We start from the raw sequence: 144,179 nt of genomic DNA, 5'->3' as shown, positions 1-144,179 counted from the left end.
CTTAATGTTCTCCCTCACCAGAGGCCCAGAACCAATGGAGCCCTGTGACTGTGGATGAAAACCTCTGAAGTCAATAGCCCAAATCTTTCCTTGTCTGTTTTTCTCAGGTATTTTATCACAGTAACAGAAAGCTGAATAATTCAGAAAAGAAAGTATTTGACATTTTGGATTATTGGATGAGCTCTGAGTGCAGAAATGTGAATTTCTGGATACATCATAAAATTGATTTAAGCAACCACTATGTAATTTTTATGTGCCATACCTCGTTTAGGGAAAAAGGTAGAGACTACAATGATTTTAATTCTTGAAATACTTTTAAAAGACATTATTTCCCTGAATTTTTAATGACTTTGTTTTTCCTATTTTTCCTGATGCTCATAAAAACAAATGAAATTGCTCATTAAATCTTAGGATAGATGTTGCCAGATAAAGATATAGGAACTGAAGCTTATATGAAAATGGGACAGTATAAAAGAGACCAAAAACAAAAAAGCAAACTAGTTTGGCACAAAGTTCACATATCCAGACTAGATCTACTAATTTTACATCCTTTAAGACCCCCAAACATTGCTAAGCAGAGGGTAAACACAGCAACAGCATTATCCCAAAGTAGTGTGCTGTCATAATACACTATGAGGTAGTGTTGTACTTTGGGTATATTAGAGTTGGGATCTGCAATGTCTTACAAAGGCCCATGAGGTAAAGGCTTGGTTCCCAGGGTGGTGCTCTTGGAACCTGCTGTAACACCTGTTAGATATTAGAGCTAGTGGGAAGTCTTCAGGTTATCAGGGGATTTTAAGACCCAATTCTCTGCCTCTCTCTCTTTTCTTCCTGGCTTTGAGACTAGTAGTTTTGCTTGGCCATGCCCTCCTTCTGCAATATGTTGTCCAATACCAGAGACAAAAAAAAAAAAAAAATTGGTCTGATCAATCATGAATTCCAAAACTGTGAGCCAGAATACACCTTTTTCTCTTTATTGGTTAGTTATGTCAGGTATTTATTATAGTGGTGGGAATTTGACTAATACTCTCCGGCACCAATGTTCTATTCTGCTTAAAAAAGCTTTGTAGTCTAGATATAATACCAGGTACATAATTCAGCAGGAGGGGCTCTCAAAGTGTGGGAGCTGGGACTGCACTTCCAATTCTGAATGTGTCAAGAGTGATACCCATGCCCATGACCCTCTATTTTCCCCATTCTCCGTCATCTTCTCTAATAACTCTCCCTGCTACTTACATATCTTTTTTCATCCCTAGACTTCACATATGAGGGAAATTGTGGAATACTTGTCTTTCTGTGTCTGGATTATTTTACTTAATATTATGATCTCCATTCCATTTATTTTTCTACGAGAGACATGATTTTATTGTTCTTTATGGCTGGATAATACTCCACTCTGTGTGTGTGTGTGTGTGTGTGTGTGTGTGTGTATGTGTGTGTGTCTGTGTATGTGTGTGTATCACATTTTCTTTATTCATTTGTCCATTGACAGACACACCTGGTCTGATTCCAAAACTTGTCTATTGTGCTGCACTTTACAAGAAACAATAAACTATAGGGTAGTATGCTGACTTTAATCCTTTCAAAAAATGCCACAGCTGTATCATAAGTAGTATTATATTTAGTATCCTGAGAACCTTTATCCGGATTTCCAGAGGGCTGTACTAATTTCAGTTCTCACTAGTAGTGTGTGAGTGTTCCATTTCCCCCCATATCTTCACCAGCATTCATTTCTTCTTTTGCATTCTTGATGATTGCCATCTGATTGGGTGAGATGGAATCTCAATGTAGTGTTGAATTGCATTCCCCCGATGGTTAAATATGCTGAACTTTTTTTTTCATATAATTGTTGTCCATTTGTGCTTCTTTTGAGAAGTGTCTGTTTAGTTAATTTGCCCATTTATTGATTGGGCTGTTTGATTTTCTTGTGTTAAATTTTTTGCATTCTATATATTTTCTGGATATCCATTCCCCAACCCCAGCAGTGGGCAGAGCCTGAGGATCAGTGCTGGGAGTCCTACACACTGCTTTCTTGGATCCTGATACTGAACATCTGGAGGTACCAGGGGCAGGTAACCTAGATGATTGCCCTGAACCATGAGGCCAAAAGGAAAGGGAGGGCCCCCCGCAGGTCTTCTTCTAGCAGGACCCGTGGTTGCAGCTCTAGGAGCTGGCAGATGGAGAAGTCTCCAGCGTGGTTCAGTCAGCCCAGGAGAAGGTGGTGGCCTATCATGTGGTGGGAAAGACACTTTCAGTTCAGGGCACAGTGCCCTGAGTGGTGGGCTCAGTACATCAGCTGTATGACATACAGCTCTCCCTGGTTCATCTACAGCTGGAGCTACACATGAAAGAAGAAAAAGAAGACATCCAGATTAGGTAGTCCTGCATCCATGTGCCAGAAGTGACAATTAAGATCCAGCCCAAAGCACCAGGGGAGGGCCAGGTGGGTGAGACAAATGCAGTATCTGAAACCCTCAAGGATATTTTGAACTTTGTGGGTTCCGCCTTTCTGTCGTGGTTCTGAGCACCAAGCCCACAGACATAAAGTAAGCTCAGATTTACAGCACACTTCATCTACTGCTCAAGAATCCTGTCCTCCTAAACCTCATGAACTAAAACCACAGATGAAGAACATCTGCACCTCGCTGCTAAATGATCCTGATATTTGGGCAGTGTTAACCTTGTGTGCATTGCCCAGCTGAATGATCCTGTTGAGAGGTTTACCAGCACCCTAGCCAAGAATACTACTCACCTCATTTGGGAGGAAGAGTTCACGTTTGAGCAGAACATAAAGTCCAAGGATTTACACCTGCAGATTAGAGAGGACTGGCAGTACTCAGAAGGTCTGTTGACCCTGATCACTGTGCTCTCAACCTGTTCTAGAAGCAGCCATCCAGGCTGTAGATCTTCTTTCTGATCAGTGGGCCCATGCTCAGCAGATCAACACTGGGCTCTGTCACTGCAGAGTTTTCTTACATTGAACCCAATAAACTGAAATCCTGGCAAATCCCTTCCCCTGTTGCTGCTGCCAAGATAGGGAAGGATTGCATAGTGATGCTGCATGGGATTGTGGTCACTACTGTCACTACAGTGAAGATGAAGCCTTACTATGATGTGGGGAGGGTGTCCCGGCTGAGCTCTGAGTCTCCCCTGAAGACACCCATCAAGGTGAAAGTCATTAAGAAGGACATCTTCATCCAGACCATCTTATGCCATGGTGCACTTGTCAGGAAGATGTTCTCTTCTTCAGATATGGAACTGCTGGTGTTGAATGGCTTTGGTCAGGTCACTGAAGTTGCCATTCCGCAACTCATTGACTCTTCAAAGCTGAAACTCAAGTCATCATGGAAGAATAACACTATCATCATTTCAACGATCTCCAAGACCTCATTCTCTCAGGTCCACAACACTGCCCCGATATAGGACTATGCATCCTCTGTGGACAGAACCCACCAGGATGCACATCTGGCCCCCCAGATGCAGCTGTGGCCTCTGTTCACTGGTGGAAGACAAGCCAATCCATTCCCAGCTGCTCTCGAGCCCCAGGAGAAGGTACTGAACCCCTAGGACTTGGAGAAGAATCCCCTGGCAGCAACATGTGGTGGCCCACTACCACTTGATTGATGGGACGAGCTGTCTGAGAGCTCCCTGAGCATCTCAGAGCTATGCACTACCAAGAATCCTAAAGGAGGAATTTTAAGGTGGGATGCCAGGCTGTTTTTCCTCCAGTGGCACCAGCAGAAATATCCTGGCATGAGCCAGTCACACAGTGACCTCATGTTCCTATAGCAACATGAGGGCACCTGGAAGAAGGGGGCAACCCTCACTTAGCTGCTGAACAAGAAGCTACTTACTGTCCAGGCACTAGGACGAGAGCACCATGAATGCAATGAATAGGGCCCCTGTGGAGCCTTGCCTGCCTCCTTCCCTGCAGCTGGAGTACAGGCACCTAAGACAGCACCCTCACCAGGACAGAGCAGGCATTCTGGCCGCTACCATATGCCCACTCCTCCAGCATGGTTTTCCCCAACAATCTAGTTTTTGAAAGGGAAAGAACAATCTAAGTCTCCAGCTGGAGGCTTCCTCCAAAGAGAACTGACAAAGCCCAATTTGCCACCAGAATCTCAGTGGAACCTGCAGCCCCCACCTAAGCATTGAGGTAACAGTTAGGAGAAGAGTTCCTTGCAAGAGAAATACCATGCTCAGCAGTGCCTGGGAGGGAAGCTGGGGATTCGATTTTACCCACACAGCTCTGTAGCAGCACATGTTTGGGGCCCATGCCTGGACCGTGTCATGGGGAAGTGTGCCCCTCTGGGCTGTCACTATGAACAGAGTGGATGCTCACCTCTCCTAATTTATTTCTTAGGAGTAAAATGTACACCTGGCCCTGAGGACAGACCAGATTTTTTTTTTTTTTTAATTTAACTTTATTTATTTTTTGTTTGTTTGTATGTGGTGCTGAGGATCAAACCCAGGGCCTCACCTGCCTTAGGCAAGTGATCTACTACTGAGCCATAACCCCAGCCCCAACAGGCAGGAATTTTGATGAAGAAATTACGATAGCAGTTGAAATGCTTTGACAAATATAGGAAGGCATTTACCTTTGCCCTTAGCCATAGAACTTGAATAGTTATGCAAACACTAAGTATGTCCTGTGCATATTATACTGAACATTTTCCCATGGTTACTTTGAGCCTACTTTCCAGTGGATATAGCATAAATGCTGATATGGTTCTTAAGTCTTCCTCTGCCATGTCTGCAGCTCAGAATGCCAGTGGAACAGCTTATGTGCAGATTTCCTTTCTGTCTGCTGCACTTACTAGACTAGAATGGGAACCTGACCCAGAAAGTTGTGAGCAATAAGCGATAGGGCATAGAACATGGTAACACCCCCCCACCCCCACTACACACACACACTATTTTGCCAAATATTCCCTACAGCCCAAACCAAGTACTTGTAGAACACTAGAAGAAATTATTTTGCATCTCAGGTGCCCATTTTAGGAATGGGAATTTAATAACAAATGGTTCAAACATGGGAAAATCTTTTTATGGGCTCTTCAGATTTCTGCTGTGAATAGTGCTCCTGGCCACATTTTGGAGTATCCTTGTTTTTGGTTTCCAGTAGGAAAAATGATAAGCGTGACACACACTTTTAAAACCCTGTGTACCTAGCAAACTGCTTCCCTCATCAGTATGCCTATACCTTGGGTCATTCAGTTTTCATGTTGCTCTGCTCCTCTTGAATGTATAATGCCAGCAGACATGCTTGTTGAAGAATGATTGTCACTGGAGTGACATATTTTGACCCTTTAATGAGACTGGTGTTCTTTTAGTAAGATTGGAAAGTCTGGTGTGACCCTGACCTCTGGCAGATGGGCAAGTGGGTGTGCGCCTTCCATTAACCCTTCAACATGTATTTCAGGGGAATAGAGCCATCAAGGAGCAAGGCCCTTTGTGAGAGCCAAAACTGAAGCACTTTTTTTTTTCCTGGTTTTGAGGAAGACATTCAAAAACTACATTGGGAATTCCACTTTCAAATGCACATTTTAAAATTCCTAGGTGTTTCAGAAATTATCAAGTGACTTTTTTTTTTTTTTTTTTAAATTTACCTTTATTTATTTGTTTGTTGCTTGTTTGCATGTGGTGCTGGGGACTTTTTAACCTCACTTTGTTTTTAAAGATTGCATTTGAATGTTAACCTATTATAAATTTCCAAATGTATCAATAGCAAATTAGTTCTCCCACCAAAAAAAAAAAAAAAGAGAGAGAGAGAGAGAGAGAGAGAGAGAGAGAGAAGAACAAAGAACATATAGCAAAAATACTGTACTGATACAGAATTCCTTGTGCTGATTTTCACTGAATTTTAGGGAAAGTTATTACCAAAAGCCAGTTGATAACAACTCTATAATTAATATTAATAGTAGCAGTAATCAGAATGTATGACCTTCATGGAATGGAAATTTACAAAGAATTCATTTGACTTTGACTCAATCATTCAAGTGGTGGTTTACTATGTTAGAAATGTTTCCAGTCAATGTCAGAGTGCTCTGGAGTGACTGATTCCACCTGTACTCATAGGCTTGTGTTCCATGGCTCAAACCAGTGTGGCTGTGTGGATTATTACAATATTGAAATACTTACATACTAGTTGGTGAAGAGTCCTGAATGGGCCCCCGCTGCCAGCCTGTCCCTGCATCTCATCTGATACTAACTGCACTCCCTGTTCTCCTGTCAGCTGAAGCTCTCTGGGTCAACTCCAGCCCTATGCACAGGGAGTACATTCTTATTAGCTGTAGTCTGTGATATTTTTGTGGTTAAGTTTTTAAATATCATCTAGTGTACCCTGCTCTTATTTAAATTTTTGACATTTCGGAGTTCATCATAGAGCTTTGTGTTAATTTGGATTTTGGAAAATTGTTCATTCGTTATCTTGACTACTACTTTTTGTCATCCCTTAGAGGTTTTCCACCCCATCTTCATTTTCTTCAATCTGAAATTGACCCATCTGTATCCATTCTGGCATTCAGCTTTCAATTTGTTAGAGCTTTTATGTCATCAAAAGCATTAAAATAATGAGAAGGTTCCAGGTGCTGTTGGACACAGTAACAGACTCACATGAGGGCCCTGTCTTCCAGGGACATGGGGCCGAGGTTGCCATTGAGGAAGGCAGAGTCCACCTTCTCTTCCTCTCTGCAAAAAGGGGTGTGTAGTACTCAGCTTGGGCTGCCATAAGAAAGTGCAGTGACAGAGTCGCTTGAACAATAGAAGTTTATTTTCTCACAGTTCTGGAGGTTGTAAGGCTGAGATCCAGATGTCATTAGGATATTTTCTTTTGAGAATTCTCTCCCTGGATTGTGCATGCCATCTTCTTCCTATGTCCTCACATGGTCCCCCTTCTTGTGTTTCTTTGTCCTAATCTCCCCTTTCCCTGTGTGTGTGTGTGTGTGTGTGTGTGTGTGTGTGTGTGTGTACATATATGTACATAAACATATACATATATATGCATATATAATCACATATTAATTACATAAATTAATGGGCTTCACTGTGTCATTTCCATACATGCATGTATCATGAATTGATCTTCTTTTACCCTTGCTCACCCTCCCTTCTCCCTGATACCTATGGTCCTTGTTTCTGGATATCTTTTCTTGGTTTTTTTAGTTTCCACATATGAGAGAAAACATGCAATATTTTCCTTACTGTGGCTAAATTATTTCATTTAGCAAGAAGTGTTTTCTTGCAAATGGCAGGATCCATTTTTTTCTTTGAATAATATTCCATCATTATTTTTACTCTATTTGCTTTATTCATGCATCTGTTGACAGGCACCTCAACTGAGTCCACATCTTACCTATTGTCAATAGTGTCACAATAGACATGGTCATTCAGGTGTCTTTTTTATTTGCTGATTTCATTTCCTTTGAATAAATACCAAGCAGTGGCATACCTGGGTTATATGGTAGCTCTATTTTAATTTTCTGAGATCCATCCCTACTGTTTGACATCCATAGATGTCATACTTATTTACATTCTTACCAACATTCTTACTAACATTCTGTTTACTTCACATCCTCACCGGTGATATTAATATAAAATAACCATTCCAACTGGAATAACCATCTTACTCACCTTGGTAAGACATAATCTCCTTATAGGTTTGATTTGCATCTATGATGGCTAAAGATGTTGAGCATTTTCACATATATTTATTGGCAATTTGCATTTCTTCTTTTGAGAAGTGTATTCAGGTCATTGGTCCATTTTTATTATATGACTTGCTTTTTGGTTGTTGTATTTTTCCTGTATTCATCCTATATCAGACAGATAGCTGGCAAAGACTGTCTCCAATTCTCTTTTGTTTCCTCTTCACTCTGCTGATTGTATTCTTATCTATGCAGAAGTTTTTTTTTTTTTTTTTTAATTTGATACAGTCAAATTCATTCTCATTCTGATTTCCTGAGCCGTTGGAGTCTTCACTTGGAAATCATTGCTTTTGCCATGATCTTGAAGTGTTTCCTCTATGTTCTCTTTAGTAGTTTCAAAGGATCCTGACATACATTCAGGTCTTTAATCCTGAGATGAGTTTTGTACAAAGTGAGAGGTAGGGATCTAATTTCAGTCTTCTACATGGGAACATCCAGTTTTCCCAGCACCATTTGTTGAAGAAGGCTGTTCTTTCTCCAATATTTTGGCATATTTTTTTGATAATTGGTTGCAGTTTATATTTATTTCTGGGTTCACTGTTCTGTTCCAGTGGTGTACATGCCTCTTTATATGCCACTAGTATACTGTTTTTGTTACTATGGCTCTCCAATACAATTTGAAATAAGGTATTGTGGTGCTTCTAGCGTTGCTCTTTTTTGCTCAAAATTGCTTCATTCTGGATATTTTTTACTTACATATGAATTTTAGAATTATTTTTTTCTAGTTCATTGGAAAATGTCATTGGTATTTTTAGGGGGATTGCAGTGGATTGTAGATGTCTTTGGGTAGTATGGCCATTTTAACAATATGAATTCTCTGGATTCATGAACATAGTAGGTGTTTCCAACTTCTAATATGTTCTTCAATATCTCTCTTCAGTATTTTGTAATTTGCATGGTAGAAGCCTTTCACATTCTTAGTTAGATTTATTTTTAGGTGTTTCTTCTTCTTTTTCTTCTTCTCCTCCTTCCCCCTTTTCCCTTCCTCCTTCCCCTCCTCCTCCTTCATTGCTGTAATAAGATTAATAAGATTACTTTCCTGATTATTTTCTCAGAGAACTCATTATTGGTATGTACAAAAGCTACTGATTTTTGCATACTGATATTGAATCCTAATTAAATGAATTTGTTTATCAGTTCTAAAAGTCTTTTTTGGCTTTTTTTTCAATTATCTTGTTACACAAACAGATCATTAGTAAATGAGGATAATTTGACTTCCTGCTTTAATGTTTACTTTCTCTTGCCTAATTTCTTTGGCTAAAATGTCTGGTACTATGTTGAATAAGGTTAGTGAGAGTGAGCATCTTCATCTTGTTCCTGATCTTATAGGGAGTGTTTTCAGCTTTTCTCAGTTTAGTATGATGTGTAGCCTTCACTGTGTTGAGACATGATCCTGCTATATGTAGTTTCTTCAGGGTTTTCATCATAAGGAGAATGCTGAATTTTATCAAAGGATTTTTGGCATCAATTGAGATAATCATGTGATTTTTATCCTTGATTTTATTTATTTGCTTTATTACATTTATTGATTTGTGTTTGCTGGACCATTCTTTCATCCTTGGAATGAAAGAAACTTGATCATGTCATGTTATCTTTTTAATCTGTTATTTAATTAAATCTAAAAGTGTTTATTAAAGATTTTCATATCTGTGTTTCTCATAGATATTGGCATATCTTTCAGTTTATCTCTAACCACATTTGGTTTTAAAGATTGGGTGCTCCAAGATTTATTGCTTATGCATTTATAATAATTACATCTTTATGATGAATTATGCCTTGATCAATATATAGTACCTACTTTCCTGATTTTGTTTTAAAGTTTGTTTAAGATCTCTTTTTCTGTTGTGTCCTTTATAGGTTTTCTTAGCAGGGTAATACTGGCTTCGTAGAATGAGTTTGGAAGCTTCCTTTCCCTGTTTTATGAATTAGTTTGAGCAGCATTCGGGTTAGTACTTTTAAAAATTAGGTAAAATTCAGCAATGATTCCATCTGGTCCTAGGATCGTTATTTCTTTTTTCCTTTTTTTAATATTTATTTTTTAGTTGTCATTTGAACTCAAGACCTTCATTTTATTTATTTATTCTTATATAGTGCTGAGAATTGATTCCAGCGCCTCACATATGCTAGGCAAGCGCTCTACCATTGAGCCACAACCCCAGATCTCTTTTTTCCTTTTAATCAGAAAAATTTTATTACCGCTTCATTCTCATTACTTGTCATCAATCTAGTTAGGTATTTTATATCCTCTTTGTTGAATTTGGTAATTTATATGTGTACAGAAATGTATATTTTTCCATTTCTTCTGGATTTTCTAGTTTATTTGGCATAGAGTTTTTCAAAATTTTCCTTAATGATCCTTTGAATTTCACTATTGTTAAGAATCCTTTTTATGTCTAATTTTACTTCTTTGAGCCTTCTCTTTCTCTTTAACAGTTTAAGGGATTGTCAATATGATTTTTTCAAAGAACCAACTCTTTGTTTTATTGAGGCTTTGTATTATTCTTTTAGCCTTTAATTCATTCATTTCTTCTGTGATCTTTGCTATTTCTTTCCTTCCATGGAGTTTGGATTTGGATTTTGTTTTTATAAGAAAATGTTATTGATTTTAGTTCTATTTTTATGACTTAGGCACCCATTGCTATAAATTTGCACTGCATTTCCTGTTCTGGTATGTTGTGGTTCCATTTCATTTGATTCAAGGAGTTTAAAAAATTTTCCATCTGATTTTTTCTATAATCTGCTATTCATTTAATAGTGTTGTTCAATCTACATGTGATTGTGTAATTTCTGCAGTTATTTCTAGTTTCTTTTCATTGTGATCAGATAAAATACAAGAAATTATTTTATTGAAAAAACTTCGGTAGGAGTTGCTCCATGGTATAATATATAGTCTACTTTGGAAAACATTTTTTGTGCTGAAGAAAATAATGTGTATTTTGTAACTGTTGGATGGAATATTTTGAAGATTTTGTTAAGTCCGTTAGATCTAAAGTATATTGTAAATCTGAGGTTTCTTTTTTATTTTTTTAAATAGTTGTACACAATACTTTTATTTTGTTTATTTTTATGTGGTGCTGAGGATTGAACCCAGGGCCTCAAACATGCTAGGCAAGTGCTTTACCACTGAGCCACAACCTCCAGCCCCTTATGTTTCTTTTTTTGATTTTTTTTTGGGGGGTGTCTGGAAGATGTATTTACTGTGACCTATCTTTCCATTTATCTCTAATCATGTTTGTTTTTTAAAAATTGGTTGCTCCAAGACTTATTGCTTATACATCTATAATAATTATATCTTTGGATTAATTATTCCCTTGGTCAATATATAGTGACCTCCTTTTCTGTTCTGTTTTTATTTTAAAGTCAGTTTTATCAGTTATAAAAGTAGCTACTCCTTTTTGCTTTTGGATTCCCTTTACTTGTAATCATTTTTCATTCTTTCATTAGCACTGTGCACATGAGGTAAATTTCTTGTAGGCAGCATATTGTTAGGTCTTATTTTTTAATCCATTTAGCCAATCTGCATCTTTTATATGGGAAATTTAAAACATTTACATTCGGGGTGATTATCAAAAGGTATGTACTTATTCCTGTAATTTTGCTCCTTTTTTCTTCTGGTAGTTTTGAATGTACCATTTTTTTTCTTCCGGTCTTATTCATTTTAGAAGTTTACCATATTGATGATATATGATTCTTTACTATTTCTCATTTGCATGTCTACTCCTCTAATGAGATTCACTTTTTCACATTTGCTGATAATTTTATCTTCCTTCCTCTTCTGAGTATAGTACTCCCTTTTGTATTAGTTTAGCTTTTTATCACTGTGACACAATATCTGAAAAAAACTCTTAAAGGAAGAAAGATTTATTTTACCTCATGGTTACAGAGGTTTCATTCTGGGGTTGGCCAGCTCCATTCCTTTGTGCCTAAGGTGAGGCTGAACATCATGGCAGATGGGTTTGACAGAGGAAAGTTGCTCATCACCTGGCAGTTGGGAAGCAGAGAGAGGGATAGGAAGGGGCTAGTGACAAGATATGTTCCCCAAGGGCCTGCCCCCAAGGACCCACTCCCTTCAACTAGACCCTACTTCTCACAGTTTCCACCGGCTCACCCCAGTAATCCATTCATATTATGAAGCCATCAGTGGATTAATCCACTCAGGACGTCAGAGTCCTCATGATTCAATCATTTCCTAAAAAGCCCCACCTCTGAATACTACTGCATTGGGATCAAGCAATCAGAGTATGAGCCTTTTGGAAACATTCTGGATCCAAACCATAACAGGTATCTTCAGTGGTGCTGGGTGGTCATTCATTCCCTTAATTTATTCTTATCTAAAGTCTTTCTTTATCTCTCTTGTTTTCTTGAAGACTAACACTGCTGGGTATAGCTGTCATTTTTGACACTCTACTTTTTTATCCAGAGTACTTTCTTTTTTAAAAAAATCACCAGTCAGAATGGTTTATAGTCAATCATGAAGATCTCATTTTACCTTAATTACTTCTTTAAAGGCCCAATTGCCAAATAAAGTCACATTCTGAAGTATTGGTGGTTGAGACCACGTATGAGTTTGGGGGCACATAACTCAACCATAATAGGTAGGTGTGGAGAGTTTGGTTGTTTCTAGTGAGCATCAGGGACCTCAGGCCACCACAGTGTTTATAGCAGCAGGACTCACAGGGCCTGTGGATGAGGGTGGGTGGCATGGCTGGAGAAGCTCTGCCTTTGTTTCCCTAGCAAGTTACAATAAGTGACTTTATACATCAGTTAGTAAACAGCCCAAGAAAAACCAGTGTCTCTGAGACTTGTCAAGTGGTTGATTGCTTAATAAAAATGAACGATATCGTATGCATGGTTAGTAGTCATATATAGACTATAAATCCAAAATCCAAAGTGATTGTGCAGAATAATTATGAATTATGAATCCATGTGACATAACCTAGAAAACAAAACTAGTGTGATGTCACTCCTTGAAGGTAAAATACTGACTTAATTCATCCATAAGGCCTATCTGATGTTTATAGTGATGTTGTGAGAGAAATCAACACTTTAAATATATGATCAGCTTCGAGACACGGCTAGAAGCTTAAACACACATTGATTCCCATCTCGCTATATTAGGCCACTCCCACCAGCATCAGTCATCCCAAAAGGATGTGATGAAGGCTCAGTGTGTCTTGTCAACACTGTTGAATAAAATGGGGTCATTTTGCATTTTCCCACCTGTTGGCCAAGACAGAATCCAAGGTCATTGAGAGTCCAGGTCTCTGGGGAATGAGAACAGCAAGAATGATGTGATAGGTTTGATGTAAGTAAAATGTGTCCAATTAAAAGTGCTGTCCTCAATTCTGAAATTAATCCACTTAGGATGTCAGAGACCTCATGATTCAATTTTGCATTAAAATTTACTTTTAAGAAATCAAAGTCATAAAATTAGTTTGCAGTTTTTAACTTTCTGTTTTATTTTAAATATTTTTACTTCTTTACTTGGCCAAGGCAAAACAAAAAATTACATCACACCTTGATTTGGGAATTTCAAGTGTTTCTTTTTTTAATTTAGAGGCTCCATAAATGTATAAAGTTGAAGATTGTTCCTGTAAAGCAGCAACTCCTGGGCCCCAGGGCAGCTCCAGGAGCCATGCAGTACAGATACCTTGGGTGGGGAAGAAACTGTTGGAACCTGTGTGTGCATATCAAGTAGAAGGGGCATCCTTGTCTTCTTCATTGTTAGTGAGCAGGTGGTAGGGTGCCTCCCTGATCCTTGACAGTCCAGGTCCCTGTGGATCCTGGGTTCTGCAGTGAAGAGGAGTAACCTCTATGCAGAAGGTCTGAAGAGGGATGTCTAATTATTCCCTCTAAGCAGAGGGTGATGACCCCAGCTGTAGGTGCCCCTCTACAGGACTTGCTGATGACATTGTCTAGTTATATTTGAACAACCCAGAATGGCCTTGTGGCTTAAGAACTTTCCTGCCAAGAACCTAAAGACTATGAAGGGAACAAGCAAGATCCTGATAAAGTCATGTTCCTTGAAGGAGAACTTTGTCTGCCAGTTGACTAGTAAAGCCAATGGTAAACTAACTACAGCTGCAAGAAATGAGGAACCTGCCCTGAAGGTCATAGCAAAGCCATTAAGAACAGAGGCTTTTATTTGAATTAAATATCAGCAGTCCCTTTTGTATAATGTGCTGTGGTTTATATAATATATACTGTTAACTTTTTGTATCTGCAGTCCTTGTCCATGGATTCAACTAACCTCAAATTAAAAATATTGACAAAGAATAATTTATCTGTATTGAATACATATAGACTTTCCCTCTTGCTATTATTCCTAAACAATACTGTATAATAACCCTTTCCTGGGGCCCAGAGTCCATGGGAGATGTGAGGTAGCAGGGCACAAGGCCTGCTAGGGCATCTGAAGTTCCACACACTGGAAACACTCCTTCTGTGTACTGTGATGGTGGCACTGGGGCTGGGGAGCATCCTGATTTGGGTTTTCCTGAGGCAGTGACTGAGACTAAATTCTGACTTGTTTGGAGCTACCTTCTCTCTCAGGTGGGATGCTCAAGGTGCACTGGAATATATCTGGAGAGGGGGCCTAACTTCCACATCTAAACTGATTCACCGATAGTGAGCCTGGGGCTGAGGTGATAATGATGGCTCGCAGGTATCACTAACCAGACACAGTGACCACCATTTTGCATGATTTAAATAAACTGCCATGTCCTTAGCATTCAGGTGTGAATATAAGAGGCTTGCCCTGAATCACATAGTGGTGTGTGGGTGGGGGGTGTTGGGGGAAGGTGCTCAAACCTGCTAGCATGGCTGCTTCTCCAGACTCATTATGGGTTTATGGACCCTCTGGGAATGTGGCCAGAACTCCTGATCCTACAATTGTGCTCATGAGGCCCTTGGCAGGGACTAGTGTTTCCCTACTGATTCTAAATGCAGAAAACAGTTAATCCCCTTTGTTCATCCAGGGAGTAGCTCCTGGGGCAGGTGGTTGTTAGTTGTCCTCTACCTTCCATGGGATAATCCACAGTTCCCTGTGGTAAGGACAAACCTTCTATTTGTGGGGAGCACATATACTCTAAAGCTGAGAGATGCCTGATTTTCTACTTAGCAAAGCATGGGAAGTCTCCTCGTGAACAATATTAATTTACAGAAAGAAGTAGACATTTCAGGAGCACCCTTTCATCAGCTTGTTGTTAATACCTTAGCTTGAAAAGCCCCTCATGCAAAGGTAAACTGCAGGGACTCACTCCTGCCCTTGGGAAATGTGGAGTGTGTCATACACACCCAGGGAAGTGCCAGCATTGTGCAGATGTCCTTGGGTGCATCTGATGACAGCAGATGGAAGGGAGAAACTGCTGTTTCACTGGGCTGTGGGGTTGAACTATCCTTTCTTGTAAAGGAAAAAAACATTTTTCAGTAAACTTGAAATCTATGGCACCAATAAAAGAGGAGGAAGTGTGCCTGGCAGATGATCTTTTTAACTAAGAAACATGCCTTACATCTGCATAATTATGTTTATGAGAATTGTTTTTAGAGAACTTGAGCAAACAGTGCATTATGGGTAGGAAATTCTAAGAAAATCATCTTCATTGCACATATAAGGTTAGTAGTGGGTTACTAATATTATTTCAGGAAATATTTTGGAAAAATAGTAAATTGGAATCAAGGGTTGAATCCCATTGGTATTATTAAGTAAAAATAAAGTGCAATAAAATATATTTAGATTATTTACATTTTCCCATTATCATTTTATTCATGAATATTAGTTAGGTTAACAAGATAAAGATATCAGAATATTCACTTTGCTCACATGCATGGTCACCACAGCAACTCAGCAAGTTATAGAAATTTAATATTATTTTGATTAATGATCATAACAGATTCATTTAGGTTCCTTATTAGCAGTTGCCAGATAGAAAACCGTGTATTTGTAAAATTTTTAAGTTTCCTAATTAAACGTTCTATTTGTTCAGCTTTTTATTTTCCATTCATGTTATTTCTTTTCTCATTTTCCAAGTCTCATAACCATTGTTTTAATCCCATGGAAATTACTTTCCTTCATAGTGGAGATGACACTGAGAAGTGCTGGTGGGTGGTGGGTCCATCAGCAAAGCCGGGCTCTGCCATTACCCTAACATCAGATGGCTTTCATTGACAAATCAGGTGCCCAATCCCTTAAGCTCCCCAGACCTCTCCACCCACTCTCTGTCGTTACTCACTAGAGTAAAGCAGGATCCCACAAGTTCAGCCACCTCTGCACAGTGGCCCCTCCAAATCTATTGAGGACATCACCCTCCTGCCTCCCAAGTCCAGCACCAGGCCAGGCCGACAGGAGTTTTCTGGGCTGCTGTCAGTTTTCTGGGAAGTGACCACTTAGAGTGTCTCTAACTGCTTTCTAAGACAAATCCAGATCATCTCTGGCCCTAAGTTCCCACTTCCTATGGATTCCATTCATGCCTTCATCAGTCATTTGTGGACATATTCCAAGTGCCTGATTCTGGCAGCCAGCTTCCCATTTCTTTGTACTTTAGGGAAGGGGGTGACAATGAATAAATACAAAAATACTGGGTCAGGCAGGGGGTATGGACTAGAAAGAGCAGACCTGGCCCTCCTAGGAACCATGGAAGATCTTGAGGATGGGCATTGAGAAAGAAGCCCATTGAGAAGGGAAGGAGCCCTGCAGCATTGAGGAGTGATCATTCCAAGCACAGGGAAATCAAGCAGGGTTTCTGTGAAGGAACAGCATCCAGAATGGTTCAGGGAAAACCTCAGCATGGGTGGCGTGCCATGGGGGAGGGTCATGGTGAGAGTGAGGCCACAGAGCCCCAGGGGCCACACCCTGCAGGACTTTGAGGCATTGGGTGAGAACCTGAGGTTGTTCTAACCAGGTGAGTTGCACAGGATTATTTTGAGGCAGATGTAGATCACTTGACTTTCGACAGTTCCCCTACTGAAGCCAGTGGTTATGGTCCCTCATTGTAGTTGCAGCTGGATGGCTGAGGGGTTTGGGGTAATTTTGTATTTTCTGCTCTGCACTATATAATTCATAGTAGCAGAATATTATCTTTTAATTCACAATATATCCCATTTTAACTACAGTGCCTAGTGTGAATTGGTTTCTCAACTTGGGTTATATTTGTGTGGGGGCGGGGAGGAGAGGTGGGGTTGAGGAGAGACTGTACACTTTCTGTTAGTGGAAACTTCTCTTTTTTCTTCTCTATCACTTTACATTTGTAACTCCATAAATTCTTCTCTGTTTGTGTGGATGCCTAGGATATTGTGTGGGTGCTCAGCCCCTGGGAGGTAGATGTGAGTCCAGATGCTTGTTTGCTGGTTCATATCATTCCTAGAGTTCATCTGTTGTAGGTGTTTATTGTGTTTCCAGACTAGTCAACAATCCAGAATTCAGTTCCTGTCTCCAAAGAAATAAAAGGGGGGCCATTTATACATTTGACAAGATAATAACTAATACTGGACAAATAAGATGATGATTTCTCTCACTGAATGTTGGCTGCATTTTATTCGTGTTTAAAATTTGTGATTCTCTAAACTGTGGGTCAAAGTTGAGGATAGTGAACACCTGTAGAGGAAGGAATTTTTCAGGTCTACACTTAGAATCTGCAGTTCTTCTGTTCAGAGGCAATGACATTACAGAGGAACAGAAGTTCCTGAGGATTTTCCTAAGCAGAGAACGTCATCTGGGAGGCCACATTGACAGTGTCTCAGTGTCTCAGGGGTCTGGCCAGTGTCCTTGTGCTTCCAGTTGGCTAAGGAGTTTCACATGAAAGAAAAATGATGTGGGGTTTTCTGTAGAAAATTTCTGTGAAAGGTCTCTGTGTTCAGTCCCTGTGGGGATTCTGAGGTGCCTGTGTGATATCTCTGTGTGGGTCTTTTAAAATCTGTGTAAAGTCTGTATGAGGTCTCTGTGTGAGGAGGACACTCCATGTGGTCAATGTGTTTGTGTGAGATGTCTGTGTACTATCTGTGGTTGGTCTCTATGAGACCATTGAGGAAATCTGTGGGACATCTCTGTGGAGATGTTTCCCCTTGGTCTGGAACTCTGTGGGAGTTCTATGTGAGAGATCACTGCATGAGGACCATGTGGCAGTGAAAGGTTGTTGTCGGAGACTCTGTGTCTCTGAGGTCTCTCTGAGGTCTGTGTTAGTACAAATCTTTCAGAGGTTCTTTTAGGAAGTCTGTCAAGGGTTCTGTGAGATCTGTGAGGACCCTGAAGTTGGTGCTATATCTGAGGGAAGTCCTTGTGTTACTGTGACTGCTGTGTTAGAGGTTCTGTAGTGGATTCTGTGGCCATCTTTAGGTTGGGTCTGTGAATGGCTATGTGCCAGGGGGTCTTACTTGTGTCTGACAGAGGATTCTGTTACATCTCTGTGTGGGGGTCTCACTGTGGGTCTCTGGGATGTCTCCTGGTTGTTGGAATCACTGCCCTTTCTAGATGACAAAGCTGACAGAAGCAGAGGGAAACAGGACTTCCTTTCTCATGACTCTGGCTGTCCATCAATTTCGCTATCTGTGGCATTATCCCTTCGCAATACCTGGGGTCCACATCCAGGTCCTCTTCCCAGAGAACCTGCCTCTCTGTGCTTTGAGAGGGCCCAGCAGGGCCAGATTCAAGGATCTGACTCTGTTCTATCCCATTTGGTGCCTGGGTCTTTTCTTGATCCTAGGCCTATTCTGAGGTCTGCTGTTTTCAAATAAGGGACAGGATCTGGCTCAGGGTTGGCCTGTAGGGCCTGTTCTCGCACTGGAAAGGACTACCTGGCTTTACCTATGGAGTACTTTCAGACATTAGAGCAGGACCATGCCTGTGTCATCTGCCTTGGTGGCACTTCATGGTACAGGACTCTCCATCACTAAACAGGGCAGAGGGCCCATGAGTGGTGCTGCTGCCTTCCCCAGGTGGGCCATAGCATCAAGCATTCTGCAGACATGGTTTCTCTTCTTTGTCCTTTGGGACCTGCCTGCTTTCCCATGTGGAGAGGCTGCAGGAAGAAGAAGCCTGTGTTGGAAGCAGAGTGAGGTCAGGGAAGTCTGCTGGTTGCCCCCACCCAGCTTACTCCTACATTTTGGACAAGTCACTGCCATGATATGACAAGTTCTAACTGAATCACTTTTTCTTCTCTAGTCTCTGGAAAAGCAATTTCTGGAAGCCTAGAGAATCTTGCTTTGTGATTCCAGGCTACTCCTTTTGGACTTTTTAGGTCCCTGCTTTTCCACTGCAGAAGAAGTGCTAGGGCCATGTCTAAAGGTCATCTAACTGGGAGTCACAGCTGGAGTTCCTTAGTTCTGGCTACTCCAATTGATTAACTCATCCGTTCTTTCTCTCCAGCCTGTGTCTTTGCTAAAGGGGCTTCTCCAGGTCTGTGGTCTGGGAGCTAGAGAGGGTGCACAGGGTTGAGGCCAGAGTGAGTCCACAATTTTCGGTCCCTCAGGTTGGTGGCTGGTAATAGGAGTGCAGAGGCTTCCCATAAACCACACCATTTGTGATATCCCCATGTTATTCTCTTTCTTTGGCTCCATTTTAATCCTCCACATCCCATTCTCTGCCCACTCTGCCCCAATGTCAGATGGTTAGTGCATACATATTTGTGCCAACTGGGGGTTGGGGGGGTTCAGGGTTAGCAAGTTGCATGTGACACAGCCCTTAGCAGCCAACTTGCTGTTCCCACCCAGTCACATACAGATCTACAATTTTCATTCTGGCCACTGCTTTAGAGAGTGAGGAAGGCAGGAGCAGAAATAGGTGACATGGCCACTGCATGCAGCCTGAAGAAAAAGGAGCTGGAAAGGCCCATCTCTATGTTAACCTCCATAAGGCAAGGGTTCACAGGGCAGTTTTCCTGTGTTTCCCACCAAGACATCCAGCAGCAGGGACTTTCTGGCCACCTGTGAACTCAGGACCAGGAAAGTATAACTTTCCTGGACATGGGAAGCTACTAAGTTCCATGGTATCCTTGTACCCCAAACTGTATAGCTTCACAAAGATCAGGATTGAGGGAAAGGCTGATTCAGACCTTGGGGTGGGTTTCTCGTGGGGTAGCCCCATTCTTGATGAGTCCCTAAGGCATTCTCTTATTTCTAATGATCAAGTCATGAATTCTTAAGTTGTAATGAGAGGATTGATCTGGCATAAGGGTGGGTACTCAATGCCACTGTCACCTCCCTGCATGTCCACTTCCTTCTAGAATCCAGAGTAATGAAGAACAGATATGACTTCCTTCCCTAGATCCAGCAAGACACAGACAAAAGCCTCTCTGATTAAAAAAAAAAAGCAGTATTATTAAGCCATTTTCACCTCATTAAGAAGAAACCATTATCAAACAGGTTGGGCTCACATGAGGACAGTTTTTCTCAGTATGGTCTGAATTGTGGGAAAAACTTCTTCCCAGCAGGATAGGAGTGGGAAGCATGTTGATGCTGACGAGACAACAAACGTCTCTGAAGAGCACAGTGCCTTGGATAGTGCACACTGTGGCCCGAGATACCTCCCACCCTGGGTCCTCTGCTGGCAGGGGCTGGACAGAGGTGCAGACTCCTTGAGCAGCAAGGCTGGATTGTTATCCTGGTTTCTGATTCACCAGATTGGAGGATGGCTGTGGCCCCTGGGGTGGCCTGGTGACCAGGAGCCATAGCTTTCATCCCTCTCCTTTGCTCCAGGGAGGAGGAACCCCTGGAATAATGGGATTGCCTACCCACAGGGTCTGTGGTTCCTCTTTCACCATGTTTTTCTTGTGGGAAGAAAGATTATGATGAAACCTCATTTTCTGCTCTATGATCCATTCAACAGTGGTCATGAGTGCCTGGGCTTCCGATGCCCTCTTATCTGTAAGCTGTCGGCTTGTGACTGACCTTTGGCTTTGGGTAGTAGTTGATGGGGTCATGACTTTGGGTAGGGAGTTTGCCTGCCTTTTGGCTTTACTGGGGACAATATTCTGCAGAAAGTTCTTTATTCTGTCCCCACAGTTCCTCTTTGAAGGAGCCTGGGAGGACTTGTCCCCCACAATGTCTCCTACCTTCATGACTGGGGCAGAGCGGCCCTGAAAGTCTTTCTTCTTATGCTTCTGACCTGGGCCTCACTCTGTCCTCCCTCTTGGCAGTTGGCCTTAACTTATTTCTCCTGCTCTTCCCTGAATCCTGGAGCTCAGGGATCTTGGGTTCCTGTAGGTCTTCGCTGCTGTCTTCACTGGTCAAGAGTCTATACAGCCCCCAAGAAGTTGATGAACTGCTACTGGACATGCTTCGGGAGCTGGACCATCTCTCCTAGGAAGCTAGGATGTCTGTAGCCAGGAGCACCTCAGGGGCACAGTCCTGATGAAACATGTCAGTGGCACAGTCTTGCGGGATGACACCTGTAGCCAGTTCTTGAGGCTGGTTCTCTGGCTCGGTCTCTGCTTTCAGGCATGAGTAGTATCTTGGCCCTGGGAAATAGAACTTATAGGAGGGTGTTATTGATCCTCTGAGATTCTAAATTCCCCAGATTAATATGAACATTTGGGAAGTTTTATGGTCTTTCTGATTTCATTGGTGATTCCCCAGTTAGAAGACTCCTCCTCCTCATCCTCTATTTCTCTGACTTCTTCAGCCTTTAAAAATTGGTGTCCTACCTGAAGTGATGACATGCTGTGGCATGAGACTTGTAAGGTCACACCTCCACTCCCCAGGGACTCATGTCTGCCCATTTCTAGGCTTGGACTTGGTTCCAGGCTCTCTTACAGATCCCAGGACAGTACCATTGTGCCAGGTTCTGCCCATGAGAATGTAAGTGTGAGGCTGAGAGGGCAAGCTGCCCTCTTCTGTGGTTGAAGGAGCATCTGAGAGCCCACAGTTCTCACTAGATGGAGTTCTGCTCAAGGACTCAAATGAGGACTCTTCAGGGTGGGAACTGAAGTTTGTGCTACTTCCTTCAGTCCTGGACCTTTCTGGGTGGTTTTTCCCATCATGGCCAATAGAGTCAGCCGCGGAGTCACAGGAGGATGAGGAGGGGAGGGTGGGCTGTGGAGGTAGTGAAGCCTCAGAGTTTTTCATCTTCAAGACATTTACATGCTTGAGGACCCTGAGGGGTAGGTCCCACTGTGCCTCACTCTTAGACTTGTAGCATCTGCCTCCAGCACCTGCTGAGTGCCAGCATCAAGGAGGGAGATTTCCTGGGAGGTGTTCCTGAAGACTTCCCCACCTTTTAAGGATGGTCTATCCCAAGTTATCTTGTGGGTGTTTGAATTTCCAGGTGGGGCAGAGACATGATATGTGCCCAGCCCGGAATGCCAAACACCCTAGGAATCATTCCTTCTTTGATTATCTCTGCCTTCTCTGAACCAGTCTCTTGTATAGGAGGACTTTTGTTGTCTGGAATTACTGAGTTACAGGAAGACCCACAATTATCCTTTGCCTGATCTGTCCTTGGGATGTTGTCCCAGGACTCGTTCAGATTCAGAAGTGGGTAGATATTGGGTGGTTGTCTGTACTGGTGTAGCATAAACCTCTTCTGAAGGTGTTGCTCCCATTTCTCCTGAAGCTCAAGGCTGAAGAAATCCCCTGGGAGCTTGTTGATGGACTTGTGATCACAGGAGGCCCTGTTCTCAGAAGTGATTTTCTGAGACTTCTGGACCAAATAAGGTAAAGCCTCTCTACTTTCTACTTGTATTCTTAAAATGTGGTATTCCAGGTGTTGAAGAGCAGAAGGGGAAAGCAGCTGGGTCTCCTCTTGGCTTGTGGGGCATGGAAATCCACATGTGATATTCAGTGGAACATGGCATTGCAAACTTGGGAGAGATGATGGGAGATGGGCCTGATGGTGGGTCTGAGCCAGTGATGGTGACTGGGAGCAAGACAAGGTTGGAGTCACAGGCTGAAATTGAACAAGAGGGTGGAGCAACTGGGAGGAAAAGAGTGGCCCAGGTGCAGCCTGCACCTGCCCTGTAATGTAATCAAGCATTTCATTGAATGCAATGGAGGAAAAGTCTGCTGAGGGCCCAGACATTCTGACAGTAGCCACCAGAGACTTGCTATGCAGAATGGGGAGGCCACAAAAGAGCTGGCTGCATTTCTGCTGTAAATGGTCCCCCCAGGACCTTGGTGTAAAAGAGCTGCTGAGGAAAAGTAAGCATCTCTAGGCTTGCCTTTTGTGTTTCAGAAGGGTCGTGGGATGGTGGTGTCCTGCTCCCTGCCAGGGACTGTACTGTGCTTCCCAGAGAATTCAGGGAGTAGACTGGTTCATCTTTTGTCTTCACATTACAAATTTTCCTTCCTGCTCTCTTCCTGATTGGTATCTCCATCAGTTTCTGGACACCAGGGTTAATGAAAGAAGTCACTTCAGCCTCTACTTGCGAGAGTGGGTGGTTTGCCCAGAGTGAGTCCTCTGGTGGGTGGGAAGCATGATCTCTCTTGGATTCACTGTGTGGGGAGCGGGAGAGGCCACAGACTTTGGCAGTCATCTGCCACTAAGAGAGGGATGAGATGAGACAGGTGGAGAGAATATGGCCTGAGACTGCTGGGAAAGGAAATGGCAGTGGGACAGGAGAAGGCAATGGCACAGGAGATGGCGATCGGATAGGAGAAGGCAACCAATAGTTGTTGGGTGGAGATAGCTCTGTGGCTTGGTTCCCAGTGAGAGTATCATTGAGTCACACTGAGGAGTCAGGTTGGGGTCTGGCAGAAATACACAATGGGCCATGGGATCAGGAGGGATAAGATGGGGGAGAGGAAAGTCCACGTGGCTCAGGTGAACATTGTTCTAGAGGAATCACAGACTCTGGTGACTGAGAGGCATTCAGGGTTGAGTGTGACTGAACAGAACTGAGGAAGTCATTAGGTCTGCTGAAGGAAGTAGAGGCCAGGAACAAAGGGTGCTTGCTCAAAGAAGTCAGGGAAGCCAAAGGGAAGAAGGCAGTGGCCAAATCATCCTCCCCAGGCAGTATGTGATTGGTGGACTCCAGCTGACTCTGTTTTCACATCTCATCTGGGTCATCTCCTTTTAAGAGCTGGTGAAAGCTGCTGCCATCATGGAGCTTCCCTAGGTGGCTGGAAGAGATAGAGGCTCAGGCTGTAGCCAGGAGCAGATGAGGCCAGGAGGTATAGGAGCTGGGGCAGGGGTGGGCACCTGTGGTCGTGGCCCCTCGCTACCCCACACCCTGAGTTTTCAAAGCTCTTGCTCTCCCATATTCAGAGCTTTAGTCAGATCCTGCCCCAACCAAGGCTGCCCCCTACCCCATGAGAGCTTTGTGTTGTTGGATCTTATCACAGGCAGCAGTAGGAAGGACACAGGGACTAGTGGAAAGCAACTCACCTTTGTAGAAGTGAAAGCAAATCTTCAGTCTCTTCCACTTTCTTCCAGCAATCACTATAACCTGAAAATGGAGGCTGGGTTATTGTGGAGAAGGGAGGGTAAGTGGAATGTCCATGTGAGGCAGACTGGGAGAGTAGACTCTGGAGGGCCAGCGACAGTGTTCAAGGCCACATGACAGGTGACAGGGATATCAAGGCACATGCAGGGGCAGCACTTTGTCATTAACTTAAACTTCCACTATCCCCTGTTGTACTCCCTATGGGGAGAAAGTTTGGGCTATCTCAGAGATGAATCACCCTTGGAGACATGAGAGCCTGTTCACATTTTGTCCAGGAAGTCCCACCACCATATCCAAATGAAGCTGAGGGGACAAATGGCAGTCCGTGTAGATAATATATCTGTCCCATCTGGAACATGGGGGCTTGTTGGAAAGAAAAGGAAATCAAATGGTCTTTCTCCCTCCTCTTCCCATGTTCATTTCCAGTGTTCCTCCACCTGTTGCTAAGGTAACCTGCCCCAGGAATTGTTCCTCCCTGTAGGGAGTTGTAGAAGTTGTTAATTGATGCCTCCTGGGCTGCTGCCTTCCTGCCTGGATCACTCCACCATTGAGTCCACCTCTGGGTCATGTATGCAGGATTGGAGAGGAGAGGCAAGATAAGGGAGAAGGAAGTCATGAGAACAGAGGAATTCTAAAATATAAAATGAACAGGAACCCCACTTGTTTTTAAACGCAGGTCTGGGACCCCTTTTCTGCAGAGAAGTCTAAATAAAACTTGCTTTCTATGCCTACCTTGGCATTTCTCGGGTGTTCAGTTTTCACCCATAGGAAAACAACTAGGCCATGATGGATTCTCCTCACTGGCAGGATCATAGACAGCATGGCTCTGATACTACCCATACCACCCTACTGGACATCACCCATCCCTGGCCCACTGTAGCTTCATTCTGGGCACAGAACCTGAGAAGTGTCTCTGATTTGATGATTTCCTTCCCAGGATTCTCCCTCTCAGGTCTGTACAAGTGACTTCCTCTGGAACGTGGCTCTGGTCTCTTGGGAACAGGGGAGAGCAAGTCACCTCTGGAATGGAAGGGCAAGGCCTTACCTTTCAAAATGCCACTCTTCTTCCTGTTCTTGCTTTGTCCCTTCTTCACCTTTGAGTGCTGGCAAACAAGAAAGAAAAAGAGACTAGGGCCTAGTTTTCCCTTCTGCTCTCCTAGACCAGCTGCAAACACTGCATGTTTCTGAGCAGCTTAACTTTCTACAGTTAGCTAGTGGAGACCCTTTTATTCAGAGACATTTTAAAAGTGTCTTTATTTTTCTTATTTGGAAAACACAAAAAGGGTTTTCTATATAAACTACCCCATGCATGTCCTCAGTCACTGATCCTTGGCTCAGGAACAGACTCATTTCTTCTCAGCTGCCAGGCAGGTTTGTGCTCCCTGAGGCCAGAGGTGTCTCCAGCCATGATGGAGGCCCTCAGGGCTCGGCACAGCCTTCATATGAACCCAAGGCGGAGGAAAGGCTTGCTCCACAGACACCCTCCAGGAGAAGATGAGAGATGGAGCAGTGCAGGGCCTGAACTTCTCCAGAGGTTCCCAACTCTCTCAGGAGTGCAAACTTCAACCACTGAGTCATAGTGTGTGCTTCACTCTGGGACCTGCAGCTCACCACATGTATGGACTGAGAGCTTCAGATAGGAGAAGCCTTAGTGCACACTCTCTCCCTGCCCTGGCCTGCCTGTCCCAGAGTGATGTTCTGTTCTGTCCTGAGATTTTTTTTTTAACTGTTCCTACTTATTTTGAAAAAAATCAAAAGAAGAGTAGACAAAAGAGAATGTGGCTTTTCTGAGGTTTTCCTTACCTTCCTGAGTTTTCACTTTTTCCTTGGTGGTGGCAAGAATGGATTACCCTGCAGGGCAATAAGAGGAGAAAGAGCCCCAGTCCACACACTGGGCAAAGGATCATATCCATTGCCCAGGTGGTGAAGCTGGAGTTCAGCCATGTGGCACTAACGCTGTTCAGAGGAAAGAGAGGATATTCCATCATCTAAATCGCACTGTTCTGTTTGGACAAATGAGTCCTGAGAGTATGCTTTAGCAATGGGGAGTCTTATTCAGGCCTGTGTCACAGGGCTGTGCCCTCTCATCACAAAGGGATCCTGACAGCAGGGGAGGGACAGGAAGTGGAGGCAGCACTGCACCCCTGCCCACCCTTCAGCCCAGCATGTCCTCCACACTCAGCCTTCTAGATCCTTCCTTCCAACTCCACCTGCTCACCCTGCCACAGGTGACTTTGTTTCTGCCTAGTACACAGACATGACCTGCTTCTTTGTAGATCTGTTTAGCTCCATAGATATCACACTTTTGGAAATTTGGATCATTTCTGTAATTGTTATTTCACAGGGAACTTTACTTTCAGGTTCCCCCTCTCTGCAGCCGGCTTCCCACACAATAGTTCCTTGCCTTGCATCAACTCAGACACAGAACTGAGATCTTTTCTATACTTATTTAGTTTTGTGAATTTTGAGTAAAAATATCTTCATGATTTTCTTCTAGTTAATTTTATTACCTTCAGCTAGAGAGTCTTGGAACAACAACAACAAATAACTAAATTAAATATACCATTATTAAAAATTCAGAAGGAGAGGTATAGAAAATGAAAAAATCCAAAGAATTTTTGGATGTTTCTAGTATATTTGATTCCAAAATCAATGTTTAATGGCAGAAGATATTTCTGAGAATTTCTGTAGAGACACAGATACACACAAACAGATGCAAAATCAAGTATTTATGTGTGATATGCATACCAAATATGCATCTGTGATGTGAGTAGTGATGGATTTTTTTTTTATTTTACAAAGAGGAAACATTGAATCCAGAGGTCTGTGTTTTATCACATATTTGGTAAGTTTCTAGTCCTTATCTCACAAGGAGTTTTTCTTCCCCCTTCTCCCTCTTTTCTTTCTAAGTCTCTCCTTTTACATGTAGCGGTAGCAGTGCTAATGGAAATGTCCAGGTCATGCAGATGGAAGGATCTCTGCTCTATGCTGTTGTGTTGCCTCTGCCCCTTTACTGTACACAGGTTGGCTATACTGATGTGAGTCTGTTTCCAGATAATATTTGCTAATACTTCATGCATGTTTTCTTATCTTCTTTCATGACAGATTCTGTAGATTTCTTGTAATCTTTGTCTGATTTTGTTATTACATTAGTGCTAGTCTGATACAATGAGTTAGAAAGTAGCTCCTTTGCTTTTATCTTCTAGGAGAGATTTTAGAGAATTGATATAATTTATTTCTTAAATATTCATTAGGATTCACCAGGAACCTATCTTGATCTGGTGGGATGGCCTTAATGGTTCTGTGTCTTTGATAAGCTATAGTTCTATTCAGATTGATCATTTCTTTTTGTGTTAAATCTAGCATATTTGTCCTGCAAGAAATCAGTACATTTCATGTAGTATCTTGAATTTAAGAACATTGAGTTGTTTGTGGTATTCTTTTACTACTTTTTTAATGTCTGTGGAATCTGTATTGATGCCACCCTTTTAGTTTTTGATCTTCCTCATTTATATCTTTTTTTTCTTGAATATATTGTCTAGAGGCTCATTGATTATACTGATTTTAATTGACAAGTAATCACACATACTTATAGGACACAATGGGCCAAATGTAATGTTATGATATAGTATGTCAGGTCAATTAATATTTCCTACCTATTGCTTCACATACTTATTACCTTTTTCTAAGAAAGTTTAAACTCTACTTTTTAGCAATTTTGAAATACACAATATTAAATATAGTCCCTATATTAATCAGTTTTTCTCTGAACCTGACAAGAAAAACTTAGAGGAAGAAAAGTTTATTTTGGGTTCTGCCATCTCCTTCACTGGGCCCAGGGTGAGGTAGAACATCATGGTGTAAGAGCATGGCAGAGGAAAGCTGTTCAGCTCATGGCAGGCAAGAAGTATAGAGAACCAGGTGTGTTGGTACATACCTGTAATCCCAGAGGCTCCAGAGGCTGAGTCAGGAGGGCAGAAGGATTGCAAGTTCAAAGCCAGCCTCAGCAACATAGCAGGGCCCTAAGCAATTTAGAGAGACCCTGTGTCAAAATAAACATAAAAGGAGGATTGGGATGTAGCTGAGTGGTTATGCACCCCGGGTTCAATCTCTGGTCCAAATAAATAAATAAAAGGGAGGGAGGGAGGAGAGAGAGGGGGGAGGAGGGAGGGAGGGAGGAAGAGGGAGAGAGAATGAGAAGACTTGTTGATTTTTCAATTTGTTTACCTTTTTTTTAGTATGTTATGAGGACAGAGTGTTGATTTCTAAGATCCTTACATGATGGAGAACTCAAAAGAGGATATCCCTAACCTGATTCGTGCATTGTTTATTCCATCTTCCACTATGGCCCTGACCATCTTAGGCACATCTGGCCCATATGAGGGAATTGTAGTAGACAGCTACACTGATGACCCCCCAGTGAATCACATCTCCCAGTAAATGCCCACACCCTGTGTGGTTCCTTGTGGCAGTGACTTCAGGCTTGGCCATTTGATTTGCTTTGGGAAATGGGCCTTTATTGAGTTAATGTAGGAGAGGCTAGAAAAGAGCTTACATGTTGGGCTTCCTTTCTTAGAAACTGCTTTTGTTTGTGGAAGCTCATTCTGACCCCATGGAGAATGAGTGGTCCTCGGGTCCAATTAATTACACACTCATATTGACATTGCTTGTGACTCTGAAAGTTGGTAAACTTTCTACCCTATGGGAAAGGTTTTGCTTTAAAATTTCTTGATTCTGATTTTACTTTATAAAATACCATCTGAAGTATAGGCAACTAGTGCTTATATGGAATAGGAAAAAAGCATCATAAAAAGTCTAGGGGTGGGGCAGAAAAGGGAGTTCAGAGAAAATGACAATTACTGTTTTTATAAAAGAAAGGAATTAACTTCTGAAACTCACTGAATGCAACCATCTTAAATACTATCAAATTAATATTAAATATTTTTTCTTGAGCTCTTTGAAAGCATATCATAATTGGGTTTTTATTGTAAAATGTACATAAAATAAAAACAGTGAGTGCTGTCTCATAGAAAGCATAAAAGGGGAACAGGAAAAAAAAAAGAATTTTATCACTGTGCTCTAGAGGCTGTAGGAAGGCTCTGGCAGAGGTGGGAGTAACTGTAGGCCATGTCTTCATTCCCAACAGTTCAGGATTCAAATGTGAATTCAATTTTGAAACACTGTGCTAATATCTCCCTGCTGTACTTACTAAAGCAACTTGGGTTCCAGCAAAAGCAGTGTGATCATTCAAACTGGGGCTCTGGGTCTTCTTCAGTACATGGTACTTGCTGCTTCTTGCTGTTTTTTTTTTTTTTTTTTCTGAATGAGGAAGACCCATCGTGGATATTTGTTTGGGTATTCCTCCTGAAATTTGGTCACTACTGAGAAGGTTTTGGTGGAGTTTTGAAAAAGATACTTACCAGCTCTAAGAACTATTAAATGGACATCTAATGACTTCATGAACAGACTCATGAGTACCACTTTAAATCTCAAGGTTCACTCTGGAAGTTTGGATTTTCAGTCCAATGAAGGTATTGGACTGACGCAGAGGAAACCCACAGGCCCCCCACCCAGGCACCAGCCAGCAGACCTCCCAAGTGGTTTCTACTCTGCTCACACCCATCACTCATAAACAGCACATTCAATCCCCAGCAGCAGCAGCAGCAGCAGCAGCAGCAGCAGCAAAGAACTGGTAGCACAGAACTTTCCCAGTGGGACAAGAGTTTCTGGCAGCAGCCCAGACAGCACTGACAAGTGGAGATCACAAAGCTCAGATTGTTGAGGGGGGATGTGTGCTTCCTCATCTGAAATAAGCCAACAGTTCTCAGGTGGTACACAGAGAGAAGCTGTCACAGGTTCCACAGGGAGCCAGAGCTGGGAGGGACTGTCCCGTCGGTGACAGCAGAGTTCTATTCTAGACCAGAAACCAGGAGTGAAGGTGGTCAGGGCAAGGCTTCTGCCAAGGCCTCATACATCCAGGCCTCTCACTCTCAAGGATGTGCACTGGGCCTTGTAACCTGGAGGGCCTTTGCTAAGTGGCCAGACCTGATCTGAGAGTAGGCCTTGAACCTGCACCCAGGGGAGACTGTGGTGGTTGTGAAGGCCCTGGGAAGGGTAATGCTGGTGGAGCAGCTTGGGGTTAGCGTGGTCTGATGATTGCTTGGTTCTTGGCCCCAGTGAGGCTGTGGGCCTGGACTGTGTCCCCCATGGTCAGTCAGTGCCACCTGGGGGAGATTGCTATGGCCCAACATTGTCCCTCACTTTGGTGGGCCATAGCAGCAGAGCAGGGGAGGGATTGAGAGGACCTTAGTGGAGCCCTGTGGATGGTGGCAGCTGTATCCTACAGGCACTACATCCTTTGGGCACACCCCTGCTGGAGATGATTGGGCCCCATGGCAAGCTGGGGCGAGAATTACTTTGTAAGCTATAACTGGGGCAGGGGCTGGCTCAGTGGTGAGGTGCTCACCTGGCATGCACGAAGCCCTGAATTCCATCCCTAGTTCCTTCCCCTGTAAAAAGCTGGAATCACCCTGGGTAAACTAGAGGAAGACTATGGCTTGCATTTTCCTTCCCAAGGCAGGAGGTCGGATTCACGCCCAGGTCACTCCTTGTATATCCCTGGCCTTGTTCTTGTCTTCTATCTCCGCCTTCCGCAAACCTTCTTTTTCCCCAGCCTTCACCAGTGTTTTGGACTCCCTCGTCTCCTTCTATTCAGTCATCAGCAGCTTTGGACAATAAGTGACCACATCCTTCCTTCTCTGTTCCTCCGGGAGGAACCAGCCAAAGAACCCCTTTCCCCACCTGGGTGCTTTGCCCACATTGGACTCCTTTCTCATTCTCCCTGTCACAGTCTACTTGGCCTCCTGACTACCCCTGGTCAGTTGTGACTAAGTCTGCAGTGTGGTGGAGGTGGGGCTCATGCCTGCCCCTTAGGATGGCATCTGAGCTTCCTGCACTGTGTTTAGTGCTGGAAAGTTCCCAGCACATGCAGGTTCTCCAAGCACAGTGATGCCTAAGTTAATTCCCCAAAGTGGAGGTAGGAGGACTGAGGCTCTGCCCTGATGAGTTGGCCTTGGGGCCAAGCCTAGACCCCTCAGGCTGTCCTTGAGAGTGGCAAGTGGAGGGAAGTGGTACCTAGCCAGCACCTGAGTGGGGCAGAAGACAAAACAGGGTGCCTCAAGAGCACTCAGGCTTTCTGGTGTGTTCTTGGTAATGGAAACCAGGTGGTTTGAGCACAGCTCTCCCTCACTTCCTCCCCCAGCCTAGGCACCCTGGGAAGATCAGTCTCTACCTGCAGATGGAGGCCTCCCCTTCCCCTTCAGGGCTTCCAGGGATCAACATGTGTATCTGTTCACTTGCAAGACAGCCATGAATGTCCAGTTGGGGTGTGCACCCCAGCAGGGGGGCTGGTGACTGGAGTGCACACCCCCCATATTTCCCTGTGTTCCTGAAGGCATGGGGAGGAGGGAGGCAGCCCACAGTTGAAGGGGTGTCCTGCTTAGCAGGCCACAGAGTCTGCTGCTGTGCATGGCTCTCTCTGTCTCTGTGGTTGTGCTGGTGCAGGGTGTCAGAGCTTGTTTCCCACCCTCTTGGGGGAGGCTGTGTGGCCTTCTAGCCAGGACCCTGGCCCCTGAGTGATGCCCACTCCCCACCCCAGGTGTGCTGGTGCTTTTGTCACTGGACTACATGACCTTGCTTTTCTACCACATCCCCAAGGCTCTGCTGGCTGCTGTCATCACCATGGCTGTGGCCCCCCTATTTGATACCAATATCTTCGGGACACTCTGGCATGTTAAGAATATATATATGGGCCAGATGGCGATGGCCACATCTGTCATCCCAGCCACTTGAAAGGCTCTGGCAAGTAGGAGAGCAGCTGGGCAAATTTAGCAGGATCCTCTCTCAAAGTAGAAAGGGCTGGGGTGTGGCTCAGTGGGAGAGCCCTTGCCTAGGCTGTGTGAGACCCTGGGTTGCAATTCCCAGTGCTGAAAAGAAAAAATATGTGCTGATCCAAAAGCTGAGAACACTGTAGCACTGTGTTTGCAAAGCCTGAGGGCACCCTTAACCATTCATCCCCACAGATCTGTTCTGTTTTGCTTCCTGAAGAAGTGTAAGAATTATGCAGATTATGAGGCTTTCTTCCCGTGGCCCCAGGGAGTCAAATGAAAGTGGTGGCTATTTTATTGTGTCCCAGGGCTTCCCTGCAGATTTTATCTTTAGAGTAGCCTTGGAACGTGTTGACATTCTGTGTGCAATATAAGGCTCTCCTGAGGGAAACTGAGGCTTGTGAAACATTTCTGAGTCACATATGTTGGGGGGACTCTGGGACTGCAGTTTGCCCTCAGGACACTTCCTCAGAGAAGGAGACCTGCAAGTCTGGGGGTTTGTGGTCCCCACATACCCATCTCCTGGGTCCTTTGAATGTCCCCTTGACAGCCCTGCTGCTTCCCTCCCTCCAAGGTCACTTGAGGGAAGGCCCAGGAGGGTCCTGCCTGAACCTCAGGCACAAAGAGGTCTTCCTCTGTCTAACACCTGTGTACCAGCAGTGGCCTGTGGCTGCTGCCCCTGAGGCTCCAGAATGGAGGCCTCTGGCTGCTTTGTGTCCATGACCACCATTGTCCCACATGTGAGGATCAGAAGGCTGTCCTGCTGAATGTAGGGTGCATCAGGCTCAGGTGGTAGCACAGAGCCTGGGAGCAGAGGCGACTCTCAGCAGACTTCTCTCCCAGGGTTGGACCTGATACCATTCTGCATCATGTTGCTGCTGTGCTTCTGGGAGGTCCAGTACAGCGTCCTGGCTGGAACTCTGGTGTCCTCACTCATCCTCCTGCACTCTGTAGTCAGGCACAAGAGCCAGGTGCGGGTCAAGGATGGGCACTCAATGGTGGGACTCCTTGGCCAGGCTGTCCTGATGTCTGAGTTCATGGGGCACCTGTAATTACATCCTCTTGTTGTACACCACAGCAGTCTCCACAGTGCCTGGCCTCCTGCCAGCACCCCTGCTGTTCCTTCAGCGCACTGGACTTGACTTGGGCTTCCAGCTTGGGACAGGCCAGGCTTGGCAGAGGCTGGGTCCAACCTGCCTGCAGGACTCAATCCCTTCCCTCTACCTTCCCAGGTGTCAGAGGGCCCCATTCTTGTCCTACATCTGGCCAGTGGCCTGCACTTCCCTGCCATCGAAGCCCTGGGGAGGCAATGTTGAACAGGCCTGGGAAGGTATGTGGCTGGGCTGAGGTCACTGTGAGCTCCCACTTCCCTCTGTTCCACGGCTCTCTATTCCCCCACCCTGGCTTTTAGGACCGGAGGCCAAGCCCCAGCCATCAGGGAGACGCTCACCTGCTTGCACATTAATGAGGCTGACACACAGAAGGTCCCCAGTGGGTAATGAGCCCCATACCACCCTGACTGTTCTTCAACATGGACCACAGTGTCCCAAGCATGGCTCTCTCTGCCCGTCAGGGACAAGTTAGTCCTGCCACCCTGACATCCTCACTGGGTGTGACAGAGTGGTCTGCCTCCCAGGATCCCCATGGTGCTGAGCTGTCCTGGAGTGCACACATCTGCAGCATCGACTACACCATGTGCTGGGGCTCGGCGACCTCCTGGAGGACTTTCATAGGAAGGGTGCTGCCCTGGTCTTTGTGGCCAATAGGTAGGCATAACCTGACCCCCTGCCTTTGACCAGGGCTCCCAACTTCCTGACCTTCATCTTCTACCTGTCCTCTAGGGGCCACTCCCCGTGCTGTCAGTACTGATCTGCAGCCAGGCTGTACTCAGTGCTGGGGACATCTGGCTCCAGAGCTGTGCTTGTGGCTGTCACGTTCTGGGTGGAGCACTCCTCCTGGTCTTTGGAGACTCTTCATGTACAGATCCCTCCCCTGGCAGCAGCCCCCCTGGGCAGGGTACCCTCTTTCCACCTGCCTGTGTGGAGGTGAAATGGTCCTCTCCAGACATTCAGGCTTATCCAGTTAGGCCGCCTACTGTGCATGGCGGGCAGGAGGACTGTGCCCTGGACTGGAGCACATCTGTCTACAGGTGCCGGTGCTCCACGCTCTACTGGCTGCTGACCTAAAGGGGTTCCAGTACTTCTCCATCCTGGATAAGGCAGGTGGGTATAGGGGACATTCTCCAGTGAGCTGGACAGTCCAGCATGTTCGTACCCTTAGGGATCAAGACAGAGCAGGACAGGATCTGGAGAGCAAGAAACTCTGTGAAAGGGGAAGGCCAGAGGGATTTGGGTGGAACTCTGGGCCCTCTTTCTCTGCAGATGTTTTAAATATTTGTGTGTGTTTGAGGTAACAATTAAATACAAATAAATAGCTTAAATGTCCCCCCTGTGCATCCACCAGTCAAGCTAACATTTCAAACATTCTGTAAAGTCTCCTCAGGCCCTCACCCCTAGAATCATGGTTCTAGCCAGCATGGTGGCACACACCTATAATCCCAGCAACTCAGGAGGCTGAGACAGGAGGATTGCAAGGTCAAGGCTAGCCTCAGCAACTTAGAGAGATTCTGTCTCAAAGGAAACTGAAAAAGGACTAGGGACATGGCTCAGGAGTAGAGCACTTGACTAGCAAGCTCAATGCCTGAGGTTCCAGACTGCATAAAAGAAAAAGAAACATTGGTTTTGTGTCTGACTTCCTGGGCTCCTGTGTCTTCTTTGAGATTCCTCTGGCTTGTTACTGGAAGCAGCTCAAATACAGAGGCCCAGGGGTAAGGGAACCTGGCACAGATTCAAGAAGCCAGCAGCACCCAGCAGGGAGATGGATCACACAGGAGGATGACCTGCTCAGAGACTCAGGCAGAGCCCTCCAGAGTCAGGGATGCTGACCCAGGTGGCCAACCCCTTCATGGCACTAGACACTATGGGTTATGTTTGCAGAGCACTCCTCCTGGTGGTCTTTGGAGACTGTTCATGTAGAGATCCCTCCCCTGGCAGCAGCCACACACCCCCACCCCCGACCCCGGACAGGCTGCCTTCCCTTGTCCTACATGTGTGGAGGTGAAATGATCCTCTCCAGATACGGGCTTGTGCAGCCAGGCTGCCCACCCTGTGTGTCGAGCAGGAGGGCCTGTTTCCTGGTCTGGAGAACGTCTGTCCCCAGGTGCCAATGCTCTGTGTTCTACTAACTGCTGACCTAAAGGGGTTCTAGTACTTCTCCATCCTGGAGGAGGCAGGTGGGTGCAGCATTTGACTTAGCTGTCCTGCTGATCCTCTTTCCTATCACACTTTGTAGCCCTTTGGGGTCAGCCTGTGACACAGAGTTGGGGAGTAGGCAATAGCCTTTGATTCCATTGCACAAACTGAACCACCCTTACTTCTGCTTTTTTAGAGCTTGAAAAATTTGTATCTTTGGCAGAGAAATAACTTCAGCAAGACCCAGGTACCCAGCCCTACAACAGCTGTAAAGACCCCGTCCCAGAACAAAAGAGATCCCTGCAAAGGGCTTGATCAGACCCTCAGTGGGTGTCTGGTGTTGAAGATTCTCCCAGAAGGTCCCTGTCACTGTGATTTGATACCAGATGCCACCTGATAGACATACTGGCCCAATGGAGCAGAGAAAGGGCTGCAAGGTGACCCCAGAAGAAAAAGGAGCCCATGCGAGCCCAGGTAGGACTCTAGTGTTCTTTGGAACAACTGGAAAAACCTTCTGCTTGTCTCCTGGGCATGGACATTTGGGGAGAGGGGCTTGGCAAGAGCCTATCAGATTGACAGACCAAGTGACAGAGAAAGGAACAGGGTTTCGCAGCTAGTTGGGCAAGGTGTGCTGTACCCAGCACCTGCCCAGATCTACACTGAGCTCCAGCAGGGAGGAGTCTCAGAGATGTCAGATTTTGATGTGGCATCCATGTGTGGCTGGGGAGGACACCAAGGTGAGCCAAATAACTTCAAGTCTGTTTCAAAAGAATTCTGTTTGTTTTTTTTAATTGAAGTAGTAGCTTTGGTGTTTTTGTAAAAATCATAAACACCTATTGTAAAAAAAAAATGCAGGAAACCAGTCCCCCTCCACTCTGGTGACCACCCCAGAACTTCTTGCTCCCTGGAATACACATATCTGTCAGAGTGTGGACACACTCCTGGCTCTACGTGCTCCATTCATGGTGCTCTGTGACCTGCATTTTCATGTATCATTTGCTGTGAATTATTGTGATAATGAATAGTGTCAGAATAAATGGTTTTTAATATCTGTAACTGTATTATAATATCCTCAGTGAGCTCTCTGTTGAATAGGTACATGGATTATGGATTGAATTGTTTGCCCTAAAATTCATCATTTTGTTTTGTTTTTTTGGAGGGTGGGGGTTGGTTGTACCAGGGATTGAACCCAGGGGTGCTGAGCCACACCCTAGCCCTTTGTGTTGATTTTTTGAAATTTTGAGATAGAGTCTGGCTAAGTTTGGACCAGTCACCCCTGGGGAATTTTGAATGAAGTGAAATTTTATAATATTGCCCTCCCCCTTTTCTGTGGTGCTGGGGATTGAACCAAGGCCTTGTGTGTGCCAGGCAAGTGCTCTACCACTGAGCTTATCTAACCTCCTTAGTAGCTGGGATTACCAGGGCATACCATTGTGTATGGCTTAAAATTAACCCTTTTACGTAACTCTCTGGGGACCTTCAACTCATAATGTTGCCCAGCAGACCCCTCTGTTTAGTTCTGATTTTTTTTCATCAACCCAAAATAGAGACTTGTCGCTACTATACCTCAGATTCCAGGCTCCCCCAGGTAACCACAGTTCTAGCAAATGCACAGCCCAGGTGCTATGGCTGAGCTGCACCGTAGCCTTCACCCTCTTTCTACCCTCAGACAGCCATGAGGGTAAATCAGTGCCTTTCAATGTTTTTAACAAATGACCCAGAAGGGGAAATGCTTTCGAATATTGAGTAAACCAAATCCCAAATCAGATTTTGCCCTCCACAGCCCAGCTGGGCCAGGGCAGTGTGACAGGTGACCAAAAGCTTAGTGCAGACACCCAAAACTGGGCTGTGAGACAGGTTTCCTGAGAAGTGCAACAGAAGGTCCCAGGGTGCTTCTCCAGGGAATAGTGTTCCATCCCCATAGCACTTTCCCTCTCCAGGTTGCTCTGGTGGGCACCAGTTTCCCCAGGGAGGGGTTGTGTGCATTACCAGCAGATCAGCTTAGCTGGCTTCTTCCCACTGTGTGATCAGAACTCATGGAACTTGGTGAGCATGCAAGAAAGTAGCTTTCTACAGATAACTGACTTGCCCTGATTCCCAGCAAGTGTGAGAGAACGCCAGTGCCCATGGGATAATATGTACTATGGGATAATATGTACTCTGGACATTCTGGCCCAGTGCCTTGACATGACTAGGTTCCTTTGAACAGAGAGGAGGACTTAAGGGACATGGTGCTTAACTGTCCTGTTTTTCCAGGAATGACACATAGGTCAAAGAAAGCTGGCATTGCAAAGGAGGGAAGCCTTCCAGGGACTCTGCAGAGAGTGTCCCCCTCCTGTTGTTTTTCAAGGCTGCCACAGAACTAGAAGGTGAACCAAATCAAAATGCTACAGAAGTCACTGAGGCTGGTTTTGAACTTTCGATCCTCCTGCCTCAGCCTCCCCAGCTGCTGGGATTACAGGTATACACCACTGCACCTGACTTCTCTTTTGATAGATGGTCTCTATATTGCCTCAGAATTTTCTTAAATAAATTCTCCCATTGCTGTCACCTCTGGTTAATTTCCAGAATTCTTCTGAAATTTCAGTGTTCCCTTATGTGGCCCATAAGGACTCTAGATGTGAGCAGGCAAAGGATTTTAAGAGGGAGAGTAGAAGGAAAACCTTTAGGGTAGAGGAGGAATCAGGAGGAGGGAGCATGGGAAGGAGTGGGAAGATATGGAGATGAGGTTGGCCAAATTATGTTTCCCTATATGTACAAATACACCACTATTGAAACTCACCATCCTGTATAATTAATGTACACCAACAAAAAAAGTTTAAAAACAAAATTTCCAGAATTCTTGAAAAGCTGATTGGAGCTTTTTGATTTTCTTTGATGTGTCAGCAGTTCATATTTAAGAAATGAATGAAAAACCATAAGACCCCTGTGAGGGAGGACAGTGACCCACTAGCTAGCCATGCAATTCAGTTAAGGCTGGCAACCAATACTAAAAGAATATAACTAGTCCTGGGCACAGGGACCACACCTGTAATCCCAACCACTCTGGGAAGCTGAGGTGGGAGGATCACAAGCTCAAGGACAGCCTGGGCAGCTTAGTGAATCCTTGTCTCAAAAAGGACTGGATGCTCAGTGGTGGAGTGCTTGCCTAACATGTGAGATCCTTGTTCCATCCCCAGTACCTCAAACAAACCAACAAAAAACTGGAAATAACCCCTGTGTCCATCAGCAGGGGACCAGCACTTCATGTTAGGGATGAAAGGAAACAAAGAGGGCTGAGGCCTCCCTGGAAACTGAGGCAGTGTGAAAGGTTCTTGGGATCAAGTCAGAAATACTTAAGGCACAGTGCTCAGAGTTACAGGCATGCATTTATTAGAACGGACAGGAACAGGGAAAGGAGGACAGTCTCAAGGGATGTTAGAAATATCAATCACAGGAAAGCAGGGAGCTGAAACTCAAAACCTCAGTTCTGTGTTCTGACAAAAGAAAGTTTAAAGTCAGACACCAAAGTCATGCAAAAGAACTATAGTATAAATGAAAGTGAGATGAAAGTAAAGTTAAATCAAACAAAGGAGACAACACTGTCTCCAAATTAATTACTGTTGGATGTTTACCAGGAGAACTGGGCCCATGGGATCCAATTAAGGCTACATTTGGAAATACACCATCAGCCTTTCTATTTCTCATAGGGAGACTCTGGGTCCTTTCAGAGAGGAGAGGGATTATGCACCTATCTGGCCCCTTAGTTTTATTGGTGGTCCCAGTGAAACTGGTGTTTTGTGATGAGACTAGTCCCATGCCTGGCCAATTTTCTTCTGAGTTCTTATCTTGCAAATTAGAAAAATACAATTTAGGGACAAGCCAGGCATGGAGGTACACACCTATAATCCCAGCAATGTAGGAGGCAGAGATAGGATGATCACAAGTTCAAAGTCAGCCTCAGAAACTCAGGCCCTGAGCAACTTAGCAGGACCCTTTCACAAAATTTAAAAAATTAAAAGATAGGCTGGGATGTGGGGATGTGGCTTAGTGGTTGAGCACCACTGGGTTCAATCCCCTATACCAAAAAAAAAAGAAAGAAAGAAATAGGTCTTGATGGTGCCAATTAATATTTCTAGTAGTTAGTCTGCTGTGTAGTCTCTGCCTCTGAAGGAGGGACCCATTGCCTGACCATAATCTACTCTTATTCACCAGGAAGCTTCCAGAGTCCTGTCCAAGTCCACCTCCTCTTGACTTTTGATTGACAGCTTGGGGGCTGTATGACTGCCTCCAAGAGGAAGGTGTGGTGCTCAGGGTAAGAGGTTTTAAAGAAACTGAGTCCCCCTGTTTTTGTGTCAATTCCCCTTCCCCTTAATTGATTCATTACCCTTTGAATAGCCCCCATCATGTTTTGTGAGTGTCGTGGCTATCAGGATGATTGGGGTTGTGGCATAGTCTGGGTATATGGGTGGGGGTGGGGGGCGTCCTGGAGACTTTGTTACAGGAGCCAATGAAGATGTGGTCCTGAAGGCAGCTTTTCTTAATTAAGGCTTCGGGATGTTCTAACATACTCAGACCCCACCTCCCAGGGCTCATCTGTCAGAGAGGTCTCTCTGTGGCTTTCAGTCAACCTCCCTGTCTTCTCCCTGCATGCCATTCATGGCTGAGCACCCACCTGATCCTGGCACTACAATGGCAGGAGTCTCAAATACATTTTGCTGAAATAAACCACACAGGAAACAGACAGTGTCCTGTGGTTCTGGTAGGTACAGTTGTAAACCAGGTGAAGTCATCCATAGCCACAGGAGACTGGCTTGCTGGGGCAGGCTGCAGGCTGGAGCCTGCCAGGGCCTCAGAAGTCATCCTGGAGCCATGCAACTGTCCTGTATCTTGACTGGCTGGTTATCGTGTGTGGGGTGTGTTTCTCAAAATGCACTGAACCTGCAGTTAAAGGCAGTTCATTAACTATAAACTATAGATCAATGAAGTTGATTTAATAAAGGAAAAAATAAATAAAAAAAGCCAAGCACAGTGTTGCATGCCCACAATCTCAGAGCCTTCAGAGGCTTCGGCAGAAGGATCACAAGTTCAAGGCCAGCTTCAACAACTTAGCAAGCCTTGACTTAAAGTAAAATGTAATTAAAAAGGCCTGGAGATGCAGTTCAATAGTAGGGGCCCTGTGTTCATCCTCAGTACCAAACGAAAAAAAAAAAAAAAAGAAGAAGAATAAGAAAGAACTACCTACACAAGCCAGATAAAATACATGGTGCATGGACCATAAAGTATGACCTCTTAAGGTCATACCAGGTTTATGCCTGGTGATTTCTGAGCCCCTTCCCCACCACCCCCACTCCCCCCTTTCCTAACACTGAATCCTTTCCTAACTGAAATCCTTCAGTTACATTCTTCTCAATGTCCCCTCCTATGCAGCTTAGGGGCTGCTTTTGTTTTCTTTTGTTTTTGGTTCCAGAGATTGAACCCAGGGATGCTTAAACACTGAGCCACATATCCAGGCCTCTTTATTTTTTATTTTAAGACAGGGCCTCACTAAGTTGCTGAACTTGCCAGCCTCCTGCCTTAGCCACCCATATCACTGGAATTATAGGCAACTGCCCCTGTGCCCAATGGGACTGCTTTTTTCATTAGGCTTTGACACTCATCAGTGGCCTTTTGAATTTTCAAACTCTTAGCCAAATGTTTTTGCTTGCATCAGTAACCAGCAAGTAAGTGCAGCGAAGGCCCCGCTGAATCTCCCAACCACTGGAGGACAGAGTTTTCACATCAGGTTCTTTTCTCCAAGAAGATTTATTGCTCTGGTGCTGGTGCTGGAAAGGAGAGAGGTGAAGGGAAGTAGTCAAGTCCAACCGATCACACTAAGGAGCAATGAAGCCAAAAAGAGCAAGACGGTGAAGCCACTGGGGCCCTGGATGATTTCAGTGTTGTGGTCATGGGCCCTTGTGATGCTGTAAGAGGTCACCACCAGCTGCCACCTTCCAGTTGGTGGATCTGAGCCTGTGGTAGACAATGCATTCTGGGCTGATGCAGGACTTTTTTAGCCTGCACTGTTCTAACCCAGGCAAAGATTGACACTCGGACATTTGTTATTCCAAGAGGTTAAAGGAGCAGGATCTTCATGCAAGAGTTTTCAGGCCCAGAAAAGAGCTGGCCCCACCTGCCAAACTTGACTCCAGACAATTTTTACCCAAAGATCTGAAGACAGTTGGGAAGTAGATATCACGGAAACCAAGAGCTACAGGCCTGTCTTGTTCTGCAGTATTTGTTTAAGCAGTTCAGGAGGAGATGTGGGTCTTCTATCCATCCATCTTGGCACACATGCCCTGCATTGAAATATCTTGGTATAGGAGGCAGAAGGTCCAGGGACCCAAGCCAGAGCAGCCATGGAGCAGTGAGCCTCAGACCTGGACAGCCCTGCCTCCTACAAGACCCTTGTTCTCAGCTGCCTGGCTCTTAGCAACTCGCACCTCCAGCACCTGCTCACATCTCCCACACACACACACACACACACACACACACACACACACACACAGATACACACACAGACATGTGCATGCATGTGTGGACACACAGTAGAGTCCCTCTGCCTACCCTCCACTGGCAGGAAAGCATCCTTCTATGCTCTGCAACTGCCTGTGGCTAAACAATCTGGAGGTGACACCAGGACCTTTAAGACACTCAGGAGAGGAGCAAAGTAACATCTCAAGCATGTTTGGGATCAGATCCAATCATTCTACGAGCACTGGAGAGGGCAAGGAGAAGACCAAGGTTTCCCATGATATGTCCCCAGGGCAGGCAGTGGAATGGGTTGGACTGAAGACTGCAGTCTGAATTGTTAGGAAGTATTTGACACAGTTCCATTTTGGAACAAATTTTCCATCTTAGAACAAGTCACCCCAGGACACTCTGATTCAGCCTGACCTAAACCCAGGCAGTACACCATCATCACACAGGGAAGGGAATCCTTATCCTGGGACTGGAATCCTGAGAAACACCTGGTTCAACAAGGAGCAGTGGCCACCTCAAAGAATGAATGTGACACCATAGGATCTTTCCCTGACAACCCCTAGCAATGGCCTAACTACAGAAATTCCTCCACTCCCTTGCTGCCCTATAACTTCCCTAGGCTGTAAGCAGAACATGGGTTCCAGCCTCTGCTGGTGAATCCCCACCCCACCTCCAACCTCTGCCACAGATTTGTCCTGAATAAACCTGTGTCACTGTTGAGCCACCTCTCCTCTCTCTATATTACTCTCTTTTGGTTCTTTCCTTAGAGGTCTAAGCCAAGAAGGACCTCTTCTAGCACATTGAGAGCTGCAGAGACATGGACCGTGGCTGCCACTGAGGAAAAACCTAAACCTCTCTGCCTCACTTACTCCTGATTGACCTAAAAATCTGCCTTTGGAGATCCTGAGGCTGGGCGATACCTCATCAGTCACCCATCAGCACTGCTGCAGTTGACTCCTGTGACACATGGCTCATAAGAGCAGTTGCTTACGCTTTCCTTCAGAGACCCAAAGGCCACTTTTGCAGTAAACACTGGCCCTTGTGCTTGCAGGTGTCTTAGGAGTGATGGGAACAGGATGAACAGGCACATCTGCCTTCATATTGTGTCTGTCCCCTTTGCTGCCTTAGTCTTCGGGTCAGATTTTGCTCAGCACTGCATACAGACACGTTGATGGTTGAGAAATGTTTTGTTCAGGACTATAATACAGTGCCAACTTGACCTAGACTTGCCTGACTTCTCTCCACCCCCTTCAAAGCTAAACACGCCTACCAGCCATCACAACCAGAAACACCAGAAAAGAGGAAAAAGAAATGTTACTCCTGTTCCTGGAAGATCTGCACCTGTTCCCAGAAAGGACACGATCATGTCCTTTATTTGACTCTTGAATCTTGTCCTGCATCTGTAACCCCTAGAGCTGAGAAGCTAAGAAGCAAAGCTCTCTCTTTTCCATTCTTGGCCACTGAAAAAAGCCTTTCTTTCCCCCACAAAACACATCTCTTGGACATTTGTTTTTTTGTGGGATGAGCATCCAGGCCTGGGTTGGGGAACAAGACCAGTGGCTTGGCAGGGGTGGCCACAATGGATGGGTTCCCCTCTGTTCAGGCTTCTCCTCAAATAGATCTTCCAAGGCCCTTTGTGAATATTTTGTCTTTCTGAGAGGAGCAGATACTTGGGCACGCCACAGCACCCAGGTTGCCATCTTTTTTTTTTTTTTTTTCTTTTTCTTTTTTTGCAGAGAGAGTACTGGGGATTGAACCCAGGGTGTTTTACCACTGAACCACATCCCAGCCATATATATATATGTATATATATACTTTTTTTTTTTGGAGACACGGTTTCACTAAGTAGCCTCGGGCTTTGCTAAATTGCTGAGGCTGTCCTGGAACTTTCAATCCTCCTGCTCAGCCTCCCAAGTTGCTGGTATAACAGGAATGGGCCACTGCACCTGCTTTGGATCACCACCTTTTTAGGGCAAGGCTGTAGGTGAAGCCACCTGAAGCCATTGACCATGTCCTCCAGCTCCCATCCTCCTCCTGCTGTACACTCACCTCTGGTCCAGGTTCAGCCCTGCAAAAGAAACTGTTCCTTCCGTGATCCATGTAGGTCTGCCTTCTCCATCTTGTTTTCTAATTCTATTAGGCCATACATTACAGTTCACCTCACGTACATGTATACATCATGTACATGTTTTGTCACTAAATTGGGAATTCAGAGTTACATTATAGGTAGGATGGTGATCCCCATTTTTCTTTCTAAGGTTAGGCTTAAATTAGTTGATTGATACTAGGGGTTAAACCTAGAAACGCTGTACCTGAGCCATATCCACAGCACTTTTTATTTTTTGTTTTGAGACAGGATCTCACTAGGCTTGGCCTGGAACTTTTGACTTTCTGCTTCAGCCTCCTCTGTTGCTGGGATAACAGGAATGGGCCACTGCCTGTGTCACATGTCTGTACTCTCACTGGTGTTCTGAAGTTAGATGGAGGGAGGAGTCCTGGTTTCCTTTAGGCCCTGGACCTCTGGCTGCTACCTCCGCTGTGGTCTTGGTCACTGTCCAAGGTGCTGGGTGCCCCGGGCTGGGGACCCACACGCTTCCGGGTCCTCCCAAAGGTTCTCTTGGTCCCCTGTGGAGGGAAGCTGCTTTGGTGAACCTGCGCCCTACGGAAATCAGGGTCCCCTCCATGACCTGTACTGGTGCACAGCGGCAGGAGAGGCTTCCTGGGAAGGAGCAGTGATATGGAAGGGTGCCGGTCCCTGGGGGAGCTTTGCACTGGGAAGAGGGAGGAGGGGCGGTGCGCCTCAGGTGGAGTGACCAGCGGACAAAAGAGCGCTGGCAGGGCAGCACATCTCCCTGTGCTGCAGGTACACTAGATCCTGCTGGGCAGGATGCAGAGATACCCCAGTGCGGGTTTTAAGGGCTCCAGGTGTCCCTGTGGCGTGGATTCCCTCCCTGGGTACCGGCTCCCACTGGGTAGGGTTCAGGGATGGATATGAGTTTTCTGGGCGTGAGGGACCTCCAGAGACCTCCAAAGACCCTGATGCAGGGTGCGGGTGTGGGTTTGCAAGGCATAGGTCTCCATGGTTAGGTTGGGGCGGCGCCCAGCTGGCTCTTCCTGCTGGTTCCAAGTTTTCGGTTTCTCCTTGGGATACTGTCCCGCACCACACCCCCCTGGGCGGCGGGCTGCAGGCCTTTCTTGGGTCCCGGGTGATGTCCCTGAAGGGCAGGCCTTTCACCCCTGACCTGCCCCAGCGGGGAGCGTGCAGCAGCCTCTCCAGCAGTGCTGCAGGAATGAAAAGGCTTCTGAGAGAGCGCTTAGAGCAGCAGGCAGCCAGAAGGCCAATCTGGGGCCTGTGGCCCCACCCCAGCGGTCTTCTGCTTCTCCTGTAACAACCATAGTAACTTTTAGGAGAAAGGTGCAGTGTCCACCCCCCACCCCATCCCACCCCCACACACCCCAGCCAATTTCCAGGGCAGGGTGGCCTCTTTGAGCAGTGCAGACCAGACCACAGGTCAGCCGTTCTTGTCCCTGCCTGCTTTTCCTTGATGGTGGCTAGGGGCGGGGCCAAGCCTTGAGTTTTGCCCCTGGCCAGTGACTGGCAAAAGGACTGGTGGGAAAGAAAGGAAACTGAGCAGGGAGTGTTGAGAATCTAGGGCGCTCACTCTGCCTTTTGGCTCTTGGTGCAGACTTTAAGAGAGTGCTTTGGAGAGGTGTCCCAAGCCCTACTCTGGAAGTTCTCTTCTGTAGGCTAGTGGAGCACTCCATTGGACAACCTCAGACAGTGACCAGCCAAGACACACTGCTCCAAAATGTGACCTGACAGATACATACCTCCCCCCCCTCCCAATACACTTCGGCATATCTGTGACTGGTTATTCTTAGAAACCTGGATACCAGGAGTAGCTCTGACAGCTGTCCTTCTGTAAAAGAAATTGCCCCCAGTGAAGGAAATCTGCATTAGTAAAGAGGGCTGCTCCCAGACAGCTTCAATTACCTGGGAAACTGCATAATGACACCATTTCCATTCATCTCATGGTTCTACCCTGGCCCTCTTTTTTTTAAAATTGCATATTATAACCTTTTCTCTATTTATTATTATTATTATTATTATTATTATTATTATTATTATTATTATTATTATGTGGTGCTGGGGATTGAACCCAGGGCCTTGTGCATGTGAGGCAAGCACTCTACCAACTGAGCTATATCCCCAGCCATCTGGCCCTCTTTTAACCATGTCCACTCCCAGTAGTCCCCAAGCTCTGTCCTTTCCTGTAGCTCTGGTGTTGTGTAAGGCCAACTGACCCTTCTTTAACTCATATTTTGTGTGTAGGTATGTAATCAAATATGCATAATTATCCTCCTGTTAATCTGTCTGATGTTGATTTAATTCATAGCTCACTCAGCTAAAGAACCTAGAAGGGTGGAGGGAAGCCGTGTTTTGCTCTTCTACAGTGGAAAGGAGCCTAGGGGAGCAGAGAGGGAATCATTGAAGGTGTTTGAGTGAGGAACTTCCAGACCTTGGTGGTATTTGATTCAGGGGACTGTGTGGAGGGGTGGGGGCATGATGGGAACTGGGGCTGGGCTGTAGCAGGTGAACTTTGGGAGAGGGGCAGGGGCTGCAGCAGAAGTCTGCATGCAGCTGGTAGGTACCTCCAGCTGGTGAGGTGCCACAGCTGCAGCCACTGCTTCTGCAGCTTTTTAATGCAGGACCAGCAGAAGTGGGTGGTGGATAGGTGGCTGTGCCTTGGGATTCATGGGTTAGGCCAGAGTTAAGGCCTGCCATCTTGACCTTGGCTTGGAGTGACCTTGACCCTTTCCCTAGTTGAATGCCACCTGGTTAAGGATAAGAGTGGGCCTCCATAGATGGCAGTGTCCCCCAGTTATTGGGAACCCTGACCTCAGCCTGTTAGCTCTGGGCCCCAGCCTATTAGCAGGAGGCACTGCTCAGCCAGAGGTGACCATGGCCACTAGCACCTCTCTAATGCTGTAAGCTGTCCCTGTAAGACTCACCTAACTCTCATCTGTGCTTAGGGCTACCTGTGGGGCAGCTGTCTTCTCCCCTCTCTCAGGGTGAGATACTAAGGCCCCTGGGCAGGAAGTGGCACCTGGCTCCAGGCTTGCTTTCCAAGCAGCTCTGCAGGCTGCCTGGGGGTCATCTATGTTAGGCCAAGGTTCTTCCCTGGCTGCAGGTCTACCTGAGTCTCCTGCCCACCTCCCCCAAGTTCTCAGTGGTTGTATGGGAAGGTGGCCTGGCCTGTGATTTGAGCTGCAGTCTTAGCCTCCCTGGGTGGTTGCAGAGACAGAGGGGGGCTTCTGGATGGAGCGGGATCCAGGGTAGAGTGGAACTTGGGATGGAGCAGTGGCCTTGAGCAGCCACAGGAGACACACTGCTGCTAGATTTCCATTGGCCAATGAACTTCCTGGCTACAGCAATCTCATTTTCTCAAAAAACGAAACTGAAATGGGACTGTGGTCACATGACAGGAGGCACAGTTGTAGCTGTTGCCTTGGGAACTCTTGCTTCTCCTTTCAGACCTGCATGGGAAGGGACACTGGGCTAGAGGATCCCCCAGCCAGAGATACGTCTCCTGCAAGGCGGCACCTAAGTTCTGCAGCCAGTGTGGAAAGAGGCTGCCTCCTGCAGCCCAAGGACCAGGCAAGTCCCAAGGGGCACTGGAATCAAGTGGGGAATGGGGGCATCTGTGCCTTCCAGGCAGATGCCAGCAGGGCCAGCTTGCAGCCTCAGGGAGGCCTGACCCTCCCCCTACAGAACTCTTCCCAGGGGGCACTTTTCCTCAAGCAGTTTTGTGAGGTTCTTTGCTGGAGTCACCTGTCCTGCTTCAAGTTTCCAGTCTCTTTTCTTTGAGAGAACTGAGTTTAGTCCCCCTTGGGATGAGAAGCCTCTGGCTGAGCTGAAAGGCTCTGGACACTCCAGAGGATATCTAGGGAGGTGTCTGAGGCTGCTGGAGGGGCAGGGCTCTGTAGGTTTGCAATGCCCTGGGAGGCGTCCCTGCAGCCTGCCCAGGCTGTCAGTGGAGGGACAGGAGGGGACCAGCTGTCAGATGGGCCTTCCCTGCTGATGACCGGAATAGAGCAAGTGCCTCCCCTGCCCCTGTCCTGCTGCCCTAAAGCCCATGGGGCACAGAGCTCCCAGAGGTCAGCACTGCTTTCCCTCAGCCCCACGAATGCCCTGAGCATCTGGGACTTGTGGATCCTTGGGATGAGGCAGTAGCCATGAGCAGCCATAGGGCCTGTAGATTGTTTGTAAAGATGGAGTTGTGGAATGGTGGAGCCACCTGCCAGGGCTCCCCACCCCTGGGTACCAGGAGAACATCTGCCAGTTGGCGCCTTGGGAGAGGAGGGTTTGCAGTCTCGGGTTTAAAAAAGCCAAGCTGCTAATCTGTGATGTGCCCAGCATTGTGCTAAACACGACATTATCATAAATCCCTGCCCTTCAGATGCTGAGAGTGAAGTACAGAGAGGTTAAGTAACTTGCCCACAGCCTCACAGCTAGCAAAAAGAGACAGGATTTTGAACCCTCTGGAACCCAAGTGCAGGTTGAACTGTGGTTGAGGTCTTGCTGGTCTTGTTTGAGGGAGAAAAGGGGTACTGGTCTGAGTGATGAGCAGTGCCAGACTGTTTTCACAGGCTTGCTGTGGGGCCAGCATTAAAATTAATTATGGGACAAGACAGGGTGGTCCCTGACAGAGGCCATGTAGGGCAGATGGGGCAAACAGCACCCTGAGGGAAGTGGTGACCCAGGGTTCATCCTGCTGCAGGGCCTCCTGAAAGGCCACTGCCCTCTGCCCCTGTTTTCATTATTGGTGAGGAGCTGGGATGGGCCCAGAACCACTTGCCAGCAGAATCTGAATAAAGGGGAATCTGCCTGAGAACAAGGATGTGTGGCCTTTTTACCAAAAACTGCTGATTCTTCTCATCCTGGGGGCAGGAATCAGAGGAGAAGCAGCAAAGGGCAAATCTCTAGCCTTGGCCCTGAGCCTGAAGATGGGGTGTTTACACTTCAAAGGGGAGTAGTTGGATTCCTAGGGATAGTTATTTACAATCCAAAAGGCAAAAGGTAGGGGTGTGTTAATCAGGTTTCTTGGAGATGGCTGACTGGAAAGGGTCAGAAACTCTCCCTTTCTAGGCACTACTTCTCATCGCAGTGTTTTTATAGTTTATTTTATATCCAGGCCTGGGTTTGTCATCCATCACACTACCAGGGGCTGCCTTCAGGGGATGCCCATCCCTGCAGGTAGGGAGAGAAGGCAGAGTGGCCTGGCACTTCACCTAAATCAGAGCCTGGCAGGGGTGCCAGCCCTGGCTTCCTCTATTCTGTTTACTGGAATAGAAACTGAAACAGGAACTGGGGGCTTGGCTCCTCAACAGCAGAAGGCCACTCCTTTCAGCCACTTGGAGGTTCTTCAGGTGGTTCCATTTGCTGCAGGACCAGGGTAGGAATCCCAGGAATTCGGGAGCCAGCCAGGCCATGGGATGCTCTGCCAGGAACCCAGTCCTGGAGGTCACCAAGCTGTCAGTCAGTAAATGTGAAACCCAGTCACACCAGGTGGAAGAAATTCTATCTGCAGTGCACACTCCTCTTCTAGCACCCTCCCTCCCTCCCTCTCTCCTGTACCTCTCTGATTTTTTTCTTAAGTTATTCATATTTTAATATTGGAAATATTCATCCCTTGCTATTTTTTGAATAAGGGAATGTATTTACAAATATTTTAACTTTCTTTGATAGAGTTTTAACTGCTGAGCTAAGACAAAAGGACTGTGTTACCTTTTTATCTTAGTCACAGCTTTAAGACCTATTTAATGATATCCTGGAAGGGTATGCCTTACTTGCCTTACTTGTAGGTCATTTATTTTATTTTAAGTAATTAATTTATTTGTGGTACTGGGGATTGAACCCATTCTACCACTAAGCACGTCCTCATCCCTTATTATTTCTTATTTTGAGATATGGCCTTGCTAATTTGCTGATGCTGGCCTTGAACTTGGCCATCCTCCTGCCTCAGCCTCCTGAGAAGCTATGAGTACATACTTGTATATCTAAAAGGAAAGGGACTGGTATTGTTTTCTCATTTCCCAATGACTTAAATGAGCTCTCTGGACTCCTGGTTGGTAGGATTCTTGAGAAGATCTTGTTAGAATCCTACTTGACTGTGAGCCTGAAGCTCCATCAAGCTGTCTGCAAGATCACCAAATGCCTGAGGTTTTATGAGATTCCTGCCTTTTCTGCTGAGGTCATTTGCAGAGTCATCAGAGTGGTGAGTGGGATTTATGGACGAAATGTCATGCCCAGGAGAGGTCCTGGATTCTGTGTAGCCTGATTTAGAAGGGAATGTGGGGGTTCTGGGATGGCTGGATGAGACAGAGTGGTATAGTCAGTTGTCAGGTATTCATTTGGCATCTCCTACATGCTGGGTTCCATTGTATGCAAACTACACACTTCGCCCCTGGCCTCGCCAAGAAGATGACCCCTCCATTTTCCTAGATTCTATTATTCACAGAAAACTAGAGCCCATTTACCCTCCCAAAACACATGTCTGTGCCTTGTCTTCCCCGCCAGACTCTTCCCTTCATGTAGCAACACACCATGGCAGCAGAGCCCATGTCCTGCTGCCCTGCTCAGGCCCCTGTGCCCCTCAGCGTGCAGTCATCCTCGCCCTCATACCCAGAGGGAACCTCACTCTGATTCCTGCCACTGGAGCTCGGCTGCCCCTGGCCTTCACACTCTGTTCTCTCACCCGTGTCTCAGGGCAGCGTCCCTGCAGCTGCATCAGGAGCTTTGCATTGCTGAGCAGCTTTTCCATTGTGGGTCCTGAACTTCTGCTGTGGGTAGTCGAGAGTGGTGTCTCAGGGCAATTCTTTTTTTAACGTTTTTGCACATCAAAACTGTAATGTTACAGATGGAGATGGTCAAGTCTACATTTTCACCTTATTCTTTCAGCCCTTTCTTCTTTAATATACTACAGACACACTCTAAGAATGATTTTTTTCCCCCCAGTACCAGGGTTGAAACCCAGGGATGTTTAATCACTGAGCCATATCCCCAGCCATTTTTTTTTTTTGTATTTCATTTAAAGACAGTGTCTTGCTAAGTTTCTTAGGGCCTTGCTAAGTTTCAGAGGCTGGCTTTGAATTTGGAATCCTCCTACCTCATCCTTCTGGGATTATAGGTGCTAAGAATGAATTTCACTGATAAGGTGTCTGCTTTCTCCCAAGTGGTACTATTTCATCTATCCCAGATTGGTGCCAGTTCCCAATAGATGGTGCTTGAGAAGTTTGTCAGTTATTTAGGGTTTACTTTTTTGCAGAAAGAAGTGTCCTCATTGTTTTTTGGGGTCCCAGATCTGTGGTCACAAATACTCTACCTGTTCTGCAAAAACAAAATTTTGCTGTGCTAAAATTGACCAAAGCAAAAACATGCCTGGGCATGTGGTAGCCTCTTGTCAGGTGGTCAGCAGCTGGGTGACTGCCATGAGGGTCAAAGCACAGTTCAGGGCTCTGCTGTTTGTCTTCAGGGTTGTTCCTGCAATTCATTTATTGACTACCTCTGTTCAATCCTGGATGACACCAGGATGTGTAAAGAAATAATAATAAAGAGGAGACACAGAGACAAGGTGCAGAGGCAGAGAAGGTGGCAAAGTGGACTTTTCCCCAGCAGACACGTTTATTCATACCAATAAGTCACATTAGGTCATTAGTACCATAACTACATTATTGTTTAGCATATCAGTAAGGTTGCTTATTCTGCAGTTACATTTTACAGTTGTAATATGCAATGTCAGGAGCTATGTGCAGCTCTCAAGAAAGTCCATTGTCTGATGTTACTGTAAGATGGGAAGATCCAGGAGCACCAGAGCTTGGTGAAACATTGTAGTTATCAAGCAAATTCCTTTATTCCCAGGAGTTATGTGCCTAAGATTAAGGTTGAAGCTGATAAGACTGTAGCGTGGAGGGCATTACCATAGCAACCGGGCATCCTGTGCCTTTGCACAGAAACTTTCCTAGGCAACAAGCATGTCATAGCCATGAAGTCATCAGGGACCCCAATCTCCACAAGGATGGGTCAGTATATAGCTGGGGCTGCTTTTGGATTTGGAATGTCTGAGGCTTAGCACTAGGGAAATGCCCTGCTGGGGTGTCCAGATTGTTCTGGAAGGTATTCAAGGACATCATACAAGGGTACCCTGTTTCATTTTCCTTTGAGAAACCTCAGTGCTGTCCTGTCCTGCTCTCACCTGTGCCCTGTGCTCTGGTCACCTGCCTGGAGCCCGAGTCCCTTCTCCTGTTGTTGGTATGCCTCCCGGGCTCTTTGAGTTTCTCCACCTTGGCACTTACTATGGCTGAGGACCATGCTCTTCCTGCTATCTGAATGGGTCATCTCTTCCACTCTAGTTGGTTCCTTACAGCAGGAATGGCGTCTGCCATCCACCTTGTCACTTTGCCAAGATGGAGGCCCCAGGGTGGTTCTGTGAGCCTCAATGGGGGAAGGAGTCAACAGACCCAGGTTTTATGGAGCTCTGTAAGAGCACACACTGTGCAGCCTTCAGGGCCTCTGGAGTTGCATGTGCTCCATGGCAGGTACCTCTGGAGTGCAAAAAGAGAGAGGACTTGGGAGTGTTGGATCACCTGAAAGGGGGTAGTTCTATTGGTGTGGTGGTAGAGGTGAGGAGGAGACAGACAGTAGCTGTCCCTGCAGAGTGCCCTGGGGAGAGAACTGGGCTGGCATCCCTAGAGTGGGAGCTGGGAGTTTGCATGACCTACTGGTTCAGGGTTCTCTGGAAGCTCTTTGCTCATGGGTGCATTCTTCTCACTCAGTCTGGAGAAAGCACAGGGCTCTTGTGTGTACCCCCGCTACTGGAAGCTCTTGGTGAGGCAGAGTCAGCTTGGAGACCTGTAACACCCATACCTTCTCCCCTCCTCTCCCATGTTGCCCCTTTCATGGGAGCCCAGGGTACTGGGGAAATGACAGTGCGTGTGTCAGTGGGCTTCCAACAAGCATGGAGCTAGGAGGTGGCTCAGGTGTGGGGAGCAGCAGAGTAGAGCTGGTAAAACTTCTCTCATGTGCCCACAGGAAGTGGCAGAGGACCCGGGAGCCGTAGCCCAGAAGGGCTTCCTGACAGTTTTCCTCCAGGGTGTCCTGGCCACCACAAGATCCTGGCTGTGCACAGTGTTAGCAAAGAGAATGTTCCAGAAGGGTTCCACTATCCTTTTCACCTACCCCGAGGAGATCCAGGTGAGCTTTGCCTGAGGTTGCAGAGCCTCTTCAGGCAACAGAGTGGGGAGTCACACAGTTGTGTCCTGTCACCAATCACCAGACCAACAATGCCTTGGCCTGGAGGCCTGGGCTTATCCTGAACCTTGCCTCAGGCCCTGGCCCCTACTCTGAGGAAGGAACATTCCTCCTTTACCTGGCAGAGGGTCAGTGGCTCTATGGTACAGTGTGATGGGGTGCAGTCACGCTGAGGCAGAGTTGCCAGGAGGACCTTCAGGCTCTGCTTCAGGTCTGAGGCTGCAAGCCAGCTGTGTGGTACTGGAAACAGAAGGTCAATATGACAGGAAGCACCTTTAGCTGGCAGCTGAGTGAAGCCATTTGATAGAGTGGACTCCTCCTCCAAAACCTAGGACATGGGGAGGATTCCACAATAGTCACCCCAGTGCTGGAGAAGACAGCTGAGAGCCGGTGGGATCCAGGAGCCTGAGTCCCTAGAGGGCTGCAGGGGAGGAGGTAGAGTGGGAGGTCCTGCCCACCCCAGGCCTGCTGTCCAGCCTGGCTGCCTTTTCCTTGTCCTTGAAGTGGAAGGTTGTCCCCCTTAAGCCACAGTCTTCCAGGGAGACTCTGGAACCTGCTTGTGTCTTCACACAGAGTTGGTGGCAAGACTCATTGTGATGTTAGGCAGGGGTACCCCAACTGTATGGACAAGGGTGGCTGCAGGCTAGAGGGTTGTTCTTTTTAATGAAGGAAAAAAATCCTCTCCAAACAGACTGAAATCCCAGGAAAACACAATTGGATTATTAAATATTATTCCAGGATTCTAAGTGGTATAATCCCCAGGTGTTAAGCATGAGTGACGGGTAGCTGTGAAGTCACTGTCAAGAAATATTTTTTTTTGGTACCAGGGATTGAACTCAGTGTCACTCAACCCCTGAGCCATATCCCCAGCCCTATTTTGTATTTTATTTAGAGACAGGGTCTCACTGAGTGCTTAGCATCTAGCCATTGCTGAGGCTGGCTTTGAACTCATGATCCTTCTGTCTCAGCCTCCTCAGCTACTGAGATTACAGGCATGTGTCACTGTGCCCAGCCAGAAAGAATGATTCTAAGTGCAGTAGTAATGATAAAAAAATGAAATTAATTAAACATCTACTCTGAGGTGATTGCTACTGTTATTCCTGTTTTACAAGTAAATTTACCAAGGTCTGGGGAGATGGATGTGCTGTTGGTATTGTTGGAAGTCAGGAAAATGGAGATAGGGAGTAAGAGGGACAAGAGCTCTGTGGTATGGAAGGAGCTAGAGATAGCAGTAGGAACTCATGATTTTAGATAGTTGCCAGCTCTGTCCATCAAAAGTCCTATGGCAAAGGCACCCTGGGACCATGAGCACCTACAGAAATAATGACGCCTTAGGACCCGAGCACACCCACATCCCATCATGCCTTTTCTTCCTTCCTTCCTTCCTTCCTGCCTACTGGGGACTGACCCAGGAGCACTTTATCACTGAGCTACACTGGTGGTGGCTGGTGGAAATAAACTTTCCCAGACCTTTTTATTTTTTATTTTGAGGCAGAGTCTTGCTAAGTTGCCCAGGATGGCCTGGAACTTGTGACCCTTCTGCCTCAGCCTGAGTAGCTGGAATTTCAGGCGTGTTCTACCCCACATGGCCCAATCATGTCTTCTAACTCCCGTTTCCCACCACACAATGCTGTTCCTGGAAGAAGAACCACCTCCATGAGTCAGTGCGAGATGCACAAGGGGGCCAAGAGCTCCTTGTGCTGGAATGTCAGGAAATGCTGAGGCTGCAGGCATGTGGTGATCCAGACTCCTCCTCAGATGGCCAAGAGGACTCCATGTGAAGTCTGTGGTTGACATGGTGGTCTGTCATTGCTAGCTTTTCACTTTTGACAACTGAGTTGTGGTCATGTTTATGATGGCAGAAATGGGGTTTAAGAGAACATAGAAATTATCTGGGCTATCTCTGCAGCATTTTTTCAAGTCTAAAGTTATTCCAAATTTTTAAGAAAACTGTTAAAGATGCTCACATTAGCTGAATCTGGAACAATTTGATTATTATTTTTTGAATATTCATTTTTCAGTTGTAGTTGGACACAATACCTTAATTTTATTTGTTTATTTTTATGTGGTGGTGAGGATCAAACCCAGGGCCTTGCACATGATAGGTGAGCACTCCACTGCTGAGCCACAACCCCAGCCCCATAAAAGGCAAAGTGATAGGAATGGATTAAAATTCATTGATAAACATACTTACAGGAAAAAAAAAAGAGAAAAAAGGAACTTTTCTATTCTTCTATTGAAGAATGGAGTTAAGAAATGTAGAAGAAATAATTGCAATAGAAAACTGTCACTCTGTAACCAAGGTATAGTAGCTGATGCAGGCAGGTATCACTCAGGAATCCTGAGCTCGGTGGGGGTGCCAGGAGGTCACAGGATTTCAAGTGTCCCATTGCAGAAGCCTTTATGGATGAGGAAAGATGACTTTCACAGTGAAGAAATCTGGCAGATAAGCCTTAACCAAGGACCGACCTCTTGGTCAGCCCTGGTAGCACCAACAGGTTACATGGGCCACTTGGTCAGGCTCAAGGTGTTTGGCTAGGCACCTGTGGAAAGTGCAGATGAGTACACTGAGTACATTTTTACGTGGCTTGGCTTAGTAGTGTCCCAACCAAACCATTGTAATCATAGGAAAACTGTGAGCCAACTGGGTCAAGAGACAGTCTGCAGAATGACCTGAACTTTTCAAAATTGTCAGTATCAGAAAAGATAAGGCCAGGGAACTTCTTTAGAAAAGAGACATGACCAGTAAATGCATTTTGTGTCCCAAGGTAGACCCTGGATCTAGATATCAGGTGGACATATGGAGGCATGTGGCTAGGGGCACCTGCTCTAGGCTCCTGTTCTTATGGTGTGTGGATAGGATGCCTACCTGGGCTTGGAGACGTGTTAGGATGCTGCCTTCAGGTGCTTTAGCAAAGTGCTTCTTTTTTTTTTTTTTTTTTTTTCTATACTGGGAATTTGACCCAGGGGCACTCAACTACTGAGCCACATCCCCAACCCTTTTCTTTATTTTTTATTTAGAGACGGTCATACTGAATTGCTTAGGGCCTCACTAAGTTGCTGAGGCTGGCTTTGGACTCAAGATCCCCCTGCCTCAGCCTCCTGAGTAACTGGGACCACAGGTGCCCCCATGCCTTGTTGCTGTCTTTTCTCTAGGATATCTCTGTGGTGTTTACTTGTCCCTGTGGCTGTCACTTAACATGTGGGTTTTGCAGGTCTGACGGCGGCTGGTGGAAATAAACTTTCCTGCAGAGTATGACTGGAAGGAGTCGCTGCTGGGGGACATGGAAGGGAGGCTCAAGAAGGTACCAGACATGGAGGACACCATCAACATGGTGATGAGCCCAGACTGCTGGCAGCACCTGGGGCTACAAGCAGAGAACAGCATGTACAGGCCCTGGGATCCACCCAAGCTTTGCATTTCTGTTTCTGATCAGGGCTTTGCAGTTTGACCTCAGAAACATTTCAGAGTTCTAGTGTGACGTTCTTGAAAAGAGTCAGGGAATGGGATTGTGCTCTTACTGGGGCCCTAGACATACGTGTCATCAAGCTCTCCATGTATAGGTGCTCCAAGGGACCTGCTGGTGGCAGGAGCCTTATTAAACACAGTGACATGGAGGAAATAAACAAACAAAAAATGCCCTTCATTTTGAATGAAGGTCTGTGACCCAGAAAAGTTGGTTTCTCCATGAATATTTTATATGGATCTGATTAAATGGATGTTTTTAGAAAGACAAAAGAAAGGAAAAATGGCTCTTTTTCAAAATTTGCATGTTTTTACAAGCTGCTATTCTGGTTGCTTTTTTTGCAATATGAGAAGAGACTAACTTGGTTTCATCTTTAATCTTGTAGTGAGGGGCAGGGAGGACATGCTTAGTGTAGAGCAGGGAGGAGGGGAGTCAGAACAATCAGGCACTTATACCCCCACCCAACTTCGTGTTTGCAGGAGAGACCCCTTTCCCAGATCTCTGCCTTCTGTGGTGCTGCTGGTCTCAAGGACAGTGTGGCCAAGAGCTTTGAGAAGTGTGTCATCGAAGCTGTGAGCTCTGCCTGCCAGGTGACTAATCTCTTCTTGGGAAACATGCTTGGGTTCACAGATGCTTGCTGACATGGACAGCTCCAGGCCTTAAGTGCCTGCCAGTTCCAAGGCCTGTGCTGACCAGGATTGGGTCCTTGGTGCCCCCTCCCTGGATTGGGCCTCATGCTGCAATCCAGTGCTCTCTACCCACTCCTTGACATGCAACTTGGCTTCCTGCTGCAGAACCCTGTGCAAAACCACAGCCACACTCAACAAGCCATCGTGCAGCTGATCTGGTGGACTGTGCCTCCAGTTGCCATTGTGATCGTTGCCACTGGTTTGTTTGTGGTCTGTTAACTCTTGCCCAACAGATATGCAGGAAATGACCCCAAAGGTTGACAAAACATCTATGGAAGGAAGCTTCTGAAGTTAAATAGACTCCATCCTTGTTGGGGTAGAACACTTGCCCAGCATGGCCCTGGGTTCTATTCCCAACACTGCAGAAAAAGAGGGGAAAGATTCTGTCGTTTCACTTAGCTTTTTTTCTGCAAAGTGGGAGGAGGTTCTGCCCCGGCACATTCCCCACACAGTACCCTGAGGCTCCCAGGGTCCTTCTGTATTTCCTGCTGGATACTTCATGTCCTGCACACTGCTGGCCAGTGGAGTTGTGAGAAGCAGAGCTCACTTTTTCTAGGGAAACAGGCTCTAGTCTTTTTACATAACTAATACTTCTAAGGCTTTCATTTGTTCTTTTCTCAGTGCTTTAGTAACATGGTAGCCACATCTCCTGTCACTCACCCTTGGAAGCCAAACTTGGGGGGAGTGGTGTGTTTCAGGTGTGGGTGCTACCAGCACAGTCTCCTTGGCAACATTCTCATGAGCTCAGAAAGAAAATGCAGCCCTTCAGCTGCAGAGTCTGCCCTCCACCATGCTGGCCACAAGCCCCTCCCCAGCAGCACCTAATCTTCCTTCCTCCTCCACAGACTACTCAGGTGTCTCAGCAATGAAGTCACACAGGCTGTGGCCTTGGGTGCCTGGCTTCGTTGAGCATGTGTTCAAGGTCATTCACTCTGGAGCACCTGTCAGTACTTTGTCCCTTTTCATGACTACATGTTGCTCATCATATGGCCTCAGGGGGCTTTTATGTTCCATTTGTCCTGTGGTGGACATCCAGGCTCTCCCTGATAGCTGTTATCAGTCTGCTGCTGTGAACCTCCACACATGGGTTTGTGTGGATGTGCTGTTCACACTCTCTACACCTATGGTGGAGTGGCTGGATCACTTGGTACCTGTGTGATTGAAGGACTATCTGGCCCATTCCCACAGTGGCTGGACCATTTCCATGTCAGCTGCCAGCCTAGGAGGGACCTGACTTCTCCACACCCCCATAGCCTGTGCTCTCAGACCTGTGACTGTGCAGTTTGGGGGTGTGGAGTGGTTTCTCTGGTGACTTTGATAGCTATGACCTCAGGTACCTTCTCATATGTTTTTTGGCTATTTCTGTTTTCTATGTCTTTGGACAAATGTCTACTAGAAAGAAATGGCAGTGGAGACATGGACAGATGTGAGGTGAACCCTCATAGCTGCGGTCAACAGACTTTTTGACAAGAGTGCCAAGATCACTCAAGGGGTGAAGTACAGTGCCTTCCTCAAATGGTTAATTGGGCTCTATGTCTTTCTTTTATTGTGGCTTATGAGAGTTCTTTGGATAATCAGATGCAAATCTCTGGTCAGATATGTGATCTGCCAGCATTTTCTCCCATTCTCTGGATTGTTTTCACTCTTGGTGTTTTCTTTAGAAGCACAGAAGTTTTTAATTTCTTTTTCTCTCTCTCTTTTTTGTAGTAGTAGGGATTGAAACCAGGGGTGCTCTAACACTGAGCTACATCTCTAGCCCTTTTTATTTTTTATTTTGTGAAACAGTCTCACAAAGTTGCCCTCAAACTTGCAATATTCCTGCCTCAGCTTCCTGAGTAGCTGAGATTACAGGTGTGCCCCACCAATCCTGGGAAGGTTTTTACTTTTGGAAAAATTCAATGTGTCTTTTTTTTTTCTCTTGTTGCTAGTAATTTTGACATCTTGTGCTAAATCCTGGGTCATGAAGATTTATCTGTGTCTTCCTCTAAAAGGTTTTTATTTTGTTTTTGGCACTGAGTGTTAACCTAGGACTACATGCTAATAACTGCTCTGTCATGGAGCAACCCCCTCTGAAAGCTCTAGAGTGTTAGCTCTTAACATTAGTTTCTTTTTCTATGTGGTATGAGGTAAGGGTCCAGATACAGTCTCTTGCATGTGGAGATCCATCTGTTCCAGACCATTTGAGGAAGGCACTGTACTTCACCCCTTGAGTGATCTTGGCACTCTTGTCAAAAAGTCTGTTGGCCACAGCTGTGAGGGTTCACCTCACATCTGTCCATGTCTCCACTGCCATTTCTTTCCAGTAGGTCGTAAAATCAAGAAGCATGAATTCTCCTGATTTGTTCTCCTCTTTTTGTATTGTTTGCTATTCTGGATTTCTTGGGATTCCATATGAATTTTAGAATCATTTTGTCAGTTTTTGCAAGGAAAGCAGCTGTGATTTTGACAGGGATGGCTTTGAATCCGTAAGTCATTTTGGGGAGTGTTGACCTCTTAACAATGTCACATCTCATGGCTTCTGAACCTGGAATGTCTCCCCATTTATTTTGGTCTTTAAGTTTTTTCAACAGTAGTTTGCAGTTTGCAAGTGGTGAGGTCTGCATTTCTTTTATGAAATTTACTCCTAAGTACTTTATTCCTTTGCTATTGTAACAAATTATTTTTTCAGGGCTGGGGTTGTGGCACAGTGGTAGAGCACCTGCCTAGCACTTGTGAGGCACTGGGTTTGATCCTCAGCACCACATAAAAATTAAATAAAATAAAGGTATTGTGTCCATCTACAACTAAAAAAAAACTTTTAAGAGAGAGAGTGAGAGAGAGAGAGAGAGAGAGAGAATTTTTTTTGATATTTATTTTTTAGTATTCGGCGGACACAACATATTTGTTTGTATGTGGTGCTGAGGATCAAACCCGGGCCGCACGCATGCCAGGCTAGTGCGCTACTGCTTGAGCCACATCTCCAGCCCCAAAAATATTTTTAAAAATTGTTTTCTCAAATATGTTTTTGGATTGTTTATCACTAGCACTTGGAACAGGGCAGCACCTCGTCTCTGTGGCCTACAGCTTTGCAGGCTCATTTCTTTTCTCTAGCGGGGTATCCGTGGGAGAGTACCTTCTTTGAAGTTTTGACATAGATGACCATGTTATCTGCCTGTAAGTTAGTACTTCCTTTACAATCCCAATACTTTTTTTTTCCTTTTCCTTACCTAATTGCCCTGGATAGCAACTCTGGCACTGTGAAAGGAGTGAAATTGGCTATCCTGGTCTTGTTCTTGGAGTTTTGCCTGATACTTCTTCTGTATCTATTACAATGGTTGTGTCACTTTTTCTATCAGTATGATGTATTCATGTTTTTGTGTCTGCGTGTGTGGACTGGAGATGGAACCCAGGGGTGCTTTATCACTGAGCCACATTGCCAGCTCTTTTTGTTTTTCATTTTGAGACAGAGCCTCACTAAGTTGCTGAATCTAGCCTCCAACTTGTGATCCTCCTGCCTCAGCCTAGTGAGCTGCTGGGATTACAGGCATGTGCCTCTACACCAGGCCTATTAACTGATTTTTGATGTAAAAACATGGTTTTATTCCTGGGATAAATCTTACTTCCCTATGGTCTATAACTTTTTATTCATTGCTAATTAATGTTTTCTTTTATCCTGTTAAGTGTCAAAAGTACCTGTTATTAGTTCATCCTGTGTTTTTTATTGATCACTGAAACTTTTTCATTTTTTTACAAAAATGTGAATGCAAAGAAGAAAACTGTTTTGTTTCTTGGTGAAGCATCAGAAGGAGAATTGGAGTGTCTGTGGTGTTTGAGGGCAGTTTGTGATGTAGTAAAGTTTTCCTCATCTTGTTTTTGGCATTTTTCATGACAGGCAAGTCTAAGAGAAATACAGAAGCTGACAATGAGCTGGGAGGGTGTGTGACTTGGGGTTGTAGGGGTGTGTTTGTGCATGTGTATGCATCTTCAAACCTCCGGCACCTCACATAAGGAGCCAGGCCAGGACAATGGAAATTCCCTAGGAAATATTTAGTATTTTATGTTTCTTTTCTTTTTGCAATATGGGGGATGAAACCCAGGGCCTCCAATACACCAAGCTACCAGGGGGTAGCCCAACCTCTCTTCTGTATTATTATTTTTTTTTGAGGCACTATAAAACTAGCTTCAGTAGATTTATGAAATGCTTTTGGGTGCTAATTTGTGTCATTAAAAGACAAATCAGTAAAATCTTCTCAACTCTCTCTTTTAATTCATTTTCTTTTAGTCTCAGATCAGTGTACTGGAGGGAGTCTCTTGTCATCATTTGCAGAAATTTGGCAGCCTTGTGTCTGCTGTGATCACCAAGTCCTGGCCCAGGAACAACAGGGAGTCTGTGGAAGGCCTGGATGAGATTCTTGAACACCTGCTCACGGGGCCTGATGTGAAGCAGCTCTTCAAGTTGTACGGTGCGTGTAGGACTGGTTGGAGTTTCTGTCCTTCCTTGGGCAAATGAAGAGGCAAGGTAGTTGACCTGGTCCTCAGCCTGCATGTGCTGAGGTTTGGTAAAGGCAGGATGCATGGAGGTGCCCAGGCAGGTGTTAGGCATAAAGAGCTTCTAACACTAGAACCATTGTCTGCTGAGTGCCTGCTGAATATGTGTTCCTGGGGGGACACACGGTCCTTGAAGCAACCTCTCTGAAAGTCCCCAAGCCCCTTGATTTCCAGATGAGGGAATGGAAGTACCCAGGGCACATTGCTTAACCAGGGTGTTAGAGACTCACTGTGTCCAAGATAACAAATGATTAGAAATCAGTCCAAGCCCAGCTTGCCTCCCTGTGAAGCTCATGTGTCACATTTTGAGACCAATATTCATAACTAACACAACATGAAGTGACTCTTCAGCCATCACCTTCCCAAGTGTCGTGTGTTGCCCTGGAAATGATGGTGCAGGTTTATGTGTAAATTGCTAGATTCAGATCCTGTAGTGGGAAAGCACTTGTGTGGCAATAAAAACCCAGGGCCAATGATTGTCTCAGCCAAACCAGATGCTCTGTTCTACACCAGATCATAGGCAGGAGTAGTGTGTGGTTCTGAAGGTGGCTGCTGTGTGCACGGGCCACAGCAGCCTGCTGGGGAAGAGTTCACTGTCACACTCCACAGCATGCATTTAAGACTCCTCCTTGTCTTTTCCTGGCTTCATGGTTTCATTCCTTTTATCACTGAGAAAAGTCCCCATGTCTGGATGTGCCTGGGTTGGTCCATTCTCCCACTGAAGGTCATCTCAGCTGCACTCTGTGTAGGGGTGATGCTGGGGATAAACCAGGGATTCATGCCTGCTAGCCTAACACACTACCATCAAGCTGCACCCCAGCCTCCTGTTATCTTTGTTTTGTTTTGTTTTTTTAAAGAGAGAGAGAGAATTTTTTTATTATGTATTTTTTAGTTTGGGGTGGACACAACATCTTTATTTTATTTTTATGTGGTGCTGAGGATCGAACCCAGCGCCCTGTGCATGCCAGGCGAGTGTGCTACCCCTGGAGCCACATCCCCAGCCCTTTATCTTTGTTTTTTATGGTAAAAATAAACTTGGTCTTCTCATAATACTATATGAACCTCATATTACTGTGAGATAAATAGTCTGGCAGTTAAACTAGTCATGTTTTAAAATATTGTCCTCTAGTTGCTCCAAAAGCTCATGTTCCAGGTTTTGATCTGCAGACAAGATAGGCAGAGCATGAAGCTGCAGCATGGATCTGCCTCCTTCCTGGGTGCTGTGCAGATGCTTCCCTGCACCCGTGGAGTGGCCTTTGATGTGAGCTTGTCCTGTTGCAGTTTATTTTCCTACTACTGCAGGGATTCTCAAGACAGATGTGCCGGGTTTCTGTACTTGTGACTAAAAGGCTCAGGGATCACTCCAGTTGAACTGGGCTGACTGGGTACACCAAATAAAATAAAAGAGACACAAATACCTTTTTGTTTGGGGTCGCAGTGACGGCTCCTCTGACTTTAAGGGTCCGCAGGAAGAGAGAGCGAGAGCATGTGCTGACCCCTTTTATTGAGGAGAAGCTATTCAAATGAGGCAAGGGGTCAGGTTTCAGGGGTCTGAGTCTATCTTTATGATGTCTGTTGTCAGCATGTTGACTGACATCTGAGTAGGCCACATCCAAGGGCATAGTAAGAGAAGGGGACACACACAGGCACTTCCATGAAAGATTCTATCCTAAACAGGGCAAGGGGTTATATTACAAAGGAACAGGTGAGCATAACTTCACCCATGGTGCTGTAGCAAGACACACCTATGCACAAGGCACTGTCCCTCAAACCTAAGAAGGATGGGGAAAGCTTTGCCACATTTCTGTGACTGAGTGCATCAGCACCCAGCCAGGGAGTATGACTCAGTCACATGCAAGGTTGGTCTCCCACAAGGTGAATTTCCAAGAATATCATATGTAGTTCAAGAAATACGTTCACTGTAGCATGGGCTCAGGACTTGAACCCTGAGCACTGTGGTTCTCCTGGCTGACTTTGGCCATTGGAAGGGTCTCCTCCTCCCATACAGGAGATGCACTAGGTTAAGACCTGAACCTCATAGGTACAGGCATAGCTGAGTGAGGCATCAGCGCATTTGGAAACACCACTGACTGCTGCCAGCGCCGTGTGGGCATGGGGCTGGTGAGAGGTTCTAATGGCAAGGAGAGGGGAGGGCCGCATGCTCATTGTGCTCGTTATCTTCTCAGGGACAGATGAGAAACTCTTAGCCAACATCACAGAGGACGCCAAGAGGCTGATGGCTGCCGCCAGCTCTGTCTTCACAGAGGTTGCTGGTGATGTCCTGAATGGGCCCATATTGGTCAGACGGTTGGAGCTGATCCTGAAGCACAAAAGTCAGTTTCTGGACCTGTGGCAGTTAGGTGAGCTGAGGCCAGGCTGGTAAGAAGCCCGTGTTCACATGTGTGCTGGCTGTCCTCCTCTCTACCACCAAGTGGGGGCCTCCTTGTCCTTCTGATGGTGACTGTGGGGCACTCCCAGGGAGAGAAAGGGATATCGTGAAGTTTGTTTCCTTTGGCTGACTTTGTCATTATTTTCCAGAGACAGAAAGTTCTTCATTCCAAGAAAAAAATTGTGACATGGAAGAGACACTGGACTGGAGGATGGGCGAAGTCATGTTTCTGATGAGAGAGAAGAGACAGGTGGACAGCCTCCTGAGGCTGTGTGGGAAGGTGAAGCATCTCATCCAAGGTACTGCTCCCGCAGTTGCGCAAGGAACCCTTGAGAGCTGTCACGGAGATGAAGCAGGCCACAAATAGAGGGGCCTTATTTTTCAGGGAGAAGCTTTTAAAAAACATTCTTGACCCAGTTTTCAATGCATTTGCCCAGGGAAGCAGCTTCCCTTGTACATTCTTGTTTGTGTGCCTCTACACCCGTCGATGTCCCCAATTTCCCAGTGTCAATGTCCTATGCTGGCTTCCCAAGGAGGGGAGGTGTAGATCTTTCTCCAGTCTGCGCCCTGAACATGAGGCTGCTTGCTGCTCTGTCACTCCCAGTGGTGTCCTGAGTTACTGGTACCTTCTTCAGGGTAGGGCCTTCACCATGGTGTGAACATAGGATTCACAGGCGAGCCGTGTGGTGGACCATGGCCACTCCATGGTTCTGGCACAAAGTTTCTGTAGCTGGTAGAATTGCATTTCTTGCCTTGGTACTTCCTTTTCCCCTTTTTCATTGTGTTTATTTCAAATTCAGCCCCAAACTGAACCAGCTATCTGAGTGGATGTCTCTGAAGCGTCTCCCAGGACAGAGGGCTTATTTTCCTAGCGGGGAGTTGGCCCTTAATCTCCTCTGTCTCCCAGGGTTGCCTTGGCCTCTGGGCTGGTAGGGCAGGTCCTGCATCTCTGGCCTGTGCTTGACTCCTGTTTGACAGAGGGTGGCATCTACTGCTTGCTGGGACTGGGACACAGGAGGCCAGATGCAGAACTATGCCCCTGCTATAGGTTGATCATTGGGCCAGGGGCAGAATTTCCTTCAGAGTGCTGCCTGAGTGCTGCATTGGGATGTCAGATGCATTCTCGCTACTGATCCTCTATATGGAGCTTGTTGTCCTTCTCTGGATGCTCTTGAGAACTGTCGGTCCCTAGTGTTCTGAAGTTGACATTAATCTGTGCCTGGCCTTGGGTCTCTTTTCCATCTCTAGGATGGGGCACTGGCAGGTCTCAGCCAGAGATCTAGTCTTAGAGCTCTAGGGTGTTCTCCTGAATTGGTTAATTATGCTTTCCCTGTTGCAGGGTGCACATCAGCAGCTGCTGGGCCTCCTGGCATGGTTGCCTGACTCCCATGACGTCTCTCCTGCTTGGGCTTCACTTCTTGAGCCTTCTCTTCAATCTCCTCCTGTAACCTGGGCATTGAATTCTTCATTTCAGCTCTTATATATAGTTAATTTGAAGGCACTCCCTTTTTTCTTTTCTTTTTTGGCACTGGAGTCGAACTCAGGGGCACTAGAACACTGAGCTACATCCCCAGCCCTATTTTTGTATTTTATTTAGAGACATGGTCTCACTGATTTGTTTATTATTTTTCTTTTGCTGAGGCTGGCTTTGAACTCGTGATCCTACTACCTTAGCCTTGCCAGCCACTGGGATTACAGGTGTGTACCATCATGCCCAAAACTTTTTTTTTTAAAGATATTTTTTTTAGTTGTAGATGGACAAAATACCTTTATTTATTTATCTTTATGTGGTGCTGAGGATAGAACCCAGTGCCTCACATGTGCTAGGTGTGTGCTCTACCACTGAGCCACAATCCCAGCCCTTCCCTTTTCTCTTGAAATATTCATTTATATACTATGTTCTTGTGGTTCATGGTTGCAGCATGTTTTCCCGTTTTTTTTCCCGTTTCATCCAAGTTGCTTTTATCTGTTGGCTTTCTTTTTTTTTTTTTTTTTTTTTTTGCATGTTGGGGATGGATGCTAGGCTTTTTAAAATTTTTTATTTATTTATTTATTTAATGGCACTGAGGATTGAACGCATGCTAGGCAAGCATTCTACCACTGAGCTACACAATCCCTATTGGCTTTTTTAGATACATTTCCCACATTAAAACTTCTTCTGTTCTGATTGGAGATTTTAGTTTGTCTGTATGAAGACAGTCCCCACAGGTGGATGGACAGGCAAAGGGCTTCTGGGCTGTGACTTGTTGGGCTCTGTGGCTGCCCTTAAATTGACCTAGTCCTTGAGGCTTCTCTTGTGAGCTTGTCATATTTGCACCTCCTGCCTGCTGCCAGATTTCTGGAGCCAAGAGGGAGAAGAGGAGAGTGAGCCCCACTTTTATTCCAGTTTTCCTGCCCTGGTGACTGGTCATCCTCTTTGTCCTTAGATTGAATACTCCCTGTCCTCTGTAGCTGCCCAAGACAGGTGTGTGTCTAGAAGTAGCCTCCAGGCCAGAGAGCCCTGCAGTTGGTCCTTCCTGCCCCTTGACAAGGGGCGGGCAGCCCCCATCTGCCTCCATGGTGGAGGTGGACTCTCACCAGCTGCTTCTTAAACAGACTTTGAACCCAATTCCAGTTCCCTCTCTGCCTCCTCCAGTCTAGGGTGACCTTAACATCTAGTGTCCTTGAGTGCCAGAAACTTGTGCTGGGCCTGGCTGAACTCACCTCTGCTTTGTCCTTAGGGTCTCTGTTCTCAGGCCCCAAGTGTTATTTGCCACTGGTGTGGCCATCTTTCTACTTCTAGGTTGTGTTGTTATTGGGCTTCTTTTCTACTGTCCTTGTTCCTGCTGGTTTTGATGTTTTAAAAGCATTTTCTAATCTGTCACTGGAATGGGATTTGGGAGGGAGATGGATTTGTGTTTCCAACTGTTCTATCCACACAAGAGTTTCCAGTCTGTTCTTTATCATGAAAACTGATGAACAATCCTGTGGCAGGGTGGAGGGGAGGAGGGATGAATTCTTCTTAAGAAAAAAAAATCCCATAAATAATATTAATTTGTGTTTTCTCAAAGAAGTTATTAGAAATACTAGGAAAGTAAAATAAGATGCTACCGTGTCTAGCAGTTTAACTTCCATGTTTCCTTGTGGTTTCCAAAGTGGATTTTGGAGAGATTGAAGCAAGACACTCAGAAGACCTGAACTGCAAAAGACTGAATGAAGCCATGAGGGTGAGACAGCCAGCGTCCTCAGCCTGCAAGCTGATGACTCACTACAACCTGGACCGTGAGGTCCAAAGAATGGCTGCAAGGATAGACTTGCTGATGGACAGCCACATCTTCCAGATATTCTGGGAAGAAGCTGCAGAGTCATTAAGCCATCCCCAAGGAGAATCTGAAAGACAAACCCTTGCGCTTTTAGAGGCCTATGAGTACTTGTACTTGCCTTGTTACCAGAGGTTCATGAAACTGTTTCAGGATCTGAAGTCAGGAGAGATCACCTTTGGAGAAATTAATGTCTTCTTCAAGGACTTTGTAGATAAATACAATGACCTGACTTTAGACCTCCAGATCATGTGTGAAGTAGACCCCCAGGCCCAGAGGGGCTGGATCTCAGAGCGTGTTGAACAGATCAAGGAGTACTATAGCCTGCACCAGGCAATCAGCTCGGCCAAGGTCATCTTGCAGTTCAAAAAGGATTTTGGATTGACTGGTGACTACTTCATGTGTGAAGTAGACCCCCAGGCCCAGAGGGGCTGGATCTCAGAGCGTGTTGAACAGATCAAGGAGTACTATAGCCTACACCAGGCAATCAGCTCGGCCAAGGTCATCTTGCAGTTCAAAAAGGATTTTGGATTGACTGGTGACTTCAGTGTTATTTACACTTTAATAAACTTTGTAAGTTATTTTCTGGGGACTCCTGGGAGGTAGGGGTCTACCTCAGACTCCTTAGAAGCCCCAGGTTTTCTGGGAAAATCAGTGAGGCAGCCCCCTCCATGGACTCTCATCTGGGCTGCACTAAGTCTGGAACATTCCAAGCCCTGGGTTTTTACCTTTGCTTGAGACAGTGTGACTGTTCCTTAGCTAGTTTTCTCGGGTCTATATGAGAACCAAAGTTCAGGGTAGAAAAACCAACCCCTTTCCAGAGGAATCTCATCTCTTTAGGTTATGAAAGCTCAAAGAGAAATATTTTGTCATCTGTCCAGATACCTCTCCTAGTTGCAGTAGGAATGCCAAATGGTACATTGCTCCTGTTGTGCAATTGCTCCAATGGTACATTGCTCAGGCCTGAATCTCTTCCTGTTTGTTAGTCTCACATTTCTAAGGTGTGTGGATTTTCAGTAGAGGCAGGTATGTTAATGCTTAAAATTTAACACGTAGTGTGGAATTGTCTATACCTAGACTTGAACCCTTCGGTAAGTCTATGAGTAACTCCCCCCAGAGAAGCTAACAACATGGACCTGGCTGGGCTGCTGTGAGTAGCAGGTTTCAAAGTCTATGAAAGCTTCCTCACAGGACCTGGGTACTGGGGACAGTAGCAACTGCAGCTTAGCAAGGAGGGCTGTGGAGGTCATGCTATCTTTGGTGCAAGAATGTGTCAGGCTCTGCTATAGCAGCTGCTTGTCCAGGCATACTGGAGGGCAGGTGTGGGTGGTTGCTGGAACAGCCCATAGCAGAGCTTCATCTTGCAGATTGATGATTTCAAGGCCACCCACCATGAGAGACTGAACCAGATTAGCCCTCAGCTCATCCAGGCCAAGAAGCTGTTGCAGGACATCAGTGAGTCCCGCCACCAGTGTCTGGAGGAGCTGGCCCTGCAGAAGGAGCTGGTCAGCTGGCTACACGACGAGCTGAGAGGTATGGTGGGAGCTCAGCTTCAGGTGTTTGCCAAATGGGGTTCCTGACCTTAAGGATGTCCTGCCTCAATCATTTGCATGTGTTGGGTTGCGGGGGCAGTGTCTGCTTCTAGGCCCACAGTGGAGTTTGCATCAGGACAGCTTTTCAGACTTCTGGTTAAAACTGTTTTCCTTTGTTGCTCTTTCCATTTGTGGACACTGGCATCATTTTCATAAGCATCCTGACTCCTTTTTCTCCTTCAAGCTCATTCTGCCAGAGGCCTAGGCATGCTCTTGCCCACAGAGGGGTGTTGCTGCTGTAAGCTTGTGTAACCTGTATACTTCTCTTCCAGCCTAGGGCTGGGCAGCCTATGTGGTTGTGTGAACTAGAAAGAGCCTGTGTGGTTGTGTGGACTAGATAGAGGCAGGGGAGGAGAGGTAAGAAAGAAAGTTCAAGGAGGTGGAGCGGGGACAGCACTCACACACCACCTCCTGCTGGCCACTGAGGCGTCACTGGCTCCAGCTCTCATCCAGAGCTTTGCTGCTTCCACCTTGTACTCCTGAGTCTGCTTTGACTTACATTCTTTGATTAGTAATTAACCCTAGGGGAATTATCTCAGTTTTTTAAATAATTGATTGCCCATTATTATTATTATTTTTTTTATTAGTTGCTCAAAACATTACAATGATCTTACATTTGATTCAAATTATTTACCAATGGAACGTGTTTTTGTTTAGGTGATAATGTTTGTAGATTAAAGGAAATAAGGTACACACAAGCCTAGACCAGTGCCTGGGACATTGTTTGGTAAACATTAGATGCTGGTCAGTGGTGTCATCATATGCTGCAAAAGAAAATGTGTCCTGGTGTCCTAACGGAAGGCAGGAAGTGCCAAACAAGCTAGGTGTTTACTTAGTGTCTATCGATGGTCTCACGAAGGATCTTGCCCCAGGTGAGAGTTGTGCAGCATCATGGAGTGGTCCTGTGCTGACTCCCTCTCTGCCCCAGGCATCACCGAGCTCAAGGTATTTGTGGACCTGGCCTCCATCTCAGCTGGAGAAAGCGACATTGACGTGGACCGGGTGGCCTGCTTCCATGTTGCTGTGCAGGGCTATGCGTCCCTGCTGTATAAGCTGGACAAGAAGGCAGACTTCAGAAAGTTCATGGAAATTTTAAGAGAACTCTGGAAGGCTCTGCAAAATGACCCCCATCTGCCCAGTAAGCTGGTGAGTTTTGTTCCTGATTCCAAGGTGTGGAGGTCTTGCAGCCTTGGGAAGCAGCTGTGCTTTGAGGGCACGTGGGCATGGAGGCGTTGTAGGCAGCCATTTAAACTGATGTTTAAAACCAGATTTTCTTCACTATGGAAATGCTTTCTTTGTCTTGGGTTGGAAGAGAACTACAGAGCTGCATGTCAAGAGCAGTCACCACCCTACAGGACAAGTGTGGAAAGAGCACAGTAAGACGCGTGTGAAAGGGTGTGCAGCAGTTTTCTCTGAATTTAGTAACTGTCCTTTTATTTAGTTACTTTTTGGTATTTTTCACAATTGATGTTGATTAATTTTTTTATCAGAAAAATAAAACATTTAAGTAAACTACCTGTACCAGCGTCTGAGTAAACTTACACTCATAACTTACCCAATGAGAAGAGATGTCCAGAGGCCTGCACCAGCCTTGGGACAGTCCCGTATGTGGTTGGAGGGTGGGGAGATGGACAGAGAGAGCAGTTTGCAGTTTTTCTGCTAGAAGCTCATTTTCTGTTGCGATTTTTTCTGTTCTTCTGGTCATGCTCAGGGACCAATGCAGGACATTAAGAATTTAGGGCTCCTGTTCAGTCAACCATCTCTCCTCAAAGGGCCTTTGTTCTGGGAACCCAGGAGGATGGTGGCCTGCCACCAGAGAGCACGGCCTGTGGCTATCTTACGAATCAACCATAAGTGCAGGCCAAGTGCATTCCAAGTGTCAGCTAGAAACCTGGCACCAGTGCAGCCACAATGAGTGGTCAGGGTCCTGAGGAACAGGCAGAGTCTTGAGGGAACAGGCAGGGGTACCTGAGGCAGCCTCAGGCAAGAAGTTATGCCTGGAGCCCTAGAGGAGGGTGGCTGGAGTTTGCCCAGCAAGGGCAGAGGCAGGAGGAGGACATCCAGGAAGATAGTCATTCGAACCCTGGCCCATGTTCTCTGCTTTTGTTCCAACAGCGAGATTCTGCTAGGAACTTGGAGTGGCTGAAGACAGTGAAGAAAAGCCATGGGTCCATTGAGCAGTCATCTCTGTCTCTGGCCACAGCAATCAACAGCAGAGGCATCTATGAGATCAGGGCATCCACAAGCGACCACAAGGTGAGCCCTCCCAGATTCCAGGTGCACTGTTGGTGGCACGCACTGGTCTGCTGCAGAGTGAGCGTTTTAGCCACCAGAAAATGGCTTCTAATCACGTTTTGCCTCCCAGATCTCCCCAGATGCCATCCTGCACCTGATCCTCCCTGGGGGTCACAGTGGCCTGGAGCCAGAGCGCTCCTACACTTCAGAAGAGCTGAAGGATCTTTTAAACAAGCTGATGCTGATGTCTGGCAAGAAAGACCACAAGAATATGGAAGTGGAGAGGTTTTCTCAGGTAAGCAGGTGCCCTGTTGCCTCAGGCTGGGCATGCTCACTGCCCTGCTTCCTGCAAAGGGGAAGGGGCAGGGGTTGGCTTCTGGTAGACAGAGTGGCTCCAGAGAGTGGAGCTTGTGGGTCTGCAGGGTGCACCTTGCCTGGAGCCACATCTGAGGTGGGACAGGCCCTGGAGGCCCTGGAGGCATCCTTAAGATTTGTCACCACTGGTGGTTAATCCGCTGCATTTAGCAGGAGGTGACCAAGTAGATAGTTCTGAGAAGAAGTATGAATGGCTTCATTTACTCTGTAAATTGGCAAAGTCAAACACCTCAATATTCTAATGGGCACTCTTCATCAAAACTAAAGTAACTGAGCCAGGTGTGGTGGCACATGCCTGTAATACCAGTGACTCAGGAAGGAGTCAGGAAGAGTGTAAGTTAGAGGCCAGCGTCAGCAACTTAGTGAGATCCTGTCTCAAAATGAAAAAGGGCTGGGACATAACTCAATGGTATAACACCCTGGGTTCAATCCCTGGTAGCAACCCCCCCCCCCCCAAAAAAAAAAAAAACCCAAAAAACCCTAAAATAATTGTAGATATAGGTTGTTGGTTTTTGTAATAGTCTCTCTCTCTTTTTCTTCCCTTCTTCTCCCTCTCTCTCTCTCTCTCTCTCTCTCTCCTCACTCCTCCCTCCCTCCCCCCCCTCCTGTTATAGGTTCTTTCCTTACAGTTTATTTGCACTTCACAGTAGACAATTTTTCATCCAGTACAGCCATAGAGCCAGGTTCTGGCACATACCAGGCAAGTGCTCTACCACTGAGACCAGCCCAGCCCACAGTCAACATTCTTATCTGCCACCTGATCTCTTCCTGAAGGTAGCTGCCCTCTTCTAGGCTTTTCGTGTTTCCCAATGACCCTGAAGGAGGAGTGAACCCAAAACCCTTGACTTAGAACCCATGTGTGTCTAGATTAGCATGTCCCCCTGCAGTAGCTCGCTGTGACATCTGCCTTATGCCCTTGTTTCCCCCAGTTATTCTGCTATGTGCAGCGGCTCCTGCAAGCCTTCCTGAACCTGTACTCTGCGGGAAACATGCTGTTCCGGACCTGGACTGCCGAGGTCTACTGCTGCCCCAGGAATGGCATCTCCATCTGCATGGACTTCCACTTGGAGTTGGTAAGCCAGTTGACAGAGAGTGGGGACATCACCCAGCTCCTGGAAGCCCTCTGCAGGCAGATGGAGCACTTCCTGGAAGACTGGAAGGAGCTGGTGAGCAGAAAGCGCAGGGAGCACTTCTACCTCAACTTCTACACGGCCGAGCAGCTGGTCCTCCTGAGCACCGAGCTCAGGAAGCAGAGTCCCAGCGAAGCTGCCCTCATGATGCTGTCCTTCATCAAAGTCAGCTGCACCCCAGCTGATGTCTTAAAAGCCACCAAGGGGTTCAGTGAGGCTCCCAGACACCACGTGAGGACAGTGATGGAAAAATTACCTCCATTGCAATCTGCTGAGATCAGCCTGGTGACCAAGCTGAGGGCCATCATGGAACAGTCCCTGGAGAGCATGAGTGTCTTTCTGCCTGGCTGCCTAGACCTGGAGGCCCTGGGCCATTGTCTGGCTCGCCTGGCCAGGATGAGCGGGCCTCCTGTGGAACGGTCTCTCCCCATGGGCTTGCAGGCTGGCCAGCCCAACCTGGTCTTGTGTGGCCATTCTGAGGTGCTGTTGGCTACCTTGGCCATCTACATGCAGGCCCCAGGTCAGCCCCTACCCACTTTCGATGAGGTGCTACTCTGCACCCCAGGGACCACATTTGAGGAGGTTGCCCTGTTCTTGCACTGATGCCTGGCCCCGGTTTCCCAGGGGCACAAGGGATACAGCCTGCTGTTTGCGGATCAGCTGAGCTACAAGGTGGCCAGCCAGGCAGAGGCCCTCTTCCGCAGCCTGTGCACACAGTGTCCCCGGGAGGACTACCAGCTGGTGGTGGTCTGCGTCGCGGCATGGGAATGCTGCTACCTGCCCTCAGCCTTCAGCCAGTACAAAGTCCACCTCATCCCCCAGGCACCCCTCCATGCCATCCAGGACTACCTGGCACATCACTACCAGGTCCCAGCACAGACCCTGTCGGTGGCAGCTGGGGTGGGAAGGCAGTCTCTCAGGGCTTCCCAATGACCCCTGCCTCTGCAGCAGTGAGCACCTCAGATGACACCTCTCTGCAGGTGGGAAAGTGAGTCTCAGGAGGGTCTGACTCCCTGCAGTCAGTGCTTCCTCTAGAAGGGGCCCCCTTTCCACCCAGGTTGTAGTTTCTGGGAGCCCAGCTCCTCCTGGCATGGACTTCTCTGCAGGTCACTTTTTTCTTGTGTAAACTCTTGACCTCTTCTGGGTCACATTGGTGTGATCAGAGGAGGCACAGCTGCTCTGGCTCCAGGAGAAGAGTGCTTTGCACCCTCCCTTCAGTCACTGTCATGTGTCCTTAATAAGAGGTGGTGACTTCCATTCTGTTGATTTCATCCCATGAGCATCACTGTGCCCTGTCAGGACAAAACCTGCCCTCCCCTCCCTGCTCAGGACATGCCTCTGCTTTTACTTTATTATACTTCCACTGCTGTCATCATGGAGAATGCCAGGATGCTGAGTGGGTGACAGCTAGGGACTCTGGCTTCATGGTGCAATTATGCTCTAATCTGATGTTCCATTGCATCACCTTTTGATTTTTACATAGAGAAGTAACTGTTTTTTTTTTTTTTTTTAAATGGGGATTTACCTCAGGGGTGCCCTATCACTGAGCCATATCCTCAGCCTTTTTTATTTTTTATTTTGAGACATGGTCTCACTAAGTTGTTTAGGGCCTCACTAAGTTGCTGAGGCTGGCCTTGAATTTGCAATCTTCCTGCCTCAGCCTCCCAAGCTCCTGGGATTACAAGTGTATGCCACTGCTCTTGCCTAAGAAGTAACTTCTAATCTCTCTGGATTCTGTTCCTCTTGGTCCATGGGCTTGGGATCTCATTTCCTTATTTTAACATTACAGGGAAGTCTCTCTATGTGAAGAGATTGCATGAAAAACTGAAAAAGAAGTTAAATAGTGAAAAGGTGCCTTTAAAGATTGTTCGGTTGACTGACACTCGGGTGGATGAGGGCCGCATCCTGGGCTCCCTCCTGTCTTTCTGGGATGCTCAGTTTCGGAAAACGCCTATGATATTCCACTTTGATGTGACTGCTTCGGTAAGTGCCTATTTGGCAGCTGAATGGCCACATCAGAAGGTGTAATTCCAAGGGCCCTACTTGCTTCTCCCTGTATGAAGAGTCCCTTCTTTTTACACCTACCTGTGGTCAGTACCCTTCTCTTTAGGAACAAGACAGGAGGGTCCTGGGGGTTGGAAGAAATGGTTGGCGTTTGTGTATTTTCAACCCATGCTTCTCTGTCTTTAGGTACAGACTGGAACTTGGGTTTTTCTTTTCAAACTCCTCATTTTACATTACCTAATGGATATAAGTGGGAAAATGTGGCTTCGGAACCCATGCCATTTATATATCATTTAAATCCTAGTAGGAAATTCAGTACTGCCAAAGAGGTCTTCAAAGCTGGTAAGCACACAGGGCATTTGCAGGTGATCACAGCACACCTTTGCTGCTGTGGCCTATGGCCTGAGTTGACACATCTTAATTGTTTCCCACTTTCATGTTAAGGGAGCAGCGAGTATGTGTAAGGCGAAATGCATGCTTAGACTTAGATCTTAATGATGTCTGGAATGAGAATGCTCTCGTATTTATTGATTGGCAGCGTCTTGCATTTGTCTGGATCTGTCAGATCCATGCTATGTCTGGGTTGAGTCTCACCTGTGCTGAGTATTCAGGAGATTCCTCTGTTGATGGCCATTGTCTCTTTTACTGCCAGTGAAGATAGAAGGGCGACTTTGCACATAGAAAGCCATTAGCTGGTGGGAGTTCTATGGTCGCACATGTGTTCGTGCTTGGAGGAGAGATCACGCCACAGGAGACTGGGTTGGAAATGGATTCCTGGTTAATAATACAGCTACTGTAGTTGAGCTTCTTTAATACCCTAAGGTGCAGATGCCAGCCTCTGTGAATGAGAGGCTGCAGAATGCAAACAATCACTGTGTATTTAAGTGATTGTTTTCATAAAGGCCAATCCTGAGTAGATCGCGTGGAGGGTTAATATACATCTTTCAGGAAATCAAGTTCTAACTTATATTTATGTCTCTCCTTTGCAGAATTCACATGCCCCCCAGTTTAGTTTTCTTGACATCTTCCCCAGAGTCACCTGCAGACCTCCCAAAGAAGTGATAGCCATGGAGCTGAGCCCTGAGAGAAGCTTCAGAGAGCCTGGAATGGACGAGAGAGAATTCCGCAGTACCACTTTCCAAAGACCTTACCAATATTTGAAAAGATTCCATCAAAAACAAAACCTAGAGACATTTCAATACCAAGCAGGCTCTGTTGAAGGTACCCTAGGGGAGTGCATCCAGCACCTCCTCATATATTGTGGGGTCATCAATCCCTCCTGGTCAGAGCTCCAGAACTTTGCTCGGTTCCTCAACTGTCAGCTCAAGGACTGTGAGGCCTGTATGTTCTGTAATCCAGGCTTTACTGGATTTACACTACCAGGCTTCAAGAATTTTGTGGTCACCTTCATGATCTTCATGGCAAGAGACTTTGCCACACCAACGCTTCATATCTCTGACCAGAGCCCAGGGAAGCACATGGTCACCATGGATGGGGTTGATGAGGAAGAGCTCACCCCTTTCACTCTCTGGAGGAGGTGGGAATCAGAGCCTCACCCATATGTGTTCTTCAATGGTGACCACGAGACCATGACATTCATAGGCTTCCATCTTCGGCCCAATGAGAATGGCAGCGTTGATGCCATCAACCATCTCAATGGGGAGATAATCAGGAAAGATGTCATGACAGAAGAACTGTACAAGGGGCTGTTGCTTCAGAGGGTGCCCTTTAATGTTGACTTTGATAATCTGCCCAGACATAAGAAACTCTTGAGACTCTGCCAATCACTAGGAATTCCTCAGGCCCTTGATCCCGATGAAACATATGAGCTTACAACAGACAACATGCTCAAGATTCTGGCCATTGAGATGCGATTCCGCTGTGGGATCCCAGTTATCATCCTGGGAGAAACAGGCTGTGGGAAAACCAGGCTCATTAAATTCCTTTGTGATCTGTGGCGTGCTGGTACCCAGACTGAGACCATGAAGTTGGTCAAGGTTCATGGAGGAACAACCACAGCCATGATCCACTCCAAAGTCTTGGAGGCTGAGAAAACTGCCTTATATAATAAAGACCAACACCAGCTGGACACCATCTTGTTATTTGATGAAGCCAACACAACAGAAGCCATAAGCTGTATTAAGGAAATCTTGTGTGACCAGACCATGGATGGCAAGTCCCTGGAGAAGGACTCAGGCTTGCACATAATAGCTGTCTGCAACCCTTATAGGAAGCACTCCCAGGAGACCATCTGCTGTTTGGAGTCAGCTGGTTTGGGGTACAGGGTCAGTGCAGAGGAGACAGCAGATAGGCTGGGCTCTATTCCCCTCAGGCAGCTGGTGTACCGTGTCCATGCCCTGCCCCTGAGCCTGATTCCTCTGGTGTGGGACTTTGGGCAACTGAATGACACTGCTGAAAAGCTCTACATCCAGCAGATTGTGCAGAGACTGGTGGACCATGTCAGGATCAGTGAGGACGAGACTCATGTGATCACAGAAGTGCTCTCTGTCTCTCAGAGGTTCATGAGGAACACTGAAAGTGAGTGCAGTTTCATCATCCTCCGGGATGTGGAGCGCTGTGTGAAGGTGTTCACATGGTTTCATGGCCACAGCGAGATGCTCTTGGTGAAGCTGAACACCTTTCTCTGTGAGACCAGAGTCAGCAAAAATAACTTCAGGAGAGACCCCGTCCTCTGGTCCCTGGTGATGGCTGTGGGGGTCTGTTACCACGCCTCCCTAAAGGAGAAGGAGTCCTACCGCAGAGCCATTTGCAGGTATTTTCCAGAACCATATGACAACAGTGGGATCATCCTGGACGAGATCACGCATGCACAGGATCTTTTCCTGAGTGGGGTGCCTCTGAGGAAAACCATAGCCAAGAACTTGGCTCTGAAGGAAAACGTCTTCATGATGATCATCTGCATTGAGCTGAAGATACCCCTATTCCTTGTGGGAAAGCCTGGCACCTCCAAATCTCTTTCCAAGACCATAGTTGCAGATGCCATGCAGGGCCAGGCCGCGCACTCCGCTCTCTTCCGCAGCCTGAAGCAGCGGTGTCGTTCCAGTGTAGCCCCCACTGCACCCCACAGGGCATCATAAACACTTTCAAGCAGTGTGCTCGCTTCCAGCAGGGGAAGGACCTGCAGCAGTAGGTGTCTGTGGTGGTGTTGGATGAGGTTGGCTTGGCAGAAGATTCCCCCAAAATGCCCCTGAAGGCTCTGCACCCACTGCTGGAAGATGGGTGCATTGAAGGTGATCCTGCCCCCCATCAGAAAGTCGGCTTCATAGGTATTTTCAACTGGGCTCTCGACCCTGACAAGATGAACCGGGGCATCTTTGTGTCCCGCGACAGCCCCAGTGAGAAGGAGCTCATAGAGAGTGCCAGAGGGATCTGCTCTTCAGACAGCCTGGTGCAGGACAGGGTCCGAGGGTACTTCGCTCCTTTTGCCAAGGCCTATGAAACAGTGTGCAGCAGGCAGAACAAGGAATTCTTTGGGCTTCGCGACTACTATAGCCTCATCAAGATGGTCTTCGCCACCGCCAGAGCATCTAACATGAAGTCTTCTCCACAGGATATTGCACAGGCAGTCCTTCGGAACTTCAGTGGCAAAGATGACATCCCTGCTTTGGACATCTTCATGGCCAGTTTACCTGAGGCCGGGTGTGTGGAAGAGGTCAGCACCCTGGAGCTCATCAAGCAGAACATTTGTGGGAGTATGCAGAACATACTCCCAGCAGTAGGGGAACCGGAAGAAGCTGAATCCCGCTACTTGCTCATACTGACCCAAAACTATGTGGCCCTGCAGATCCTGCAGCAGTTATTCTTCAGTGAGGACCAGCAGCCCGAGATCATCTTTGGTTCCAGTTTTCCCTGGGACCAGGAGTACACCCAGATCTGCAGAAACATCAACCGGGTGAAGATCTGCATGGAGACTGGCAAGATGGTGGTGCTGCTGAACCTGCAGCACCTCTATGAGAGCCTGTACGATGCGCTCAACCAGTACTACGTCTACCTCAGGGGCCAGAAGTACGTGGACCTCGGGCTCGGCACCCATCACGTCAAGTGTCGGGTCCACCCTGACTTCCGTGTGATTGTCATTGAGGAGAAAAATGTGGTGTATGAGCAGTTCCCCGTGCCCCTCATTAACTGGGTGGAGAAGCACTACCTGGACCTCAGCTTGGTGCTGCAGGGGTGGCAGAAGAGCATTGTGCAGGAGCTCATGCAGTGGGCAGAGCAGTTTGCTGACGTGAAGGCCCATCAGTTCCTGGCTGGGCACAAGTACAGCCCTGCTGACGTCTTCATCGGCTACCACTCTGACGCCTGTGCCTCTGTGGTACTGCAGGCTGTGGAGAGGCAGGGCCCTGGGGACCTGACACAGGAGCTGTATCATAGAGTATCTGAGGAGGCCCAGCTGATCCTGCTGGACTGTGCCACACCAGATGCTGTGGTGCGGCTGAGCACCTCCACACTAGGTTCATTTGCTGCACAGACCCTGTCCCAGGAATACTGGAACAAGCAGCAGCACCACTCCTTTGCAGATTTCCTCCAGGCCCAACTTCACAATGCGGACCTGGAGCGCCATGCCATCTTCACAGAGGTGACTGCCCCCATAGCCTTTCCTTTTTCTTTCTCCCAAGAGCCCTTGCTCTCTGGTGCCAGAAGGTCTCAACTCCATTTAAGGCACTGTTCAGAAGGAAAACCAGTATGTCCCCTCCATGTTAGGCAAAACGAGGATAAGTCCATTTTGGTCTCTCTCACCTGTTTGTGAGCAGAGCTCTTTTCTGACAGCAGCACTGGGCACAATGTTCACTTCCCAGAGTGCTGGGCCCACCCGGGTTATAAGTGATTGGCCTGCTTCTCATTCTTGGACAGCTTCTCATAATGGACGAGGTTGGTTCTCCTTAAAAGACACTGGCCCGCTGTGAGGGCTGGCTGTGTATGTGTCAGAGGCAGAGGGATCCTTGGGGCACAGGTGTTGAGTCTGAATTTGCATCTGTGCAGGAGACCAGGAAGGGACTGCTGACAGAGCTTGAAATTCAAGCTGTGAGTGCTGGGTTGTGGGGATGGGATAGGTGGAGAGACATGTGGAGGGCCTTGTGGATAGCCTTGAGCTTGGTCTTGACTGCACAGAGAGGAGCTATGAATGAAAGTGTACGTAGACATGCCCCAATGACTGGGTGATGGAAAGACAGTGGAGTAAGAGAGTGACATTGAGAGGATAGATCTGTCAGGAAGTTCTGGCATGGTGCAAACTGCAAATGGTTAGCTGGCAGCATGGGTGGGCTGATCATCAATTCCATGGAGGGTGGCAGGAGGTGGAGGACAGCCTTCTTGAGCTCACTGTCGCTTTGTGCTATCATCATGGAGTTCCCAGGAAGGAACGATGGGTTTGGGAGCCAGTGGTGACATCTGTTTTGAATAGGTTTGGATGTCTGCTGTGTGGTTGGATGTAGGAATAGGAAACTTGTCAGTAAGGACAGGCCCAGAGAAGGGGACGAGATCCAGGTGGAGTGACACATGCCTATAATCCCAGTGGCTTGGGAGGCTGAGGCAAGAGTATTGAGAGTTCAAAGCCAGCCTCAGCAACTTATGGAGGCCCTAAGTAACTTAGCAAGTCCCTGTCTCGAAATAAAAACTAAAAGGAAGGGTTGGGTTATTGCTCAGTGGTTAGACATCCCTGCATTAAATCCCTGGTACAAAAAAAAATGGGGTCTGGAGAGCTTATGTGCCTGATGATGTCTGGGTTTGCACTATGGGGTGTGGTCCATGGCAGAGAATGGAGAATTACTGAGGGGAGGGAGCATTGCCAGTGGATAACTCCTGATAGCATGAAATAAGATTACAAGAAGAAATGGCATTGTTCTGAGCCCTAAAGGATCAGGAGGCTCCCAGGTAGGGAAAAAAGCAAGAAGAGAGACATTGACCTCTCAGGAGGAGATCAAAGCATCTTTTAGTCAGGGCAAGTCTTCTCTCGGCCATCTGTTGACCCTGGAGGTTCTGCTTGCCTCAGCCACTCCTTGTATATAAAAACTGCTCTGGGTTGGGCTTCTTTCTGTCTGAGTGCCCACTGGCCCTGGGTTCTGACCTGGTGCTCTGTGCTCTTACTTAAATTCAGCTGATTGCTTGTGTGCCCATTTTGTAGGTCACCACCTTCTCCAGACTGCTGACGAACTGTGACTGCGAAGCTCTAGGGGCAGAGGTGAAGGGCCCTAAGTCTGTGATCCTGTCACTGCAGCAGTTTGACACTGAGTACTCATTCCTCAAGGAAGTCCGGTGAGGTGCCCTGCCTGCCCATCACCTTTGGCCCCTGCCCTGGGAACATGGTATCGCATGCCAGGGTGTGGTAACCACTTGTAAGGAACTCTGAGTACTATGGAGGCTCATTGCTCAGCCTCCTGGTATGCCCCTCTGGCCCCAGTTGTAAGACAGCTGTGTCCGTCTGTCTCCTGAGCACTGTGTGGCCCTTTTCTTCTCCATTGGATTGCATCCTCACCTTGTGGAGGGAGACCCCACCTGGATGCTGGGTTCTGCATGGCCTGTGTTTCCCTTCACTTTGTGGAGTGTTATGATCCATGTTTTTGTTTGTTTTGTTTTTTGCTTGTGCTGGGGATTGAGCCCAGGGCTGCTCTACCACTGAGCCACATCCTCAGCCCTAATTTTTATTATTATTAATTCTGAGATAGGGTCTGGCTGTGTTGCTGAGGCTAGCCTGGAACTGGTGACCCTCCTACCTTAGCCTCCTGAGCTGTGGCTGCCCATGTTTTAGGACAGAGGACTCACTTGGGTGATTCTCTTTTCCTTTCAGAAGCAGCTTAATGAAGACAGACAGACATAAAATCCTCATTGTCCAGATGGATTTTGATGATGGCACTCACAGTGCTCAGCTCATTGCATCAGCTAAGTATGTTCTCAGTAGTTTTCTAGAAAAACATAGGAAGCCAAAATCTCCCCAGGACATCCTGAAGAATTTTTTCCATGAAAACAGTGTGGAAATAAGAATGACTCTTCCTCCCAGCTCCTGACATGGGCTAGAGAAGCTAGAGAGTAAAGGATGAAGGAAAAGGCCAGTAATGGCACAGAAATTGTGGAATGCTAGACCTATCAATAATGGAATTTTTGTAGTGTTTAGGAGAATGTGTTAAAGCTGTGTGTGCAGTCATTTACAGTCCTTTTTTGATCATTTTGATTTTGAATCACATAATTAAAATTAAAGTTCAGTCTGAGATGTAGCTTGGTGGTACAGCACTTGCCTAGCATGTCTGAGGCCCTAGGTTTGATCCCCAGTACTGCCTAAAAAAAAAAAGAAAAGAACTTATCATAAGTTTAAGGGCAGTAAGACTATATAAATAAATTAATATTTATTCAACATTTTTGTGGTGTTCATAAATCTGTTGCTTTCATAATTGCTGTGTTCTGTTACCTCATGTAATTAAGAGTGACTTCTGCCCCTTTCAAGCACTGGGAGCCTAGTACAATTTAAGGCCCAGCCAGATCCTATAGGGAGGTGATCTGCGGCCACTGGGTGTGCAAGGGCCACCGTACCACACTGTACTTTCTCAAAATGGGAAGGCCAGTAAGCCCCAACCTCTGGCATGTGGGTTCCCTGAGACCTGCAGGGCGGGTGGGGATTCTGATCATCAGTGAGAGGCAGGAAGTGATCCTGCCAATTGGAAGCCACCCTTCTCCTCTCGTGAGAGATGTGGTGGCCCCTGGAATTGTGTGGAATGTGGTAAAGCCCCAACAGCTCCTGGGACACGGCAGCCATCTCACACCTTAGCTTTTGCTCCATTGCTTGCTTTGTTTTGATTTTTGTTTTCTCAATAGGTATTCTGCTATTAATGAAATCAACAAAATACAAGGAACTCAGGGCTGCGTCTTCTTCTATTTCATCACAAAACTGTCCCGGATGAGGAATAGAGCATCCTACATGGGATTCCATGGAGGTAGGGCCGCAAGATGAGTGACTGTCTTTAAGTATGTCTGAGCTGCCTCTTGGGGTCCCATGCTGCATCTAGGTTAGACACCAACCCCATCTGTCTCTGGGCTTCTCTGGGCTCACTGTTCACAGCCATCGCTCTGGGACTTGCTGCTGCTGTGTCAGCATGGCCTGATCTATCTCAGGAGTGCATGGGACACACTCCTGTTCCCACTCTTCATTATACAAATGACTCAGAGATCTTCCCCTTTCACACCAGCCCTAGTGCTGACTCCTTTGCCTGCTCCTGGGAAAGTACTGTGTTCAAATCAGCCCATCCCTTTTTTTGTGGAAGGTCACCGGTTGGCTTATGTAAGACAATTGGTATTTTGGAAAGAGGGAAACAAGTTTAATAATTTTATAGATGGAAAGTCAAACTGTCAGCACCTTGCAGCACTTTCTAATTATGGGACAGTAAGTACGGTAAGATGAACGTAAAGAACTGTGAACAGGATCCATGGAGACTTTGCATGACTATATAAATCAGCCTCAACACCCATGTTGATGGTGAGTGTGCTGATGTGATGTAGGGTGTCTGATGGGTTTTGGTGTGTTTGGGGATGTAGGCTTTGAGGTGCCAATCATCACTCTGACAGTAGTGTGATTGAGCATCTGGATAGAGGTGTGCCCCTACTCATGACACACAAGAAGAAAGCAGAAAGATGTAAGAAGACTTGGTGGCTTTGTTCTTCACAGGGCTGTGGCAGTCTGTGCACATTGATGACCTCCGAAGGTCCACAGTCATGGCTGCTGATGTGACTAAGCTGCAGAGTGTCACCATCAGCCAGCTGTTCATGCCAGGAGGCAGCCCAAAGTGTGAGTTGCAAGGTGACAGACTGCAGAGGTGGGGGCCGAAAGGCAGGTGAAAGGTGCCAAGTTAGGCAGCCTCCTGTGAAGCTGGAGTCAGGGCTGCCACATTTGAGTCACCTTTGAGTCTTGGCACCTGCCTGCAGCAGGAACTCAGAATGTGGCACTGAACTGCCTGGCTCATGGTCAACATAACCAGAGCCTTGGGAAGGCCAAGGAGCAGCATCTAGTGTATCAGCTGGTGTGCTGTGGGTCATGTGCCAGCCCTCAGCCCAGGCTGTGGGGCACCTGACTAGTGGATGATGGATGTCCCTTCAACTGGAGCTGCCACTGAAGCTTGGGACAGGAAATCCTGGTGAGGCTCAGCCTAGGCACAGACCTGATACTACCCACCCCCTTCCTTCTCCAAGTGGTGACTTGATTGTGTTCCCTTCATTTGCAGTGAAAGGCAACCAGGAGGAGGTGATGGAGGCAGAGACCAGCAAGTCAGGGGAGGTGGCAGAAATGGAAATGGAAAAGGAAGTTTCTGAGGAGATGGAATGGGATACTGCGGACCTGCGGGGCAGTGAAGTGAGTTCTCCTCTGTTCCCCTGTTGGCTGCAGGTGGCTGATCTGGAGAAGCACAGGCAGCTGTGCCAGCGTCAAACTGAGTCTTGCCTTCTCTTTATGCTGGAAGTGTAGGGGACAAGATCTGCCTTTCCCTTCTTTATGAAGGCTCTTAGTTAGCTCTAGGAGCTGTCCCTCAACTACTGGCCAAATTCAAGATGTCAGCCATCACCTTGCCAGTGGTCCTCTGGGGGTTGGGCAGTACACAGGTATCAGCCGGGTGAGGTCAGTAGGTCAGCTTCACCATGGAGATTGGTCACTGTTGATTTGGGCAGGTGGACACCAGGCCACCTTCTCGTGTGGGTAGCGTAGCTTTCACCCACCCTGGACATGGCAGCAGCAGGCGATGTGCTGTCTCCCTTGGCAGGCACAGGTCCTGGACACCACCAGACTGCTGAGGAGCTGTGTGCAAAGTGTCGTGGGGATGCTCAGGGACCAGGAGAGCTGCCCGCGCAACATGAGGAGAGTCACCATCCTCCTCAGCCTCTTGAACAGGGATAGTGTGTGCAGTGGTATGAGTCATGTCCCTGCTTCTCATCCTAGTCCAGCAAGCCCTTCCTGAGCAGTGGGAATCAGTTGGCTGAGTATGGAGAGCTGCCCTTCTAGGTTTCTGTGGCTTGGCAGATGCAGCTGGCATAGCGGGAATCTCAGGACATCTCATGAATTCTGCTCTAGAGGTGGCCTGGCCAGAGGACTTGTAGCTTCCCTCTGCCGGAGAACTGGTCAAGTAGCACAGCAGAGCCTCCAATTTGGTGCCCACAGGTGGACCAAATTATGTCCTTTCTGCCTTTTCACAGCTGCGTTCTTGCGGATATCTAAGATGCGCCTCTCCTTCCTTCTAAAGAAGCAAGAAGAGAACCAGCTCTGCAGTCTGAAGGAGTGGGTGGGGTGAGAGGCTGCAAACCAGGATGCGCTCCAGGAGGCCGGCACCTTCAGGTACTGCAAGCAGTGGGCAGTGCAGGGACCTACTATACCATCCCAGGGGAAGGAGCACACCAGGTGTTTCTTTCTCCATCTGTGCGGGGGGCAGAGCTATGTTTTTGCTCCAAGAGCCCAAAACAGACCTGGATGGTGGGCATGTGTGGGTTATTGGCCATGCAGGTGGTGGTCCTAGGGTGTTTATTGGCCACCTGGATGTTGGTCTTGGTGGATTATTGGCCACCTGAATGGTGGTCATGGGGATGGTTGGCTTCCTTTCTCTGATTTTGTGTCCTTAACTTTTTTCATAATAGAAAACTTTAAAAAAAATTGTTCTCAGGATGTTTGCCAGCATGTCATAAACCAAAGCCAGGTTTGCCATTCAAGGTTATTGAAATTGAGATGGTTATGTGCAGGGAAGTAACAGAAATTATCTTCCCATCCCTACAGCTTGAAGTAACAGCAAGTACAAAAATAGGACCCAGGAGTGTCATTTATTATCTGTAATCATTTATTATCCTGTAATACCATGATCCTTTTCTTCAGACTTGAGACAACCTTTGAGGAGCCTGTGCTATGGGGACAGGAGGGTTGCTCAGGGTCTGAGATGGAGGGTCTGAGGGTCTGAAACCACCTGTTGGCAGGATGATCTTAGGCCACTGAGGTTCTCCAGGTCCCTCCAGCTCTGCCCTTCTGACCCCCTGGCTCCAGGCCTGCTGCACCACGTGGCCCACAGGGGGAATGTTGGCGAAGGCAGAGTCCTGGGAGGCCAGGGCCCATGGGTGCTGGCTTCCTCACCACAGGAAGTTTTCTGTTTCAAGTTCGCTCTGCAGTGCTCCTTGACTTCTTTCCTAGTTACATTATCTGAAGGAAGTTTGTGAGCCCAGAAACTGAACATGCTTTTGTCTCCCTGAATGGTCTGTCTCCCTTTCCTAGCACATGTCCAAGCCATGTCCCATCGCCCCTTTGCCACTGTTGCTCTGGTCTTGCTGGGTTTGCCAGCCTCCCTTTTCACTGCCCCAAGGTCTCCACAGCACCCGAGACCAGTTTCTTCCCCGTGGTCACCAGCAACACCCAAGAACAACTGGACCTGTTTGCATGGTACCCTCAATGCTCATTTCTGAGGCTGGCAGGATGTCATGACACTTCACCAGCACTGTGTGTCCGGGACTTAATGTCACATACCCTTGGGGCTAGATAGCCAGCCTCCTTGGAGTCCTTTAGGCCAGGAGTCCTCTGGTTTTTAGTTCATCATGTTATGCAGCCTGTTGCCTTCTTTTTTTTTTTTTTTTTTTTTCTGATTCTCAAGTTGTTTTAAATTTGGTCTCTTGGAGACCCTCTGTGGTGACTGTTACTCTGGAGCACTTTTCAGGGCTCTCAGCTGCTTCGGCCCAGGGCCCCTTTCACCGCCTCCCCCACATCCATTGTGTGTGTTCTAGTCTGGGGTCTTAAGTCAAGGTCATTGTCCTTGCCTAATGGATTTTTTTTTTTTTTCTCAGTAGATGTTTTTAAGTTATCTCTAGAATCCTGTGTACTATATATCCAGAAAAAAAAATTCCCTACAAAGGGCTTCACTTTTTTCCCCCAAAACAAATATTTATTAATTCTTGTCTTTTATCATGAGTAAAAAATATATCATTTTAGCATGAACGTGAGATGTAGTTAATTCAACCAATTAAGCACTGTCAGTCTAAAGTACTCAGGGTTAGTTACAGAAACACCTATAAGAAAAGCCGAATTCTAGATAAACATATTTTCTTATTTAACTTTGTATCAAATTTAGTTTGATCTCTTCATCTTTATTATATTTTATCTATAGCTACTTTTTTTTCCTTAAAATATTCATTTAATTTTTTTTAGTGAAGTTGGTCCTTATTTGATTTGTTTATAGAACCTAATAGGCTTGTTCTGAAAAAAAATTATATAAAAATGCAGCAAATATTTCTTCACCTTTTCAAGGCACTAGTTACTGTTATTAGATGTAGAATTAAGTTCTATCCAGTCCTGCTAACTAATCTTAAGACAATTGCATTTGTGAATCTCTTGTACTTAAAAGTGATAGAAACTTCAATTTGCAACCCTGGCTTGTAAGCTAGATGGCTTGTTGACACAGAGGAAGGAGGTGTCAAGAACAGCACTGGCTGTGATACTGAGCCACTGTCCCCTATCCCCTGTCCCACTCTGCTGCAGGCATCCCCTTTGGAAGCGAGTCCAAGGCACAGTCACGCCTCTGCTGGCCAGCATGATCTCTCTCATCGACAGAGATGGCAACCTCGAGCTTCTGATCAGACCAGACTCACCAGCCTGGGCCCGGGACCTGTGGATGTATCTTTTTAGTAACACTAAGTTGCTGAACATTCCGCTTGTGATGAATAACATAAGGTGAATGAAAATCCACACGTCACCCTCAGTAGCTTGAGAATGTAGGCTCTGTTTTCCAAGGAACGTTTAGCCAGCTCCTTCTACATCCTAGAGGCCATGGCATGCTGCAGGCCTTTGTTCCATCTCCTCTCTCCTTATTTTCTTCTCTCAGGGCACCTGTGATAGCTCAGAAAGCCGGGTTAGACTCTGTGTGCAGTGGGGACATTGCCCTTTGGAAAGAATATGTCCTTAATCATGCTCATGTTCCATTATGCATGATCTCTCTCATCGACAGAGATGGCAACCTCGAGCTTCTGATCAGACCAGACTCAGTATCCCTGTTTTGTGCGGGGCCTTCCCAAGTTTCCTGTTCAGATTGCAGGGACTTCAGTTCTGGAATGTAGGCCAATAAGGTGCAAGGGAGGGACAGGCGCAGGCACTGGAGACCTGGTTCTGCCTGAGGCTTTGGGCCCCTCCTAGGCCCTGCATAGGTGGCCTGCTTTCATTCTATCTATAAACAGGGGTTATGAGGTAGCCCACCAGTTCTTGTTCAGCAGGAGTCCTGGCCATAAAAGGAGACAGCAACTGTCTATGCAGCCTTGTTTTATTTTGATGTGGTGCAGGGGATGGAACCCAGGGCCTTACACATGCCAGGCAAGCATTCTACCATGGAGCCACCTCTGGCCCATAGCACCTTCACCTCTCATTCACCTCACCTCACTGCAGATCCAAGAGTGAGATGTCCTCCATCGTGATGCAGAACTATATGAGCCTTCCCGAGGGTGCTTGCAACAGTGTCCCCTTCAGCTGGAGAATCAGGGACTATGTGGAAGAGCTCTGGGTCCAGGCCCAGTACATCATAGATGTAAAAGGTGAGACCTGCTCAAGATGGGCCCAATGCAGCCCTGGTGAAGCAGCCTTTATCCACAAAGACACTGCCTGACCATCAGTGGGCAGACAGCAGCCAGCACCTGGTAAATTCTGGGACTTGTAGTTTTCACACTTTGCATGTGGAATAGGCTCAAGTTCATGTCCTGCCTTCATTTTGAAATTTCTGCTGAAGGAGTGAGAGTCATCAGGAAGTCAGAAGCCTGTAAGTCACACCATCAAGTGAGCCTGTGAGGTGATTTAGTAGTGTACTGACCAGCAGGCTGGTGAACTGGAGCATGTTCCAGCAGGGACGGGGCTTGCTACCTGCTGCAAGTTGACCATTCCTGTCCTGAGGCTCAAACCCAGGAAAGGTCCCCTTTAAGCTTTCTCAGCAAATTCTAGCAATGAAAGTGTGTCCCCTTCTTCCATGCTAAACCGTTCATCCATCCTGAGTCACACAAGCTAGAGAGTGTGTGCTTTGCTGTCACTTGCTGGGGGCTGAGTTTGACCATAGTCATTCCAGAAAAGCCAATGGTAGGGCTGTTTTTGGAAGTCATCTTTCATGTACACATGAACTCATCTTTTCAACATTTACTTAGAGAACCAGTATGTTCAAAGTGAACTTGTTTTCCTGGGTCTGTATTCTGCTGCATATCCTAAACCAATGTGAAGCAGTCTGTTCCCTGCTGAGAGGGTGTTTCTTCACCTGGGGCAATGCCCTACCCAACCCTGCTGGTCCAGCAGAGTGTGCAGCTGGGAGCCAACTCCCCATCTGCTGGAAGGCAAATCTCCCTGGTTGGCATAGTCTCTGGCCCCAGCCCTGATGAATAGCCCACTCAGTCCTGATTCCCTAGGAACCCGGGGTTACTAGAGCCCATTACACTGAACAGTTGTGCAGCACAAAACTCAGATTCCCTCAGATATTTTTTCTTGTTGGGGCTAACATGGCCTAAATTGAATGTTGATCCTGCCTTTTTTTCTGTGTCCCCTAGTCTATACATCCACCACTCTCTAGTCCCATAAGGCAACCAATATCACTTTGTCTCTGAGTCACCCACAGGGGCTGCTCTAGCCTATGGCTCTCCTTCCTGGGGAGCAAGCTTCTCTCAGCTTGTGGCTTCAATTGTCTCAAGCCACTCTGGCTTCCTCCCTGCAGGACGGTCAGATAAGTTAGTAGAAATCTTCCAGCAGACTCCCCTGGGCATGTTTCTTGCCAAGCTCCCTGGAGAGCAGCAGCAGGAGCTGGTTCAGTGCTACTTGAGGGACTTCTTGCTCTTCACCATGAGAGTGTCCACCTGGGAGGAGCTGAAGGTAGGTATCCACTCAAGGTCATGTGTGGAAATTGCATGGTCTGGACTGGGGGCAAACATGGGAACTCAGCTTTTGAGAGCTAGTGCTAGGTTCATCTGTGCTACCATGTAGGTTCATCTGCACTTGTCAAGTGCCAGGCATTCATTAGAACAGAATGAAGCCATGCAGAACACTAGGCTGAGAATGTCCCCTGAGCTTCTCAGAACACAGGGCCAATCCTCATCACTCCCCAAGGCCTCCAGGAATGCACATTCTAGTAACTTGAGAAGCTTTCCAGATTCCTTGTATCACCCCTCTTGAAATTGTTGAGTTTCTCTTGACAAAATTAAGATAAATATGTAACTGATCTCTTAAGGTAAGAATAATAAGTGAAATTCAGTGGAAAGATTAATAGGTTTTGTTTTTGGTGCTGGGGAGAAAACCTAGAGCCTCAGTCCCATCAGGCAAGTGCTTACTGCAGAGCCAGAGCCCAGCCCAAGATGGAAACTCAGCTGCCTGGTAGTCACACGCAGAACAGAAAAAGAAGATGGAGAATATGAGAGAATATACTCTAGCCAGCATGACGAAAGGTTAGTGAGGAGTTTGCGGAGAAGGAGCAGAATATACTCTTATTTTTAAAATGGGTAGAAGTCACAAGCAGGTACACAGGGTGTAATTGTGCAAGTTTCTAGAAAGCTTTGCTCACATGCTTAGCCCTACCAGTGACTCAAGAGAACATATAGAGTCTCTAGATGCCAGTTGTACCTGCTCATCTGGCAAAACTGAGTTTTCAAAAAGAAGGGAGGGCTTACAGGCTTCCTGGGCAGATGCTGAGCAGTGGTCACATGGCAGGGTGATTGGAGAGCCTGCCCCCCCCCCCACCGCTACTCATCAGAGGCCAGGTAGGTGCTCACAGCAAGGTTTTCCTGCTTTTTGTCTGATTATGAAGAATTAGAAACAATTTAAATGCCCAATAAATGAAGAAGGGACAAATTATAGTATGTCCATTTTAAAATGGTTGTTTGCAACCGTTGAAAAACAATGTTTGCACAGATAATGAGTGATAGAGGATTCTCATAATCTAATCTTGAGTGGAAAAAAATCAGGAACACAGTGATCTTGATTTGAGAATGATTCTGAGGAAAGGCACAGCTCGGAAAATGGCTAGAGGCTCTACTGAAAAGCAATTGAAAGATAGGAAGTCTGGGTTGTAATTCTCTTTTTTGTGATTTTTGAATAGTTCTGATTTCCCACAGGAAAACATCTCTTTATAATTTAAAAATTCATACTGAAAACCTTTCAAAACCCCAGTTTCTGCAGATGGCTCTGTGGTGCTGTGTCTGTGAGCTGCGAGCAGCCTCAGAGAGGCCCGAGGAAGGGCTCTACCTGCTGTGGGTGCACCTGGCCTATCAACATTTCAAGACCCGGCTGCACAACTTCTCCAGAATCTTGACTTTCCACCCACAGATTCTACAGAGCCTCACTGAAGTTGTACAGAAGCACGACATGGCTGGCAGTGAGATGGTACAGCCCCCCTCGGGAGACGCCTGTCCCCAGGAGCACAAGGAGAGACCCTTTAGGGGCCTGGGAGTCAGCATAGCCCAGAGGTGTTGGGAAGAGCTGGCTAGTGCTTCCTGTCAAGACCCAAAGGAGCAGGTTATGAGCCTGGAATGCAAGGACACACTCTGCCAGGACCTCTGGTCTAAGGGGCCCTGTGGGGTCATGTGACCACTCTCCTCTTCCCACTAGATGTGTTGGCTGCAATGGCCTGTGCTAAAATGCTGATAAGAGACACCCTGAAGCCGAGTCCCAAGGCCTGGCTGCAGCTGGTGAAGAAGCTGTCCATACCACTGGAGCTTGTCTGCTCTGATGGGTACTTTCGAGGCAGTGGGAGCATAGCCAGAGCTGTCACTGTGGAGGTCAGGTGAGACCCAGAGCCCGACTCTCCCTGGCATGCTCGGCCTGTGATCATCAGTGGACTCCAGGTCCTGGCACACCTGGCAGCAGGGTGAGCAGGTGCTCCTGCCACGGGAAGGGCTCTTTGTGCACTCACTCTGCGCTTGATGAACCCTGTCAAGTGCCAGGCATCTCGTTAGATGCTTGAGAAAGAGGATAACCACATGCAGGGAGGCCATGGTGCCCCAGAGCCACAGAAAGGCAGGTTATTCAGCTGCACCTGGAGAACCACTGTGGTGGCAAGGAGCCATTAGAATGGACAGGGGCAGGCAGAGCAAGCAGAGGGGCAGGCCTTCAGGGTGGGGAGGGTCCCAACTTGTGCTGGGCTGTGAGGGTCAAGAGGAACTCACTGTGTGCAGGATTATGAGAGAGTGAGCACAGAGGCTGAGCATGCTGAGATAGCAAAGTGAGACCCAAAGTCCTGCCTGCATGGAGAGCCGGGGGAGTGCTGAGGGCAGGGCTGGTGGATAATCCCTCCTGTCAGCTCGCCTTCCCGTGTTGCCTTACACCTGCCTTCTCATCCCCTCCTCCTGTCTCAGAGTTCTCTGTTGGAGCTGAGTGTGTAATACCCTCTTTTGACAGAACCCAGTGGAATCGTGTTTTCTCCATTGCACTCTTTGTGGAACACGTGCTCCTGGGGACCGGGAGCCAGATTCCTGAGCTAGGTCAGCTGGTGACCAAGTACGTCTTCTCACTAGACAAGGTGAGCACTGGGCATGTCTCTTGGTGGGATGCAGAGACATGTGTTGTTCATGAGTTTGCCCTGCCTGATTGCTGTATCGTGGCATGTCACTTAGGGATAATAATGACTATGTAGAACGGGACTTTTGCAGGAAACTTGCTTGTGGATGCTTTGCAAGAGCTGAAGAGTTAGGCTCCACCCACCTCCAAGCTGACCTAGAGCAGGCCAGCATCCTAGCCCTCAGGGACAAAGTCACCACCACCCTGAGCAGGGTGAAAGTGATGCAGGAGAATGCCACTGCAGTGGGGGACTTCAAAATACACGCAATTCATTGGACCATGGGAATAGAAAACCACTGAGCCTTTGCTCCCAACACCAGATAAAGCCAATGATAGCACAACCAGTGCCCCTCAGAGAAAGCCACCATCTCTGTGGCCAGGCTGTCTGGCAACAATGGTCACTCAGCACAACCAGATTCCCACCTCTTTCACCCCATGACCTGGGCTAGGGTAACTGTTGTGTGATCTCATCCTGTGGTTGGAATGCCATTGACCTCCAGAGTGCCCACTGTCAGGGTGTCTGAGAAAGGCCATTGTAGACAGGTATGCAGCCTTTGAAATGCAGGCGGGCACACAGGAAATAGATTGGCATACCCAGACTTGACCAGAATGTCAGAGGCCTTGTGACTGTTGTGATTGCTTTGAACTTTGGTGTTCACCAACTTATTTGAGGCCTGCTTTTACTTCTTTTGGATGTATAACTAGAAGGGGACTCACAGTATTAATTTATTAAATTTCTCTGTCTCTCTTTTTTTTTTTGTCCTGGTGATGGAATGCAGGGGTGCTCTACCACTGAGCTACATCTCAGCCTCTTTTTAAATTTTGAGTCAGGATTTGGCTAAATTGCTGAGACTTGCCTTGAACATGTGATCCTCCTGCCTCAGGCTTCTTTATCGCTGAGTATGTGCCACCTTGCCTAGTTCAGAGTTTTTTGTTTTGTTTTGTTTTGTTTTAAAAATGAAGAATTTTAATAAAATTTAATAATGAAGAAGTTTGTTTTTAATAATGAAGAATAATGTTTTAATAATGAAGAGCTTTTTTAGAATACTTTTATTTATTCCTTTATTTTATTGTGGTGCTCTGGATAGAACCCAGAGCCTCACACATTCTAGGCAAGTGCTCTACCACTAAGCTACTACCCCAGCCCTCAGAGGGTTTAGATATTCATTGCCATAATAGCTAGTGATGCTGAGCTCCTTTTCTTGTGCTTCTGAGGTATTTATGTATCTTTGGAGAAATGTCTTAAGTCCTTTATCCATTGCTGAGTTGGTTTGTTAATTAACAAATCAAATTTATCAGGATAATAAACACACATCATTTCCAGTTTGATCAATCCTGGGAATTCAAGGATGGCTAAAAAATATCTATGGATGTCATGAGTTATATAAGCTAAAAAATAGACTCTAAATAATAATTTCAAAAGGTAAAGAGAGCATTTGACAAAATGTATGATTTAGAAAAAATATACCCTCTGCAAAGTAGCAATAGGGAACTATTCTTACTTGTATAATGCCCTTATAGAACATCAGTACTAACACTGATACCACGGGTTACCAGTGACAAGTTTTGCTTCCTTACATGGTGAAGTTTGAACATTAGAGAAACACGCAGAGGCAAGCATATAAAGCATATTTAAAAATGGGTAACATAGACTTCTCCCAGAAGACAGAAGGGGGCCATAGCCGGTATCCTGGTATCCCAAGAAGTGAGGGTGTTCTGCCTTTTTATATGTTCTAGGCTTCCTTTGTTCTCCTGTTCTCTTCTCCTTTATCTCTCTCCTTCCTGTGTAAGTGACTAGGCCCAGAAGATGCTTGGTGGGATGGCCAAAAGGTGAAAAGCAGATGGGCTGGAGGGGTCAAAGTGGAGTGATCTGGGCAGGAAGGGGGCTTAATTAAAACTCCCTATAGGGAGGGACAATCCCTGGGACAGGTTACCTTAGCAACATGTTGGAGCAGGGGCAGGTTATCTTGATGAGGGTGGAGGAAGTGTTCTGAAGGAATTAACATTTCAATCCTTCCATTCTCTGAATTGACCCATCAGCCTGTCTAATTCTGGCTTCAATATCATGCCTGACCACAAACTCTCAGAAACAGCCATTAAATCATTAAATTCACTATCCTGCATTGCTGAAGATGTGCATTTCTAAATGAGTGTCCTGGAGACACTTTGATTTATTTTGTGGTCCTCAGGTGGAACTCTGGGCCTCATTCATGCCAGGAAAGGGCTGCACCACCCAGCTGCTTCCCAGCCCAACTTCTTGTTTTTACTGAAGTAGACATACGCTAGACTGTTAGTACAGCACTCTTTAGAATCGTGAAAACCCAACTACACACTAAATATCCATTACTGGAAAGAGGTATCTGAAATATTCATGGGAGCTGCCATACAGTGGTTAATGCCAGTGATCTGCAGCTGATCTCCCAACCAGGAACTCACAGAATTGGGCCTGCAGTGGGGCCTCCCAGGCCACAGGGTTTAAAGGGCAGAATGGCACAGGACAATGGCAGGATGTTTACACAGGCACACAAGACCTCAGAGAAACTTAGGAATGTGGTTACCTGGGAGCGGAGGGGGGACACTTATTTAGAAAGGGCTGCCTGTGCTGCCACAACTGGATCTATGTGTTGTTACTTTAAAATATGATAAAACCAGGGGTGGCAGTACATACCTGTAGCCCAGCTCCTCAGGAGGCTGAGGCAGGAAGATGGCTTAAGTCCAGGAGTTTGAGAGCAGCTTGGACAACACAGCAAGACCCCATCTCTAAATAAGTAAATAAATAAAACAAGATCTAAAGCCAATATTACAAAAATGCTGAGGTCTCTCAGAGCTTAATGGTGTGTAGCAATGGTCATTACATTATTATCATTTAAAGTTTGAAATTAATCAAGAGAAGGGAAGGGGCAGACCTGAAAAGAAAAGGAAGGAAGAGGGAAAATTTAGACACTGGGAATTTGGTTCTTCCCTTTTAAAAGCAGCAGAGCCACAAAGAGATAAAAGGATGGGAAACTGCTAAGAATCCCTGACGCCTTGGGCTGCCCCAAGGCACAGCTGACCCCTGCCCCTCCTCAATGGGTGCCACCCCTCACCAGGCCTTTCTCCTCCAGTGTGTTCAAGAGAACTCTGACCTCAAGACCCACAGGCCCTTTGTGGCTGTGATGACCATTCTCTGTGAGTGCAAGGAGCAAGCCAGCAAGAGCCTGGCCAGGTGAGAGAGGGTCTGGGCTCCAGGCGAGAGGGATTGCTGCCCCTGGGGTGCTGGCATCTGCCTTGGAGCCCATCACCTGCTTGGATTTCAGGTTTGGAGTGCAGCCATGCCTCATTTGCCTGGGAGATGCTCAAGATCCTGTGTGTCTGCCCTGTGGCCATGTGTACTGCTTGCCTTGCATCAAGATCTGGCTCGTCTCCAGGCAAATGACCTGCCCCTACTGTTTAACTGTCCTGCCAGAGGAGTTCTCTATGACAGTTTCCCAAAAGCACAGGTAAAACACTTTTCTCTTTAAAAGTCTTCCTCTTTTTTCTGTCCTTTTTTCTCAAATATAATATTTAGAAATTCAATTTCTATTAACCTCCATCTGATAAAAGCCTGGCTTCAGAGAACTCTCTGAAGTGAGACTCCCATTTGGGTACCTCAGAATTCCTCTCCCCAAGACACACATGTCCCGCAACATTTTGAGACAGCAAAATTCAGAAACTAATAAATGAAGCCCTTGAAAGAGACACGAGAAACTTAGATACAGCTTTTCTGTCCTCCTTTTCATCTGAGTGGTGTGTACAGGGGTGGACTCCAGGCCTTGTGCAGGCTAGGCAAGCAAGCCCTCTACCATCAAGCCACACACCTGCTCTTGCCCAGTGTTTGGGAGGTACGGGAAGAGAGCTATGGTGCTGAGGGCTTCAGACCGTGGTCGTGCTCCATCACTGGTTGCTTTGCCTTCTCTTTCCTCCCAGTAAAGGGGTTCTGTGACAGGCTTTGTCTGGTTCTATGATGGAGGCGTTCCTGAAAGAGATGTGTGTAGAAACTATCTGCAGTTTTGAAGACAAGCTATATCAACAGAAGTAGACACTTGCATCTGTTGATGTAAAATGATTCGCTGTCTGAATCTCAAATCATTCTGCATGCAGGGATTTGGGAACACTCTCTGAATCCTCTGACTGGGGTTTTCACTGTTTCCTCAGGGTGGCCATTGGGAAACATGCCCAGTTCCAGCAGATGTGCAACAGTTTCTTCATGGATCTGGTTTCTACCAAGTGCTTCAAAGACAGTACCCCTCCTCAGAAGAGTGTGATTGATGAGCTGCTGTCTCTACTCTTTGTGCGGAAGGAGCTTTTGAGGCGTGCTCCCCAACGTGAGTTACTTTTTTCCTTCAAACCTTGATTCAGTTCCTCTCTGTTTTGTGCCATGATATGAGCAGTAGCACCTTTTTCTTTCTGGCTAAGGATACTGGGAACACACCAAGTCTCTCTCGCCATTTGATGATGCTGTGGATAAGACTCCTGTCATCCGCTCCGTGGTGCTGAAGCTGCTCCTGAAGTATAGGTGGGAGCGGCTCCCTGAAGGCACACTTGTCTGAGGCCTCAGCTTCTCTGGGCTGGACTGTGCTTGGTCTTTGTGCTGCCAAATATCCTAGCTCATGATCTGGGAAAGTTTCTTCAGTGCGAGGAAACCTGGTCTCTGTTGATTATGTTTAGACCCTGAACCCTGTGTGCATGTGAGTTGGGCATTGCCAGGGTCTGGTAAAAGTAAGAAGACAGAGTTCTGGGAAGGACCCTTGGTGTGGTGAAACATGCAGAACCCATGCATTAGGAATGGTGGTTCTGACCCTCGCTTCATGGCCACCCCAGGGTGTGATTTGCAGGGTGGTAACTCAGACTGTACCTTACCCTCGGTGTCCTCCAGGTCAAGATTCCACAGCATGTGGACTATGTGTTTTCTCAGTTAGACACGTGGTCAGTGATGTTCACGCATGTGTTCTCTGGCTGATCCTGTGTGTTCATTGAGCTTCAATTCTCAGCGTGCTGGCAGAGACCCTTTGGTGGGGAGGGGGTCCCAGACCTCAGAGTTTTTAAAAATAATCCTGAGACAGTAATTTGCCTATTCAACATGTCCATATTTGCAGTAACTTTGCCAAAGCTTCTTTGCATGAAGGAAATTGCAACCATAGTCATGGTCATCTTCTCCACTGTGTATATGTAGTTTTTCAAATGCCAGTTTCACATATGAGCCTTACTAAATCTCAACCCCTGAGGTTTCGATTTTTTAAAAATATTTCTTAGTTATGGTTGAATGCATATCTTTATTTTGTTTGTTTACTTTTATGTGGTGCTGAAGATGGAACCCAGTGCCTCAAACCTGAGGAGAAAGTGCTCCACCATTGAGCTAAAACCTCAGCCTGAGGCTGTGATTTTTAATGTTGTGTAGAAGCAGGAAATAGATCCAAAACATTGCATACCAGAGGACAGTGGTTATCTCAAAGAATTCCACTCCTAAATGTCTCCAGATAAGAATTGGCTGCTTTTCTCAGGCCTTGCCGTTTTGCCTGAACCAGTGACCACCAGACCACAGATCTCTGGTGATGTTGATGAATGTAGGTAGGTATCTACAACAACAGGTTGTAGACTAAAAAGATGCCAACATCTCAAGATATGCTTTACTCAGCAAACCAAAGCTTTTCCAAATGACCAATGCCTGATGTCACAGAATCAAAAAATGATGCAGTGGCTGGATATGCAGCTCAGTGGTAGAGCTTTTGACTAGCACACAGTGAGGCCCTTGGTTCAATCCATAGCACTGGGAAAAATTCATAACAGAGTAGTCTACGGAATGGTAATATAGTTGATGATGAAAATAACTGACATGGTATCAAGTCCCATAACCACCCTTCAGAAATGATCACTTTTCAAGTGTTGGTACAGTATTGAGAAAGAATAACCCCAAATATATATTAGGACTATTAAAAAATTCTTCCTTTTCCAACTACATCATGTGTGAGGCCAGATTTTCTTTATACGCTTCAATGTAGCATCAGAAGCAGATGTAGGAAGTCAGCTAACTTCTGTTAAACAAGGCTTCCAAGAATTATAGGACTATAAAAAAGCCACACTTCTAAACATCATTAACACATGTGGGTTTATTCTTTTTATCTTAAATGAATTGATAAATATTCTTGAAACTTTTTAGTTTTAATTTCTAATACCATAAACATTGATAGATTTGACCCACATGAACAAAAAGTTTCTTGCAGTTTTCAATAAAATTTAAGCCTGTAAAAGAGCCCTAAACCAAAATGTTTGAGAACAGCTGAACTGCAATATGGAATTTCATATTCCTCCAAGAGTGTGCAAGCATTTTAAATAAAAAGCTGTTAAACCTATATACCCGCATATGTATGTATTATACCTTTATACTCACACAGAGAAATAGATGGATAATAGATTAATAGATGCGGTTTTGTGTAGGGTGATCCTGACATCACCAGGAATAATATTTCTCTTTTCACAGCTTCCAAGCAGTGAAGGATTACATCCAAGCCTATTTGTCCCTGTTAGAGAAAAAAGCGTTCATCACTGAAGATAAGACCGAACTCTACATGCTCTTCATCAACTGCCTAGAAGTAAGCCGGCTGCCTCTTAAAACCATCTGAACCATATGGTTTAGGCAGTGGCAGAGTTTCTGAAAACTGACAGAATGCAGCTTTATTTAGTATAATTAACAGATGCTTCTTTTCCGTGTGGAAAAAGAAAGATGTTTCAAAGACGTTGCCCTGCTCTTAGATGTCACACACAGTCAGGAGCCACTTGGTGATGTTTCCTTCACTGCATGTGTGATGGTGGTCTCGTGAGATCCTTACCTAGTATCTGAAACTGTCTGATGTTTACACAACATTGAAAGTCCCTAAGGATGCATTCTTGCAGGTGTCCCTGTTTTTAAGCAGTATGTGACTACATTGTCAGTCGCATGCGTGTAGTGCAAAGCGAAGACTCCACAGCCTGGAGGATTATACATCAGGGTTAGCAATGGTCATCCCCAGCTGGCGAGATCATGAATCCTTTTTAATGTCTTCATATTTTTATTTCCAAATTTCAAGATTATACACATTTTTTTCTCATAGGTTTGCTTTTTCAGTTGTTTTCTATAACCAAAAATTTATACTCAGACCTATAATAATGATTTTTATTTTCCCTTGAATTCTCACTGGTAATTTTAGAAGATTGGGGAGTTGCCTGTTATAAAGTATAATATCCTTTTCTTTCTTGTTTTCTGTTCCTCAGGATTCAATTCAGGAGAAGACCAGTGCTTACTCCACAAGGAGTGAACTCGACTGCCTGAGGGAGGAAGGCCATTTCCTACAGACCTGCTCCTCAGGGAGACAAGGCCAAGGACCTGCCACTGCGGCATCTGTAGAGTACCTGCAGGAGCTGGCCAGGACTCGCCTGTGTCTTGACAGAGCTTCTGACCTCCTCTTGGAGTTTCAGGAGGGATCAGGCAGGTCTTTTCTACCTTGGAGAAGTTAGCTACAGTTTCAGAAGGACAGGAACTGTCCTTAGGGTCTTGCTGGACCTTACCATGGTCCCCTCTTCTGGGTGTTTTTTACTGAGTTCCCCAGAAGCAGGCCCTCAGTCCCCAGTCGCTAACCAGCTTTCTCCTTGCACTCTCAGAGCTGGCTGAGGAACAGCAGTGCTACCTGCGCCATGTCCAGCAGTTCTGCACCCAGGCAGGGAACGACTGGCACCGCGTGTACCTGGTCCGGAGGCTCGCGAGCCTGCGTGGGATGGAATTTGTGAAAAGTCTCTCCAGGGAAGGCCATTGGTGCCAGTGGGTGTTTCCCAAGGGAGTCATTGCACAGCAGGTGAGATTCAGGTCCCTGGCAGAGTGGGCAAGCTATGGGCACTACTCCTCACCCTCCCAGCCCTTACAACAGGCAGTACACAGGCAGGCATCTGGTCCTTGGTCTCTGCTTCAGGGTGGGCTTAGGCCACTTGCTATAGGGCAAAGGTAGGCATGGATACATGTGTGTGCACACTTGTGTGTGTTTCTGGTTCATTGTTTATCTAGGCTTCACTTCAGGGAAAGTGAAAGAGTATTTTTTTTTTTTAAATATTTGCTTCCAGTAAATTAAAAGGTGACCTCTTGCAGGTTGTGTCTTGTGCTCTGTGCCAGGCAGAGGTGGGTAGAATTGAGAGACAAGTGTAATGAGTTTGGCTTTCAGGCTTTTCTGTTCCCAGTGCTCAAAAATTTGAAAATTTTTACTGTCCTAGGATTAAAAAATATGGCACTGCAGCTCTTGGCATCTTTAATATGACCAACTGGGACTCAAAGATGACATGTTTTTTGTCACCTCGTTTGGGGTGGTGCCATGTGTAGAGAAAGCAAGAAGCTCCAGGGTCAGCCTCCCTCCTCCCTGGGCTCTTCGACCCTGTGGAAGCCATGCTCCTGAAGACGCCCAGGACTGTCATGCCTGGACCCTACAGGGAGTCCAAGCTGAGCTCCCTCCAGCCTCCAGTGGTGTCTGCTGTCTTTCTTAGCCTATGGAGATGGGCCTTGCAGAACACCTCAACCCACTCCACCATGACTAACCCTTTGAGCTGCAGAAAGACCACACGGGCCAGATGGACCAATACCTGGTGCATGGGGACAAGTACAAGGCACTTCGTGACGCAGTGGGCAAAGCCATGCTCGAGTGCAAGGTCTCCGGCCTCGAGGCTGCTCTTATGGTAGGATGGGCTCGAAGATTCTCCCTGGTGCAGGTCGCCCCCCTGACCTTGGTTATGTCAAAGGATGCAGATGTGGTGGAGAGGGCCTCTGAATAGCTTCTAGAGTGACACTATATGCCAGAAGGCAGATGCCCATGGTCTCACTGGTAAGTGAAAGATGTCAGGACAATTAGCAAAATCCATAGCTGTATGGATTCACAATCCACATATATGCTTATGTGTCTATTTTGATGTTGATACAGGGATTTAGGATTCTAATCTTTTAAAAATATTTTTAGCTGTAGATGGACACAATACCTTTATTTTATTTATTTATTTACTTTTTATGCAGTCCTAAGGATCAAACCCAGTGCCTCACACGTGCTAGGCAAGAGCTCTAACACTGAGCTACAACCCCAGCCCCAGGATTCTAATCTTTAAATTGTTCTGGTCTTGCTTCCTTTTTGAGTCCCAGTTTATCTGGGCCTTATGCTGGAAAGAGGAAATAGAAAAACTTCTCAGGAAACATTTCTAAGACCAGTGAAGTAGTTGGAGGAGAACAGGTGCTGACTTCTGTTTCTCCATCATGACTGCCTGGCCCTTGTGCACTGAGGTTAACCTGAGCATGTCTCATGAACTCATAGCCACAGTCATGTGCGTGGAGGGCCATGGTGCGTGGCCCATGGAAGGTTGCTCCAGGTAGCGCTGTGTAGCTTCTGAGTGCTCGCTCCACGCTCCACCCGCAGGCCTGCAGGAGCCCCGGAGCTCAACAGGCCGTCTACCTGCTGCTGTTCCGAGAAGTGGCTGCTCTCCACTGCTCCCACAACTTGAACCTCCATCCTAAGCCAGAGGTGAGTGACACATTGGGGCTTGAGTTCAGTCTCATGATTAGGAGGGACTTTCTGAGCACAGTAGAAGTCATAAACTTTTATTTCCTATCAGGATAATAGAGGGTGTACCCTTGTTATGTGGAAGAACTATTTTCTGTTAACCCTAAATCTTACAGTCTCAGGAACATTACCTAATGTTTATCAAAACAGAGTGTTGAGATCTGCACTCAGGAATGAGGTTGCTGTGTTTTTATATGAAAATTCTCTTTCCTGAAGAATTTCTCCTCCATTAGTAATCCTTTAAATATATTTACCTTGATATTTGATGTGCACTCAGTATTGAAATATGTGACTTTCAAAGAGAAAACCCTAAGTTCACACAGTATTCTTCTTTGACATATCCTAACATGAAAAACATCTTTCATGCCATCAATGCGAGGCTGTGAGCAGGTTCGTTGAGGACAGCAAGATCCTGTCTCCTCTGGGGGTTAGGCCTTTCGCAGCATCCCTCGTGGCCAACACTCTGCCCTTGCTGAGCGCGGGACCTGGTGCTGACAGTCTTGAAGGAACAGTGACAGAAATGGCTGTTCACACTGTGGCTGTCCTTCTGTGTGGACAGAGCAAAGTCTTGGTGCCCCTGAGGAACTTGGCCTTCTCCCCAGCCAGCATGGTGGTAAGCTGCATGATGATGACTTTGGTTTCACAGTGAAACTTCAGGGTTTTTCATGTTGAGACCTGGCCTGTGGCTGTGGGAACTCTCCGACTTGTCCATCTTCTAGATTCTCTGCCCCGTTGCCCCACTTGATCCTTCAGCACAGTGCTGGTGAAAACATGCCCTACCTTTTGCCAGTTCACACAGAGCTGTTGTTCATCCTCTGTGAACAGCTCTTGAGCTGAGAAGAAACTTTCTCACTCTGTCCCTCTTCCTGGGTTGCAGCTGCAGCCCACAGGCTCACTCAGCAGGGCCACTTCTGCTCTTGGTCTTTCAGAATGCTTTTCTTCCAATGATGCCTGAAGACCTGCTGGCTCAAGCTCAGAAGTGGAAGGGCCTGGAAGGCGTCCACTGGTATAGTGAGTATCGGTGTAAGAGGAAGGGTCTCACTCCTCTCAGCTTGGAAGGTCAGCCTGCGGCCATGCCAGACATGAGGTTGTACTTGGCTTCACAAGGTTCTGCTGAAGGCCCATGTCACCTGCCTCCTCCTGGTGGTTCAAGGGCCACAGACTTGGCTGGCTAGATGACCAAATCATTTCCCTGCATAGTCATGGGACAAGACCCTTTGGAATGCACTGTTGCTCGGCAGAACATGCCATTTAGAATAAGGGGGACCTGGGGACCATGCTGAGGCTCATTCAAAGGCTAGTCACATTCCAGGGGTTTTTGACCCAGAGAGAGCTTCCTGTAGTCTGGACCTGGGAGACAGCCATATAACCTCTGACTTTATGTGAGTTATGCTGTTGCCTTGAGTAAATAACCTTCTAAAACTATTTTTTAAGTTGTTCTAAATCATTCTCTTGCCATAAAAGGAAAAATTCAAGAGAATATAAAAGTATAAAACACTATCCCCCCTGCCACTAAGTTACCCCTGGTGTGTGTATGGAATCTAACCTCTCTCTGAAAGCTAAATGCAGACATTTTTCACTGATGACATGTGTTCACTGAGCTCCAGTTTACTTGACATGTCAAGTAAACTTAGCTGATGGCATGGTTCAAGGCTTCTGGTGAGATCATGAGGACATGGGCTGTGTGTCCTGTTGGTCAGGGCTAGAGAGGAGGGCAGTAACTTCCCCTTCCCACATAGGTCATTTGGTGGAGACTCACTAGCTAACATGTGTCCTGTTGTTCTTTGAACAGCTTGTCCCTATGGTCATCCATGTTCTGTAGGAGAGGTGAGCCATGGTGTTTGGGGGAGGCTCAAAATGTGCATTTCCCATCTGGGAGGGGAAGGAGGGCCTAGGGAATGAGGGAGACATAGGTGTATTCTGAGGGCTACTCAGGGTGTTCCAACTGAGTGTCTAAATGGCACTGTAAACATGATTCTTTCCTGCAGATCTGTCTGTGCATTGTAGGATATTTAGCAGCATGCCTAGCCTCAGCTCACTGGGTATAGCAGCACCCCCTAGCCCAGTGTGATGCCCAAGAATGTCTGCAGGCACTGCCCAAGTCTCCTGGGATGCCATGGTGCTGCTGGCTGGGAGCCCTACCTCCCTCCCTGGCCCTGCAGCAGGGCTCAGCCACACAGACCCTCAGCTGGTTCACTAGTCAGAGAGGAATGTGGGCTAGAGACCAAAGGACAGGAGAGGACAGGAAAGACTTACGGGTGATGAGCCCTGGGAGACAAGCACATGCTGCTCATCTGGGACTCCAGGGCATCTCCCGGGCTGCTCTATCTGCACTTGCTGAGCAACATGCTGCTGCTGGACTAGATTTATGTGTGCTACTCCCTAAAGTGAACAGGATGCTCCTTGATGTGACTTCCCTTCCTGACTCCCACTTGCTTCCTTGTCTGAGGAGTGAAATAAGAAGAGATTCCAGGACCGCTCTTATCACTGAGTTCTGTGGTCTGAGCACTGCAGCTGTAGGGACCTGCTGTGGCTGTGATTCATAGCATGTAGTGGGGTGCCATTTAACTTGGAAACCTGGGCCCATTAGTGGTGGCAAATCTTATGGTTGGGTTTTTTTGGTTTTGTCCAGTGGATGTGAGGAGGTCTGCTTAGAAGTTATTAACACCATCATTCCTGGTGTTAGATAAGGATGCTCTAGAGGCTGGCATGCTAGACAGGGATGGAGAAGGCAGTGAATAGGAGAAAGGAAGATGGGGCTATACACACTAATCACTCTACTTGGGAGTAAAAAACTTTATTTTTGGAAAGTGAAGCCACATTTGCCCATGAACAGTATATGTGGTTAAGTGCCCACCCTCTCCCCAGGGCTCCTTCTCCTCCCTAACACACACATGCACCAGATGCAGTCTGTGGCACACACCACCTCCTATGCAGGGTGGCTTCTGCACATGTACCAATGCTGGATGCAGTGCTGACTGTGTGTCCTCCCTATGTCCCAGTGTGGCAAGCCGATGGAGCAGAGCTTCTGTGTTGACTGTGGTGCTAAAATAGGAGGTATCAACCATAGACCTCATGCTGGCTTCCAAAGTATCAGGTATGTGGACTCAGCTTCCGTCCCTTGGAGCCTGAGGCTCTGGGCTGTCCATTCCAGCAGATGAATCATATGAATTATAGGATCAATAACACCACTGTTCTACATCTGGACTGTGTCATGTTGGGGATCCACATCAAGCACATCGGTAGTCACGTAGTGCTGAAGCTTTTTGGGTTTTTTGCTTTGTTTTATTTTTGTGGTACTGGGGATGGAACCCGAGGCCTCACATATCCTAGGCAAGAGCTCTGCCATTGAGTTGCACCTCTTCCCTGTTTTGTTTTTTTAATTTGAGAAAAGTGAAAGAACATGTAATCAGTGTTTTTTAGAAACTTTTTAAGATGTAGATGGATAGAGTGTCTTTATTTTATTTTTTCTTTTTTTCACATATAGAGCACAATTTTTCATATCTCTGGCTGTACACAAAGTAGAGCCCCATCCTTCGTGTCTTCATACATGTACTATTTTATTTATTTTTATGCGGTACTAAGGATTGAACCTAGTGCCTTACATGTGCTAGGCAAGCACTCGGCCACTGAGCTCCAGCTCGGGCCCTGTAATCAGTCATATTAACTACAGCCATTCCTCCATATCTGTGGAGACTTGTTTCCAGGACATTTTCTTCCATAGATACTCAGGTCCAGATGTTCAGTTCCTTTATATGTCATGGCACAGTATTTGCTTGTGGCCTACAAATATCCTCCTATAAACCATTTTTTTTTTTTAATGGTACTGGGGACTAAGGTTCTTAAGCACTGAGCCACAACACCAGCCCTTTTTATATTTTATTTAAAGACAGGGTCTTGCTAAGTTGCATAGAATCTCACTAAGATGCTGAGGCTGGGTTTGAACTTGTGAACCTCCTACCTCAGCCTCCCAAGGCACTGGAATTACAGGTGTGCACCACTGTACTTGGCCTCCCATAGACTTTTTTTTTAAAGAGAGAGACAGAGAGAAGGGGGGGGGCGGGGAGAGAGAGAGAGAATGTTTTAATATTTATTTTTTAGTTTTCTGTGGATACAACATCTTTATTTGTATGTGGTGTTGAGGATTGAACCCAGCGCCGCATGCATGCCAGGCGAGCACGCTACCGCTTGAGCCACATCCCCAGCCCTCCCATAGACTTTTAAAAAATCATCTCTAGGTTTCTTATTATACTTTATGCAAGTTGAATGCTATGTAAATACCCATTTATCATATTTTTAGGAAATAGTGACAAGAAAAAAAGCTACTCTTCAGTACACAGTTCTTTCTGAATATTTTTGATTCACAGTTGGTTGACTTCACAGGCGCAGAACTGCAGATACATAAGGCTAACTATACCAGATTCAGAAACTAGATAAAAATCTGACCTTCAGCCAGGAATATTGGTGCACACCTGTAATCCCAGCTACTCAGGAGGCTGAGGCAGGAGGATTGAAAGTTTGAAGCCAGCTCAGAAAACTTTGTGAGACCCTGTCTTAAAATAAAAATAGAAAGGACTTGGGGTGTAGCTCAAAAGTAGGGTACTTTCTTAGCACATGTGAAGCCCCCACTCAATTCCCAGAACTGAAAACAATAAATAAAAATAAAAATCTGATCTCACAGTCCCATGCTTGATCCTGAGATGAGTGTGGCTGTCAGAGCTCCCTTAAGATGACATGCAGGACCTTCTACCTCACCATTTATCTGGCTTTTCTGTTACAAAGCTTAAAATAGTCTAGACTTATCTTCTTAAATTATCAATGTCCTTGAATCTTGAAAACTTTTTCCAGTCTGTATATCCCAGTTTTTGATTTGGGAAAATTGAGAATTACATAGACAATCCTCACATGGATGCAAAAATGCCCCAAACTTGCTGTCATGAGGAAGGTGTTGGTCTCCATCCTGACACCCTGCCCTAATGGCCACATCGTGCAGCCATTTAACATTGGGAAAGTTGCAGAGTTTGCCCATCCAGCTGGGTGGGTCTAAAGAGAGAAAGATGTGGAGGCAGGTGGTCTAGGCTTAGAATAATTGTTTCTTTTAATGTTTTCTTCAAAGCTTGAAACCTAGCTGGGTGTGGTGATGCACACCTATCATCCCAGTAACTCGGGAGGCCGAGACAGGAGGATTGTGAGTTCAAAGCCAGCCTCAGCAAAAGCAAGGCACTGAGCAACCCTGTCTGTCTAAATAAAATACCAAATAGGGCTGGGAATGTGGCTCAGTGGTCTAGTGCCCCCCAAAAAGTGGGGGCTGGGAATGTGGCTCAGTGGTTGAGCCCCTGGGTTCAATCCCCATTACCATTACCAAAACCAAAAAAAAAAAACAAGAAAAAAAAACCAAACTGGGAACCTAGTCATTAACATGTGAGGCCCCTGGAGCTGAGGAGAAACAGATATCTCTAGTCTTCACCCTGTTTCCTCTCATCCTTTCCAGAGACAGCACAGACAGAACCAAGACTGGCCATGTGCTGGGCCACCCGCAACCCAGAGATGTCATAGTAGTGTCTGACCGAGACCTGTCCCCAGTCATCTTCATTCTCATGCGCCTACTCACTCATCTGGCTATGCTTTTGGGAGCCACTCAAAATCCCGAGGTATAAGATGCTACCGCTAGACTCTCTTATGTTGATATAGGAAGAACCTGCTGTGTTTGCATCCAGTCCTTTTGTCTACAAAGTCCTAGCCACCTAGGGATTTTATCTAGTCCACAGGGTAATGCAAAAGTTATAGATCCTACTTTTCCCTCTGGGGGATATGATGCAATGGGGAACTACTCCTCAGATTATGGAAAATCCTCCTCATTTTTTTTAATTTTTAAAATCTGTTTTAACTGACACAAAACAATTACACGTTTGTTACAGTGTGACATCTTAGCATGTGTATACAATGCAACAATCAGATCATATAGACTACTCAGAGTATATAACTCTGTCCATGCCCACACCTGGGCATGGGGAGGTGGTGGGACCCTGTCACCTACACCCTTGTGGTGGCTGCAGGAGGTGCAGGGAAGCATTCCCTGCTGCTCCAGGATGACATCAGAGCCAGCAATCTCTGGCTCTACTCACCTCCCTCCCTTCCTCTGCTGCCTGCATCATGCTGAGAGCACCCTGACCTCACCTAGAAACCACCCTCTCCCCAGTGCTGGTGCTTCGCTCCCTTGGCTTCTCACTGTGTCCTCTACACATTGATCTCACTACACTTCTTGTCTCGTTGCCCTCACAGGCTGTGATAAATATCATCAAGCCTCCAGTGAGTGACCCAAAAGGATTCCTGCAGCAGCACGTCCGGAGAGACTTGGAGCAGTTGACAAAGATGCTGGGGAAGAGTGCCGACGAGACCACCCATGTGGTCCACCTCATGCTGTGCTGCCTTCTCAAAGAGCAGCACCCACTCCCTGACTGGAATAAGCAAGGGATGTGGGCTGGGCATAACGGCCAAGAGGCCAGGCTCCCTCAGCTCCTGGTGAATGGCATGATAGGAGTGGGAGCAAGCGCTCTGCTCTCCTTGCGGGGGCTGGAGGGGCTGCTGCGCTCCTCCACACACCACCTGCCTGGCTTGGGCCTGCAGCACTGATACCTGGTGCTTGTGCATGCACCATTAACCTGTGCCCTGGGAGCACGTGGCACCCCAGCAGGTGACATGTCCCACTTCTGCTTTCCAGAGATGTCACACTTGTACCCTGACCTAATGTGTACATGTACACAATTTGTTACATAAACAAAGGAAGCTACAAAACACTGTCTGCCAAGCTAACTCTTCTACTCTAAACATTTAAATCCAGGCCAAAAGCAAAGGTCTGTGAGGGGAATATGTAAGTTGTTATCTGAGTGGCATTAGGAGGGATTTCAGTTTCTTCTTGCTTACTTGCAAAAGTCTTTTAAAACAATCATTGTACCATTGTAGAACAATGTTATTTAAAAGCATACAGATAATGACAGTAGCAATAAAATGTCTGTTACCACCACCGGAGAATCTGTTCCACTTCAGGGGTGTCTTCATCAGAAACCAGCATTAGCATGTCCTTCACATCTTAGCAACACTGATTTTGCCGAGCACCTCTTGTTCTGGTGTGGCTTCCACCACACATGGAGTCAGGAGCCCTAACCTGCTGCCAGCTCCCCAGGACCACCTTTGCCTACAGGCCTGGGGGCAGCAGTGAGGTGGCTCTGGGTAGCTGTCAGCATTGCTGTGCCCCTAGGCTTTTGATTCACGTCCTGTCCTTAGCCATTTGTTTAAAATACTTTCAAGGCCACAGCTGTGGGCTGGAGGGTTATCAGAGACTAAAGTGTCTTCACAAGGCCTGGAGGCTGGTGTTGACAGTACCTGGTGAACTTAGGAAGTTATCACCCCAAAAGGAGGACTATCTCTATTAACATTATTCAGTGTTTACTGTATAGAGAGTGCTGCTTTTTGTTTGTTGGGTAACAGACACATTTTGATTTTCTTTGTAGGACATTTAAATTTTGATGCAAAATTGTCAAAAAAAGGACATAGAAACAATTGGGAAAAACATGTCGAAGCTCTTCTTCTACCTGAACTGGAGGTAAGTTGTGAGTGGTGACCACTCCTTAGCCCTCTGTCCAGGAGGGGGTCCCATTCATCTGTGAGCACTGTTGGCCCACTATCCTCAGGAGGGCTGTTAGAGGCCTTACCTGGAGAAACCCCTCCTTCTGCTATCCCCCTCCTGCACTAGTCTTAAGTAAGGCCAAGGATTATCAGGAGTTCCCATAGGGCAGATGGCAGCCTGCTCCACTGCTTTTTTAGCAGGATGTGAAAGTAAGAGGCAGAGACCCTCCGGAAATGCATCGACAATGTCTCTGGATTCATGACTGCTCTGCTGAGAACATCACAGAGCTGACTATCCACAGCAGGTCAGGGAAGTCAGGAAGCAAAAGGGCAGTGAAATGAAGGCCCCGAGTCTCACTCTGTTTGTGGAGGCAAAAGCCCTATGAACAAGGAACCCCCCAATCAGTGAAAGATGGCAAAAGCAAGTATCCGGGTTGTGCAGGCAGATTCCTAAGGAGCTACCGTGGGTCCAAGAGCTGCCTGGTTGTCTGTGACAATGACTCACTTGCAGAATGCTGTGTCATTTCTTTATCCAGCATCTAGATAAGACCCTGCTGACTGTGGGCGCACTCATCAGCCAGGATGAGCGCATCAGCTCTAGCCCTGTGGCCAAAATCATATATGTGACCCAGCAAGCTTCTTGCCCCAGCTGCCCCAGAAAAGTGTGGCTCATTGCTCAAAGATTTGGAGCTGCAGGAAGAAGATCACAGTCGAGTACCTCCAGCACGTTGTGGAGCAGAAAAACGGCAAGGAGATGGTGCCCGTGCTCTGGCAGTTCCTGCAGAAGGTGTGTCTGCTTCATGGGCTTCCCCCTTTTCCTGGTAGACCTCCCCTGAGGAATGGGAGGCTCTGTGCCTGGGTTCAAAGTCATCATTCCTGGAGGCAGAATCCTAAGCAACCCCATCAGCACTGTGATTCTGAATGCAAGACCTGTATCAGGAGTCTTAGGGAAGAGCGCAGAGATCTTAAGACACATCTGCTGAAGTCACAGGAGTAATATGCACATTACATAGTGCACGGTGAGGTTAGCAGTGATCTCTAAGGAAGGCCAGGAGAGACCACACTGGTTACTCGACTGTGATACCTTGTGTTCATCCCCAGAAGCTGAGTAGGTGATCACCAGCAAGTGCCTGCTGAACAGTCAAAAATGTACACCAAGGGGCTGGGGTTGTGGCTCAGCCATAGAGCTCTTGCCTAGCGCGTGTGAGGCACTAGGTTCAATCCTCAGCATCACATAAAAATGAATAAATAAAATAAAGGTATTGTGTCCAACTATAATTAAAAAATATTAAAAACAAAGAATGTACACCAAAAACAAACCAGAGCCCTCCCTATGCCCTGTAGGTGGGAGGCAGTGTGCTGCATGATGGGGCTGTGGGGTGTAGAGTCACACCTGCCAGACCCAGAAACCATCCCCAGCTTTCACCCACTTGAGCTCTCCTGGGCCACAGTAGAGGTTCACACCACCTCCTTCATGGACCAGTACCACAGCTGGCAGGGAGCATAATGATTGGGGAACATCTGGTGCTCACACTAGGAAGGACTTCATGTTAGTGTTGTGATCTCTTATTAAGACATGGTTTTATTTGACTGAGGATGCTGGATCCTGGCCCTTCAGAACAAAACCCAAAATCACATCAGCTACCACTGCAGTAGGCTTTGGTCTTTCCTTTCAGCAGCCTCACACCCAACCATGGTCCCAAGAGTCAATTTTTAAAAAATTTTTCTCAAATTACTTATTTTTATTAATTCATTAGCTATATACATAATGGGAATTGGTGTGAAATTTCCATGTATGCATATAGCATGCATTGATGTTGTCTTTGTGTCTGGCTTGTTTCACTTAACATAATGTCCTCTAGTTCTATCGATTTTGCTGAAAATGACAGGAGTTCATTTTTCTTATAGCTGAATCATATTCTATTATGTATTTAAACCACATCTTCTTTATGCATTCATCTGCTGATGGCCTTCTAGGCTGATTCTGTGTCTTATTGTGAATGGTGCCACATAAACATGAGCATGTAGTACCTCTTTGATACCTGATTTCCTTTGGAGTGGAATAGTTGGATCATATGGTAGATCTCTTTTTTTAGTTTGGTGAACCTCCATACTGTTCTCTATTATGAGGTATTAATTAACAGTTGTACCAGAAATATATTAGATTTCCTTTTTCTCTTCATCTATGCTAGCATTTATTATTTTATGTTTAGGTTCATCTATTTTTGGGTGTAGGGGGACTAGTGGCAATTGAACCCAGGGCCTTCTTGGGCTTCCTAAGCAAACAATGCTGTACTTCTGAGCTACAGCCCCCATTTCCTGCCTTTTCTTTTTTTAAGACAAGGTCTCACTAAATTGCCTAGACTAACTTAGAACTTGCTGAGGTTGGCCTTAAACTTGTGATCCTCCTGCCTAAGGCTCCCAAGTAGCTGAGATTACACACCTATATTATTATTTTTTTTAATAAGAGTCATTCTAACTATAGTAGGATGGCATCTCATTGTAGTTTTGATTTGCATTTCCTTGATGGCTATTATATTGAGCATTTTTTCATATATTTGTTAACCACTTATATTTCTTTTTTTTGAGAATTGTCTATTCAGATCATTTGCTTATGTTTAAATTGGATTACTTTGATTTTTAAAAAAAAATTGAGTTATATATTCTGGGTATTTGCCTGCTGTCAGGTGAAGAGTTGGCAGCTATTTCTCCCATTCTGTTAGGTTGTCCCTTCAGTCTGTTGGTTGTTTCCTTTGCTGTGCAGAAACTTTTTAGTTTGATGTGATCCCATTTGTCATTTTGCTCTTACTTCCTTTGGTTTGGGGGTCCTATCCAGAAACCCATCACCTATGCCAATGTCTTGGAGTGTTTCCCCTGTTTTTCTGCTGATAGCTTCAGAGGTCAAGTCTTACATCTGGGTCTTTGGTCATCTAGAGTTGATTCTTGTGCAAACTGAGAGATGGGGCCCAGCTCAGTCCTTGAGGCAGCTTTTTATTAGAGGAGGGCGGGGACTTGATCCAGTTCATCCTACATCCCTCACCACTTGGTGAAAGGATGGGATGACTCCTTTCCCATTTGCAAGTTTCAGGGTATAATCATGTAAAACAACCCACTGACCAAATTAAACTACACAGAAAGTCCCCAGCCTGCCCTAAAATCTATACACCCCATGTTGTTTCTCAGTTAAATAGAGGAAGTGTTAGCTCAGTAACACTTCTCTTCTGCAGGGAGCAGAACTGAGACTGGTGAAATTCTTACCTGAGATTTTGGCCCTGCAAAGGGATCTAGTGAAACAATTCCAGAATGTTCCAGAAGATGAATATTCCTGTTCCATCAGGAGTTTTATTAGCAGTCACAGTTCAGGTATGACTGCTGTCTGCTGCAACCAAAGATCAGGACCATCTATGTTTGGTGGTTCAAAAGGATCATTCAGGTTGAGACATGAGGGTGGGGCTCAGGTCCTAAGGTAGAGAAAGAGGCAAAGGATGCTAAATCCCAGAGATGGCCATGAGCCAATGCTGTGGCTAGAAAGCCCTCAGCCTCTCCAGCTTCTCATACAGCCTAAAACTTGAAACTCAGGCATGCAGCTGAGTGAGGGAAGGTGCAGGGTCAGGTTCTTGGGAACACGCCTTGTGGTTTGACCCTGGCCAGCGTGGTGGTGGGGATTGTTTCCATGGGGCTCTTACCAAGTGTTGTGTTCAACAGATGGGCTAAGGCAGCTATGCCACAACAGGATCACCATCTTCCTGTCCACATGGAATGCCCTGAGGCGATCACTGGAGACCAATGGTAAGTGTCCTCCTCTACGTGGCTCTTCCAGCACCCTGATGTGTGTGTGGCAACGCATCCTGTTGATGGATGTGCTGAGATACATGAATCAACCTCCAAAGTAACCCTCAGTCATCTTGAGTCTATAAATATGGAATCAGAAAGGAGTTGGGGGCACTAGAAACTTAACAGCCAGGGCCTAGATCTTTGGACATGGCTGCCCATGGCTTCCCTTCTCTTCCCCTGCCTCCAGACAAACACCTGGAGCAACATCCCTTTGCTTAGTAATGACCCTGTCTTTTAAAGGTGAAATCAAGTTACCTAAAGGCTACTACAACTCTGAGTTGGATCTGGACACAGATTTTAAGGTCATCCTGCCCCGGCGTCGGGGCCTGGGCCTCTGCTCAACTGCGTTAGTTAGCTACTTGATTAATCTACATAATGAAATCATCTACACGATGGAGAAGTTCTCCAAGGAAAACAACAGGTACTGCATAAACTCACCACCCCTGCCACCAAGCTGGGCTGCAGACTCTAGCCAGCAACAGCTCCTGTCCCCCAGATCTTCTCTCAGCCTTCCTCAATAAAGCCCTGTATTTGCACATGGTTTTCACTTGCTTACACTATAAGGGCAGAAGCAGGAGCATATGCCCCAAAGCCCTAGGCCTCACACACCTGCTCTGGACACTAAGACCTGTATCTTGTGTCCCTCAGCTATTCTGTGGATGCCTCAGACGTCACTGACCTGCATGTTGTCAGTTACGAAGTGGAGCGGGACCTGATGCCTCTGATTCTCTCCAACTGCCAGTATGAAGTGGAGCAAGGTGGGGAGACCTCACAGGAATTTGACCTGGAGAAGATCCAGCGGCAGATCAGCAGCCACTTCCTCCAGGGCAAGCCCCAGCTGACCCTCAAGGTAGGCTGGGCCCTCTGCCAACGCTTTGCTGTAGTTATGAACAGCCCTTGTGAGTTTCAGGGGGAACAGACAAGTGACACCCAGGATCTTGTCTGTGTTATCTCCTCCCTACTAATGATCTGTGGTCCCTACACCTTCTCTGGGCCGGGAGGTATCCTCAGCTCTCTTCCACATCACCATCACTGTCTGAACCTGTCCCCCAGGGCAGCCTCAAGTCTCAGTGGACTGGGTTTCCACTATAGTTAATGGCACCACCAAGAAGACCTCACTGCTGCCACCCCTTCAGTTGCATATGCAGTCCGTGCCCAGGAACCACCATGCAGAACTTCCCCATTCCCTTGTCCTCTAACTGCCATGGCCTTGGCTTCACTTCAGAGCATTCAGCTGTCAGTCCAGCTGCCCAGTGCCAGCAGCACCACTTCATCTTAGTTTCCTGCCAGAATGCCCCTATGCGGGGAGCATCAGTGCAGGCACCCCTGGAAATGGGCGGTCAGGAACCCCCACCCCCAGCATGTGGACAGTTACATGGCCTCCACCACACTCCCCCATCTGGCACAGAGGCCCTGTCACCTGACCCTAGCTCAACCTTCCTGGTGTCTCCAGCCCCTTCCTTCCTTGTTGCATCAAATCCTGTGAACTGCCTCCTGACTCCTGAACACAGTGGCACTTCTGTACTGTCCCTTACCGTGGCTGCACTCATCCTTACGGGTCCAGTCAGGTGTCATTCTCAGATGTATTTATTCCTTCATTATAGTCAGCCTGTCAGTTGTTTGAGCCTAAAGTCATTTTTAATTCATCCTGACAGTGGCTGCCTTGTGCACAGTCTCTGCTCAGTGTTGCTGGATAGATCACAAATGTGCACATTCCCATTCCTGTTCCTCCAGCGCTCTTCCTCTCTTGTGGTCGGCAGATACACTGTTCTACAGGGCAATATCTGCAAGGTCACTGTAGCCAGGCTAGATTTCTTGTGTTACTGTGTCCAAAGAGTGTGTGTGGAACAGAGTCATCAGAACACAACAAAGTTACATGCCTTGCCCAGGAATATACTGTCCTGCTTGGTACTTCCACTGAGTCACTGCTGAAGAATACATTTGTCATCAGATGGAAGCCTTCTCTATTTTAATTTCCAAAAACTTTCTTTTCTTTCTCACATAGGGAATACCCACGCTGGTATACAGACATGACTGGAACTTAGAACATCTCTTTGTGGACATTAAGAACAAAATGGCACAGGTGGTCATGATAAACCCTCACTTGCAGGGTTGTTCCGTCCACATATGTAAGGACAGTACAATCTCATCCTGGTGTCTGCTGTAAGCACCAGGCTTTCTGGCTCCCTGAGGAGCTTAGGGAGCCCAGAGCTCAGAGAGGCAAGCAGGATGGCAGATCACCAAACTTTCTTGATGAGAACAGACCGCCCCCCTGGGGGTTGTTTTCTCAATGATGATATCATGACCAGATATCAATATTCAGCAACAGATCAGCAGCTGCTTCAGGTGCTAAAGGTTACTCCTGCTCCTTAGGTTCTGCTACCAAAAAGTGGAGAGGCTCTTGTGCCTCTCCTTGTCCTCAAGGATCATGTGGAGGATTCAGTTAACTTGGGCTGATTTCTGTGCAAAGTCTGAAAGGCTGCGGTACTCGGCATCCCTTCAAGCACAAGCATCAGCTCTTACCATAAGTGCTGGATAGTTGGCCTCGCCTGTGCTGTCAGCTCACAGTTAGGCTCTTACTAAGTAGGAGAAGCAATAGCCTGACCCAAGACTCTGTCCTGATTTTGGTTTCAGAGCCCCCTCCCCAACTCGGCCATGGGTGCCATCAGTGGAGAGCTTTGGTCCTACAGTGATGTCCGTGAAGCACTGTCTATCATAGAGGTCACTCTGGGCTTTCTAGGCACAGCTGGTGGGGATCCAAATATGCACCTAAATGTGTATGTCCAAGACATCCTGCGAATGAGCGAACCAAACAACTCTGGTTTTAAAGGTAGGTCTTTTGTGCTTTTCAAGGAGAATCAGGACCACCTGGTCTTAGTTTCCTGCCAGAATGCCACCACGCAGGAGCCTAGTGCAGGTATCTGTGGAAAGGGGTGGTCAGGAACCCTACCCCTTACCAGTCCACAGAGTTTCAGTGCACACTGAGGACAGGAGAGGCAGGGACGCTCAGTGCTGACCACCTAGTAGAGCAGGATGCACAGGTGACTGAGGACATTGACTACCTGCTCACTGCGTGATACTCACAGTTACAAGCTGCTGCAGGAGGGGGAGACTCTCAGATGTTTCCAAGATGAGACAGGTAGACTTGTGGATGGAACAGAGATGGCCTCATGATGAAAATGGACAAAATTAGGGAGAAGTGCTCTTGGGTACCACTCAGAGTGAGCCTTCTCTCCTACTTGGGACTCTCTTCCTTTTCCAGGCTTTAAGCAGATGTCAGTTAAAACATGCTATTGTCCTCTGGCAATTCCTCTCTGCTCATAAATCGGAACAGCTACTGCGACTGAAGAAAGTGAGTCTGCCCTGCCTCTGCCCAGACTGAGGGTGCTGCACACTGGTCCCAGGCTTTGATGTTGTACTTGTTCATCTTTTTTAGGATCCCTTTTGGGAAATCAGTTCTAGTACAAAGCAGACCTCAGCCCAGAAATTGCTAAGCTCCTCATCACCTTCCTGAATCACACAGACCTAGATGCTTTCCTCATGGAGCTCCATGAGCTGCTGGTGTTGAAACTAAGAAACACCCAGGCCCGGTAGAGCTTCAACCCTGAATGGAGGTAGGGTGTGCACTCCTAGAATGTTTGGCATCTCCCTTGACATGAAGGTAGTTCCATCTTACCACAGGACCCTCTGTCTACTGTTCTCCATCACCAGAGCAACTGAGAACTTATTTCTTTGGTTTTAATCTTTTGGGGACTTCTAAAAGATAACTATGAAATCATATATGCTCATTATAACAAGTAGACCTAACTATGTCAAAGAAGTATGCATTTTAGATTAGGTAGATTAAGCTACACCAATGTGTGAAATCTGAAATATCCAAAATTTTGTGAATTTTACATTTGTGTCAATCTAATGGCCAAAAGATGGTGTCTTGTTTTCACTTGTTTTCCTACCTACTTGTGTGGCTGGGCACATTTTAAAATCTATCACCATTTGTTTATCATCCTCGGAAATAGCTCTTGGTAGCTTCTGGTTATTGGGCAGGGCAGTTGATCTGTTTTTTTTTTTTTTCTTTCTTTCTTTCTTTCTTTTTTTTTAGTACCAAAGATTGCACCCATGGTTACTTAGCTACTGAGCTGCATCCCCAGGTCTTTTTATTTTTTAATTTGAGATAGGACCTCACCAATGCTAAGGCTGGTCTCAACTATGTGATCCTCCTACCTTAGCCTCCTGAGTTGCTGGGATTGCAGGCATATACCACCACCCCTAACCAGTTTATTCCTTTTCAAAAAATATTTTTTAGTTGTAGATGGACATAATATTTATTTATTCTTATATGGTGTTAAGAATCAAACTCAGGGCCTCACGCATGCGAGGCAAGCACTCTTATCACCGAGTCACAACTCAGCCCTTATCTCACTCTTTTAAAAAATATTTATTTTTTAGTTGTAGATGGACACAATATGTTTATTTTATTTATTTATATGTGGTGCTGAGAATCAAACCCAGGTGAGTGGTATACATAGCCCCTTTATCTCTTTTTTAATGATTTGTAAAAGCTCTTTGTATAGAATAGATTATTTCCTTTGATCTACATGTTACAATTGATAGAAGTAAGAAGTCAATTGATAGGATTTTTTTCATAAAGCCTCTGTGGGGCTGGGTGCAGTGGTGTGTGTCTGTAATCTTAGGAGCTCAGGAGGATTGTAAGTTCAAAGCCGGCCTCAGCAACTTAGCAAGGCCCTAAGCAACTCAGCAAGGCCCTATCTCTAAATAAAATATTGAAAAGGGGTGGAGATGTGGGCTGGGATTGTAGCTCAGTGGTGGAGCACTTGCCTAGCATGTGTGGGGCACTGGGGTCGCTCCTTAACATCACATATAAATAAACAAAATAAAGCTATTGCATTTATCTACAACTAAAAATATATTTCTTTTAAAGTGTGTGTGGGGGGTGGGGATGTGGCACAGTGGCTAAGCACCCCTGGGTTCAATCCCCAGTACTTCCCCTGCCTCCCCAAAAAAAGCTGCCATAGGGACATACTTCCTTATCACATCCCAGGGTGCTAAGCCATACTGTTTTCTCCTGCTGCTTTTATAGTTCTGCATTGCACATTTCTTTCATTAGTCAGTTCACTTTTATGTGTGGTATGAGGCAGGTATTTCACTTGACTGGCTTTCTGGATGGACAGTCAGGCTACATTTGCTGTTTCTGCCCTCAGGCCGTATGGCACATGCCTGTACAGTAAAGTTCCCCTTCCTAGAGAATTTGCAACCTTTGGTAAGATAAACCATGAGAGGGAACACCTTCCTTTTTCTGAGTGGCAAAGCTTTGTTTCTGATGCAGCCAGACAGGCCCATCAGTGGAGTGCCGGAAATGGCCTAGCTGAGCATCATCGAGGAAGCTCCACCCCCCAGAAGCCTTGAGTCTAGGACTCCAGGTCCAGCTCAGGAACTGGGCAGCTGGCTTACCTGAAGCTGACCCTAAGTATTTCTGGTCTTAGCACCCCAGTCCTGGAAAGAGTGAGAGCTGATAGGCTCCTGAATGCTCTAAACACTGTCTCTTGTGCCTGATTTTGCAGCCTGAGGGACACTCTGGTGAGTTACATGGAAACTAAAGAGAGCGAAGTTCTTCCGGAAGTGGAATCCCAGTTCCCAGAAGAGATACTGCTGGCCAGCTGTGTCTCTGTATGGAAAGTGGCAGTTGCACAGAAACAGGACCGGCAAGCAAAATAGGACTCTCTACTCTGTCCCTTTATGTGCTGGGGACATAGCTCCCCTCCCCTCCACTGTGCCTCAAGGGCAGCTGGAAAGACAGTGTTGGCATAGCACTGAATTCAAGGCCAGCATGCACTGTGCCAGCTGATGGATTTTTTTTTTACTTTTTATTGATTTTATTTTTTTTTTTAAATACACAACAGCGGGATGTATTACAATTCTTATTACACATTTAGAGCACAAATTTTCATACCAATTTATGTCTATATACATGTACTTTTGTTGCATTACAATTCTTATTATACATAATCACCACAAGTTTTCATCTCTGTTTGTATATAAAGTAGATTGACACCCAATTCATGTCTTCATACATGTACTTTGGATAATGATGTTCATCACATTCCACCATCCTTGCTAATCCCCTTCTTCCTCCCTTCCCCTCCCTCCCCTCTTCCCTATCTAGAATTCATCTATTTCTCCCATGTTTCCCCTCTCTACCCCATTGTGAGTCAGCCTCCTGATATCAGAGAAAACATTCGGCATTGGTTTTTTTGGGGAGATTAGCTAACTTTACTTAGCATTATCTTCTCCAGTGCCATCCATTTACCTGCAAATGCCATGATTTTATTCTCTTTTATTGTGAGTAAAATTCCATTGTGTATATATGCCACATTATTTTTATCTATTCATCCACTGAAGGGTATCTAGGTTGACTCCACAGTTTAGCTATTGTGAATTGAGTTGCTATAAACATTGATGTGGCTGTGTCCCTGTAGTATGCTATTTTTAAGTCCTTTGGGTATAGACTGAGTGGGATAGCTGGGTCAAATGATGATTCCATCCTCAGATTTCCAAGGAATCTCCATACAGTTTTCCATATTGGCTGCACCAATTTGCAGTTCCACCAGCAATGTATGAGTGTACCTTTCCCCCCACATCCTCACCAACACTTATTGTTATTTGTCTTCATAATAGTTGCCATTCTGACTGGAGTGAGATGATATCTTAGAGTAATTTTGATTTGCATTTCTATGATTGCTAGAGATGATGAGCATTTTTCCATGTATTTATTGATTGATTGTATATCCTCTTCTGAGAAGTGTGTGTTCAGGTCCTTGGCCCATTTGTTGATTGGGTTATTTGTTTTTTTGGTGCTTAGCTTTTTGAGTTCTTTATATATCCTAGAGAATAGTGTTCTATCTGATGTATGAGGGGTAAAAATTTGCTCCCAGGATGTAGGCTCTCTGTTCACCTCACAGATTGTTGCTTTTGCTGCGAAGAAATTTTTCAGTTTGATTCCATCCTATTTATTGATTCTTGGTTTTAATTCTTGTGCTATTGGAGTCTTATTAAGGAAGTTGGGCCCTAATCTCACATGATGAAGATTAGGGCCTACTTTTTCTTCTATTAGACGCAGAGTCTCTGATTTAATTCCTAGGTCCTTGATCCATTTTGAGTTAAGTTTTGTGCATGGTGAGACAGGGGTTTAATTTCATTTTGTTGCAAATGGATTTCCAGTACCATTTGTTGAAGAGGCTATCTTTTCTCCAGTGCGTGTTTTTGGTACCTTTGTCTAATATAAGATAATTGTAATTTTGGGGTTAATTTCTGTGTCCTCTATTCTGTACCATTGGTCTACCAGTCTATTTTGGTGCCAGTACCATGCTGTTTTGTTACTATTGCCCTGTAGTATAGTTTAAGATCTGGTATAGTGATGCCACCTGCTTCGCTCTTCCCGCTAAGGATTGCTTTAGCTATTCTGGGTCTCTTATTTTTCCAGATGAATTTCATGATTTATTTTTCTATTTCTATTAAGAATTCCATTGTGATTTTGTTCAGAATTGCATTAAATCTGTATAGTGCTTTTGGTAGTATGGTCATTTTGATAATATTAATTCTGCCTATCCAAGAGCAAGGTAGACCTTTCTATCTTCTAAGGTCTTCTTTGATTTCTCTCTTTAGGGTTCTGTAGTTTTCTTTGTATAGATCTTTCACCTCTTTCGTTAAGTTGATACCCAAATATCTTTTTTTTGAGGTTATTATGAATGGGGTAGTTTTCCTCATTTCCTTCTCAGAAGTATTGTCAGTGATATACAGAAATGCCTTTGATTTATGGATGTTGATTTTATATCCTGCTACTTTGCTGAATTTATTTACTAGTTCTAAAAGTTTTCTGATGGAGTTTTTTGAGCCTTCTAGGTATAGAATCATATCATCAGTAAATAGTGCTAATTTAAGTTCTTCTTTTCCTATACATATCCCTTTGACTTCTTTGATCTAATTGCTCTGGCCAGTGTTTCAAGAACTATGTTGAATAGAAGTGGTGAAAGAGGGCATCTCTGTCTTGTTCCAGTTTTTAGAGGGAATGCCTTCAATTTTTCTCCATTTAGAATGATGTTGTTCTGAGGCTTAGCGTAGATAGCCTTTACAATGTTGAGATATGTTCCTGTTATCCCTAGTTTTTCTACTATGTTGAATATAAAGGAGTGCTATATTTTGTCAAATGCTTTTTTCTGTGTCTATTGAGATGATCACATGCTTCTTATCTTTAAGTCTATTGATGTGGTGAATTACATTTATTGATTTCCATATGTTGAGCCAACCTTGTATCCCTAGGGTGAATCCACTTGATGATGGTGCACAATCTTTTTGATGTTTTTCTATTCGATTTGCCAGGATTTTATTGAAAATTTTTGCATCTATGTTCATTAGAGATATTGGTCTGAAGTTTTCTTTCTTTGATGTGTCTTTGCCTGGTTTTGAGACCAGGGTGATATTGGCCTCATAGAATGAGTTTGGAATTACTGCCTCTTTTTCTCTTTCCTGTAATAAATTGAAGAGTACTTGTATTGGTTTTTCTTTAAAGATCTTGTAGAATTTGGCTGTGTATCCATCTGGTCCTGGACTTTTCTTGGTTGGTAAGCTTTTTATGGTTTCTTCTATGTCCTCACTTGATATTGGTCTGTTTAAATTGTGTATATCTTCCTGACTCAATCTGGGCAAATTGTATGACTTAATAAATTTGTCAATGCCTTCAATGTCTTCTATCTTATTGGAGTATAAGATTTCAAAATAATTTCTAATTATCCTCTCTATTTCTGTAGTGTCTGTTGTGATATTAACTTTTTCATCGTGTATACTGGTAATTTTTGTTCTCTCTTTCCTTCTCTTTATTAGCCTGGCTAAGAATCTGTCAATTTTATTTATTTTTTCAAAGAACCAACTTTTTGCTTTGTCAATTTTTTAAATTGTTTCTTTTGTTTCAATTTCATTGATTTCAGCTCTAATTTTAATTATTTATTGCCTTCTACTGCTTTTGCTGCTGGTTTGTTCTTCTTTTTCTAGGGCTTTGAGATGTAGTGTGAGGTCATTTATTTATTGACATTTTCTTCTTTTAAGGAATGAACTCCATGCAATGAATTTTCCTCTTAGTACTGCTTTCACAGTGTCCCAGAGATTTCTATATTTTGTGTCTATGTTCTCATTTACTTCTAGGAATTTTTTAATCTCCTCCTTGATGTCTTCTGTGACCCATTGTTCATTCAGTATCATATAGTTTAGTTTCCAGGTGATGGAGAAATTTTTATGTTTTATTTTGTCATTGATCTACAATTTCATTCCATTATGATCTGATAAAATGCATGGTAGTATCTCTACTTTTTTATATTTGCTAAGAGTTACTTTTTGGCATAGGATATCATCTATTTTAGAGAAGGATCCATGTGCTACTGAGAAAAAAATGTATCTGCTTGATGCAGGTTTAAGTATTCTATATATGTCAGTTAAGTGTAAGTTATTAATTGTGTTATTATCGAGCTCTGTAGTTTCTTTATTCAACATTTTGTTTTGAAGATCTATCCAGTGGCTAGAGAGGTGTGTTAAAGTCACCCAAGATTATTGTTTTGTGGTCAATTTGACTCTTGAATTTGAGAAGAGTTTGTTTGATGAACATAGTTGCACCATTGTTTGGGACTTATATATTTATGATTATTATGTCTTATTGATGTATGCTTCCCTTGAGCAGTTTATAATGTCCATCTTTATCCTTGATTAACCTTGACTTGAAGTCTACTTTATGTTATATGAGTTTGGAAACCCCTGCTTGCTTTCACAGTCTATGTGAGTGGTATGATTATTTGAAACCTTTCAACTTTAGTATGTGTATGTCTTTTCCTATCACATGAGTCTCCTGGAGGCAGCATATTGTTGGATCTTTTTTTAAATCCAATTTGCTAGCCTGTCTTTTGGTGAGTTTAAGACATTAACATTTAGGGTTACTATTGAGACATGGTTTGTATTTCCAGCCATATTTGTTTATTTTTGTTATTTAACTTGAATTAGTTTTCCTCTTTGATTAGTTTTTCCTTTACTGTACTACCTCCCTCTGATGATTTTCAAAGTAATCATTAGCAAATATGAAAACAAAATGAAATGATTCCACATATCCTGTTTCAATGGTAATGGAGTAAAATTAAAAATCAACAGCAAGAAGTAAACCACATATACAAAGACATGGAGATTAAACAATACACACTGTAATGATGAGTGGATCATCAAAGAAATCTGACAAGAAACCAAAAAATTCTAAGACTCAACAAGATTAGAAGTACAATGTACCCAGGCCAAGAAGCTGCTGCTGCAGCCACTGTTTAAAATCTGGTGTCTCTGGGGAACGAGGGATCTGCTGATGGGTGAAAACCAGAGAAAGTGTTGTGGCCTCAGCATATCCCAGTGCTCATCTCCTCTCCTCAGATACACCGAGTCCACTATGGGAGCACATTTAGCTGCTACTGTGGTTTCTAGGTGTGAAGGTCCTGGGTTCCAGGTAGCAATGAGGGGATAGCAGTGCCCTGCTGCTGAGTTCCTTCCTGCCCCCTGTCTGCCTAGGCACAAGGGAGGGTCAGAGGAAAGCCTTGCAGTGTGTCTGCCTCTATGCCTCACAGCCTCCCACCCCAGGGTCACTGCCTAGGGGTGCCTGCTACCCAAGCCTTTGCACTACAGCTGTGCAGGGTGCCTTCAGCTGCCACCTGCCACCCTGAGGCAATCACCCTCCACCCAAGCTGACACTGGTGGTGATCGTCCTGCTGATGATGATATGCAGAACTGGCCTTAACATAATTAAGGCCATAAACAACAAACCCAGTGCCAACATTGTATGGAATAGGGAAAACCTGAAAGGATTTCCTCTAAAATCAAGAACAAGACAAGGATGTCCACTCTCATCACTCTTATTCAATATATTTTTTTGAAACTCTAGCCACAGAAATTAGGTAAGAAAGGGAAATAAAAGGGATTCAAATAGAAAAACCAAATTGTCTCTGTTTGCAGATGATATTATACTGAACTTAGAAGATCCAAAAAGCTCCACCAGTACACTTCTAATGATAAACAAAGTCAGCAATGTAGCAGGATCCAAAAACAACATATAGAAACAATCACTTTCCTATACACTACTGATGTGTCTGTTAAGAAATTAGAGGAAAAAATCATGAACAATAGCTTATAAGAACTTAAAACAGCAACAAGTTTAACCAAAAAGGTGAAAGGCTTCTATAGGCAAAATTTACAAAACATGGAAAAAATAAATTGAAGAAGACAACAAAATATGGAAAGACCACAAATGCTCATGATAGGAAGATTTAATATTGTTAAATGACCATACTACCAAAATCAATCTGCAGATCTAATGTAATCTTCCATGAAAATATCAATGATATTCTTTTCAAAACCATAAAAAACAAATCCCAAGATTTATATGGAAGAACAAGAGACCCTTGATTGTCAAAATAAATCTGAGTAAAAAGATTAAAGCTAGAGGTATCACAATGTCTGACTTTAAATTATACTACAGAGTCATAGTAATGAAATCAGCTTGGTACTAACATACATTTAGATATGTAGATCAATGAAACAGAATAGAAGACACAGAAACAGACCCACAAAGGTGCCAAAAAGTTACACTGGAAACAAGAAAGCCTTCTTAACAAGTGATGCTGGGAAGACAGGATATCCATAAGATTAAAAATAGGTACTTATCTATGACTCTGTAACAAAAGTCAGCTCAATTGGACCAAAAACCTAGGAAAAGACCTTCAACTTCACAACTGATAGAGGAGAAACAAGGAAAAGCTCCAACATATAAGTATAGACAATGACTTTCTTAATAGGACTTCTCTAACTCAGTAAATATTAAGGACTTCTCCAACTCAGTAAATAAGAGCAATAAGTTAGAAGGCATCAGATTAAAAAGCTTCTTCACAGCAAAGGAGACAATTCATAGCACAAGGACACAATCTATAGAATGTCAGAGGATTAATATCTAGAATATTAAAAGAACTAAAAAAAACCCCTCAATATCAAAAAACCCATTCCATAAATGGGCAAAAAAGTTAAAGAGACATTTCTTAAAAGAAGTACAAACAGCCAAAATTTTTTTTAAAAATGTTTGACAACTAGAGTCATCAGGAGAATGGAAATCAAAACTCCACTGAGATTTCATTTCACTCCACTTAAACTGACAGCCATTAAAAATACATATAACAATAAATGCTGGCAGAACGGGGTGGGGAAGGACCATTCGCATCATTTCTAGGAATCTATATTAGTACAGCTAATATGGAAATCATTATGGAGATTCCCCCCAAGACTGTAAAGGAACACTTGTGTGGGGAGAACTGTGGAGGAGGCACACAAAGGACAGACACACAGGGAAGAGTGGAAACAGACAGAAGGATGGCAGACAAAAGGAATGCTTACCCCTCTCTGCCATCATCTTTAATAACCCAAAAAGTTACATATTACCTACTAACAGTGATTACACTTTGACCAGTATTCCTTTAACCCTGAGTGCTAGCTAACTAAGATAAGGTCCAGGTTAATGCAAACACATAGCCTCTCTCCTTCAAAGGATGTCACTATGTAAGCCATGTAGTGCATCAGCATAGTTATCTTAATAGCCTCAGCAGGGAATGTCTGGGCATTCCAATCATGGAAATCAGGGCACCAGTTATGTCCCCCCATCCCAGGAGTTTTCTCACTGGGGGACTGCTTCCTTATTTCCACTGTCAGAAATACCTACAGGAACCACCATATCATCCAGTAAACCATTTACTCCTCAGTATTTATCCAAAGAACTAACATCAGCATACAACTGTGACACATGCCTGTCCATGATTATAGTAGCACTATTCACTCTTGTGAATTGTGAATTATTCTATGAATTACCAATTTATGGAACCAGTCTAGGTATCAGTCAATTGATGAATGGATAAAGAAAATATGATATATAGACAATGAAATTTAATTAAGGCATAAAAAATCACAAAATTATGTCATTTGCAGGGAAATGGATGGAACTGGAGAACACTGTGTTAGACAAAATAAGGTAGACTCAGAAAATCAAGAATCATGTTTTCTTTCAAATGTGGAATTTAAGAAGAAAAAGGGAAACTCCTGAAATTAGAAGGAAGAGCAGTAGGGTAGAGAAAGGGAATGAGGGGAATGGAGAAAGGGAGGGCAAGGGGGTACTAAGGATTTAAATCTATCAAATTTTGCAAGGTACATGGGTTGAGGTTGTAGCTCAGAGGTGGAGCACTTGCCTTGCATATATGAGGCACTGGGTTTGATCCTCAACACCACATAAAAATAAATAAAATAAAGGCGTTATGTTCATCTACAACTAAAGAAAATTTGCAAGGTACATATACAAATATAACACAATAAAACCCACTATTCAGTGTATTTTTTCTCCTTTAAAAAAATTTCTTAATTGATTTTTAAAAAATTTGGGTTGGGGATGTGGCTCAAGCGGTAGTGTGCTCACCTGGCATGTGTGCGGCCCGGGTTTGATCCTCAGCACACATCCTCATACAAAGATGTTGTGTCCGCCGAAAACTAGAAAATAAATATTAAAAATTCTCTTTCTCTCTCTTTCTCTCTCTCTCTCTCTCTCTCTCTCTCTCTTTAAAAAAATAAATGATAGTTAAATGCATTACAATTTTTATTACACATATACAGAACAATTATTCATATCTCTGGTTGTATATAAATTATATTCACACCAATTTGTGTCTCCATACATGTTCTTTGGATAATGATGCCCATCACATTCCACCATCCTTGCTAAATTCCTGCCCCCTCCCTTTCCCTCCCACCCCTGTGCCCTATCTAGAGTTTGTCTATTCCTCCCATGCTTCCTCTCCCTACCCCACTATGAATCTGTCTCCTTGTATCAGAGAAAACATTCAGCATTTGTTTTCTTTTGGGGAGACTGGCTAACTTCACTCAGCATTGTCTTCCCCGAGACTATCCATTTACCTGCAAATGTCATGATTTTATTCTCTTTTATTGCTGAGTATAATTTTTATGGGCCAATAAAAAATCAACAGTTTACAAACTGTGGATCATCAAGTGCAAAACAGAAAAACTCTTGGAGACACAAGATACTGGAAATACCTATAGAGATGCTTTCTGTAGTCTTGAAACAACTTTCCTTCAAAGCCTGTTGCTAGCATCCACCTGCTTGTGTGCTGTTCCTTGTTGCTGGGTGTGTGCAGTGCATGTAAGTCACTCTAGTCATTGTCCAAGTGTTGCCTTGAGTCCTTGCTTCCAAGACACTAATCAGGAGAAGCTGAACCAAGTACAAATTGAAACATGAATCTTCAGAATTGAGTGTTATCCATTACTCAACCCTTTTTGTGATTTTCTACTTCCATTCCTAGTAGCTGAAAAGATATGGATTAAATGTCTTGACCCCAACTTTAAATATTGAAGACTTAATCTCTAATGTGATGGTGTTAGGATGTTGAGGACTTTGGAAAGGAGTGTCATGAGAGTGGAGCTCTCAAGAATGAGCTTAGCCCTCATGAACAAGCATCCCCTCTTTCTTCACTATGTGAAGACACAATGCAAAAACTGCCATCTACAATTCAGGATGACAGTCCTCCCCAGAACCCATCCATGGTGGGCCTCTAATTTTGCACTTACAGTCTCTAGAAGATGAGAAACAAGTGTCTGTTGCTTAAGCTATAGACAGCCAGAGACCTCACAAAGATACACACATGGACCCACACACAGACCCTACAATGACAGATCCAAACAGAGAACTGCACAGAGACCTCTGACCACTAACACAGAAAACAAACAAGGATTGCCCTCAAATATAAGGGAATAGATCCTTACACAGATCTCACAGAGACCTCCACACAGTCCTCTGACAGAGATTTGCAATGAGACCTCTTACAGAGACCTAAGGCAGAGACCTGCCAGAGCAACTTCTCAGTGCCACAGGCTTCACACAGCTCCCTCACAGAGATATCACTCAGCCTCTCAGGCCCTATGGAAGCTTCAAAGATTCTCACAGAGATCTCACAGAGACCCCTGAAATTTGACTATACAAGAAACCACAGAAACAGTACAGAACTCTTGTTGCAACAACAAAACCTCACAGAGATTTCCCAGAGACCTTACAAAGCTCACCCTCAGAGACTTTCCCCAATGAGACCTCTGACACAGAACAGCACAGAGAAGCCTCAAAGAAACTTGTGTGGTGGCACCATAGGATGATCTCTCCCATAGATAACACAGAGTGACTGTCTACAGAGAAACCATGCACAGTTACCAGGTGATGGTGCTGGAGTCTCTCAGGGAGTCCTTACACAGTTATTTCCACAGGACCTCATGTTGCCTCATAGACCCAGAGAACCTCAAAAAGAGATTTTACAGGTTTCCCACAGAATTCTCCCATATACACATCACCCAGAGACAACACACAAAGACTGCCCCAGAGTGTCCTGACAGAGGTCTTTCCCAGATCTCCTACAGTGCCCCTCAGGCTTACAAAGCCCTCACAGTGTCCCACACAGACCTCCTCCTATATAGACAACCCACAGTTGAGAGTATGTAGATATCTCACCACAACAGAGACCTCAAAGAAGATAAATCTTACAGAAAATCCTCTACACCTAGCTCCACAGAGACCTCACACAGTTTTCAAGAGATCCCACTCAGGTACTTCATAGATATTGGATGTTAATCATGTATTGGGTTGTTCCCCAGAATAAGATATTGGGACCTGAGCCTTTCCCTCTCCCTATTTTCTTTCTTTTTCTCTTTTCTTCCTGGCCATAGTTTTCCTCCAGCATATTATATTGCCCAGCCTCAGGTCCAAAGGCAACAGGGCCAAGCAGTCATGGATTGTATCCTCCAAACAATGAGTCCAAATTAATCATTCTTTCATTCATGATGTTGATCTCAGATATGTTAACACTGTGACAGATGACTGACTAACCCCCCAAAAATGGTGCCAAGTGTGTGCTCATTTTTATGACACTACCTCATCAGGTGATTCAGAAGACTTTGGAACTGGTTTTTGGGATATATGGAAAAGCTTGGAGAAACAGGCTAGAGAAAGCCTAGAGTGCTAGAAGAGAGCTTTGTAGGTGATGCTGATTTGAGGTTTAGAGGTGAAGTGATTGGGTTTTGAGAGCTTAATACTAATGAGTGCATTAACCACTGATATGGATTCACTGGATGGTAACTGTAGGCAAGTAGGGTAGACCTAGAAGTAGTCAATCAAAGGGGCATGCCTTTAGAGTTCATAGTTTGTCCCTGGTGAGCAGAGTTCTCTGCTTCCTCATTATCATTTGAGGCTGAAGAAATAGAGGACCCAAAGCTTCAGTTGATGATAGATTCCAGTGTCAGACACATCCAATCCCATAGAGGCTCAATCTTCCACATTCTCCAGTCTTTGAGATTGTGCAGCAAGAGAGAGCTAAACACATTCCCTTAAAAATTTATGATTAAAAAAAAGGTGATAATGGGGTGTGATAGCACACATGTGAACATTTTTTCAGAATAGGGCACTTCTCTTGCCAGTGGAACAGCCCCTGAGCATTTGGGATTCCAGATGCCCTTGGATTTGAAGTGGATAGAGCCTATTCCAAGGTGCTATCTTCTCTCCCCCTGCCTATGTAAAGAGTCAACACACCATCTGCCTAGGACATGAGTCCATGTGGCCCAAGTATATCGAATATGGGTATCTCAAAATGTCCTCCCACATGAGGCTGGGATCATGAACCCTGGAAAGATCACCTGAGAGACCAAAGGACAGGAGAGGTCATGTGAAAATGGAAACTAAACTGAGAACATTGGGTTGCTTCCAATGAGGACTGGTTCTTTTCCTTCTCTTCCCTTGTTAGTATGCCAGGGATTATATAGATAAAGGGCTATAAAGTCCAGAGATATGTCCTCGGGGCATCTGAAAAGCTGGATGCCCCTGACATGCACTCCCCACTGCCACCCATTCTGGAACACAAGGTTGAAGTAGTGGCCACTTTCATGAGTTATAATTGACACCACTCTGTAAAGAGGTGCCAGTTCCCAGGCAGGTAGCCTGTGTGAGCCTAGTGCAACTTTTCTCCTCTGCAGAGCCAACAAAGCACAAGGAGATCCTCTGGCTGAACTGGTTAGTCCTCCCCACCCTGACCCTGAACCTCAAGGCAAAGTTGGGATCAGGATTATGGAGGCTGCAGTTTCTGGGATTGTTGCAGAGGGAACGTCCAGGCCTCCAGCTAGAGGGAGCCGCTATCTGGAGAGCTAGATGCCTTGGAACCAAAACATGGATAGGTGACAGGTCCTTCCAGACCCTGATGTGCAAACCATGATTCTCCAGCACTCAGGTATGGACCCTGAAACCTGACTCACTTTTCTATAGTCTCATAGAAGGCCATCCAGTCAAAGTTGCATGTGTGCTGCCATTCCTGCAAACCCTTCCACATGGTCTCCTCCATAGTTATGGTGGGCTGCAGTTTGGACAGAGACCAAAGCACTGGGCTGGAATTCATTGGAATCTGTCAGGGTCCACAAGGTCACCCTCTGTTCTTATCTTCCCAACATGCCCTCCTACCTTTGTTACATCTGCCCCATCATGTTCATCTCAAAGCATTCGCATTGGGACTCGAGGACACTGTTCCTTATGCCAAACATTGACACCAAGGTCTGCATTGGCCTTGTGATTTTACTTGGGTTCTTCTGTGGTATGGTGTATTATGTGCTGAATATCTTTTTATCCTCCCAAATCCACCTGTTGAAACCCTAAGCCCCAAAGTGGTGATATCTGGAGATTGGCTTTAGTGCTTAAGAGGGTTAGATGAGATCCAGAGGGTGGGGCATTAGTGGTCTTCCTGGAGAAGGAAGAGACACTGAAGACATGTCAGTAATGTGAGGACACAGGTGAGTCAGCCATCTTCTCTAGCAAGGAGAAGAGAGACCTCTCATGGAACTCTGGGTTAGGCACCCTTCCTGTGGGACTCCAGACTCCAGAATTGTGAGAAATGAACATGTGGGGTTTTATCTACCCAGTCTATGGCATTCAGTATGGCAGCCCAAGCTAACCAAGACCATGCAAAGAATGGCCTCAGAGCAGGGCTACAAACTGGGGCAAAGATAAGCATCCCCATCCAGAATCCAAAGTGAGCTTCCCCATGAGTGCCACATCACCGCAAGATCCTGATTGGGGTTTCAGGACAAAGTGTGTGGGTGTGTGCAATGTTCACCCTTGGGGCCAGTACCCCTAAACCCACTTCTCCTTGTGATGTCTTTTGTTCCAGGAACAATCAGGTCCATGGAAGGTGAAATTGCTAGGGGAGGGACCATCTTATGGAGTGAGACAGCCAACTCCAAATCCTGGCTCAGGTTAGCTCAGGAACCTCCCCTGACCTTGAGTCTCAGTGTGATGGAGAGGAACATTGGAAAAAAAGATTACTGCACTCACAGGGCTCTCATGGGCACCTGGGTTGAGGCACATTTCATCTACTGCTGCAAGATCAATGTTCCTGGGAATGTCGGTCTCTCAGCTTGTCCCCTACCCTCAGGACCTCCCTTCCATTTCTCCTACATTCCGGCCTCTTTTGTCCATCCCATGCTTTTCCCCCTGTCAGAGTTGTAGGAGCAGTTCTGGGTCCCTGGGAAGAACACTCACACAAGGAAGGAAGAAAGTGCTTCCACATCTGGAGTCTGAGGAAGGTGCCTGTGGACCAGGGTCTTGAAATGCTGCCAGTGCCTGAAATCTTCATAGTTGCTCTGAGGTCCACTGGAGTCATCTGGTGGCACCGCATCCTGGAAGGTGGGCAGTGCGCCCTCCCCATACACTCCATCTGGTGATTGTTGGGCATTCGCTGGGAAAGCGATGGGGGCCAGGCGGGCAAATGGTGGTGGTGCTGGTGACTCCCTAGAAATGGATCAATGCGACTCAGCTCAGTGGCACCATGCCCCTCCCCATGCTCGCCAACAGGGTAAGGGACCTTCCCCTGGGAAGTTCTAGGCACTCCAAGGTCATTTGTGAAGGTGACAGGTTCTAAAGATTATTGCCCCATCACCTCCTCAGCCTTCTTATTGCTTATACTCCTTGTGTTCCCCTCCCCTTCTTTCCTAGACTTGCGCAAACAAACAAAAATCCCCAGAATAAAATATGTCCCTAGCTAGGGGCTGAGGAACCCTGAAGGTCAGCCAGAAGCACTTCCTGCTCAGAATGTGGGTGCTTCTCCCAGAATTTCCCACAGTAAACACTAAATGGGGGACTGATTCTGGCCTGCCGTGTCCCCAGTGTTCTTTGGTCCCTACCATGACACACAAGCTCTATTCTCAGGGAAGAGGTCTGTGTGTTAGACAATGAGTTCCCTGAGACCCTCCGCTGCTCTGACCAGCAATGGCTGCTGAGGATCATGGAAGGTGATGGGATGGTGAGGATTGGGGCGTTTCAGAGATTTTCACAGCCACTGGTCATGTTGGTACTGGGACTGAGAATTGGTGCCATTCTGTGGTCCTTTTCCGTTGAGCTCCCAAACAGAGGAAGGAAAATATCACAGCAAATCAGGTCTGTGCCAGCTGCCAGGTGTGGCCAGGTTGTCTGGAGCACATCGCTGTTCACTAGTGTAGTCAAGGAATGTGAGGTCCACCACACTTCCACACTTGCAAACGTTGATCAGGACGCCTGCCTAACTTCAAGTGACAATATGAGTTAGGGCCCCTTCCTAATTGTGTGCTACTCTCCTTCTTCTCTTGAAAATAACCCAGTCATCTTCAAACCTGATCCTGGAAAAAGAAGGACACTCCACATGTGTTCACGGAGTACCAAACAAGGAAGATGAGAGAAGTCTTCCTGCCAACATGAAATAAAGGGCTTGGGCTACCCCACAGAGAGGGGCCAACACCAAGAAGCTCTGAAAGAACTCCTCTTTCCATGAAAGTGATAACAATTCAGAAGACCTCACAGGGGTCCAAATCTATGTGGGTTAGGTTTTTCTGGGTTCCTTGACCTTTAGGAATCAAGGACACCAACTGTCTGAATGGGGAAAGGAGAAGTTTTCCTGGGCAGGAATTGGCAAGGTGCCCTGGGCTGTGGCAGTTGGAGAGTCCTGCAGCCTCACCCACAGAGAGTATATCACACTGCATCTGTGGTCCTGGAGAACCCCACTGGGTTGTTTTCTAGCTAAGAACATTTCTCACCACTGCCCACTGATCTGAGGTCCTTCAGGTGAACCCCTCAGAATGATATCCCAGGCAGCTTCCATGTGTCTGAAGAATAGACTCAGGTCTCAGCCTCTCCCCCCCTCAGGGAGCCCAAACTTCCCAACATTGTGATACCATCTCTGACTGCCTAAAAAATCATGCAGTGACCTGTGTCCATTCTCAAGGACTCAATCCCTTGGCCTGTCTCCTTTCTGCTGGCCCCATGTACTTCCTGTGAGTCGTCTGGATCTATGTCTTAGAAGCCCTCTCCCCCATGGGCAGTATCAGTCTTCCCTGGGCTTCCTCAGCCATGTCAAGTGTGTCCTCTAGTGGTCTTTCCTTCCTCTACTTCTACTCACATGGAGGGAGCACTCCATTCAAATTCCGAAGGATTTAAGGAGTGATCAGAAGTCAAAAACAAAAAAAACAAAAACAAACCCTCCAGGATCACCTCTTTCTAAAGGCTAGGACACTGGATACAGAGTCTCTCAGTCTCCAGAGTGCGAAATGTCAACCCAGGACTCAGAGAGTGACCTGGCTATAGCAGATGCTCAGGGTCCAACTGAGCAAAGCTTGAATGTAAACCCCAGTGGAATGTTGGATCCAGACATTCTGCAGGTGGGGGGGAGGGGCTGAGGGCAGCAGGCCTGGGTGGGGACTGGGCAGACATTCCATGAAGAGCTCTGGCAGGTATGGAAGGACCTCAAGTTCACATAAAGTAGTTTAGTAGTGATACAAGTGGTGTGTGCCTCTGGGCCATTTTGGAATAGTTCCTCAAATGCACAGGAGAGTGGAATGACAGGTGCCCCTCTATTCCAAAGCCTCACCTATCATTTTTGTTTTCTCCCCCTGCTGGGCAGGGCCAGTGAGCAGGGCTCTCATCAGCCATAACACCATGGGTATAAACAGCCAATACTCTAAGCTGTAGGGTGTGGCTTGCATTCTTCAGATATAATGGTTTTTCATCCCATCATGTCTGCAAAATGCACATTTTGGTGTTCATGAAATATTCAACATCTTGTTATAAGCCTTTTCAAAGGAACCCAGAGGCAATCTTTGATACTCAGGAACTGAAAACATGCTTCTTTTGTCTTCTTCGCTTGTCAAGTCTTCTAATTAATTCCCACATTCATGTCATTGATATTATATCTGGCAGGTTTCTTTTAATCAGTGAAATAAGTGAAATGGTAGGTGCAGTATGGAAAAAGTGTCTTCTCCTCATTCCACAATCAGTATTTTTTTAAAAAATGATGGTTTACTGTAACTAATGATGGAGAGTATATTTTTGAAGCAAGGTTTATTTGCTAGACTGAGATAGATTTCAGGGCCCTTGCAAACTCTCTACTCAGTGCTTTGATACTTTGCTTCACCTTCTACCCCATGCAATCAATTTTGCACTGCTTCAAAATGCTAGACCCCAGATGCATATAAGCCAACTAGCTCAAATCCAATTCGTGCAAAGAGGCCATGAGAAGGAGCCGTGAAATGTCCTTCTGCCCTATCATGAAACAAAAAGATTTCTGAACATGAATGTCCACTTAATCAGGAACATTGGCCGAATGGCTAAAGGCCCTGTCTGCCTCCTGTAGAGCCTTTAGGTCTATGCAGGGGGAGGCCCTTGTCAGTGTCACCTGTGACATCTCTTCAACATTATCTTTTAGAGTGATACTAATTACCCAAATCCCCAGAGAGAGCATCAAAGGAGTGGATTTTCTTTTTCAGTCTGTTCTAAGGTCATGCGAATCCATGGTACACATTCGAACAACTTCCAGCTAAAAGTATGCCATGTAGGAGAAAAAGAAGAGGATCATTTTGCTGTCTGCTGAAATTGGTGGACATTGCCAAGTCTTCATTAAACGTTGAAGAAAAACTTTTAGAGAGAACATTTGAGCATCCATATCTATTGGGAGAGCTCTCCGTATTCAGTAATATGCCGAGGACAGTAAATGCAGCAGTAGGCAAAATCAAGGAATGGGGTTTTCAGAGGTTGCCCAGACCTTATTTGTCTGCCAAAACTGTTTCTTACTGGAACCTACAGATGGACTGGGAAGAAAGCACACACTGATGTTTGGTTGAGTGAACAACAGGAATCAAAAGGACTGAGTGCAAAAGGGGTAAAATCCCTGGGCCCAAGATGAGCCTGTGTTTCAGGGTCCAGAGAATCCAAGTACTGCAGCAGGTGGTCTCTAATGCAGGGATGGCAGGTTTGCAGATGCACTCGCTGAAGGCTGAATGAAGGGCCAGCCCAGAGTCTCTGGGAAGAGGAGGAGCCGCCTTTCCTGAGACACCTGGAAGCCTTCAGCCCCACTTGGTTCTCTTCCTGGTTGCTCCTGGCTTCCAGTCAGCTCTGGACCCCTCGCGCATGCGCACTTCCTTGGCTGGAGGCACTCTGGCGCTTGCGGGCCACCACCCAAGGGCTCTAGGGTCGGTTGGGACTCGGGCGTCCGTTGGGGCTCCAGCAGGGCAACGCGCAGGCGCGAGCGCAGACGGCGGGTTCCCAACGGCCGGCTGGGCTCCCATGGCGGTGTCCAGACTTAGTCCCATAGGCCCCGAGGTACTGGATCCGCGAACCTCTCTGGTCCCCAGTGTGTCCCGCCCGGTCCTCCGTCCCCTGTGCCATGCTGGGCAGCCCAGGCGCCGGCCTTGCCTCCCCTTGGGGCGTGGGCTGCCCGCACCAGGCCTGGAAGTGAGGGGCGCAGTTGGCCAGTGAGATGGCCATTGTCCATCTGTGTCCCTTGCAGCCTGTGTGGCGCCCGGTCTCCAGGGCACCTGTGCAGTGCTTTACAAGCGAGGTCCAGGTCAGCAGGTCCATGGCTCCTGTCGGTGTCAGAGGAAGTGGTGAAGGTCATCTCCTTGTTCCTGGTGAAAGCTGTGAATGTTGGGGACACTGTCAGCTGGCATCCGGGTTGTTAGGCTGAAGGACGCGCATTTCTCATGATGTTAGCAACTTTGCAGAAGGGAACACACTGAGCCGAGTGTGCTGAGTCCTCTTTGGTCACACTGTGATTGAGGAGCCCTCCTAGGTGGGCTGTTGGTGGGCACGTCTGGACAGAGCACCTAAATGATGATAGGAGAACCGTGTGACCACAAGTCGTGTGCAATAAAGAGAGTCATGTTGTATTATTGCATATTGTGGTGCTCTTCTTTTACATTAGTGAAGTTATGCGTTCTTTTTTGTAAATGTTCATTGGCCACTGGAATGTCAGAGTTTGGTTTGGGGATGCTAATCCGTTTTGATTCTTATTTTGCCTGCAGTGCAAAATTGTGGGGTGCATGGTTGCATCTGACTATGTTGCAAGCTTTTTACCTTTTGGGGAATTATGGAAATTCAGAGGCCATGAATTTTTGGTTGCATGTCCATTTTGAAGATGGTGTTCCTAATGTGTGTATTTGCATTCATAGTTTTGGGTTTGTTATGTTTGAAGTTGGCTGGTGAGAATCTGAGATTTGTATGTTTCTGGATGGATTATTGAGAGAAAGTTTTGTATCTGCAGTGGGAGAGTAGGAAAGTTGCATTTGGAGGGTGTGAGAAATAATACATATAAACTCAGGGAGTTTGGTGTAGGTGTTTGTATTTTGGCTTTGGATATTTCACCTGTGGAACTCCGCACTGCCCGCCCCACAAATGCAGCAATTTTAGTTTATATCATGGGTTATTTGGAATAGATATGTGCATGTGCATATGGGCAATGCTTTAGTAACGTCATTGAGTATATTTTCAGTGGGTATGCAATCCATTTTGGGCAATGTAGTGGGAATGTTTGTGTATTCAGGATATCATGTATAGTTGTGGGTTTGTTTGTAGTTGTTTTATTAATTTTTGTATTTCCTTGTATGAGGTCAGGTCTATGGCTAATCTTGAGGAGTTGTCAAATGAATATGTGTGATTGTGAAGTGATGTGAAGTGTATGTTATTCTCCATTTTGGGAAATGGATGATTTATTTCTTTGTGAATATTTGGAAGTGTGTGACTTTGTATATGCAGGTAGTGTGAGATGATATTTGCATATTTATATGTAGCTATTTAATGCTTGTGGAGAGTTATGTGTGTATTGAATTTGTAGTTACTAGCATTCTTTGGTTTTGTATGGGGTGTTTTACAATCAGAGTTGTGTGAAGTAAGAATGTTTATGGGATATGGGTACAGGTATTCCAGGGGTATGACAATTTTGATGAATATCTTCTGGGGCAATGTGGGGTCTTACTAGTATGTAACTGGGAAGTAAGGCTGTCGGTATCTGATGGAATGCTGGGCTTGTGCATTTATGCCAAAACATGGGAATTATGTTTGTACATATTACAGGTGTGTAATATGCTACACATATTGCTTAGTATTTGGGGGATGTAGGATCTGGTTTCCATTTTAAAAAATTAAAAATTTTTAAAATTTATAAGTGGTTTGATGTGTGTTTTTAAGTGGCGTGCTAGAGAATATTGTGTGTCTTTGGCATGTGTATTACTTTGTGTATATTGAGCTATGGGGTGGATGAATCATGTAAGTTTATTTTCAGAAATGTGGTTGTTATGTCAGTGCATATGGACAGTGTGTCTGTTGTATGTTTGTATCTAGCACATGTGAATGTGTGTGCATAGTTATGGGAATGATGTGAACATTCAGGGTGCTAGGGTTTTCTATTTTAGGTAATTTGTCTATGTGTTGATGGTGCAGGTGTCACCAGTGAAGGGTTTGAGAAGGTCCTCAGAAATGTAGGATCCTCAAAAATCTCAAACCTTCAGGTTTCTTGGCAGAAACAAATTTAAGGCCCAGATTTTAGGGAAAGTGAAAGAGCTTGATTGCAAAGCAAAAGTACACACTTGAAAGCCTGAGTGTGGCCGTATTTAGAGGCCGAGTAGCCTTCCAGTCAGCTGGTTGGTGGCTTATATTGTTCAGGGGAAGTAATATTTATAAGCAGGGGTTGAATATGAAGGGGGTTCTCTGGAACTGGGAGGTCTTTTGTGGAACCCTGCTCAGTTTCATTAGCATTTACTTATGCAACCAATGGGTGTATGTGTACATATGGTGATCAGCCTCAATAAGTAACAAGGTGAAAATTAGGGTTAGGAATATATCTGCAGCATCTGTGTGAGGAACCAGGCAGAGCTTGCTCGAGGCTGCAGTCACTTTGTAGTTAGGTAGAATACTATTTTGTCCAGTCAGACACAAGCAGGATATTTATGGTTGAGTAGGAGGCCTGAAACTGCAGGTATCTTTTGTTAACCAAGACCAGCTCATAAGTGGCCTGCTAAACCAAGACCCACTGACACCTACTGACCCTGTTCCCTATTTCATAGATCTGTGTCTGTGTAGGAGTTATGAGCAGTGTGTGTTTTAGAGATATGTGTTGTAGATTTATTTGTACATTTGTGGTTGGAGTTGAAGTTCCTTCTTGGGTACAGGTGTAATGTGTGCACATATTTACACATGGGCTGGAGCTGGCTGGCACTAGCTTGTGAGGGCTGTTGGTGCTCATCTCTGTCTAGTTCTGTGTTCAGTGACATCAGGTTGGTAGGCTGAAATCAGTCATGGCAGGATGGTTACAGCACTTACATTGAAAGTGAAGGCATGGTGGCTGGGGTTGTGGCTCAGCGGTAAAGCACTTGCCTAGCATGTGTGAGCCCCTGGGTTCAATACTCAGCACCACAGAAATAAATGAATGGAGTAGGGGTATTGTGTCCAACTACAACAAAAAATAAATATTCTGTTTTTTAAAAAGTGAAGGATTACTTGCCTCCCCTGGAGAATATCTTATTAAATATTTACTAGCATATTGTGTGTGTGTATGTGTTTGTGTGTGTGTGAGTGCTCATGATTGTTTGTGTGTGTGTGTGTGTTTGTGTGTGTGTGTGTGTGTGATCAGTAAGTATGAGTACATGTTTGTGTGAAGTAATGACATTCAGGCAACAGTCTGTTTGGATTCTCTACATGTATTGTGAGTTGGGCATCAGGGATTATGGACCCTTGGTCTATGCAGAGATAACTACATTGATCCTCGCTGGGTTAGTTGACTTTTCAGGGCCAAAGAATCCTCCTAAATTTTGATTTCTGTTCTTCTTTGTGTGGATAGATCCAGTGAGGTCTGTTCCTGAAGCAGGAACATAATTCTTCACCATTTGTGTGGTCCTGGATCTGGGTCATGAAATGGTTAGCATGGTGGGCAGATAGCTATGGAGAGCAGAACGTTCATAGCGTTGGCTACATCATGGGCAGAAGGCATAAAGTTGTGTGATTTCTTGGGCATGAGGTGAAATGGGAGATGTTCTCTCCATGCAGAACCTTCTGATAAGCAGCTGGGCAGCTACAGGGGCTGTTGGCTTCTCTGGGACACAGCTGGTTGGCAGAGATACCTGGTTTCTTGGATTAAGCTGTCGAAAGCCTGCAAAATCTGTGCCTCAGCTACCATGTGCCTCCCAAACACACACACACACACACACACACACACACACACACACACACACACACTAGAGGTATGCTAGTAAGATGTGCTTTAGGAGTATGCAGAAGAGCCTTGACTTCTATTTTACAGGGGTGTAAGTGTCCCACCATGCTTAAATTTCCCAAACAAACTGGTGCCACTAAACACAGTGTATCACAGTGTTCAGTGATGCACTGACCCTTGGCAAGTGGCTTTGTTCAAGTGTCTTAACCTCTCTGAGCCTCAGCTTACTTTTCTATAAAACTGGAATGATAAAGCTAAATCTACACGATTGTGAAGACTAGAGTTAAGGTGTAAAGTGCTTGGAGCAGTGAATGGTGTGTTCTTAGTAGCTGCCAAAATGTTTGGTATTTTGTTTATTGGTCCATCCAGAATATCCATCTCTTTAATACACCCCCCACTTTCCATCCATATCAGTGCATCAGCATGTATTTTATACCCCATGGGGAACATGGGCTTCCTGCTCTTGCTCCTAAAGCCCCCAACTTCCACCTCTCCCTCATAAGAACATTGAGTTTAGCATCTGTCTCATGTAGGATTGATACCTCAGGGAAAGGGGGCAGTCCCATTGTCTTCAAATCCTCCAAAGCATCCTTCAGTGACTGCATTAAGTAAGCAATGAAGAATAAAAAAGAGATAGGAGGGTGTGTTTTTGACTTCCCAAAAGTTCAAGTATGATAACTTGCTCTTGGGTAAAATTTGTTCCCCAGAGTCTACACCTAGTTGAGGGAGTAGCAGAAATGACCTGGTTCCCTACCTCACTGAATCTCCCCCATGCCATATGACTCCTTGTGTCCTGGCTCTGAGATTTCTGCCTTGCTGGGAGACCTCCTCTTTTTTTTTTTTTTTTTATCATTGACAGGAGGACATCATGAGGCTGATTGCTGGAGGATATGGCCCTGGGAGAGCTGCATGTCCCTGTCACTTGAGTGAGGTCAGACTGGGGAAGGAGAGCTATCTGGCAGAGCCATCCCTAATCCTGGCCCTCAGATGCCATGCCTGAGAGGACAAATGCATATCATTTTGAATTGCTGAATTTTCCAGTGTTTGTTAGTCTACAATATGGGTTCACTAGGTATCTTGTGCACCCAAAAATGAATGTACACCTTAAGATAAGATTGTATCCAGTGAAGAGAAAAACAAAGTTGGAACCATTTAGTATGAGGGAATGCATTCTTCCATTTGCACTTTTCCTCAAGTCTATATTTGTAGCACTTCCCTTCTTTCTGTAGAGACCCTGTCCCTTAATCTAATTTCTGACTGATCTCTCCAAAAACTCCATGTGTGAATCCATAATACATATACTTGCTTATTGTCTATTTTCTACTGTGGGGTGAAATATCCATAAGAGGATGGTCTTTCAGTGCCTCTTGATGCTTAATGAGTAAACATTGAAGGAATCAAAGAATGCTGTCTTATGTTGAGTTCCTTGCAGTTCAGTTCCTGAGACAGTTTTGTAAGCATGCTGGTTTTTTTTTTTTTTTTTTTTTTTTTTTAAGAAAAGCTCAAAGAAGGCATAATCAGGTCGAGGAAAAGTTGAAATATGACTCAGGCCCCCAAACAGTCTCAGCTAACCTCATGTGTCAGTGGAGGATTAATATTGTCATTAGGGCTATGCTCATCTTTTTATTACCCATCTATCCATGAAACCTCCCTAGAAAGTTGTAAGAGCTCTTGAGGGTGCTCTCTATAGCTGATGCAGTGTCAAAGGAGCTGACAGCCAAGGCTGTTTCCAGCAGCCTTCTCAGAAATTGGTAAACAAGTCCCTTCATTGAGAATAGATCCAGCCTGCAGGTGTCAGTATCGAACATAGTCTAGTACTGTTCAGCTCAAATTCATTACTTTCATTTCCATTCTGAGGAAGAAAAAAAACAAATGTGTGTTTGTGTTCAGGATTGTGGGAGTTGTTTTTGTATTTCAGAGTAGTGTGTCTTTGTACAATGTTTGGGTTAATATATGTTAATTTAGGGGCAGTGAGACCAGTATATGAGAGGTTAAAAGCTAGCATAGTTGTAGATGCACACAATTTCTTTATTTTATTTATTTACTTTTATGTGGTGCTGAGAATAGAATCCAGTGCCTTAGGTGTTTTAGGCAAGTGCTCTACCACGGAGCCCCAGCCCCAGGCCCAGCCCCTAGCATATATATTTTTGATATGGAAGAATTTCAGGAGAGAATTTGTTTGTGTTCTGTTGAGCATTTTACATTGTGTGTGTGTGTTTTCACTGTAACTCAGTAGAGTCAATGACTTGAGAATTAGTGAGAGTGAGCTTTATTAGCAACAAGCTGGCCTGATGGAATGGAAGATGTTAGGCTTCAAGGAACTTATGATATTCCTAGATGGGTGCATCAGTTGTCTGGTATTTCAAAAAAGTAGCCTCTTCTGGAGTGTGGTCTGTTGATATCTTATTTTATTCATGTATGGTCACCAAGAGTTCTGGTCCAGTATACCTAAACAAGACTTAAGTGATCAAGGTTTCTCTGTTAAAATTCTTGATTAGAGTGGTTTGTGGGTTTTGTTGTGGTCAACAGTTCTTTTTCATTTTTTTCAGAGGGGGGGTTGCTTACTGGGGATTAAAACTCAGGTGTACTTGGCCACTGAGTCACATCCCCTGCCCTATTTTGAGTTTTATTTAGAAACAGGTTCTCACTGAGTTGCTTAGCACCTCACCATTGCTGAGGCTTGCTTTGAATTCTCGATCCTCCTGCCTCAGCCTCCCAAGGTGCTGGTATTACAGGTGTGTGCCACCGTGCCTGGCATGGTCAACATTTCTGGCAAGCATGTTTTCAGGTGTGACCTTCTCCCATAACTTTGTACTAGGGAGTTTCCAAGAAGGGAGGGTCTTGTGCATTTCTAGCTGGGTTTATAGTGTGCAGATAATCTGTGAGAGATAGGGCAAGTATATGCTAAGAGAATTGGATTTTGATTGGGTGAAGGGCTTATATGTTCTTTCATGATGACTCTTTGATTATAATTATTATAAGAGAGCCATTTGAACAAAAGGAATTTTTGCAATAAAAAGATTCATATTTTATATTCAATTTTGTGGTTCTCATGTATTACTCAGTGAAATTGATGATATGCTCTCACATGGTGTTGGTGGGCTGTTGGGCAGTCCTTGTATGTATTTCTGGATGCCAGTAAGTTTTTCTTTCATTTTGATGGGCATGAAGATCATGGGGTGGTTATTTGTATGAGAAAATGAGATGTTGTGCTTTTCCTGGAGGGATGGTAAGAATTCAGAGGGCTTGAGTGTTTTTTACTCTTTTTTTGTGGTGTGCTGGTGTCCCTAATGTGTTGAATACATTCAAAGTTTAGGGTTTGTTTTGTTTTCAACTTACCCATGAGAATCTGATAAGTATTCACCGGTGTGGGTGGTGGTGTCTGGGTGGCTATTTGAGACCAAGGGAAAGTCATGATATGTTTTGTGAGACTGTGCAGGGTTTGGTGTATTTGGAGGGCTGTTGTTTATTTGTTTAGGCTCATGAATGCACCTTTGGATGTTTGGGTGTAATATGTATGTTTGTGTATGGGCTATGTTAATGAATGTGTTTGGGTATATATCTCTGGGTTTGCCATGTGATTGATGTAGTTGGGAAGTGAGGACGGGTGTTTGTATATTTGGGATATGGTACTTTGTTATGTGGGTTTTATACAAAATTTCTTTATTCATGTATATGTACTTGCATGCCTGAAGGCTGGTCAGTTACTAATTTGGTGGAGTAGTAGGATGAATATGTTCAAGTGTGGTGTGGAATTGGTAGGGTTCTGCATTTTTGAAGACAAGGAGTTATTCATATTTGGGAGTGTGTGAGCTTGTATAGTATAATGTTTTGTCTATAATTGGGTATATTAGCATATTTTTATGTAATGGGTAACTGTGTAGAAATGAGATGCCTATGGATAGTTACTTCTGTCTTGAGGTTGTATTAACTACCACAATTCAGGTGTATGTGTGTTTGTGTTGCCTGTATTAGTAATAGCTGTGAGAAGGAGAATATTTAAGTGTCAATTAGTATGTGTATTTAAGGGACATGGCAGTTGATGTCTGCATTCTGGGGCCATATATGTATGATGTAGAAAGTTATTTGTAACTGGGAAGTAAGGATCTATGTATGTGATGAAGAGGTGGCATTGTGCATATATACAGGGGCTGTGGGAATTGTGTTTATATGTTTTAGGGTCACATGATACAGTTATTTGTTAGCATTTGAGTAAAAT

The 144,179-nt window shown here is 45.7% G+C and overlaps 2 pseudogenes; both read left to right on the top strand.

The window, feature by feature from the left end:
• Positions 1–932: 932 nt before the first annotated feature.
• LOC143382969 (C2 domain-containing protein 2 pseudogene) lies at positions 933–4,045 on the top strand (annotated as a pseudogene).
• Positions 4,046–52,819: 48,774 nt separating this feature from the next.
• LOC143382699 (E3 ubiquitin-protein ligase RNF213-like) lies at positions 52,820–120,241 on the top strand (annotated as a pseudogene).
• Positions 120,242–144,179: the final 23,938 nt, after the last annotated feature.

This window comes from Callospermophilus lateralis, chromosome 17, assembly GCF_048772815.1.
Source record: "Callospermophilus lateralis isolate mCalLat2 chromosome 17, mCalLat2.hap1, whole genome shotgun sequence".
Taxonomy (NCBI): domain Eukaryota; kingdom Metazoa; phylum Chordata; class Mammalia; order Rodentia; family Sciuridae; genus Callospermophilus; species Callospermophilus lateralis.
Note: the sequence above shows the minus strand (reverse complement) of the source record. Positions and strands in the feature narration are given on the sequence as shown.